Source organism: Pezoporus flaviventris, unplaced genomic scaffold (assembly GCF_033815535.1).
Source record: "Pezoporus flaviventris isolate CSIRO_AGI_PZ_B2104156 unplaced genomic scaffold, CSIRO_AGI_Pfla_v1 ptg000002l, whole genome shotgun sequence".
Taxonomy (NCBI): domain Eukaryota; kingdom Metazoa; phylum Chordata; class Aves; order Psittaciformes; family Psittacidae; genus Pezoporus; species Pezoporus flaviventris.
Genome location: NW_026892550.1, coordinates 60,123,240 through 60,267,418, shown reverse-complemented (window position 1 = coordinate 60,267,418; position 144,179 = coordinate 60,123,240). Strand labels below are relative to the sequence as shown.

General features: G+C 37.0%; 2 protein-coding genes across 7 annotated transcripts in view; one reads left to right on the top strand and one right to left on the bottom strand.

Annotated features, from left to right (window-relative positions):
- The first annotated feature begins 29,981 nt into the window (after positions 1-29,981).
- On the top strand, positions 29,982-118,522 carry DCLK2 (doublecortin like kinase 2). Of its 6 annotated transcripts, none has more exons than XR_009741214.1 (18): positions 29,983-30,751; positions 42,501-42,835; positions 74,889-74,991; positions 77,382-77,483; positions 78,849-78,899; positions 82,644-82,738; positions 91,663-91,735; positions 93,240-93,348; positions 97,236-97,293; positions 100,976-101,095; positions 103,042-103,188; positions 105,350-105,483; positions 106,766-106,843; positions 108,434-108,530; positions 110,950-111,030; positions 112,180-112,296; positions 113,424-113,506; positions 117,111-117,215. XR_009741214.1 is itself a non-coding variant. In XM_061440964.1 (18 exons), exons 1-18 carry the CDS (start codon positions 30,349-30,351, stop codon positions 117,125-117,127), a joined length of 2,133 nt encoding a protein of 710 aa, XP_061296948.1. In that variant the 5' UTR covers positions 29,983-30,348; the 3' UTR covers positions 117,128-117,264. The 6 variants fall into 6 exon arrangements, 4 of the variants coding, with proteins under 4 accessions (XP_061296939.1, XP_061296948.1, XP_061296931.1 ...); XM_061440964.1 differs by lacking the exon at positions 113,424-113,506 and adding an exon at positions 114,319-114,331 and having other exon boundaries at positions 117,111-117,264; XR_009741215.1 differs by lacking the exon at positions 78,849-78,899 and having other exon boundaries at positions 29,982-30,751.
- A 3,781-nt stretch (positions 118,523-122,303) lies between these two features.
- LRBA (LPS responsive beige-like anchor protein) overlaps positions 122,304-144,179 on the bottom strand; it is a 401,040-nt gene continuing 379,164 nt past the window's right edge. The window contains exons 54-57 of the mRNA XM_061440892.1: positions 135,118-135,219; positions 133,689-133,903; positions 126,208-126,359; positions 122,304-123,829 (exon numbers count right to left, since the gene is read on the bottom strand). Coding sequence (XP_061296876.1) covers positions 123,739-123,829; positions 126,208-126,359; positions 133,689-133,903; positions 135,118-135,219 — 560 coding nt within the window. The 3' untranslated portion in view covers positions 122,304-123,738. The remainder of the gene's footprint in view (positions 123,830-126,207; positions 126,360-133,688; positions 133,904-135,117; positions 135,220-144,179) is intronic.

Genomic DNA, 144,179 nt, shown 5'->3' with positions numbered 1-144,179 from the left:
AGTGTAAACTTTCAGTGTGGGATGATAGCACAGGGCGACTCTGGAGGAGTAGAATGTCTGGCAGTATACATACAGCAAGCGCAAGATTTTGATCAGCAGCACTGAATAGACTGGTTCAGGGATAACACTCATTAAGTTGGTTGGTGTTATGGGGATTGATTCTGCAAGGTGCTGTTCATCTTGTAGCCACCCAAACATTTTTGAACAAATGAAATGTTCTTCTTCACTTTCCCATCTTCTGCCATTCTTCAAAAGTCACAGTAAGGATTCTGTATCCAAGCAGGAATTTTAGCTCATACAGTCAGAGGATGAGCAAAATGACAGACATATCTTCCAGGCTTTGATCAATCCCCCCCCCAAACCACCACCCACACCAAAAAACCCACCCTGGTGCCACACCACTTTAAATCCCCTATGGAAATTCATGAAGTCTTGTGATAGAGTGATGGTAGGAATTTCTTCATGTTTTAATAACTTGTTATTTCAATCCAATAGTGTGAATTCTTTGGGAAAAAATAGTGATTTAACGTCATAGAAAACGGTGATTTTTCTTCAAGCATCAGATTCTGAAAAGTTAACAAAGATAGCAGGTAAGCTGATCAGACTCCCCTCCACTGACCGTAAGAGGAGAACTTTCAAATTGTGGTTCATCCCATCTTTCATAAGATGGCGAGGAAGATATTTCTCTCTATTGACTAATGAGGCCATCTAGATTAGCAGATTGGAATTAATGTCTAGCTATAGAGAGTTAAACTTTTAAAGTTGGAGTGTGACATGAAGTCCGCCCTACAAATTCCCTTGTACGTACCACTGCATACATGCACAAATATCTGTGTAAGAATTGATGATGTACTTTCATATCACCCTTATAAAAAAAACAAGTCTTGGAAGATCAAGCCTAACTATGTTAATTTTCAAGATTACATTTGAATAATTTATTAATTGAATAAGAAAGTTTTCATAGCTTTCTTAATCTGGTGGCAAATTTTTCCCCTTTAGAACCAGGAAATACAGCACTGATTAGTTTTCTAATTTTAGATTTATATGCTTTGTTTTTGATTTCACATTTGTTTAATTGCATTTATAAGTATTGGAAAGGGGTTTAGATGCTGAAGAAAGTTAGTTTAGCTAAGTGATTTAAACTTGTTTGTTTGTTTAATTCTATATTATCAGTCTACAGCTAAACACCTCACCTTATTTAGTCATGCAGTGCCACTGCCTTTACTAGATTACTTATACAAGTAAAATGAGCAGACATTGCCTGCAATTACTCTTAATTAGATGGCTAACTCATCATTGAAACCTATGGTGAGTCAGAGGATCAAATATGGACAATTAAATGCCTCCATGCACCTAGGTCTCAATGGTCTCAGTGTGCTGATCCTGCTGCTCTCTTACTGGTCTCAGTATGAGCCGAGATTGTTTAGCATCTCACATTTGCCTGGATATGAATGTCATTAAAAGCTGATGGTAGCTCTAAGGACTAACAGCTGGGAATGCAGCTAAATAAAGAGGTGCAGAGTCCATTTGTACTACAGCCGTGGAAGCAGGAAATGTATGTTGGGACAGGAAAATCTCAGCTGATATCATCTAGAGCATTTTGGAAGCAATATACAAAGAGCAGATCGGCAGAAGTTCACTATGGCATTGTGGACTTAGCAATTACAAATTAAAGACTATGCTACACAGGCAAAAATGAGGACCGTTTCTGACAGGCAAAACATTACTAACTCTTATTCACCACAGGCTTAAGAGAAATAGCCCAAAGAACAGTATGTTAACACTACTATGAAAATAACAAATAAGGGTTACCAATTAATTTAGAGAAAAGAAGACAGTGTTTTGAAGACAATGGCAGTTTTCTAGTTCCGCTCATTTAATATCAGGACTGTGATCTGTTAGCACCTGTACCTGTATTTCATTTATTGCTTCCCTGAATAGAAGTATTTTAACCTCTCTTTCTTAATCTTTATGGATTCACAATCTGTGTTCAGATCCTTCTCTCCAAACGTTTTCTAGCACTGTGTTGGCATTTTTCCAAGGAAATCCAGAGTTCAATGATATGGAGGTACAGTACTTATTTCTAAAACCAAGCAACCACTGCTGCCGCTATTCCTCTAAATAACCAACTCTGTATTTTAGACATTGCTACACAAGGTGGCAGACCGGAGCTCTTTTTCACTGTAACTAACTTGGCCGAGTTTTTGTTTATGTAACTGTGGCAAGACGCAGGCCTAAAATTCCCAAACTTTAACCATACCCAAACACACAAGCACAATGTTCTAGCTAATTTTTTAATACAATACATGATGGGTGCTTACAAAAACCTTCACCTGCAGTATACTTCCCCACTTAAAGACATATATCTACATGGATGCATTTTATGGATTACAGTTCTAAAGTACTAACAGCTGTTCTGTGTGGGCCTGATAAATACTCCTTACAGGTATGACAAAATCGGTTAAATTATTACACTGTTACACTTAGGAAAGAACAAATCCTGCCAACATTTATGTACGCGCTTGACTTTACCAGCCCGACTACTCGTAGCGTCAAGTGTAATGCTCATAAGATCAAAGCCTAAGATATCATATACAATAAATTAGAATAGAGATGCCTTCTAAAAAAATAACGTTTGCCCTAGCTGAAAGCTACTGAGATTTCACTATGATTACCATCAGCAGCCTGATGAATAAACATGAGACACTCAGGAATTTACTCTGGTCAGGCATCAGGGCGAAGAACAGCATAAAACAAAGGAGGGAGAAATGAGGTAGAAGGGATTCTTTATAGCTTCCGAGTGTGGCAATTTATTCTGAAATGTCTGGTTATTCTTAGTGAAAAGTCAGACAGGCCTAGAAAAGGGCCAAACGTGCAAGCTGGGACAGAATTCAGTGCTAGACAGATTTTGGAAGTAAAGCTCTGGAATCACAGTAGCTTTGCCTCTGAATTCTGCACCTGGTCGCTATAGAAATGTCTAATGTATCTAACAGGAAAAGCAAACCTGTGGCTAAAGGCTTTCTCTTTATTGTTAGTACAGTGGAACAGAGAATGAAAAAGGATACAGGTGAATAACAAAGAATCTCATGCTGCTCCATGTTTGGTATGACCTAGATTTGCAAAAAACAGGTTATTTACTAAAACGAATTATTTAACATCCCAAAGACTATAGGGAAGCTATATCATAGGGTGGCTTGGCAACTGGTCTAGCTTATGTTATAATTTTTTTTAAATACAAAGTTCCTTTTTTAATTTTTTTATATAGCTTTGTTGCTTTTCACTGGCTACTTCCAAGATTTGCACTGCTACTTGTCACCTTTAGATCTCTCTTACTAAACCACCTTCTCATTTTCTAGCAAAACCTATTTTCCATGAGGGTTCCATTATTAAATCCCTGCTGCAGTGAGATGATCTGCAGAAGGCACCCTATAAGAAACTACAAATTACTGAGAAAATTTTAAATGCTGAGTCAATGACAAGTTAAACCAATGACTTCCACTATTTCTGCTGAAATTCCCTAAATTTTTGCATCTGCTACAAAGGACTCCAGACATTCACATTCCTTCTACATGCTTCTAGCAACAACATATTTAATACCATAGAATCATGGAATAGTTAAGGTTGGAAAGGACCTTAAGATCATCTACTTTCCACCCCCCTGCCATGGGCAGGGACACCTCATACTAAGCCATGCCACCCAAGGCTCTGTCCAACCTGGTCTTGAACACCACCAAGGATGGATCATTCACAGCTTCCTTGGGCAACCCATTCCAGTGCCTCACCACCCTTACAGTAAAGGACTTCTTCTTTATATCTAATTTAAACTTGCCCTGTTTAAGTTTGAATCCGTTACCCCTTGTCCTACCGCTACATTTTCTTATATTTAATGTTTCCTTATCTAAACTGCAGAATATGGGAGCCCTGCCCAGCCACTTGGTGTAGCTGCTCCATCCTGACACCATGTCAAGACAGGTCTTCACAAAGTTTATGGCACTCTCCACACTTTACCCCATACCTTGCTTCCCACTGGAAGATAGCCAGACATGAGGCTGGCTGTTGCATGCTGTGGCCAAGTCTTCAAGTAGGACAATAATTTGATCCAATCTCTGGGTGTATCCTGGTGTTTAGACATAGTCATTATTCATTCAGTGGTTTTAGTAGTACAGTCACTTCTGCTCACATAAAAGAAGGTGTTGGAACTCATCAGAGCCCTGCTCCTTCCTGTTATGAGGAGCAGACCCAAGTCATTGGAATATCATCCTGGAAGATCCGTGATAACAGAATCTTTGAAAGATGGATCACAGGCAGAGTAATTAATGTCATTAGGACTTCCCCCAGTGTTCAGGAAGTTATTCCTCACTGTTAATTTCTACTTTAGCCACACAGGAATTGTATTCTAATTTCCGGATGCATGTGAGTGAGATGAAAGGAAAAGGATTGAAGGATGTGACTGCTGCAACACCTTCATGTTATCTGTTGGGGGAGCTTGCAGGGGCTAAAGCTGCTGCAAAGAACAGCTTGCTTAGCAGTGGTCCTACAACTGAAGGGACTTGTAAAGTAAAATAGAGTAAAAAATGAAGCTCATCATTTTTAAACAATAAATGACATTTAACACAGGGAGTTGAAAGAGAAGGAATAAAGTGTACCATAATTGCACACTGCTTGTGAAACTGTTGAACTACTTTCTGGTTCTTTTTTGTTTTTTTCTTTGCCTTTTTATTTCTCCATCATCATTCAAAGAGGTTTTAAAAAAACTAAGTCACTGTTAGAGCTTTTAACTCCCTGCTGTGATGTGCAGGGAAGACGACTGTTGTTTTCCTCTATTCTCTGGCAGCGAAGAACAAAGAAAGAGATTGGAGGCTTCTTTCTGAGACACTACAAGAAGAGACAGAAGAGAAGAAATTGTCTTTCTGCGCAGTAAAAGACTGCAAATTCTCTTCAAATATTCTTCTAAGACAAGCAAAGGCCACAGAATCACTGAATAAATGTTCCTTTCCTAGAAGACTCTTAGGAAAGACAATCACAGAGAGAATATTAAAGCTCTTAAAGTGTTGATAGATTATGGCATTACCTCAAGGAGAAGACCTGTTTTGGAAGAAGATACACTCCGAGGAATCAAAAGGGAATGAATAATATTATCAAACCAGATGTAGAACGTAGCAAAAAAGTCTGCTTCATCTGACCTTTCTGACTGTACAAAGAAAAACACACATTATCCTGGTTTTGAGAGACTTGAAATAAGGATCATTTTCTTGGGCCTTTTTTTCTGTAGATAGTATAAGCAGATTGCAAGCAGGAATTCAGGCTATTCAAAAGTAGATCTGAAAGCTGAGACAACAAGCTATAGGAACTGATAAAAGCTAGTGTGATGCACAGATACTAGTATTGCTGAGAATTATTTAGGATTGTACCTGGCATTTTCTAAACTCCTTGCTTTCATACCAGTCATGGTTATCATTAGGTGCAATAGAGATCTCTCAGAAAGGAATTCTCATTTTGTTGTGCAAGAGTTCAAACATACTTTGGTAACTGGATTCACCTCACACTGTTCAATAGGTATTCCAAAATGAGAACTGTTAGAAGCTGGACTGACAGCCTGCTCTTATCTATCCTATTCAGTCAAGGTAAAGGACAGACTTATTTGGAGATCCACCGATCTGTCACTTGATTAGATATTCAAAGTCTACGCCCCAAAGAGAATTGTTTCTCTAGTTCCTCTTGGTTTCTCTCAAGTTATTTCTACTTTTCTTGACCAGCATCCACACTGTAGTGGGGTATAACTCTCCCTTGCTGTGCATGTGGTGCAACAGAAGTGGTGGCAACAGAAGTGCGGAGTCTATCTTCAAAGTGAGCTGACTCCTAAGCAAAGTTCCCCACTTCAGCCAACACAACAGTACTCCTTCTCCTTCCTCTCTCACCAGACTCTCTACATAGCCAACAGAAACAGCCTGTAGCTGCAACAAAAACAACCTCATGGAAATACAAAATAGTTGGATCCAAGGAGCAGGGTACAAGGCTACATGAGACTAAACAGGCCCTGGGTCAAGGACAAATGAAATTTAAACAAAGCACAGTTGAATCCCTGAAGAATTCTACTTCCAGAGAATATTTTTTGGTAACGAGGTCACTCAGTCAGACAGCTTGCAATCTTATTTTAATTAAAGCAGGCAAGTAATTGTGAAAAACTAAACCCATGACAGGAAAAAAAACCACTTATCAGTCTATGTGTACTGATACAAAACTAGTTGTAATTGAACTTACAGACAAAAGAAAAATGTGCTTGTGTCAAAGATATATCATTGGATTATGTTGAGTAGGAAGACACAGCCTTTGCTCTTGAAAGAAAATGTTTTTCTTAAGATACTAAAAGCACATCCATGGGTCAAGTCAACAAGCTTATTATCACACAACTAGACTCTGGTTTGCTATGCATATCTGGGACCAGAAAGTAGTAGCTCTCACACTGACCAGTATGCTTTTAGTGCTTCTATCACTAATAATGTGCATGCTTGTATCAGATTAATTGAAACAGAAATCTCTAAATAGGTAAGGAAGGGTGAGGGCATAACTGCTGTTCCACTCCCACACACAACATGATTCCTCCCTTTCCTGTCATTGCAGTAATGTCAAACTCAAGCTTTCAAAAATAATCAAACCAGGACTCTCTAAAGTAATAAGAATGACTTCACAGAAGTAGAACTAAAAAAACCCAAACCACACTGCATAAGTAGGTAGGGAGTGTACAGGACAGGGAGTTGGTTCTTGTTATTCACTTTTCACAGTGCATTGCTCCCAGTTCTCTTAAGAAACATTTCTCTAAGCATTAGTGGCAGACATTATCATCTATAATTAGTTAATTCCTGGAGACGTTTAGAAGAGACATCAGCTTTTTTCAGACTGCTTTTTCATAGCATTGTACTTCCATAGACAACACATAAATGTTCTCATGTTCATGCTTTTCTCAGAACACCTTAAAAGCCAAGATTTAACAGGAGCCAAACAACACAAAAGAGAAAAATTGGCCAGACATTTCTTCTAATTAGGTACACTCAACAAAACAGTTAGAATCAGTTTCAAAACACACTTTCTACCTGTGTATCTTGCTGATATGTACTCAGAAAAATACATATTTTCAGAAAAATACCAAAGACATGCACAAGATTAAAGATACAAAGTCATATGAATCCAGATGCAGGATAAAGTTAATCCCTCGCAGAGGAAAAGGAGAAAAAGTTGTAAAAGTATCCATGGCCAGTGACTGTGTATTAAACAAACAAACAAACAAAAAACCCAAAACAAACAAAACAAACAAAAAACAAAACCAAACCACAAAAAAAAGAGTATTAGTTACACTCACAGTCCATACGAGATGATTTATTCTGCTTTTAATAGACCTGACTGCCATTTGCAAACAGAAATGTTTTGATCCAGTGTCTTCTGCTCTGCAAAAAACCAAGAGTATATTATTAGCAGCCTTCTTGAAATGTATCAGATAGAGTTTAAATATGACACAAAAACCTGAATTCAGTATGACACTACTCTAGTGGAGGTGACACAGAGCTTTGTCTTCCTTTCAGTTAAAGTAATAAATTCTTCCTGCTATCTCCACTAAGCTATCTACTCATAAAAAACCCACTGAAGTATCAATAACATTTTATTGATACTAAGAGTAGGTTGGCCAGTACCGTGCAAATGCAGAAGGACAGCCTCTTTGCAGATACTTTTCTGCTTTTATTTGCAGATTGTTCAGCAGGGGCAAAATTTGCTTTTTGCCATATGCAACTGTTAGAATTATTGACTTGCCAAATCCACATTTCTTCTAAACCAGCATTGTTAATAGAGTTATAACAAGAAACATAGTTTAGCAACAAGGCAAAAATAAATCCTTTTGTAATTTAAAGAAATGGTGTTAGCCATTCTGCATCTGTACTTTTTCTTGTAAACGTATATTGTTGCCAGCTGGTGGAGAAACTAGCTGAGAGAGTTTAACCCTGCAGATGGTTCTCTGATTTAGTTATGGGTGAAATAAAAAGAAATTCTGCCTGTGGACAGAAAAGTGGGCTTTGTTCCTTATTTTCCATTTACTGAAGATGAAAGCTGCCATATAAGAAAAGTAGAAATCCACTCTGCATTTCTTGCTTATAGAGTCAATGACCTAGCATGCACACAATTGGCAAAACCTAGATTAAACATTTTAAATGACCACAGCATTTTCTTCCTGGAGCTAAAACTATGATGTGATCTACAACCACGTTTCCCTTATTTGGACACTGCAGGATTCATACTCCAGGCACAGTAAAAACACAACGCAGAGAGCTATCAAGCAAAAGTAATCCTCTTTATTTCAAAACAGATGACTAGCTATTTGCATGGTTAAAAATACCAGAGTTTTCCCTGGTTAATCCGCTAGCCAGTCTGGTCTGCTTTTCTCCCCATCACAACCCTAGGTCATTCTTGGATTAAAAACAGACTCCACCCTTAGAGAAATTTTCGTTAATACCTTCACATCATAAAACAAATAAAATCCAAAACAATTGCCTGGACCTTTACAATTCATTTCCTTTTTAATTTCATTAGCTTTTTTCAGTTATATGTTTATATAATATTGCAAATATTCAGTATTGTAAACTCTTATGTATGGTAGTTCAGCTTTTGCATCTACTACATTTTTGTGCTTCCTGTGAGAATAATTAGGTTTTCTTCAAACATAAATGTATTAGCAAGCTGTCTGTTACAGAAAGTGCAAGAAACTAGAGGAAATCTCCCCATCACATTGTGAACTGTAGAGAGCCAGTACCACCCATGAGAACTGGTAATGCTGGTTGTCAGACAGGCTGGGCCACACCAAATGGGTAAGGATTCAGCACCTCACAGGAGCCACATCTCCAAGAAATGCCCTAGGAATTGTTTCTAACTACTGTTTACAACTCCTACAAGCAAGCAAGATCCTGAGGATGTGGTGGTAGACAGCTTGCCACCTTTGCTGCGCACACAGCAAGGATTTTGCTAAGCAGTATCAACTTCTATCATAATGAGTGAGAACACAACTTTAAATAACCAAATGTTCCTCGTGTGACAGAGTTAGATATTCACTGTAGGAATAGATGTGTCATAGCAGGTAAAATAACTCTCTCTTTGGCAATTTTACAAGTTTTGAAGTTGTATGCCAGAGTATACAGCAGTGCACGAAGCAGGAAGAAATTACAGGGCTTGCTTAGAAGTCAGTATTATGACTCAAGCCGTCAGATAGATGGTTTGAGATAAGAATTAATTCTTAGGTAAATGGTAAGTGCTGACAGTATTTTTTTCATTGCTAATATACATAAGCCTTTTTTATTATTATTAAAATACTGATAGGAAAGGAAAGAAAATTTGACCTACAAAGGGAAAAATGCATCAGAGTCTAAATCTGTCTGAAGTTAAAAAACTAGACAGAGAAAAAACATTTAAAAATTAGCTTTCTGAAAAATTTCATGCTCACTAGCAATACCACCCTTTTTTATTAAAAAAAGTATATACAACTATTAACCTAATTTTAAGACATAACCCACACTGAGAAATTACTGGCAAGGTATCTTTTCTAACATTGCACTAATATAGATCCCTGGTAACAGCCTTACATAGGCTGTCACTGCTATTCTCTGATGTAGGAGGGAGACAAGTATGTGAGGCAGCACAGACTGGCAGAGCAGGCTATACACACTACACTTTGCCAAGATGCCTGAAGTATAGAGCAAAACTGTTCCATTCAGCCAAATTTGAAGCCTGTGGAAGTCTAGCAATGATAAATAGTGACACCTAAGGGAAGGAGTGAACACTTCCAAATGGAAACAAACATTCATGAAACGTAACTAAAAACAGCTATCCAAGTCCTCTCAAAATTACCTTTATGATTCCCAGGAAAAAACTGAACTAGTTTCAGAAGGGTAAGTTGTTGACACACTGACTGTCCAGAATAGGAAAACTAGCAGAAAAAACCTTCAGTCGTTAGAAAGTCCAGGAGCAACTTCACCCAACTTTGCTATTGAAGAAAATTCCCACATTCAGAACATTAAAAGAATATAATAATGTTAATACTATCATCTATACCACATCAATTCCATCTCAAAACAATCTTCTTCAAAAAGGTCAAACAGATTCATCCTCTCTGCAGAATATTTCCCCCTTTAAAAAGAACATGTTTCTAGCTCCATATTGCATAAAACCAACAGAGCTTGCACATCGTCTAGACAATCTTGGTGCTAGCAGGGAACAGGTGTGTTTTCTGCTCTGCTGTTCTATGGCCCACACTTCCTCAGGACCATGGTTCTCACTATTTTTCTGATCTCCCCGGCTCTGAGTACCAGCAGATCCCCACATTCATCCCATTCAGCAACCATAATGCTTAAAGAAGCTGTTACATGAAACAGAAAATTATACTAGTAAAAGAATTACATAGGTTTACTACTACTAATTGTAGACAACAATCTCCCTTTCTTATTTTAACACCTTTGAACTTAATTTTAGCTCAAGCAATTCCCTGATCGTATAAGATATTTTAACTGAGAATAAGACCTCAGAGAATACTCCAGAAATCAACCTTAAGTCACAGCTTCACCATTCTGACATCTTCTGTATGTTACTGTGCCATGTTCTTATTTGTCCATGTCCCACAACATAGCATCTGTGTGTTTTTCTATCTTAATGTCACCAAATGCTAGTTTACACAGAAGGGCTTGCTTAGGTTCTAGCTAGTTATATACCGTACAAACACAGATTAGCAGCTTACAAAAATTACTCTGTAATCTTCAATATCTGAGAACATAAAAATAGTCTCTCCAGCACTGGTATAATAGTAAATGCTTAGGGAAGACCACATCGGAACAGAGCAAAGATGCAGTGATATACCCCGGTACTACTCCAGCTTACAGTGGTCTTTGACTTGAGGAATTAACTTCATCACCTAGAATTCTTACCACCATGTTTAACAAACTTAGGTCTTGCTGTCAGCATCTTATTTACAAATAAACTTCTTTGGTTTTCAAGTAGCTGGACACTGATACTGTGATGCATGCTGTGTGCAGCAATGATGTTTAAACATGTTTGAAGATTCAGTAAAATTATGGTATTAAAGAAGCCTAACTTTTCACACGGAACAGTACAGCAATTAAAGCCAATTTTAGAAGTGTATCTCAGATGATGTATTCCCTTCCACTTGCAGAGAAAAGATACCCAGGGAAGAAGAATGATTTACAGAATACATAAATTAGCAACTGGATTAAATTAAACTAGTTTGACTGAAAGTCTAAAAACTGCATGAACACACTTTAAATGATAAAATTGTTCACACAGATTCAAAGAACAGTTTTATTAAGCCAGCTTATTTATAGAATATTATAATACAAAGACATTTCCTGAAGGGATTTTAATAACTAATTGTATAAAGTATTATAGAAAATTGTATCTTAGTTATATACAACAATATAAAGTCTCTTATAAATGGTGTGCAAACTAGAGTAACTGTAGATGCTCATTCAAATCTATTAGTTTTTTGTATAGGGTGAAGATTCAATATTTTTTTATGATTCATAGATGACAAGGAAGATAATTCATCACAGGGGAGTCCACAAATCAGAGTAATCACACTTTTTGCTGCCTAACAAAAGTGTAGGGTTTTGTAGGCATCTCCCTGAAATGAATGCCCACAGTTAAATAAACCTAATCTGGCCTATACTCCAGCTACTTCTTCCCATCTTCCCACCCACCAACACACAATGGTGTAAGACACCAACACAAGCTTTTGTAGAATTAAGTTATTTTTGAGTTATCTCTGTGGAAACACTAGGAACATAAACTGAATCTGCTTAGAAAGGACCCCCAAAGGTAAAGTTGCTCATAGTCTCATCCCTCACATTCCTTTAACCTCTGATAACAGTCAACAGATGCAGTGCAGACTTGTGAACCTCCAGCAGGTAACACTCAACCAAATCCCCTTTCCTGGGACATCTACCTACAACTATCTCCTTTTGCCTGCAAATTTTCAGACACACAAAAAAGAAAAGGTGACTGTTTACAGGGCAGAGATGCATTCCTTTGAAATAGCAAATTGTTGCTGACAGTGTCCCATTTAATTGGAAGTTTTGTGAAATAAAATAAAAGAAAGCTTAGGCTTAAACATGCTTATTTGGCTAGAATCTAAAGAGACCATTTTTTTCATCTATTTTGCTAATTTGTATAGAATTTCTTTCACTCCTTAAACATGCAAACAAATCATTTGGAAGAAAAAAAACGTATCAATCCTTTCAGTTTGCTATTTGTTGTTACAGAGTTTCCTAAACTCTAAATCCAAGACCTTTTCCTGTGAGCACAATCCTCTTGGAAAGCAAAAGGGAAGACAGACGTCAAAAGAAATCTAGCAGAGTGATTCACAATGCAATCCAAGTGCCTAGCCAGGGCAAACATCATTGCTATGTGGCAGATCTTCAGGAAGATCTTGTATTCTCTGTTACTGCAACATTCATCACTAGATCATTCTCTAATGCACTCCCCCAAGCATACCAGATTTCTAAGAGAGTTTTCCTACATTCTTGGTGCGCGTCTTTGGGATAGTCCCTCACCCTGCAGTTTTGCAGTGGTTTAGCCCCTCCCCACCAAGTCTTTCATAACCTTGTCCACAGCACTGATAGGACAAATCTAAAATTGTATTATTTAATAATGATCACACCTCTCCTATCATCACACATTCCTGACTTGTCTTACCTTAGTACTATTTGATGCAACAGTAACATCTGATATGCTCAGTTTGAAAACTCTCTTGAACAGCATAAGCAAACTGAGTTCTTCCAGTCAGTCACTATACTTTTCCTGAAGCTAAAGAAATTTATAATCCCTGCTTGCCTGACCATAGCACTACTGCCTGTACCAAACAGATAAGAAAAATGAAGGTGAAAGAGATGGAGAGAAATATGAAGAAGGAAGGAAAATATGGAAGAAACTGAATATAGAATACCAAATACAGATTCAACAAAGTTCAGTTCCTAAAGGCTTGATGATAGGTGTCTAATGATAAACAGTTGCTCTGTTAATTCAGTAGAAGTTGATCCACAACACAGTTGTTATGTTTTAGGATCAGCTGGGGACAAGTTGTTCCCAGATCCAATAGTTAGCACACACAGAGAGTTCATCCAGAAGTAAAATAATTCTTCCCATAGGTAGGGAGTCTTGGTCTGAAGAGCTCCTATTAAACCACAGGTGGAGTGTAAACAGCTCTCCTAAATTATAAAACACGTGAAAGGACTGCAGTAGATTCTTGACCTTTTGCCCTCCCCTGGGGGGAGCACTTGCAGTATAGTAGCTGTCCATCTGCTCTGTTAACACCCTCTACATTTCAGAAGCATACAATATCAAACCTATTCAGTATCAGGCAGTGTAAAGCTCACTTAATTTGACATCTGATACAAAAAGCAGCAAGGTGTTATTACAAATTGCAAATACACTGGAATAAATTTCAAGGAAAAAAAACACACATATTCATGATTAATAGACTGCTTGACAGTCAATTACTAGTATCTTTCTATTTCATTGGAGTTTTAAACACAAAACTGACATTAGTAACTTCCATTCAGACTGCTTAGAGAAACCTCTACTCAGAGTGCTAGCCATTTGGAATTACTGACTCCCACTGAGTTGTCAAAAATTGACAATTCTGTAATTTCTCATTTCAGTTTGACAAAAATGAATTGGAATGTTTCATGAATACTCCATTGCAAGCTGTGATATTATCAGCTCCATAGAAAAAATTCTGTAAAAGAATACAAGGAATAGGAAGCAATCAGGGACTAATTGTGAATCTAAGACTAAAAGAAAATTGAGTAATGTAAGCAACAGAATACAAATGTAAAGTGTGTTACTGCAGCAAAGAGAATGCAAAAAATGCAGAATGAATTAGTGCAGTCAAATCAGTCTAGAGAAAAATGGATGGGTTATAACAAGTAATGAAAATAAAATTAGAGACAATGAGGGACTTCTAATAAATGAGGGGGCTGCTGAAATTAATTAGACAAATCAAATGGTTGAAATATTGCACATCCTTATACAAACTGTGAAAAAATATAAATATATAAACTTTATATTTTCTGTGAGGCAAGTTGAGCACAGAAGTGGCAAGTCATGGAGTGGTAGAGAGATGTAATGCATTATATTGACTGTAGGTATGAGAGGACTTTTAAACATGACCATATATACCCAAGAACTTCTGAACTCAGGAGAGAGATGGTTTTTTTTTCAAGACATGAATGCATTGAGGATACCAAGCTGTAGGAGAAAAGAAGGGTAAATATGATACCATTTCAGCAAACACAAAAAATTGCTTGCAATTATTTGGTAAATAAACTCAGCTTCAGTTACTGGCCAGATAATGGAACTAAACCTTTTTCTGTGCAGGAGGTAAACAAGCTGTGTTCTGGAAATATCTTAGGTTATAAATTATACCTAAACATAATTTTAAACATTTCACTTTTTTTTTTTTTTTAAAGAAAACAGGTAGGAGGGGAGGCAATTGGAAATGTATCTTTTTTTAATTATTTAATAGACTCCTTTTGAATTTCAATTCACATGTGCATGATAACATTGTCTTAAGGCACCAGAAAACAAAAATCTAAACTAGGAAAAGAAAACTAATGGCTATATCCATCAGGGATTTGCCTGAATAGTTCCACCTTTTGAAAGTCAACTGGTGGAAAGCAAATAAAGAATAATGATAAAACCTATGTTAATTGAGTTGAGGTGGTGTATCAAGAAATGCAAGCATTACATCTACACTTAAATATTTTCCCAATTATAGGTAGCATAAACCTTATTCCTGATGAGCATGATGTATTCTCCATGTCTTGCCATTACTGAGTTGGCAGAGAAGTAAAACAGCATAACAATTATGATTACCAGAAGAAAATATATATTAGGAAATATTGCAAATACCAGAAACAACAAAATAGCAAGGCAGAAGACAAATAGCTCACAGGCAGGAGGAAGAAACTGAAAAATCCTGACAGGAAATTTAAAGTATCTTTCAGAAGCCTGATTTGTCATCGCCAAATCATGGCAAAGTTGTTGCTGAGAAAAATAAAGAGGTGAGCAGCAGATATTACATGTCTTCCATCATCAACCCTCCTGGCAACCTTAGTCCAGACTCTGCTATTCAAAATCCCTCACATCTGCCATGATCCCCGTGTTTCACGCGTAGCCCCCATATTCTGTGCCTGTTGATATGGTTGCCCTGCCCTTGCTCTCCCAATTTACGCTTGAAGGGTAAAATGCTAGTTACAACAAAGTAGAGGGTATAATAATACTTCTATTCTTGTCTTTTACATTATGATCTTAGTCAAATAGCATTCTGTGAATTTCTTCACCTTTGCAACAGATCTGAGGGCTTAGTAAAACAAGAAGGACCTTCAGATAGTGTTTTGAGAATCAATTGCTACATATAGAAGACTTAACCCTTGCTTAAGAAGTACTATAGAATCCTAGGAAACAGTAACCTTCTGCCCAATCAATACACACAACTCTGCTTTTGGCATGGCGATTCCTGTTTGGATTTAGCTGCCCATTCCACCATTGCCACTACATGCACTATTCAAATCTCCTTATTTATTCATCAGTGTTCAGAGAGAAGTCTAAAATCAGCACAGTTAGAATATGACCTTTTTGTTTCAGCTTGCATAAATAATGTCATGAAGTCGTATTTCTGCTCTCTCTGATGTGAATAGTTTCATGAAGCTTTCAGAACTTTTGCAGTCAAATACAACATCTCCCTTAGTGGCTAAACAACAAAAACAGCAATTCGACCTCCAACTAGCAAAATGCTAGAAAAAGTGAACCTGACCTATTTACTCAATGAAAAGGATATTAGCAGTACTTGTAATCCTCATTGATACTGACAGGAAATGTAAGATTTCTTTTTTACTCCCTCCACATCTTCAAGAACAGGATGGAAAAAAAAAAAAAACACCACCAGATCATTTTGCTCTAGTACTAAGTGAACCACTCCTGTCTACAGCTTTTATTTTACTCAGAGAGATCAAAATACTTTACAGGTATTTATGCAAGAATTATCTCTGCTTCACAGATGGAGTATGTGAAACAGATTCTGGTGACTTGTTCACCAGCTTTACATCAAAGGAATGCTGGAATTCTAATTCTGGCTGTGTAATTCTCTGCTGCATGATCTTGACAAAGTTAGATCCAACTTTGAAGCTGGTCCTACTTTGAATGGGAGGTCAGACTAAATGACCTCCAGACATCTCTTCCAATCTAGTAGTATTCTATGATTCTAATTTGCTTTGCATCTTTCATCTTCCCAGCCTGAACATACAAATCACTATGCAGACTTCGAACCCCAGATACAACATATTGCTAGGCTCTGCACAAAGTCACTGCTTAATCAGGAACCTACTAGGACACAGAATTTTAAATAGCAAAATCTGCTCCTTAGCATCTGAGCATCATAGTGCCTGTGGAATGACAATTGAATATCATTAACAATTTTAAACTAAGTGCTAGGACATAGCATATCATCATCCCCTACAGCACAGAACACCCAGCTGTTCTCAATTAGAAGAAAGCACTCCTTGACTTCACTAAATGTAAATAAGGGTATCTTAGTTGTAATAAACAAGATATGTTCAGCAATAAAGATCACAAATCCAGTTTTAAAAAATGAATTTCATAAAAGTATTCCAAATTTCTCCGCTAGTATTTAAAGGGGAAGATATCTCGTGCTGTAGTTTTGTACAAATGTCCACCAGCATTCTGTCATAAAGTTGATTGTTTTTCCTCCTCTGAGAAAACAATTTGAAAGCTTAGAAAATATTAGCTGAGAAGCTGGATAGAATAGATATATTTTACAGCAAAGAGGCAGATGACATGGTAGTAGGTAGCTTGACTGAAAGAGCTGAAAAAAACTGCTGAATACCTTGTCAGGCAACCAGCAGCATTACAAAAATACAAAAAGAAAATTACTTTGAATTTAACTAATACGTTGAAAATCAGTACACAGAGTGGCTGATACCAGTGCCTTTTTGATATCACATTGCTCTGAGTAAGTGTTTTTACTGCAGCTCTGTAAAATTATGACTTTTTTTTTTTTAAACAAAGCACCTCTGACCAGTTGCCTTGCAAGTCTTTCAACTTCTGTTGATGTAGCTGTATTTTCATAATCATCTCATTTGCCTTTTGGCAAGGACAATACATCTTTGATTTGCCTAATGCCAGGGGTTTTTCTGACCATGCTCTAACATCGACATTCTTGTTTTGTTGCTGCTTTCTCTGCAACATTTGAAAAAGATTCTTAAATCTTTGCAACTACAACTTTTTCTTTTTTTTTTTTTTAATGAGATAAAAAAGAAGTTTGGTACGTGTGCAATACTTCTCCATTTACAGCTAAAAGTCAATTATGGGTCATGATGTCTTTTAAATTACGACCTTTTGAACTTGATTAAATACTTACTGTCACCTACAGTCTTCTCTTCTATGAAAAGCTACTGCTCTGCAACAATCAAGAGCAGCAAATCCGTAAAACTACTCAAACATCACAGCTCAGAATCTGCTGTAGTTGATTAATTCACCAGCAAACACAATACCACAGCTAGGTAGGGAACAGCGAGAGCTGAAGAGCTGACAGGAAAAGTAAGCTTCTTCAGAAACAAAGACAGATGGTGAAGTAGCAGCTTAAAGCACCAGAGGTAAAACTGACAGAACCTGCCAGAGCCTTTGTTTGTTTTTAAAACACACACACACAAGCTCTGTTTCCTTTGAGAACAGGAAACAGGGCTGTTTCTCCTGCAACATACCTCTGGCTCCTTTGCAGAAACAGCTACCTTGTGCCACTGCCTGTAGGGCCTCATTCAAAAGAAACTATTAACATCCTTTGTGCTTTAAGGGTTTTTTTTAATACTTATTTGTCCTCTGCTTTCCATCAGAGAAAAAATAACCCAAGGAGCAATAGCCTGCAAAAGAGAGTCTGAATGTTTGCTAGCATCGGCAGTCAGAGAAAGGTTTGGTGGCTTGTTTTGGGTGTGAGTTTGGGGTTTTTTTGTTTGGTTGGTTGTTTTTTTGAGGGTTGTTATTTGGGGTTTTTTTGTTCTTAGCAATGTTTAACTATTTCCATTCAGTTGCTCACTTAACTTGCTGTATGTGATATGATTTCTAAATAAGGACCAACTCACTTGTTTTGTTTTCCTCTTGGTCTGCTGCCATTGTAAATAGTTCACAATATGCAAAACTGTGAAGACAGTTTTGTGTCTAGGGGTCTAGGAAAAAGGAGATATGAGTTCTAGCCCTGGGAGTTTCACCAGACAGTATTGCTATAATAATTACCTTTTCTAAAGGGAAGAGAAGATACCCTTTCTTCCTCCTTCCTGTCTGGCCTGCTCCAGAGGTAAACTTTGGGTATATATCATTGTATATATATTTACATATGTCTGATCTAGTTGATGATGTCCCTGCTCATTGCAAGGGGGCTTGAACTAGATAATCTTTAAAGATTCCTTCCAACCCAAACTGTCTTGTGATATGTTTAAGAGCACTTCTTCCAGCTTATTACTCTCGGGAAGAGCCAGCATACTTGTGCAATAGCAATAAGACAGTAAGAAGTCACCTGGCATCTTCCAAAAGTTATTTTTTCCGAGTTGCACAAAGAAATAGTCTAGATTAATCAAATTCAGCGAGTTATGCTGACGCATGCATCCCCAAATAGCCTTCCCTATGCCTTTTTTTTTTTCTACCAGAGACGTGCACAACAAACCCCCTATTTTCAGTAGCTAACAGCCCACAGTCTGAGATAAGCCTAGCTAGATCAAATGTGAGCTAGAAATTTCTACAGTTGTGCATCCCGCAGCCCTTCCTAGGTTATATTTAAGAAATGTCCAATAATTTGTTGTGAACCAGCCTAATCCACAACAGAACTGAAGACGAGCATGACAGCAATAGGTACAGTACTCGTCAGTGATAGAGATACAAAGATTCAACAGTCAAGCAATCTGTTCTACAAGAATCTTTAAGACAGCAGAAGGGTTTTTTTTTTTTGTTCTGTTGTTTTTGGGGGGTTGGTAGGGTTTTTTTTCTGTGTTCTTTTCTTCTTTTTCTCTTTTCTTTTTTCTTTTTTCTTTTTTCCCTAATAGGTAAAGAATTGTACTCAGATTTAAATTTTCATTTTCGCTACCATTAAATGCTTTGGGTAGCAAGTGCATTCTTTAACAAAAGCAACAAAAAAGGAAGAAACTAAACTGTGTAATAGGATAAAAACATGATTAGCTGAAGAACCAACATGCACTTGAAAATTATGTTCTTTTTATATTTGTTTGTTGCTTATAACACCACCAAAATTTTCTTCCTGCAAATATTAGCCTACACAAATATAAAAATTATACTTCTAAAACAAATGAGCAAAAATTCTCCACATGTTCACATTATCCACAAGATGGCAGTGCTGCCATCAGTCAGAATAACCTGACCAAACCGATTGTCAATATAACCTGTCTTTCCCTGACTACGCATATAGCTGTCAGAAGATGGTATTTTACTCATATACAGACAAAACCCTCACCATTCGGCAAATGGCTGAGCAGTATTTAACACGCTGTAATAATGAATTTCACAGGCTAACAACAGACAGCCAGATTGGAGAAGGCTCTTTGGGGTTAATTCTTCTGTGAATGCACTGGCCTTCAAATCTCCTACAAAAAATACTCGTAATTATAGGTTTCACCTCTGGTGCAATGAGTAATGTAAAGGCTGCTAAATTGGTGGGTTTATCCTCTGTAGCCAGCTGGCTAGCTATCCAAGACCCACTGAACAGCTTAATTCACACTGGTCACAAATTACAATATTCAAATAGCATCCTGTGTATTCGCATGCAGCACAACAACGGCATGATTGTGCACGTGTTACGATGTGTGTACTAGTTTGATATGGCTATTGCAGTGAACAATAGTTGTGAATACAAAACAACATATGCTGTCAGCTATAGCATAAACTTCTCACACATCCTTAGTTTTCATTCACCTTGCTGCTGTTGCTCGTGCTAACAAGATGAAACTTTCACACATGGCCTACAGTTATATTTTCATTTAGCTGCACAGATTTTCACTGTCCAAATTAAATAATATTTTACCTGAAAAACAAAGAACTATCACTGTTTTAGTCACAGGATCAGACATAGATAATATTTCTGTTATTGCGAAACTATCACCACTCTGCTTCTCTTTCATTACCTACCCACCTATCTTCAATCTAATACAAAGCTGATGGCACCATTTTTTCTCCCAGTTAAAAAATTCTTCCTTTGGGAAAAAAAAAAAAATAAAAATCCAGCATCAATCAAGCAAGAACAAGATTATGACCTTTTATCTGCAAAAGTTTTCCATAAGAAACACTTCACAAAATAAATATTAGTCCTCTACTCTCCCTCTTTAATCCACAGCATTTTCTGGCAATAGATGTTCAAGGACGGACAATATTGACCTACAATTTCAGAGGTTACTAAGTCTCTGAGAATTTCCTACTCTACAGTAAATTAACAGCAGAGTGGCAAAAGTTCTACCTCATTCAAAGCACAGTTGCTTTCTTACTATACAAAACAAAAATGTCAGTGGGAAACACAAATGTCCAATTGAAAAAAAAAAATTTAAACTAGAAGTATTTTCATAGTATGATAACAGAAGACTCGTGACTGATTTGCTGGTAATGATCAGACATCAGAAGAGAAAACCAGATGGAAACATTTACATTTGCACACCAATCAAGTATATACCATTTCAGCTAGTATAAACTCATCTTACATTGGACCATAGTATATTACTATATGAGACACTGAAATAGAACAGTTATTTCACTTGTGTTTGGACTTTGAATGAACTAGTATGCTTATAGTCTTTTTTACCCCTGCATGTCTTGCTAAATTTGAGTTCCTCTTATATAAGAATAGAATTACAAACTAGCACAATTTAAACTACTTTAGCATATGCCCTTGTTAAGCAGATTAATAGCCTAATTCCCTGTTATCTTCTCTGGCTAACTGCCAGTTTCCAGGTGTTACAGTTTTCTGTTCTATAAAGTAGTACACACACTAAACCAGCATTTGTATATATACACACACACACATATATATACATATATATAAATATACGTATAAATATATATATACAAATATATATACAATATATGTAGACAGGGATAAAACTTTCAGGCTTTTATAAAAACCTGTGAGAGCTACCATATTTCCTCAGAGCTCTCCAATAGAAGAGAATAGAAGAAGTCCCTAGAAAGTTGGACACTTTATTGCAACTCTTGCGTTCGTCAGTTGTATTTTGGTTCCTGTTCTGCCAACAGTTGGAACAGTGAATGAATTACCATTTACATACACACCCTTTCAAGACAAGAACTTTGGACTGTAAGCTCTGAGTTTGGGACTAAGTCCTTTCAGTGTACATGTAACACTTAGTACACTGTCCTTATGGAAAGAAATAAGTAAGGGACAGAACTGAGTACCTCAGGCACAGTTTCCTCCTTGCTTCTACAGAACCAAAGGGTTATATTGCTTCAAAATCTCCCATCTCTGAGATATGAGGAAGTTCATAATGAAAACAGGATTCAGACTCCTTGAGTTCTCTGAGAACGCTTGATTCAGAATTAAACTCGAGCATCTGGCTTTTCTACAAGGAAGAAAAATAATCAGAATTACTTTTGTTTCAAAATCAGGCCTCAGCAAATATACTGAAATCTCTGGAACAGCCCAAGGTTACTTTGTGCCTATAGCCGTATTTGTTCTTTCATCAGCAGCTAGCTTCTCATGATCTCCTATGCCCCTCAGCTGGAAGTATAACTGAGCATTATTCCTAATAGTCACAACTGACCTCGAAATTATTTAGCTTAAGGTTTTGCTTTCTCAAGAATAATAGTTGCCTGCACTTGATAATCTTTATGCAAATACTTTAATTCTATATTCTTTCCAGCTCCCTACAAAGCAGCACAGACCACTACCATTCTGGAAGAAACATGCTGCAAACCCAGTCAAATTGTTCACTTTCTAGCCCATACACGCTACCAGGACCTGAGAAACTCATCAGATTTCCTCCACTTACCTCTCATGATTTGGTTATTTACTGATAAGACAGATTCTTTACCTCCTCCCAGGCCTGTTAGGATGAGTGATCCTAAAGGAAACAGCAAACTAAAATGTCATAAGGTAGCAGTATTCTCTATCTAAGTAATCTGTAGAGATGAAATGTGATATTCACATTACTGCCAATAATTAAGCCCCAAAGCAGCACTTATTATTTTATTAAGGCCAAAAGTTCAATTTGGCAAAGTCCCAGCACAAGCTTCCACTATGCTGTCTGCAGTAGTAAAGAGACATAATTCTGCTGCTAATGTAAATGGTTTTTGCTGGCACCAAGCAGTCAAATGTATAGATTTCTTGTCAAAGCTACAAAGAGTACTAAAACATGCAAACAGAAGTATGACTGATACAGAAAAAGCACGTGAAGATTAAAGGAATATTTCACAAAACTGTATCTGATTTCCTTTTAAAGATTAAAGCAAGATTATTATCAAATGAAAGCCAAATGACTGCTTTCTCTTTTCTGTACAGGAGCTAACCCTGTTGACTTAACTTGATTTTGTATTGTGCCTGTGAACAGACAGAATAATTTTCTAAACTTTTGCTTGTTATTAGGAACAAAATACCACCATACCATTTCCAGTAAATCTAGCAACACACATACAATATTCACACCATAATTACTAGAGCAGTCATCTAAACCTAGAAAGCTAGGACTGGGTTTGGTCCCTCAGCTCCAAAAACACACTTTATCTTTGGATGCAAGAATTCTCTAACACAATTTATTATGGCTCTAAGCTAAAACCAGTCTTCAGTGATGTGCACAGATGTGCACCACCCTAAAGGGATACAACTTGGTCTTCTCAGTAGCTAGCTATGCGACAGACCCTTAATTAATGCTATAAAATTCCCACCAGTAACTTCTGCAACCCTTCTTAATTATGTCCACCACTGTATTGGTACAGTACAATACAGAACAAGAAAACACTCTGACACTTTACAAAGGCTATTAGTGGGAATAGCACCATTACCTAGGACTTCCACAACCAAGTAGCAACAAGGGGAAGGCCCATACACAGGCTTCCAAGTCAAGATATGCACCCAAAACATGACCATGCTCAGCCTAGACAAACAAAACATATCAGTAATAATAGCTTGCTTCCCCTTTGGAAAGAATTAAAAGTTAATAATTCTATATAAGAATATAGGGTCCATTCAGCCATTGCTCATTCAGAAACAGGCTTCCTGCACCTTTGTTTTTTCCTCATTAAATATTGCATCTGATAGTGTTCAGGTGAAAAAGATGATGAAAGGTTACATTTGTCTTCCTTGCAGATTACAGAAAACTGATCAATAGTTCATTCTCCTTTTTTCCCCTTCTGTGTTTCCAAGTGGTGCATCTCCACCGTGGAGTAGAAATTAATCCCTAAATACACGACTTCACACTTTTACGTCTCCATTTCACTTTTCCAGTCTACAAGGTATTACTGTAAAGCAGTACTACTACTAGCTAAATATGCTATCCTACCTCCCTGCCCTATCCCATTTCTGGATATGAGAGTTAATATTCAACCAAGATCATTCCCCAGATCAAATCTGCACAGATATTTGTACCAGCACAAACAGGGGCAGTAACCCCAGGTAGGTGGGATAAAAACATCTAGGAACAAGAGTATAGATGAAAGAATTTTGTGCAGCTCAGTTTGTTTCAGTAATCACTGTGTTATAAAATTACATTTAAAAAAAATTCTGTGAGTGGTTCATTTGTTTCAAAATACATACTGTTTCATTCTTGTTTTCATCTCCAGTTCCCATATATTTCATCAGCGTCGTTCATCAGTGAACTTTAGACCTCTCTGCTGAAATAGCTATCTCAGAAAGCACAATCAATTTTTCATTTTTAAGTATAACGGTAATGTGATAGGACAAATAACTGTTGTTACTGATCTTTGAAAGACTTTATTTAACTTCTGAAGTAACATAATTCTTCAGGGTCTTTTTTCAAGGTCTTACATTTTTCCTATTTTTAAGACTGTGTGACTAACTGTACTTCTAAGTAAGACAACAGATTAAATGATCCATTTAATCCAGGATCATGTGTTTTTCTACCAGGCTAATAGAAACTAACCAGACTGCCATTTCTACTGAAATGACAGAATTTTGATGTCTTGTATTGAAACAGCAACAGATGGAATTAAAATTATTAATGACGATACAAAATGATGATAGGGTTAACAGCAAAAAGATAATAGATAGACTTTAAGAACCCAAATAATTTTGTTCTAAATAAGCTAAAAATAGATAAGTAAAAGAGGTTGGGGTTTTTTTTGTCTGTAAGTCATGATTTTTTCCTCTTCAAATTATCCATTTTTGAGGGGTTTACAGCTAAAATTATGATGAGGTTCTATAATATAAATATATAAAATAGAATATATAACATGTAGTTGATTCACATTAAACATATCAAGCAGTCTTGTTGATGCAAGACTATATGCAAAATGTCTTTAATACTTCTTTGAATTACAGAAGCTGAATTGTTAGATTGGTAAATACAATACAATAATTTACCAGTAGAAATTAATCTTCATAGGTATTACAGAACATATAATCTGATAACAGACAAATGCTGTACATTTCTACAAGGGCAATAAATTATTACTACTTTTATCCACATCCAGTGGCATGGGATAGTCAGAATTCCTCTCATACACCTTCTTGGTTTTCCATATGCAAAGCCTAATTGAGTCATACAAATTAATGTAGCTCTCTTAAATAGCTAAATACACAAATATCTTGCAGTGTAGATTCATTAATGAAGAAGTACAATGCATAGGTCTTCTAATGCCTCCTCCTTTTTAGGCTTTCAGCTGTTTGTCCTTTAAGCTTTTATTTGGAAACTTTCAAAGCAATGCTGAATCACACCTGGAGATTTTGACGAGAAAGGGAACATGAAGACCTTTCTATATCCCTCCAGTATAAGAAATTCCGCGTTAGTCATTTATTTATATCATAAACACACATACTCAATTTATTTAATGTGGCAATCTGTTCAAATTTGAATGGATGTGGATCATGATGTCATGTCATTGAGCAATCACTGATAACTAGTAACTGATTTTTACTAAAGTGCAAAAAGTCTGTGATCTTCTGGAGTTGGTTTCAGAAGGAACCTACTGGGAGGGTATCATAATTCCTCCAATATGTTCACTATATCACAAAAACTAAGTTTATGTGAAGTAGTTATTTCTTTTGAGAATATTTTACAACTTCATTCATGATGCACTGGATAGAGGTGGCGTCCCACTTCACTCATCCACTCCCACATCAGGGAAAATGGGACATCAGCAAAATGGGACAAATTGCTAGAGAATTTCTGCAGGAAGATGCTAATCTGGAAGAAAATATAACTGGGAATAAAAAAACCCACATTCCTTTGGGCAAACCACTGGCTGATATGAAATCTCACCCATGAAGAGGCTTTAAATTTAGAACCTCGCTTGGAATGGTTTTGGTACCTTTGAGTCTTCCTTGGTACAGCAAATTGAAATAGAACATACTGTGAGGATCCTTCCAGCTCTACATTTTTGCGTTTCAGGTTCAATATTGGTTTTATAGGGCTTTTATTCATACGTTTTTACTACTTTCAGAACACTTAAATGGATGCTCAGAAATAATACTCTTGAAGATAAATTAAAGGACAATGGAATCCTTTGGGAAGTGTACAAAGCTGTTTAACAAGTAGCCTCTCTGTGGCATTTTCATCTAGTCTATTAAAATAGGTGAATAACTCTGAGGTCTTTTGAATACACATTTACAATGCTTATCACAGATGCTAGATTCAGACATTTCTCTGTGATACATTAATATGTACTAAGATAATTTAATAATCAATGAGCCTCAGACTCACATTCCCACTAATCAACAAGTGTTAATGTGACAAGAACATGCCTGTGGGCTAAAGTACCTCTTACACCACCTGTGCTGATATGTTTCTTTTACTTGTTTTATTTCTGTATAGTTGTCTATATTGACATCTGCAATTTTAAAAGCAATATTATTTTCTACATGGAACTGATTCATGGATAAACTGTTGAGTGGGTGAAAATAATACTAGAAGCAAAAAATTGTTGATCCCAGTCTTTGCTACTTGGGCAGGTTGTTTAAACTTAATTTCCCATTTTATGCATCTATGAAGTAGAGTACAGCATCTCATAGGGATACTGAGAGATTATTGTTGTATGAATATTTTGAAAGCATTTTAACATTCTTAACTGAAAACAAATCATTACAAATAACCATTAAATTGTTTAAATACTCAAAATTCATGAATCTGGTGCTACAAGTAAACATTTTGTTATTTAATTATTCAAGGAATAGCTCATCCTGAGCCAACAGACCCCAAGTTCATAGTGGGTTTTTTGCTTCTTTAGCAAGATTACATATTATAATTTTCAAGGTGAAATCAATGAGCTAAATGCAAAGGTCAGATACATATAAGTTCTTCTAAAACTATCCACTGTAAACTCTGAACTTGAACTGAATTTTACCCATGAACCCACTAAATGCACTAAATAATTTAAATTCCACTGATTCCAATCAGGAAGGTACAGAGTTCAGGTAGCAGTAGAAGAAAATACATTGTGTCTGATGGTGAAGTTTTCCTGGTTTCCTTTTAGAATTTTCTTAGATGGGTTGCTTGTTACAAAAACAAAACCCAACAAACCAATGGACCAAAACAAAACAAAACCACCAAACCACAAAGGAGGCCTTCTAGATGTAGTAAGTGATTTAAAGAATTTGTTAAAGATTTAAGAATTTGTTATGTCTACCACAATAAAGCAGAAGAAAAAAAAAATATTACAGAGGCAGAACTGGTTAATTAGAAGAACATGGAAACTGGAAGCTCTTTTAAAGTAGGAAATGTACATTTATAGAATCAAATATTCAAAGAATTAATGATAAACACATTTTTATGGTGTCAGGAGATTTAGATTTAGGTTAACAAACAAAGTATCATTTATACATGTAACATTGCTTGCTGTTAACTGAACTGCTAATTTATCGACCCTATTTGTGAAGATAATGGAATTGCATAACTCAGTTCCATACAGAATTGCATACTAAGCATATTATTTTTCTCATGTCATCAAATGTAGTTCAGCTGCATGTGGAGTTGTTCAGGGGTTCTATTCCTGTTTTTTTAAAGTCTTTTAAAACATCTCTGACTACAGATAACTCTCTAGGGGAAATAAGGTGTCAAGAACAAAGGCAAAGCATACATACAAATAGAAACACTGTGAACCACTCCCAATGGGGACTTACAGAGCTTATTAAAAATACAAACAACATTTGAAGAGAACCAAAAAGGAAGAGCACAAGTTGCAGGAACATGTTTCAGGTGTCATCAGGAATTCCCTTGGCAGTTACACATGCAGGTCTAATTGCAATCTCTTTGTAAACAGCCTCTTCATATTAGAGATAGTTTAGTTTTACAGACCAGAACTTAATTTCATGTTTATATGTTCTATAAAACACTGTGGCTGTATATACGTCAAAAACTATCTGTAGTGAGGATTCCCTTTGAGGAGAAAGAATTTTCCTGATCAAAGGTGTGAGAATTCCCTTTTAGATTTACCTTACTGTTTGGGTTGCATAAAATTGCCTTCTCCCATCCCATGCCTAGTTCAGAAGTCAGAGCAAGTCCTCTACGTGACCTATCCTACCACCAACAAAACAACTTGAAATTAATAAAATGCCCACCCTGACACTGAATTCTCCAACCTAAATTTAGTCAGAGACACAGATAGGATATTAAATTCACATATGTACATTACATGCTAGTCTGCATGAGTCATGTACACATAGCTAAGAAAGGTGCTGTTGAGAGTAGGCGATAGTTGGCAGAAAGGAGGTAAAAAGTGTGCTCAAAGAAGAAACTAAATTTCCCTGAGCTTTTGTAGTCTGCTTCTAAGCAAATTGAAAAAGGTTAGCCCAAATAACCTCCAGCTGAGATTTAAACTAAGTAATGTGACTTATTCTGTAAAGACTAGACATGCCTATACAATTGGTAGCATTTGGAAGAAATACAACCTCCCAGCTGAGACCAATCCACTCTGGAGCACAGTTACACAGGTGAGTTTGCCTATAAAAAGGACTAGAAGCTACACATCAAAACCAGTCTAGAAAGTTGTTATCTACTGTTCTGTAGCGTCTATGTTCTGTTTCCTAGGCAATAGCTACATGTTTAATCTTAGTAGGTATATGCCCCAACTGTAACAGAACTCTCTCCTCATTTAGTTTCTTTTGTTGATTTTACCACAAAGGAACCAATCCAGCTCCATGGCTTATCACTTCCTGTTGCTTGAGGAGGTTTCCAGGCATTGCAGAAGTTAGTACTTTAATAGAGTGAAATTTGTTCATGTTTTCCATTTATCATCTTTAGGATCATAGTAGCTAGATATTTGATCTACTTTGTGACAAATCCAGTAATAATGGTGAGATAGTGCTTGACTTTATTAGTATTTCAAAATATAAAATGTGAAAATAATAAATCTACAGAAAACGTGGCAAACTGTTTTCAAAAACCACTGAAACACAAAGTTGAACATAGATAAATCTTAGTCAAATCTCTTTCCCACTATATACAAATAGACAGAAAACATATCTCCTAAGCTTGTTGGAACATCTCTACTGAACAGAGTTCCGTCCTTGGCGTGAAAAGGACTTTCATAAATCTTTTCTGTATGTGCCTCTCAGTTACTAATTTACTTTTCATATGGAGAAGCTCCACCAGCAGCTGTCACACTTGCAATGCAGATGATGAACCTGCAGGCAGCCTCCTGCCAACCCGATCAAGAGGTGTGGAGAAGGATGGGTGAAGGTTCTTACGGACCCAGGACAAAAGAGCGGAAACTGACCATCTGTAATAACACAACACAACTGGAATCTCTGAAAACAAGACCAACACAAACAGTGAAAACATGCACCTAGTTGTAAATGCCTTTGACATTTATGTACTCATTATGTCAAGAAAATATACTCTGTAGTAGTTGCAAATAAGTTTGAAAAAAAATTTAAATTACATCAAATTCAATACATGTCGCCCATTTCTACCGAAAGTGACTAAGCTGAGTAATCTCGGGAGCATTGAGAGGCTACCTGCGAAGGCCACGAACGGTGGCTAAGGCACATTGAGAAGGCTAAGGATGTGGGAACCCGAGCTCTCTTTATTTGGTTCCTCAGAATAGGAGGCTCGGTAGCGTCCACCAGTGGAAAAGGGAAGTAACACGGACACGTAGTGTTCTGTCCTGGGGGATGTATCTGTGGGAGAAAAAACGTTATGAAGAAAGAAAAGCTAGAGAGGGCTATAGCAGGCGGCTCCACTACTGCGCCGGAGGGAGTGCCGGGTTCAGAGGACCGGCCCCGTCAGAGCCGCTCCAAGAGGGACAGAGCTCTCCCTGCGGCACAGGCCGCACCCCCCGAGTCATTCCCATTCCCTAGGGAGCCCCTTCCCGCCGAGCCCCGAGTCCCGCCTCCGGCCCCGCGGCGGCTGGGGATGGCGGCGCCACCGAGCCCGCTTCGCGACGAGATAGCACCGCCCAGCTCCCGTCCGGCTCTGGGGGCCGGCAGCAGCCGCGCCCGCCTCCTGCTCCACCGCCGCGGCCGGGCCGCAGCCCGCTCCCAGGGTAGGGTCCGCTGCCGCCGCTGTTGTCCCACTGAGGCGGACGCTACCGGCGCCCTTGTCCGCAGACAACCGGGAGGCTGCGCCGCTTCCTGCGCTGACTGGTGGCGGGGTCCTGGTGCCCCTCCCCGCGCCGGTTGGGAGCTGGCGGAATAGGCTCCCCGTTCCCCGCTGCTTCTCCCCAGCGAAGCCAGCAGAGAAGCTGACGCGGGGGAACCTGCGCGCACGGCGTCCTCCGCATTGTGCGAGCCTGCATAGGCACGGCTGTGTGCTGCCCCGAGTCTCCCGCCCTGGCATTACATATAGCTGGGGGGCGGCGAGCGGAGACGTGAGGGATGCTTTTGTGCGCGACTGCAGGCGAAGCAGCGGGTAACGGCAGAGCTAACGGCGGCTGGAGCTGTGATTGCGAGGCAGGTCGGGCGCTGCGGTCACCCGCAGCTCTCCCGGCGGGAGAGGCCGGGCGCGATGCCGAATTAGGCGACTGGAGAAGTCCTTGCGAGCTTAGGGGTAGGCTTACCAGCCCGTAACCGGCCCAGGTCCCAGCGGAGCTGGGAGGGCGGTCGGGCAGCTCCCCATGGCGAGCAACCGCAGCATCGAGCTGGAGCACTTCGAGGAGCGGGACAAGAGGCAGCAGCGCGCAGGGCCGCGCCGCAGCGGCACCGGCGCGGGCCCGAGGGGCAACGGGCTCATCCCTAGCCCCGCGCACAGTGCCCACTGCAGCCTCTACCGAACGCGGACCCTGCAGGCGCTCAGCTCAGAGAAGAAAGCCCGGAAAGCTCGCTTCTACCGCAATGGGGACAGGTACTTCAAGGGCTTGGTGTATGCCATCTCCAACGACCGCTTCCGCTCCTTCGACGCCCTCCTTGCAGAGCTCACCCGGTCCCTGTCGGACAACGTGAACCTACCCCAGGGTGTCCGCACCATCTACACTATTGATGGCAGCAAGAAGCTCACCAGCCTGGATGAGCTTTTGGAAGGTGAGCCAGGGGAAAGCAGTGTGCAGGCTGTGGGTAGTTCTGCCCTGGCATGTTGAGGTCTGGGAAGAGGTAGTATGGGGCCTGCTGGTTGGGTTGCAGGCTCTCTTTGGACTGAGTTTCCCTTTCTACCCTGATATAAGCCCAGAGAGGTTGCCTTGAAATTCGGCAGCCATGGAGCCTCTGAGGGCAGATGGTGCTAGTGCCTGTTGTGGTGCATTAGACTTCCTTTATCCCAGTGTGGACCATCCACTTCTCATCACCCAGACGAGTGCTCTCTGTAGGTGTGTGTGTTGACTGTAATGGTAGTTACGCAGCAGGTGTAATTTAGAAGAACCACAGTAAAATTCTTGGCAACCTTTCAGTCATCACCATTTGTAAGAGAGAGAAATGCTGTAATTTTAGTTATTGGATGCCTCACAATGGCTTAAACTTTAAGAGAGAAAGCCCCTATGCTGTGAAAAATTATTAATGCTTATTAAACCAAACTGGTATTAAACCAAACTGGTGTAAAGTGATCTTTCAAGTGTGATCAGAGTCCATATCCATAGAAGGAATTGTATAGCTCATCTGACTTCCAAAATAATTTTATAGAATCAAATGTTTTTCAGGATTGTTCCAAGTAACTTTTGATAATGCAACTTAGTTGCTAAGTTTATGTAGACCTTGCAAGTCTGAGCAGAGCAGTGCTTGACTACATCTCAAAATGGGGCCAGAAGCACTTTTTCTTCCTGAATGAAACATGCTGCTTGGTTTCAGGGAACGATAATTACCAGAACAAAGAGCAGAATTCCCCCATATTCTCACATGATGTTTTCAATAAAGTTTAAGCTCAGCATTGCATGAATCAACTTTTCAAGTGTATTGGTTATATTGTGCGCAATATGAAGTTCATAATCAATTTGCACTCGATGCTTCTCCTCAGGTATCTAATACATTAACCACAGCAGTGTTCCACCTGGTGACTGTATGCCAGGTGTAGCTGATTTGCATTAATGAATTACCATTTGTAGGTCTTCTAATGCCTCCTTTGATTTGGAATCTTCCCTTTTCAAAGCAATACTGGATCACACCTGGGGAATTTGATGAGCAAGGGAACATGAAGTTTCCTTTATGTCATCCACCAGTAAAAGCACTGGGAGCTAGGGACTAGCCATTCCAAAACTTTCAGTAGGAAAGGGGAGGCTACAACACGTGGTGCATCAAGGAGGTCTCGCTCAAAAGATATGCATGAAAGCACACTTTATAGTGGCAACATAGTGCCTGAAGATTTCCCCCATCGTGTGATCTTCCATGAGGCTGTTCCGCAGTCAAAACAGAGGAAAAGTGAAATGATTGATGCTGGTTCTGTGATAATAAGGTAGATGTGAAATCAACCAAAAACTGTCCCAAGATTCAGTGATTAAGTTAGAGGTAGCTAAAAAAAGATGAAAAAATGCTGGAGTGGGGATGGTAGGGAAAGTAGATGAAGAAAAAAATTGGATCAACTAATAAATTGGGGTGACTTTTGAAACGCTGCAGAAAGAATGATCTTAAGCTTTTATGGCTTAAAATAAAACAAGGGCAAAATGACTTGCTGGACAGCAGTATAAATGCAGTGTATACTCTCACAACTCTATTTAAGTTAATAACTGAAAGCAAAAACTTACTTCCTGTCTCTTCAAATACTTATTGAAAGAGTGACCTTTGTTGTTGCTTTTCACTGGAAGACTAAAGCAAAATAAATGTCACAACTGAAATGCCACTTCCATGCTTTCTCAATAAAATAAAAGAGGGAAAAGAGAGTCCCAATTACTTAGTCATCTATTCATGACCAATACAACTCTTCGGGATCTTAAGAAAATCCTGTAGCATCATAATTGGATTAGTATGTTCTCCTATTAGCATGCTGAAAAACTTTGCCAGAGTAAGTCAATCGCTGTACAAAGAAACGCAAGCATAATCAGGGATGGAAAGAAAACAAACAAGTAGTGGATCCATTATTCTTTGAAATTATTTGAGCTTTTCTGCCAGCTGTTTTGTTATAGAAGACCAGCTAGAAGATGACCTGGCTTGTTTTTATTTTCTTCATGTTCAGCACAGCAAGCTTGAATTTCTGCTCTAGAATAAAAGCTTGAACATTGGTGATACCCTGAAGCTTGAACTGCAGTAACATCAGGACTAGTTATGAATGGTGTTTTGTTGCATTCCTTTCTAGTTTTCAGAAAGGAAAATAAAATTCAAGTGCTACTATGCATGTCAGCTACTTGGATGAGCACCAGACTGAACATGACTACTTGATGCAATACCTAGCCTGTTTGCACGTCATCAATGTTGTTGAACTGGTACCCAAACTCACAGCACTTCAGGTTCAATAGTGACTGATGGCTCTGTGAAGTGAGCAGAAGGTGAGTGCTCAGGCACTCTTGCCAAGCCAGCAAGATTCGGATTAAACCTTCCTCAACAACAGCCTGTGTGTGTAGCTCTTGGGCATTAGCATGCCTCAGTGCAGGGAAGCTCTTTAAGGCCTATTTTCCATTTATTAGGTTAATAATTGCCTAAGGTAGAAAAGCTGGCAGCATCAAATTCTGTATCATAGTAGTCCAAACTATCTGAATTGAGTCACTGATGAATGCTTTTGGGGGTTTGGCCATTTTTGGCAATCTGTTTTGCTGTTTATCATTTTAAGAGGATAATAGCTAATGCACAGACATATTGTAGATTTCAAATATTGCTGTTACAGGTTTAGTCAGTTAAAAATGTTAAAAATTTGACCAGCCCGTGTTTATTATTCAGAAATTGACAAGCTCTTTTTTTAGCATATTGCTTTTCTTAACTGGATATGACAATCAAAAAAGCATGCTCTGCTGGACTTGCCTTAGGCAAATGTTTGTATTTCCAGCCCCTGTAGATTAGGAAACATTATGTCTCATGAGTTTGGCAGTTTTCATTGCTTTCTTAGAATGGGAGGAGTGAAAAATTTCATTGTCTTTCTGTTATCTTACTTGAGTAGATAGATACAAGGACAGGATAGGGGTTAGGAATGTGTGGCTTTCTTTTAGTTTTCTTTCTTTCAACTTTGTCATCAGACACTACACTGTTTTTTACTTATGAATAGGAGATTCCATGGGTAATTTTATATTTTCCTTTCAACAGTAATAATGGTTTCATCTTTGTCCTCTACTAAAGTTTTTTTTAATTGTTTGTCTAAATCCTTCAGTTTTCTTTAAAAATATTTGACACAATGGTAATAGTAAGAACAGTTCTTTGGTCCAGAGATTTGTGTTTTACATTTGTCAGTCATGCTCTGTCTTGCTATCCTGTGCTTTCATTGTCTTGGTAGTGAAAGACGTGGAGAGTCATGGCTGTTCAGGTTTGCTGCATAGTTGGGAGATATTGTTGGATTTTCAGAGAGGAAACGAAGTGTAGACTCTGTTCCTGGCAGGAAAAGTTATGTTGGATTGGCATGTGAAAGGAAATTTTTCCCTAGGTAGGAAGCATTGCTAAGAGTCTTTGTTCTTTCTACTACAATGTTTAATTAACATAGTTCTTTATAAAATGGCAGTAGTTTTGTCTGCACAGTTATACTGACAATCAACAGGCACCTGTAGCGAAATCTTTGGGCTGGAGGTAGGAAGGTTCTGAGCAGGGCAGTCAGTCCTTATGCATGGCTAAAACATGTAACACAGAACAATACCTGCTTTAAAGAAATGGGCTCTGCCACACTAATACAGATTAAAAGAGTGCTTTTGAAATGAGGTGTTGAATAATCCAGATATTTTCTGCCTTAGATCATTGTTGTTGTTACCGCATATGACATTTTTAATCCTGCTTAAGTACCTGTGATTCTAGTCGATGCACACTGTATATTAGGTCAAAAGTATATTTTCTCTTGTCAGGGCAAGCAGGTGATAACACCAAGTAGACGGTTTGTATTTTTGCTCCTTCAAAAAGGTATGATTATCTTCCTGTGCTAAAGCCAAATGCTGTAATGCTTTAAAAAGGGGAAATGTAGCATGCTTAACAAAGAAGGGTAAAAAAAAAAGAATAAAAGAAGGATTTAAAAACAGTAAAAGCATATGCTTCCAAATACATGTTCGAGTCACTGTAGTTATGGAGTCCTGAAGCAATGGGGTGTGGATATGAAATATGGATATAATTGTTAGTTGGCTTCCCATTCAAGCAAAATAAAATAGTTCCATCGCTGTGTATCTTTTCATTTAAGGGATGGGAGAAACGTAATTTACCTGGAAAGAGTTATTTACTTACTGTGGAGGATACATGTCGTATTACTTGGGTTTGATAACCAGATGGCCTTAATTGTCTTCTAAAAGCTTTAACCCTGCCTGAGCAGGAGACTGGGACCAGATGACCTCCAGAGGTTCTTTCCAACCTCAACTGTTCTGTGATTCTGTGAAAGCATGGAGGAAACGATCTCTGAATGTCCTGACCAAATAAAGGCAAAAGAGAGCTAGGAGCAATTAGTCATCTGCTAAAATCCTGGTTGTCATCCCAGGTTTTAAGAAGTGTATGGGGAACTTAAATGCTATAGATGAGGGAAGACTGTGACTTGTAAAGGGTTATTGGACGTGATACGAAAGTGAAGGAATTGTAAAAAACTAACAAGGAAGGAAATTCTGTCAAAGGAAGGAAACAGAGACCTAAATAATTTTTCATGAAAAAGATCATTTTATTTTTATCAATCTTTTAATACATACTGTAAATACAGTGTTCTGGAAATGTGCTTGCCTTTGTGTTACACAACACAAAAGGGATACTTTCCTGTGATTTTTAAAGTTAGAAGGTTAGTAGCCCTAATAACTACTGTGCTTTACTGAATAAGCAGCTTTTGTCACCCTTGAAGCTAGTGAGCTCCACCAAAAGAAGCTGAGGAACATGAGATGGATTGATGAAATGTACCTGGAAACTTGTCCTGCCCTATGTGCTTCACAGGGAACACACATTAAAAAAAAAAAAAAAATGGAGACTAATGACTTTCTTTCTGTAGGGATGTTTTTACCTGTGCCAGCTATATCACTCAGTTATGCAGTGTGTCATTTAAAATAATTATGCTTTATGAGACTCTCAGAGATAGTAATTAATGCTTCTTAACACCTTCCAAAAAACAAGCCATAAAACCTTGTCCAGAGACTTTTGTTTCAAATATCCTGACTCAGGATTTTTGAGTGTTGTACACATAATTTCTTCCTTACATTACATACTGTATCAACAGTTGGTTTAACCTAATGTTAAAGAAAATGAAGTATCTACAAGTCTTTCTTTAGTAGTCTCTGTTTTTAAGGATGGAAAGTCTAAATGCTTCTAGGCTATTTGTTAAATGTCTAGCAGTGGGCTTCAGCTCACAAAACTTGTGAAAAACCCCAAGTTGTCAAGGAGCTGTGTTTCCTTAAAACTGCACATAGTTGCAAGTGATGTATACTTGTGATACAAAAGGTAAAGATGCATCTTTCTTTTCAGTACCTAAAATGGCATGGATGAATTTTGGAGAGTTCACGTACTCCCTACTCTTTTGATCCCTGCATTTTCTTGAAAAGTGAGGTAGGCCCATCTCTGATGAACAAGTGTTGAAGAAATAGGTGGCAAAATAAAACCTTTGTAGATGAGTTTTTAAGTAAGCAAAACAGTATTTAGGCCACTGATAGTCTATGGCTATTAGTCCCTTTGACCAACATAGTCTTGTTTTCTCCTTTATCCATTCTGTGTTCATCATCTGTGTTTCTCTGTTGTGAGGCAACAGTGAGTATTATGTTTAGGTGTAGCTATCTGAAACTGGAATCCTACAGTGTGCTTAAACTGTATACACACAGCACACACAGGTCCTTTCTTCGTCTGGTTATTAATGCAGTACAAGTAAATTATTTAGAGGCAGGTAATGGTTCCCTGATAATAGGCATTGTTTTGTGTCTTCTAGTTGTTTTTCTAATGCTAATAAGACATAGAGAATCAGAAGTAAACTTACTCCATTTCTTGATTATATTGTGACCCAAAATATCAGCAGATGTTACTCTTTTAAAGTGAACATATGCCCCATTTCAGGAATTTTTGGTGGTAGCAGGATTTCTTGGAAGAATTGACACTTCTAGATTGCTCTGGGTACTGTCATGAAGCGTTGGATGGATGGCACATATGGTCTATTGAAATTATAGTGCCAACTTAAAAGGAGATTTCAGACTTCTGCCAAAACTGCTCTGCAGCCTGGTTAAGCTTTCTGCTGTAGAATAGTTTGGCTGGGTTCAGAGTCCCAGCTGTAACCTACGCCTGTAATTCTTGCATTCTTTTCTGCATTTAAAGAAAAAGAAGAAAGTGTTGCTTAATAGATCTTTCTACTTCATTATTCTATAGTTCTTTATCTGCAAATCTCAATGTAGTATCAGTGACTAACTTCACAAACTGGTCTAAAAGCTAGGGAGCTGATTCATGTTAATGCTAATGTTGTAAGCTAGAGACATGATATTTATTTCCAGTAATGTAACTGCTGTGACTATGTGCTAGCTAAGGCTGGTATGCATTAGCTTTAGTCTTTCAAGACTATAAATGGAAAGTGGGCCTTCAAAGCATAAAAATGACCATATAGAAGTCAATGATGTAAATATTTGAAGTATCGTTTATGCCTGTTTGTGGAGTTGTGTCAACTCTCTAGGGCTGGTAGGTGTATAAATGACAAAAAAGAGCTACACCATGATCAAAATACCATTGAAGTTGTAGAAAATATTTTCTTAGTGACTGAGATTATATATATACTTAGGTTAGACTTATGAAAAATCACATTCAAAGCAGTTTCTGAAACAGCCAACCATATTTATGTATGTGATTTAAACTGTAAAATTATCTGCTACTTTGTTAACACTGTTTGAAATCAATTCACAAATACTGGTTTTCTGATAGTGTGGAGTTTATCAGAAGTCTGTATTTATATGTGAATTAATCCCAAACATTTAAAATCCAGTCATACATTGAAACTGTGAGCAAATATTATATATAACATTACACTTTCAGGTTTACTTATAAAATATAAAAGAGAGATAATACCCTTAGAAATAACTGTTTCTTTGAAACAGACATAAAGTTGCATTTTTTACTTCAAAAGATGGCTAAAATAAGAATTTAAAGAATAGCATAGTGTTAAAAAAATTGATTGCTCATCAAGGGGTTGTGTTTTCTTAGGTATGCTTTTTTGAATGTACTATTCTGTAGGAAAGCTTTCTGTAATTAACTTTATAGGTGTGATTTAATTTACCTTTGCCTTTTTTTTCCTTAAATATTTGCTTCTGTTGAATAATTATACCCCTATTAAACCAAACAAACAAATTCTTAACTCTTTCTTAGAAAATCACTCATTATGCAGCAAGCAGCAATTGGTTTCCTAATCATATTCTGTTTCTAGCAGGTTTTTTGGTACTTTTCACGGTCTCAATAGAACTTAGAATCTGTGGGTGATCCTGGCTGTGGTGAAATCATTAGCAGTTTGAGTAGTGATTTCAAGAGAATGAAAACATCAATCTTTATCCTTTAAGTCATGAACCAAGCAAGTCACTTGGTGTATGTGTTTTCCCACAGTCCTTGCTCTAAAGCTGCCATATGTGCCTGCCTTGCAGGTGTAGCAGTAAAATCTGTTTTCCCTGTAAAACCTGTGTTACTAAGTTTATTCTATATGACTGATATAAGAAAGCAGGCATGGAATTTAAAACACTTACTAAACAATCTGTGGTATGCTACAGATGTCCAGTAATTACAGTAATTAGTCATTCATCTGCTAATTATAGGAAATTTTGCAATCAACAGGGGAAGTTCAGGTTAGATATAAGGAAGAAGCTCTTTACCGTGAGGGTGGTGAGGCACTGGAACAGGTTGCCCAAAGAAGTGGTAAATGCTCCATCCCTGGCAGTGTTTAAGGCCAGGTTGGACAGAGCCTTGGGTGACATGGTTTAATGTGAGGCATCCCTGTCTATGGCAGGGGGGTTGGAACTAAATGATCGGAGCAATCCCAGGCACAGCTACAGGCTGGGCAAAGAAGAGATTCAGAGCAGCCCTGCGAAGAAGGACTTGGGGGTGCTGGTCGATGAGAAAATGAACATGAGCCAGCTTCAGTGTGCGCTTGCAGCCCAGAAAGCCAACCGTATTCTGGGTTGCATGAAAAGAAGCGTGACCAGCAGGTCGAAGGAGGTGATCCTGCCCCTCTACTCTGGTCTCGTGAGACCTCACCTGGAGTATCGTGTGCAGTTCTGGTGTCCTCAACATAAAAAGGACATGGAACTGTTGGAAGAAGTCCAGAGGAGGGCCACGAGGATGATCAGGGGACTGGAGCACCTCCCGTATGAAGACAGGCTGAGAAAGTTGGGGCTGTTCAGCCTGGAGAAGAGAAGGCTGCGTGGAGACCTCATAGCAGCCTTCCAGTATCTGAAGGGGGCCTGTAGGGATCCTGGGGAGGGACTCTTCATTAGGGACTGTAGTGACAGGACAAGGGGTAATGGGTTAAAACCTAAACAGGGAAAGTTTAGATTGGATATAAGGAGGAAATTCTTTCCTGTTAGGGTGGTGAGGCACTGGGATGGGTTGCCCAGGGAGGTTGTGAATGCTCCATCCCTGGCAGTGTTCAAGACCAGGTTGAACGAAGCCTTGGGTGATATGTTTTAGTGTGAGGTGTCCCTGGCCATGGCAGGGGGGCTGGAACTAGATGATCTTAAGGTCCTTTCCAACCCTAACTATTCTATGATTCTATGTTTCTATATTAAGGTCCTTTCCAACCCAAACCATTCTGTGATACTTTTTTTTTTTTATTTCCCCCAATTAGCACAGTTTGTACTTCAACTTAAGACTTGGCTAAATGCAGTTGAATCAATTTGAAATTCATTCTTTTAAGGTATTACATTGGTTTATGCTGAAAGCACTTCCTTTTTTTTTTTTTTGTTTATCAGGAGGTGAAGATTTTTGCTTAAAGGAAAAGAACTAATAAGAAGTAGTATGTAGTAAACAGGTATTGCAACCTATTCAGATAATCAAGAATTATTTTATTAATACAAGGGAACTGGTAGAAGGCAGAGAGTTTCACACTGTTTTAAAGAAATAAAGATCCTTTTGGATCAATACTTCTTCATAGTAGCTGATATGGGCTATGTTTTAGAGTTGTGCTGGAAAACAAAGCTGATAACAGAGAAATGTTTTAGTTACTGCTGAGCAGTGTTTACGCAGTGTCAAGGCCTTTTCTGCTTCTCGTATTGCCCTGCCAGTGAGTAGACTGAGGGTGCACAAGGAGTTCTGCTTGTGGAACAGCCAGAACAGCAGACCCCAACTGACTCAAGGGGTATTCCAAACCATATGATGTCATGTTCAGCATATAAAGCTGGGAGAAGAAGTAAGGGAGAGAAGGTTTGGAGTGATGGTGTTTGTCTTCCCAAGCCACTGGTAGGTGTGATGCAGCCCTGCTTTCCTGGAGATGGCTGAACACCTGCTTGCCTGTAGGAAGTCGTGTATGATTTTTTTGTTTTGCTTTGCTTGCCTGCACAGCTTTTGTGTTACCTGTTAAATCTGTTTTTATCTCAACCCATGAATTTTCTCACTTTTACCCCCCTGATTTTTTTCACCCACATCCGACCAGGGGAGCCGAGTGAGCAGCTGCATGGTGTTTAGTTGCTGGCTGGATTTAAACCATTCTGCATCAGACAGTAGTGTAGTTGTAGAAGGAAGAATAATAAAATGATCAGCAGTTATGTTAGTAAGTCTATTGGTATGAATTAATACTACCAGCTTCTTTGAGATGCTTCTTATTCAGCAGCTTCGTGTGTAGAGATAACTTCATGGATAAAAAAATATTTAGAAAATAAGCATAGTCCTTTGAATCTGGTATTATGGGATGTAGAGGGGGAAGCCTTTGCTTCTGTTGCAGCTGAGCAGTTCGGAAGGGACTTTTTGAGGTCATCTTGTCTTGTTTAAAGCAGGTTAAAATCAGATTGCTTGAAGACTTGTTGCAACTTAACATGTAGTTCTAGGGGCAGTGTAAGCTTCCAGGTCACCACAGTTCTGAGGCTGTGTGGCATTTTTGCATTTTTTTTTTCCCCTATCTGCAGAATAGTGCTGGTGTGCATGCAGCTGTGTGGAAATCACATTCAAGGAGTTTATGGGCTAAAACCAACTCTTTTTAGTTTGCTTGTGTTTGGGGGAAAGAGGAGGAGTCTTGTCTGTATTGGTTTCTGTTTTGTGCACCATTTAGTCTATGAATATGAGGAGGAATGAGGGGTATGAACGAAGAGGAAGAATGCACGCAAGGTTGTGGCCTCCGTAAACCTTTACACCAAATTGTTTCTCTGTACCTCAGACTGTACTTTGTCTTTCAGATCACAGTAATTCTTGAGGGGTTTGACAGTAGTTTACTATCTTGATTTTAGAAACAGCTATACAACTTCTAAGCTAGATCAGCTCTCAAAACTAGAGTTCAGAAAGTAAAAGTATTGTTTAAAAGTTTTCTAGTGTCTATCTAAAAATAGGTATGAAATTTGTAACTTTTGCAGTACTGTCTAATAGATCTATGTGTGTTCTTTATTCTTCTTGCTGTGTACATTGTAGGTGAGTTTGGTTTGTTCCACCAGTAACCTTGAGCATGTAGCTTTAACCTTAGAACAGGCTAGGCTTTTTAAGATACAGGTAGCTATTCTGCCTGGAGGAATGGTGTTTTCTGTCAGTTTGGAATGATTCTTTTTCATCCTTATGGCAATTGTCTGCCTCTTCGAGAAATCTTTGGATGTCATATGTGAGATCCCAGGGATATGTGTTACAGAAATAACCCAGACTTTTTCATGGTTTGCATCTTGAGTATAGCTGTCAGACATTAAAAGAGTTGTGGTAATCAAACAACAATTTGAAAACTGTTCTCTTCTAAGGAGAAAAAAAAAAGCCAGTTAGTCTGCAGACTTGCATTGTCTCAGCAAATGGAGAAAAGTAACAAATTCCTTAGGTCTACGTCATGATTGGTGCTGCTTTAAATAATTTGATGTAAAAATGTGTATTACTATTCTGTGGTAACACTTTTGTCCTCTCACCTCCCTTTTATGACTTCAGGAGATAACAGCAGTGAAGGCTTTGAATTAGGAAGGAAATTAAAATGGAGAAGTGTAAATGTCCTTTCATATTCCTGTCACCTCAAAGTCTCACTTGTGGCCTCAACAAGTGTTTCTTGTTCCTAAAAATGTTGAAGTGAATAAATTTCAACAGTGTATTCTTGGTAGAGAGGAAATAACTCCTGGTAAATTAATGTGTCCTTCAGGGCAATCATCTTGAGATGCTTGAATTTACTCTGTTAAAGCTTGCTCCTTCAAAATAATTCATAATTAAGCATACGTATGTGTGTACACATCTTGAAGTATATACTTGAGGAATACGTAGGGAAGGGTCTGGCTATTTGCTGTAGGAGAATGCTCTTAATGTCATGTATTGTGAGCGCAAGTGATTTAAGCACTTGCAAAGTAACTCTGCAGTCAGAATTTATGATCCAAAAGAAATGGAAATATCTCCAACCCTCACATTACCCTCTACGTTGTTTTTTTTTTTTCTTGACCAGAGGTCTTTTGAAACCTGTTAAAACCACTCTGAGGGTATTGTTTGGGTGGAAAGCTGTGATAATTTACAGTCCTTCATTTAAAATGGCCTGCAGTTGAAATACAGGAAAATCACTCATGAAAAAGTTTTGTTGGTTTTTTTTTAATTGGCAAATAATATCTGCAAACCCCCTAAAATTATGAAAATGTCATCTTCTTTTCAGGTGAAAGTTATGTATGTGCATCCAATGAACCATATCGCAAGGTTGATTACACCAAGAACGTCAATCCAAACTGGTGTGTGAACGTAAGGACTGGGTCCACTCGATCCTTGACATCTTTGTCATCCACAAAGAGTGAAGTGAAGGAGAGTAAAGATTTCATTAAACCCAAATTAGTGACTGTTATTAGGAGTGGAGTAAAACCACGGAAGGCTGTGAGAATTCTGCTGAATAAGAAGACTGCTCACTCCTTCGAACAGGTCCTGAATGACATCACAGAAGCCATTAAGTTAGATTCAGGTGTAGTCAAGAGACTTTGTACACTGGATGGAAAACAGGTATGCGAATAAATTGCTGTGACCATCTAATAATTATGAGTTAATCTAAGCTTGTTTTCACAACTTGAATTATTTTCACTGTATATGCTTTAACCTGCTTCTGAATAAGGATAGTTAACAAATGGCAACTTTGAAAATTTGTATTAAAATCTTAATAGCTAAAAGCAACAAAATTTTATATAATGCAAAGGACCTTAACCACTTTACATTTCAAGTGAAAACAAAAAAAAAAATTAAAAGCATCTTTTTCATATAGTAACTCTGTTGCATAGCTAAGAAAGTACCTGTTGATTAAATAATGCAGTTTATTTTAAAGCAAACTTCTTCAAATACATCTCTGTTTTCAGAAGCAGAGTCATATTTTCAGATTACATAGTGCTGAGTGGTATAAGAAAAATACTGTTGCCTTCTTTCATTTCATTTCCACAGGTTACTATTTAAGTAGCGAAAGGACAGAAACATCATTCTGGAGGTAGTAACTGACATGATCTAAGGCCAAGAATTTTATGTGAAATGAATAATTCTGGAGTGGTGGTTATCTTAGCAACTTGTTTTTGCTTTTATTTTTACCAATTCAAAAACCTGCTGCCAGGATTAATGACAACAGGTCTTTATTCTCCCTCAGAAATACAAAGGAGTGGCCTACAGAATGTTTTGCTGTACCAGGTTTAAGTGTCAGGAATGTTTGCTGTCGATCAATCAAGTTAAGGACTCAGCTGTTCATGGAAGAGGACTTTGATACTTGATACTTTTATTTGACACCAGTATGGAACTTTGATAGCATTGCAACTTTAGTAATACAGGGTGACACAAGCTGTGAAGTAGATCACATTCAGTGTCAGGTATTTAGACTGTTATATTGTTGATCCTTACTCATTTAACAGGTATTTTTTCACACCTGCATACTTGTATATTTGCATAAACTACTTGTAAAAGTTTCAACTGTACTGAAACAGATGTAGGAATTTTAATTGTCAGGCTTTGTATAATGGTTATAATCCTATGGACTACTTAAAAAGCACCTCCTTGTGTTGAAAGTTGCAAGCAGATGCATTGCAAAGTAAGTGCACTTAAACAGATTGTCTCGATAGGAGGTCTGTCTCCCTGGTTGTGTTCTGTGTGCCGTGGATACCCCTTTTTGTAATTAAGTACTTGAAAAGAGCTTCTGTTCCTTGGCATTAAATATAGTGAGGCAAATGCATCACTAAGACTCTTGTTTTTCAGTATATGGTGGCACTGTAATGTGCTCTTTAGCTCTTCTAATAGGTTTGATTTTTAATGAGATTTGTTAATGTGATTTTTTTTTTTTTTTTTTGAGAGAGAGAATCCTTTTTAGGAATGTCTGAAATTTAATTTAGTCATGTTTAATTTCATTCATAATAAAATAGCTTTGAGGATATATATTATACAGTGGTCTTTTCTGCCCATGAAGTCTTCTCTTACTTTCATACGTTAAATGATTTTAATCTTCTTAAGCAAGTAGATAGAGTCAGGAAAGTGAACTGCAAAAACTAGGATTTTCATTTCAGATTCACCTCTTCTATTTCATTGTTAATATAGAACACTCACTGGTCTGCGTTGATGTAGGAGATGCAGTAGTGTATCAGGGACCAATAAAGTTAATTAACAGTAAATCTCACATATTTTGCTTACACATTAATGTCACCACATTTGTCACTGTGGTGGATGATGGCTGTCTTTAGTCCACAGTGAGGATGGCTGATCATTAGTAATGCTCCAAAATAAGTGTAACATTTCTAATTGCTGCAGTATCTCCCCCTGTCCTTCTGTGGTAAAAGCAATAATAAAATTTGGACTGCAAATGTACATGTTTCAGCATTAGTAATGCATAAATATGGAGACTTCCCTTCCATTTGGAAGAAGGGCCTTTTGGCTTTTTCCATAGACTTTGGGAAGGAGCCTTTGCGTGCACAACCATAGTGGAATTGTGATTCATGTGATCATGGGATATAGTGTCCCAGATGGAAGACCTATGGCTTTAAACACCCTGATAATAAAAGCCTCCTTCTGCTTATCTATGAAGATAGAGACTTCTGGGGAAAGTCTTTTTAAAAAGAGAGATTTGTTTGTTTGTTTGTTTTCCCAAAGTGAAGAGCTGACCCCAGTGTGAGGCAATAGGGACTTATTTTTTTTTTAATTTGCTCATTCCTGGTACATGTAGAGGTTGATGCCCAAAGGCTTTTTGGGGTTTGGCAAATAGAGTTGCTTTGCTGCCAATTACCAGTTGGTGGAAATTTCTAAGCCTATTTTCTCTAATGTAGTAATTGCTTATTCTTCTAAATCTGCTAGGAAGGCAGATCTTTTATGTTCATTGTACTGTTGGCACAGCTTGAAAGGCAACCATTAAAAAAAAAAAGGCATTTTGTAGATGGCTACGTTCCTATAAATGTAGCTCTTGTGTTTCTCAGGCTTTTGTGGTTTTTGGTGTTTTTTTTTTTCTTTTTCCTGCTCCTTTATATTTTTATCTCTGAGGAAATTGGTATTTTTTTTCCCTTTTTCTTTTTCTTAGTGAGTAGGTTTAGGTTGTATTTTCTGTTTAATACAGAATTGATGCTGAAATTCAGGTTTTTAAAATATACATGTATAAAATTTGAGTCTTTTTGTTAGGGAATATGTTTGCTTGTTTACGTAGGATGACTTTGTTTTCCAATAGAATTTTTTAACATGTAAGAAATGATCATGAAAGAGCAGTGTAACAGAAAAGGATGTCTTCAGAATAGTTTTTATTTACATCATTAGTCCTGACTGTAGCAAATCTTGATTATAGTAACACAGAGAATAACATCCATGCTGGCTGTTTTCCTTGATTATTGTGTATGAAAACAGACAATTATATGGGTTTAATTTAACATTGTTACATTTTCATTGTAGCATTGTAGCATTTTAATTGTACAATTTTAACCATTTAATTGTAACACTGTATCTTCTGTAACATTTACAAGTTTCTGGTTTGTCTTCAGTTTCAATATAGAATGCTGTAACTTAGCATATTAGTGCTTTGTAGCCTCTAGTACAGAGTTTTCTTAACTACATTGATGCAAGGCTGACTTTTCAATTTTAAACTGTTGAACAACCAAATTTTTTTTATCTCCCAAGACTTTTGTGATAGTTTCTATGTGAAGAAAAATATTCCTGTAAAAGTAACTAGGCTTTAACTTTGCAGTGCAGGCTTCTGCTATTCCGATCTTTGTCCCTCTGACAGTGAGGTTTGCCTAATAGATTTGTTTGACCAAAGTATTTTCCTTCCTTGGCTACAGTTTTCCTGGAATCTGCCACTGTCCTACTGTGAAGCAAGGACAGTCAGACTGAAACTTCTCCAGTTGGGAAGTTAACCCTTTGTTATCTCTGAAGAGAATAGAGAGTTTCTTTCTTGCTAAACAAACTTCAAGCTTCAGTCATTGTGAAGTGTAGGGTAGCAGTTTAATGGCAAATTACCTGCACCAATTGTTTAAAAGAATATAATACATGGGTGTGTGTTGGGGGGGATTTCCTATGAGAAACTCACAAAAAGACATTCAGAACTCTGAAATATGTATTATTTGACACACAAAAGAAAAATAAATCTTCACTCCAGGAAGAGAGTAACTTTTTAAGCTTGCATTGTGTTGCAGTTTCATGGATTAATACCCATAACAGGATTGAAAAGGTGGATGAGCCGCCTTTTCTATACTCCATTCCCCAAATAGTGAGAACATACCACAGATAAGTCTTATTTTAAAGGTATCTTTTGTTGGGCCATGGGTGACTATCTCTGAAACCAAAAGCTCCCTAGTTTTCTATTAATGAAGTTTTGCATAAGGTGCTCATTTAAAAGTAAATGGGTAACTGAAGAAAACAGATACTACATTTGGAAGTATTCATCAGACTCATGCTCTCTGATGGATTTTGTAATTGTTCTGTAATGGAAATACTAAGGAGACCACCCGAAGCTGTTAACACACCCATCGTGGAGGGCAGAAACCAAAACAAGGGCTGAGGAGGAGAGATCTCATTTATTAGTAGAACCGATACTCCCCATATTATTGTTTCAATTCTTTTGGCACACAGGCTTCTGTCATTCAGATCTGAGTATCTTCATTAATACAGTATTTTTACTAGAATCTTAATCTCAGTGAGAGCTGACTATTTATTACTGAGGCAAGTTTTGGAACATATTAATTTAGTTTTCTCAGTTTTCCAGTTTTGTATGCAGAGTCATAATTGGATGGGGTGGGGTTTTCTCAAATAATTTTACTGTAATTGAGTAATTTTAATAACTCTTTACCTTTAGTTCAATTATCTCCTACCTAATGCCTAATGGAAAGACTACTTGGTTTTCAACTGTATTTTATTTATTGGCAGTACACTTTTTTAATTAAGGAACTAGGCACTAGGAGTTTGGTATATCTTTGTGTGTGTGTGTCATTTAATTGTACTGCTACATCACTGTCTGTTATCTCATTGCAGGCTGAGAAACAACTGTCATAGAAACTTGCTTCCATGTTATCAGGTATTATGTGTAGTTGAAAGCTATTGAAACCAAAAGAAGCCTTTATCTTATGTGTTAGGCTCTAACGTAATACAGGCGTTTTCACAAATGTATTGGAAATAGCACAGATTTGAACTGTGCCTACAGGCAATTGTGAGAACACAGAAAGCTCCAATTTTTTTTTTCAATTCTAGTTCTGCTGGAATTTAGACCAGCACTTTAAGCCGAAGTACTGTGTTAACCTGTAAGTATGAGGGGGGAAAGAATTCTTAAGCCTGTAAATTCCACAGAACCTAAAAAGACATATATTGTTATAGAGGAATGTCAGTGACAGCTGCAAAGAGAACGATTCTCTGCATTGCTGATCCCACAGAAGTTTGGCATTTGTGGGCAAGGAATCTTTCCTCACCCAGCTTCAAGACTTAGAACGTTAATGATAGTCCCTGCATTCATCTTAAAGGCTGAGGATCAGAAGAGGTAGAGTCAACTTTTGGAAAGCAATTTAAAAATTGTCATGCAAACTGCAGCAGACTACTTGGTAATTTAACACTATGGATATGATTGACAGTGTTAACTACTGGAAGAGTAGGTGTGTTGGATAGAACAGCTTTTCATAAGTTGTAGTTGATGTCCGCAAGAAAAAGCACCTTAATCTGCTTATCTTATAATTACATAGAATTTTGTCTGCTGAGGGAGGGGAATTGCTATGGTCTTCATATTGTATCATTGACTTAAGCATCAGCAGAGTGTGTGCAACATTGTATGAGAGAATGGGAATGGGAGCATTACTTCTGAGACCTCTTGATATAGCAGTGGATAACACTGATACTACTGCAATGTAAGAGTCGAACCAGTAAAATATATTGATGGAGATGCAACTGGCAGTATTATTTAGATAATCTTTAAAAGGGAGAAAATAGAACTTCTGAGAGAAGCACCTTCCAAGACAGTAGGAACTAAGTGGCCTGGGAAGGTAAATCAGCAAAGATACATAAAGTACAGAAGAGGAAAATAAAGGCTCATGTTTCTTATTTGCTGGATGGACATGAGACAAAACCAGTGTGGAAGAGATAAAGACTACTTTCCAAGGCATAGGGAAACCCATAAAAATTGTATAGAGGAGTTCTGAACAGTCTAACTGTCCTATAGTTGATTTTCATTGGGTGAGATGAGTGTCCCTAAGGTTGAGCTAAATAAACTTTACTCTGAGACCGATGGGGGAAAAATTGAGGAAGTGAATCACTTGCTTGTGTTTGGCTGGATCCTTTTCCCCTTTTATAAGTAAATATGTATCAGTGGAATACCTCTATTATGTGGAAGTTGAAAAATTCCACATTATTTGGTACAGCCATATTTATGTGTACTGGCTGGAAGGTCTCTAAAATAGCACGTCTGTTCAGGGAGTCTGCTGGTTTGGGCTGATCTCACAGCACAAAATGCTACAACATGATGTGGGATTTTAGAATGGTTGTTGCTTGTTTGGTTGGGTCTTTTTTTTTTTTTTAACAATAAAGAATTATGAAACAATGACTTGACAAGGGGAAGAAAACAATAAAACAATAGTGGCTATTTCCTTGTGTCTAATGTAAGCTTTTTGATTGTCTTTTCACATTAGTCAGCTACAGAAGCATGATCTACTAAAAAATGCACTAGTTTCTGGATGCATGTTTGGAATACTGTTATTCAGAATAATTATTGGTGATTCACTGCCAAACTGGAATTTTATAGAGTTGGGGTTAATGATTGTGTGTCCATACTAGTCACTATAAATGACCTGGGAGACAGAATGGAGGATAAGTTAAATAAATACAACAAACACCAAAAGGATGAACTACAGGAATCCTGGACAACAAAAAGATAGAATAATCTTGAAAAACTGCAAAAGTATCTTAGGGTAAAGCAGGGTGAGTGATCTTAGACTCACTAGTTTTTAAGAATACAGATAGAAAACAACAAGTACTTCTGGTTGAAGTGGCCAAGGATCACAGATGAAGATGAATTAATGGTGTGAATGGTTGTGCATAGGAGAGGAAAGACAACATATGTACAAAAGTTATGGTCAATCATCTTGTTTCTGATGTACATGTCAGGTGACCATTCTGCTCTGGCTCACTCAGTGCAATGTTAGCAGAAAGAGCTTTATTACAGAAAACCCAGAGAAGAGTAAAAATGACTAAGAAAATGTGTTGTATGAAGAAATACTGAAGGAAATGGGATTGCTTAGACTAGAGAAGAATCATCATTCCAGGGGGATGAATAAAACCAAAACAAAAACTTAGCAACAAAGAAAATTAATTCTATGTCTTCCCTGTGTATAGGAAAAGAAACAATAGGCTTAAAGTTAATCAGATCCAGTGGAACTCGGTGGTAAATAGTCACTGTAAAATTAAGATTAATGAAGAGTTGATTTTTGCTGGAGCAGATAAATGGAGTCTAGCAGTCTCTGAGGTTTCTGAAAATTCTTTTGCTTGTTTTTGAGTGGTTTTGGTATGTAAGGGCTATCTACAGCTGTGGAAATGCTGTTGAGCTAGAGATAAAATAACAAATCTAAATACCAGATATATTAAAATGTGAATGTGTACACACCTGCAACCCACAGAGAATTCATAAGCCGGGTTTACAGTTAGAGTAAGTTTCATCCAATGCTAGCAAACCTTCTAATTTTGATATGAAATATGATTTAGGGCAAGTTGGGCTTCTACTAGAGGCTAAAATTGTTTTAGAGAACAACCATGGAGAGTTGTCCATGTGGGACACAAATCTTGCAAGCCTAAGGAAAACAAAAGAATTAAAGTGGTCCTAATCTTGAGGAAGTCTGCATGGCAGGAAATTAATTCATCCAGGGATACTACTATGTGATATTTTTGTTCAGACTTTCAATTGGTATGCTCAGAATTGGAAGCTGTGATTATTTATTGTTAGAAGAAAGGGGAAAATGGTGAGCTCAAGTAGAAGAGATAATGTCTCCATTCATGGACATAAAAATATTCCCATCTGTAGTTATTTATGGAAGGAAGTGTTATCTGGAACTAAAGTGCAATTAACTGTGCCCTGTCATAGATGCAGAGATCTGAAAAATACCTTAAGCATGAAAAGACAGGTATCTTTTTGCAGCTACATATCTTTTAATGGAGCATTTTCTAAAGGATTTTCATTACATGTGGTGGTGTAAAGGCTGCAGGCAGCTAATGTGTGGTTTAGGATCTACCCTGGAAAGTATTTACAATTTTCTCATGATTTTCAGAGGATCATATTACCAGTTCAATTACCATTTTGAGGAAAAAAGAAAAGGTAACAAAATTGTGATGATTGAGTTGCCTCAGAAAAGGTATAAAAAAGGAAATAGAACCTTGAACATCTAGTGAGTCATCTCAGAAGAGTGTCTTAAATTGGAAGTGAATAATAATGTCAAAGAAGCTGTTCAGCTTTGTTGCATATGCAAAAGTAAAGGTCATGCCATGTGAAATAGTAGTGGAAAACTTGGATCTCTGGAACAAAGTTCTTCAGAATTTTGGGGAGGAGAGCAAGCGTTGTGTATTATTCTTATTTTCTGGAGATCAATAGTCCAAAATAGAGTACAAATAAAATAGAGAATGTGTATCTCTTTCCTCCCCACAGTGATACATAATTCTAGCTTTAGGGAAGTGGTGTAACGTTACTGAGAATGTAATGGCTGGGGTCCACTGGGCGTGAATTTAACCTTTTTCAGTGAGGTAGGTTTAGAATGTACTTAGTAAGACTCACTGCCATCACACTAGCAGGTTGGTGAAGCAGGATGTTAAAAGAACAGGCTACTTCTAAAAGCGAACATAAAATCAGACCCTGGTGCAAAGTCAGCACTTTTAAATTAGAGCATGGCAACTGAAAACAAGAGTGCTGATATTTTAGCTAAAAACGAGCATATGTGTCCTGTTAAAAGTGACATCCGACTTGCGGATCCGTCTTTGTGGATCTGTAGAGAGGATAAATCCTACTGGGTTTTCAGTTTTAGTCTGTACACACCAAGAGCTGACAGCGCTTAATAAAAATGACATGCTGCACAGTGTGGGAAACAATCACTGCAAAAATAGGTGTCACCAGTGGTAACATTGTATCTTTGTTGATGTATGATTACAGTAATTTTAGTCCTGCCTTACAAAAATGGTGTGTGTAGCTCTTGGAATAAAAGAGCGGTATGCTGTCATTGTCTGCCATCTGCCATGCTAAAGATTGAATCACATTACTTGGAAACTAAACCTTGGGAATTTGTTGTGTCCCGCAGAGCCTTGCCATTAACAGATAATTAGTCTGGTAAAAATCTTTTGAATTCATTCTGCAGCTGTCATATGCCAGATTAGGATTTGTGTCACAGGCTTCTCATCACTTTGAGATCTTGCAATTTTTTTTTCACCATAATTAAATTACCCTATGTTACTTCAGTAAACAGTTCTTGCATTATCACATTTAAACATGCAAACTTTTTCTTAAGAAGCCTGTTACACCTTACAGTGTAAAGCTGTTTACCAACCACATATGAAAGGGTTTCAAGGTTGAATTTTCTCCATTCCTGTTCACAACACAGTCTGTCAGCAGATTTTATAGTTTTAAGATTTGTCTTTCAGGTTGTCAGGTTGATGGATCAGTTATAGTAGCTGCTGCTTAGTTGGCTGTAATCAGATTGTCAGTGTCTATTATGTCTACCAAAGCAAAAATAGTGAAATCTTAAAATACAAACTTTTTGTCTAGGTTTGTACCAGTTATTAAGAAAAATGGCATTCTCTTCCATAATAAATTAATGGCAGGAAACATGAAACAGTTTGACAGAGAGAGGAAAGGAAATATTCAGCTTTAATGTTTAAAATATTGCTAGCTGATTAATTTGCAATGAACCTTTAAACACAGTAGTCTGAAGACTCTGAAGGGAAAGTAGCAACACAAACCAACTTTTAAAAGCAGAGAGCTTGCCAATACTTAAACGGGACAATGACCATGTTTGTGGCTTGAAGTTTATAAGCTTTGGAAAGGAAGGGGTGCTGCTCAGTGTTTTCTCTGTAGGTAGTGAAAGTCAGTGGTTTTGTAGCACTCCTCTTGTTTACAAACACAGTAATCATTTTCTTATGTTGTGCAAATACATAATCTATGCCATGTTCTTAAATATTTATTTTGTTCATATTTATTTGCTATTTCATTTGTTGATACATGGCACAGAGTATTTCTGCAATCATGGTAAGCTTTTTGACGAAACTAAAATATTTTAGAAGAAAGTAGAGAGAACAGAACATAATTTGTAAACTAAATGTCAAGTTAGATTTTTGGGCTAGTAGATTCGGTGCTTCTTGACTTGACATTCTTATCTCTAACCTTCAAGTCAACTAGTATTTAGCTAAGGAATGAGTCTGAAAAGATTTTTGGAAAATAGGCTGGCTAGTTAAGAAAAATAAAGATGGCTGAGTACCAGACAGCTGGAATCCTCTTTCTAGTTGCTTTCTGAAGGTGCCATTTTCTTGTATGTGGAAAACTTGCAGTTTCTCTTTTAAAGAAATCAAGGATCTGGTTGATTTAAATATGCATAAAATTGAAGAAGGGAGATTCAAGCATAGAGAAATGTGGAATTGGATCCTAGCTAAAGAGTTATTTGCCTTAATCTCCCTTTATTTTGAAAGGAATCCAATAATAAAGACACTTAGGATAAACCTTTAGAGTTGTAAAGGCTTGTTATTTTTTTCCTATCTTCTCAAATAGTTGACTTTAGGAAAATGTAATTATGATACTTATATCTAAATAACTTATTTTTCTTTCCATTTATAAGTCATTAAATATACAAAATTAAGAACAGTATTATAGCAAGTGGGGGAGTTAAGTGTTTCATAGTACTTCTTACAAATTGCAGACACTTGGCTGGCATTTCCAAAGTAACTATAATGGCTTGCTCTCATATTTTGGCAATAGTCAGTGAGAGGTGAAAGCTTCTATTCCCTGAACTTCTTTTTTTTGAGCGTTATCTACTGTCACAGTAGCTCTATCTTACGTATACATATATATCTTAATATACAGGAGATATAATATAAATGCTAGTATTAGGAGTGTTCATTGGTCATAATATTGTGTAACTTCTTACTTTTTTTTTTGCCAAAAATGGCATGAAGAGCAGATGAGATGGATGAATATTTTTATACCTTTTTGGTTTTTTTTAAATTTGGAAGTTTTTCATCTTCATTTAACACCTGTTTAACAAAGTATGATTGACACTACACATATATTAATGGAAATAAAAGACTTGCCCGAAACTTTGTTTGTTCCAATACAAATGAAAAGATATGAATAGAAAATTATCGGTAGCACTGAGACATTAGGTACGTCCAAAAATGATTAGGAGTTTAGTACCTTGCTTAGTCTTATCAGTCTTTCAAGAAGTCTCTGTCCCAATACTTAGTAAGAATAAAGATTTATATGGAATTTTTAGAGGTAAACACTAGTATAAGTTGTCACATATGGGGGGAGGGTCTCTCTGAAAATTCACTCTGATTGCTGTTTAAGAAAAAGCACCTCTAGTTTTAAAGCTATTTCAATATGATTAGCCAAATCAAGTCTATAAAACCAGGTCACAACACTTAAACCCTTCAATCACTGATGACCTAATTTAATGAATGTAGTTTTCTAGTGAGAGCAAGTAGACAGCAGTGTAGTTTATAAACTCAGTGTTCAGTTGTATCTCCGTACAAGGTCAGGGAAAAACATTTTGAGATTGTGTTGGACATCTGAACTGTTAGGAATGGGGAGATGGATTCGTTCTTTACTCCCATACTCATTGAAGAAATAGAGGCTGAACACACAGCTATTTGGACTTTTATTGAGCTACCTCTGTTTGTAGAGAGAAAACAGCCAGAGCACATGGCCATCCAGCTACATTTCTTTGTTTGCTCTAGTTCTTCTTAATCCTCCTTAAGCTAATGCATTCCTTGGGTAAGCATTGCTAAGTCAAGATATGCAGAACTACTCCACTGCTTGCATATTAGTGTCAAAAAACTCTGCAGGGATTTTTATCAACTCTGAACCCAGCAGGCATCCAGAGTAAAGAGGGACTTCAAATCTATTAATAGCTAGACCGCCAGGATTTCTACTAAATGCTCACCCTGTGGGGAAGATCCTTATGTCACATCCTAGACCTTCTTTCTTCATCTCCTGGGAGGTAGATGCAAGCCTGGTAGTGCCTAAAATGCTTATCTGAAATTGAAAACTTCACTTTATCCATCTTGCTTAAGTAATGATTATTAACTAAGTAATAATAGCAGCTTTCATTGTATTAGCCTTGTCACCAGGGTCTTGACTTGATGGCTGGAGGTGAAGGGCATCATTTGTTTATCAAAAGCTTCCTGAAGAGAGGAAACAGGATAGTCCATGATACTGTCCTATGGAGAATGTTGCTGTCATGTAAAACCTTTTTCTACTTACTCTTCCAGGTGTGAAAGATAAATTATAATTAAAAAAATAAGTTAACTGATAAGCTAAGCAAAATGAGATGCATACCAGCTCTGGCTTTTATCAAGTGTTTGGACATAAATGATCAATACACACTAAGTTATATTTTCTGGATAATGGGAAAACTGTGAGATTAAGGCTTTGGATAGTTCTGCTAAATATGACTCCCCAGTGTTTCACTGCTCTCAAGTTCGTAGTGTATGTCTGAGATGACTTCCAATTCTTTCCATGTGATTTACGTTTCATTTTTTTAAACCTTTCATCTGTAGCCAAGTTTATTGGTGAAATTCCCTTGAAATCACTCATGCATTAGAGGCAAAATATGCCTGTCTCCTCACTTGTTTGCCTGATAGTTGAAGTGGATCTGTCTTTTAAATGGAATCTTTTCCTTTTCCCAAAATTTTTCCAGAATTGTAATCTCTGTGTTTCCTCCTTCTCTTCGAAGCCAGTGGGAATTGATACACATCCTGGTAACAGAACATATTGCTGAATTTCTCACTGCTCTGAACAAAAATTATTTGTTGCTATTAGTATTGGGGAAGGATGGAAGGAGAAGAGAGGGTCCAGTATTTTCACATGCAAACCCAACTATTAATCTTTGTTAGTACACTGATAAGAATTACACTACTTCTTTTGTATGATTGAAAAAAGATTATGTGAAGTTCAGAATTGACATGTGACTGAACTAGAAAAGACTTGTAAGGTATGAAGACATAAATATGTGTAAAGAAAGAAATATAAGATACTTCTTTCTCTTGGTCTCATTACCTTTTGTGTAAACTGACTGTGTTGGAATGAGACTGTCCTTAGGTTTTTAATCCGTGTTTTATATATCCACATATAATTAGTCTGAAAATGTTTTAGCTAATTCATCTTCACTCATAATGTGAATCAATGCTAGCATACTTGAAAAAATTTATTTTTAGCAAAGGGCTAGACATTTGTGTATGACACCTGGATGTTTGTGAGAATACCTTATCTGTGAACTGTCCTCAGTTGGCAAGGAGCAAGTTATAACTTTGTCTTATTCTATAAAAGTTCTCTTTTAATTGTCATTTGCTACAACAGAAAGTACAGGTTTTCTCTAAAATGGAATATTAAGAAGGAAACTCTTATTCTGATAATGTAAAAAAAAAAGTGACTTTTATTAACAATATTCTTTATATATGCTTGAGTTTGTGTAGTTTCTAAAATATATAAAATTGTTTTCAGAATTTGTATCCTCAAAACAATAACATCTTTTATTTTTAATTTTTTATAGAAGTTATAGTTTAAACAGATTGTTCACTTTTAATATTCTGCTAGACTAGATTCTTTGATGGTTAAGTCTAGCTGACAGTTCTTTGAATTTGATGTATTAGGTTACTTTTCAAATCTCCAAACTGATGAACACATTTCAATTATTCTAAAAATTAAAATTCTCAGGTCAAAATCTGAGCTCTGAGGAATTAATTTTCCAAAATACCTGCATGTTTTCACTAGTGCATAGATATGATTGAAGTATGTAGCACTTGACAAGCTATTCATTTGTAAGGCTGTAGTTATAAAATTGCTGGTTGCAAATTACTTGTTCTGCAGCACTTTAGCAGAAACTTGATGTCTGCTTTCTTTAATTCACTGTGACCCTTCTTCATCACCTCTCTGATGGGATTTGATTTACGTTTGTTTTGCTTATTTGCTTCTATATTGTGCTGTATTAAAATAGCCCTGGAAGTCCCTCAAGTGATTTCAGTCTAAATATATGGCATGCTTTGCCTTTTTTATTTTTTTCTGTCCATACCATCCGTAATGTTAGCGAGCGCTAGGGAAGGTATGTAAGTGAATGCATCTTTGGGCAAGGTGTTAATTGCACAAAGTTGTGCATACAAGTTGATGGATAAACTGACCTGCTTACAGGCTCACTCTTTACCATCTTTGCAACTTAAAAGGATTGAGAATATCTACAACTTTTGGTTGGGTTTGGTTTGGTTTGGTTTGTTTTTTTGGTATATTTGGAGTAAATGCTTTACTTGAGGAATATTCTTCCTTTGTTTCCTGGTGATAATATACAGTTTTTCCTAAATGGCAGGTGTAACATTTCATTAATTCTAAAATTGCATCAGTGTAACCATAAAAGCTGACTATATGTTTCAACGGAGAGTTGTGACCTTATTCAGAGTGATAGTGTGGGTCTGTGAATTTTCAATTTGCTTTTTGACTTCCCTCTCTTGCAATCATTCCTCCAATGTGGAATATATTTTAATAAAATGGACACTGTAGCCTAGTGATATCAATAGGGTTTGGGTTTTGTTGTTCAACTGGTTTAGGTTGTTGTTGTTCTAATAAGGTATTGAGTAATTATAAAATCTTTTAATGGCAAATCTTTCAGAAAACCACCAGGAATTTTTGGCTGTGGATGTAATAAAAGTTACTTAAACCACTGTATGGAAAGAAGAATGGATCTTGCAATGTGTTGAAAACTTTTTCTTGATTTTTAATTGCTGAAATACTGAAACTTCAAAACTCTCAAATTGGGTAAATGTAATTGTACTATGCAGGAAGGGAATTCTGTCAAATGAAGGCTATTTTTTTTAATTGGACTCAATTCAGTAGGCTTAAGTTTTACTTTCCTTTGGCTGAGTTTGTCACAAGCTTAGTGTTAACAAAGAATGAGTAATTGTGTTTTTCGGGAATTGTGAAGCAGAGACTGGAGAGACCATCATGCAATGAAATGCACTTTTGCGGCGTTTATTTAAAAGAATGTCGCCTGACATTTTTAGTAAAAGCTGAGGCAGCATCTGCCACTTAATACTAGCAGACAATAAATCCACATAGAGGATTTCTGCATTCATTTGCCTCGGATATAAGGAGTTTACAATAAGAGTGGATTTTACTTCAGTCTACTTGACTGAAGCAGTCTTAAGTAAAAGCCTTTAATTTAAAAGCAAAAGTGTCTGTGAAATTTGCAGATTTTGTCAGAAAAAGTCAAGATTTCTAGTGAAATCTCTGAGTTGGCAAATGACTGGAATAACTTCTAAAGTACATTGTCATGAGTGTGGCACAGTTTGAGACCAACGGTAAATACATTTGCATATAGCCTATGAGGCAATGAAATTAATATGTTTTACTTGTCTACTTTTTATACTTGCTACCAAGCCATAAAATACTTCATCTCTTTATAAAAATGTTTTAAAGTTTTGCTCTTCCCATCTCTAAGCGAGATGAAACATCTCTAAGGGAGATGAAACATGTTCATGTTTTAAATAGTGATATTTTTATAACTGTTATTCTTAAATTTTTCTGCATTTCTATTCTTGCTGAGTCTCACTGTTTCTTAGTTCCCTTCATATACTGCTCGCAGTAGTAACTTGCTGATGCACAGAGCAATACATTTCTGGGGTCTGGGTGTAAATTTAAATCTGGGTTGGCAGTACTTGGTTAAACATGAAGCACGTTAAGAGAAGCTGTGTGTAGGGGAGGTTATGTTTCTGCTGTAAATTTTTTAAGTGTGGGTTTTTATAAGCCTACTGCTTTTGGATTTATTCTAAGTATTACAAAATAAGTCAACCAAATCAGAAACAAAGAACCCCAACCTTCCCAGGAGGACTAAGAACTTTCACTGAACTTGTTTTTTGTACTGCAGGCACTTCATACTGCATCTTTCAGAGCATTCTCCAGATAGATTTTCAGGAATATCTGTACTGATAGACACTGGTTTGAGAAAAATCAACACAACTCCAGAGAATCTGGCTGTTGCTGACTTGCAGGCTCTGAGCTGTCATGTTCTGTTTAATCTGGGTCTTAAATGCAATAAAGGAATCATAAAAATCAGTTTTAGACTTTGATATAGTTCTGCAGAATGCTGCATTCAATACTTGCAAGTAAACAGATTCCAGGATAACTGAGTTCCTGTATTTGTTGATAGTTCTCACTCCTTTAAAGGCACCATTATGTAACTGCCATGTATTGAATGTAAATAGTTGTTTAACAGTCTTCAAGGATTTTTTTTATACTAGTAAGATTAATTTTATATATATATATATAAAATTGCTACAGTCCCTTTTCCACAAAAGCAAAGCCTCTCAGGGAAACATCTGTGGAATACTTAGCAGATGCAGTGTGAACCATGGATTCCTGGAGTCATAGTTAACTTTTCCATAGTGCATTCTAAGCAACAGTTTCAAGATGGTTTTCATAGAAAACAGATGGTTTCTCAAAGCTGATTAGGAATACCAAAGTAATAGTTGATAATTTTAAATTCCTTTCTCATGGATCTTCATCTCCTCTGGAAATATTTCTGAGGAGGCCCAGAAAAAGGCAAAAAAAAAAAAAAAATTCCACTGATCCAGTGTATGCTTTCTAGAAAAATTTTTTAGCATTATGCCCTTATTTTGGGAATAAATGAGCCATGTTGTCTATTATTCCTTAGACTTTCCACTTGCAACTGAATTAAAAAAGACTATTGTTAATATCAAATAGATTGTATCAATAAAAATTGCATCTCTAGGCATTTTCTAAGGCAGCTTCTAAGAGAGCTTCTTGTTTGGGGAAGGCTTTGTAAGTCAGTTAGGTATCTGCTAGTCCATTTTAATGAAAGGTACAGAATTCATTGTACTGCCAGTCCATTTTAATGTACCAGTAGAGAAAATGTTAGGGTAAGTAAAATAAGTAACTATGACTAGATATGCTGAATGCAGATAAGAATTAAGACTCTTGCAGTGAATCTGCCAAAAGTAGCTGGGCTTGGGTTCTAATTTTGAACACTAAATCAGTTGATCACTGACAGGGCCTCACGGAGGTCTGCTTGGCACATATAGTGAAACTCTACCCAGAGCTAGTAAAAACAGCATGTGTTCCCAGAAGCTGCTTAGGAAGCTCTTTAAGCTCTGGGGAATATCTGCAAAAGCCTTAGACCTTGAGAGTAGAAATAAGGACGCCGATAACCTCATAATGGAGTAGTTGCCAGAACTATGCTTCTGCTTTAGCAATTGTGAGTAAAAGGATTAAGGCTAATACTGCTGTAAACAAGTGTAGGAGTGGTTGAAATTCTAACCAGGACTCCATTACAGGCAGAAATTCTCTCCATGGGAGGAACTGCAAGAGCAGAAGGTGTAAAGTGAATCTGTTAGTATAACCAATATGTGAGATTAAATGATGATATCCTGACACGTTTTTGTTTAAGTGCCTTCTTTACTATTTTACAGTCTATATTATCTCAAAGCTGTGGTGGTATTTTAGCATTTGAATGTCAGAAATTGTGCCTGGGAAAGCATTCTCTCCTCTTGGAGCATATAAGGTTCTTGTGGTCTAAAGAGGAAGAGGATGACCAAAAATTCAGGTGTTTCTGACACAAGGTACCTACAATATATTGGTCAAATGGGTAATGGTTTTGTTTGGTTGGTTTTGTTTGTTTTTTTTTTTAATCTGCTTGTTCAGTATCAGACAACTGTATATTAAGCCATACTTGTAATGGAAGTTAGCAGAAAGAAAAGAAGACACTGTATGCTTCTTGGAGTTAGGATTCTCCAGACGTATACTTTTTGGAGATGGAACAAATAAAATCCTGAGCTGGCTGCAGAAAACTGGAGGAACAGGGTTGGTGCTATTTCATTGTATGTGTAATCAGAAGGGTTTGACAATGTTTGCTTCGAAGCCTAAGTAATTCTGAGCAATGTCTGTCCTTACGTGCTTCCCTGTGCTGCAGCTAGTTGCAAGGTATGTTTGTGATATTAAGAGACTGCCTTTTATTCTGTTGTATTGTAAGCAGATTCTATTACACAATGTGCATTCCTGTGCAGTTGTGTACCCAATTGCAGGCTATGGAGTGGGCAAACCTCCCTTCTGCGTGGAGCAGGAGTGAGTTTATAATATGTTTCCCTTCCAGAAGGATCACTTGACAGTGAATAGGTGCAACTGCAATGTGGCCTTAAGTTGGCTTTGACACAAATAGCAGTGCCCTGTCAGTAGCCCAGGCCTCAGCTGCTGGTATTGGTACCCAGGAGGCCAGATTGTCTTCTGTAATGTTTTATGGTGGAGCATTGCTACTGTTAGTTCTGAATATGGCTAGATTAAAGCTACCCTGGGTTTTTCTGCACAGGATGGAGCTCACATTAGCAGAGTCAAGTTTAAAACTTGTAGCAGATGCAAATACTATTTTTATCTTATTAAAGAAAAAATTAAAAATGGTAATGAAAAAACCCTGTAATCCAAGGATTCCCAAACTATTTGCATAGGTATTTACATCAGCTGCAACAATAGATATATTTTGAGCCAGACTGAACATCTTGATACCATTCTTCTTAAACTGGAATCCGGAGGATAAAGCAAAGGCATCAGCACTGCAGCTTAGATTCAGCCAGACGAGCTGGACCTTGATTACTTCCACTTGTTGGGAGCTGTGATAGGAACTTCATGAGAGATGCCAGAGGGGTGTTGCAGCTACACTAGCTTCCAGTTCTGTGCAGAATAACATGCTGTATTTGCTGCCTCAGATTAGTTTAGGATCAGGAACACAGGGAGCATCCTCCTTAACATTGGAGGTGATTTCCATGTCACTAGCTGTGTACGTATTACATTTGAGAACCCTCATCTGTGCCCAGTTTTGTTGTAAACTGTAATATAGTTTATATTTTTAGCTGTATTTTGAGTTTAAGTAAAGTTTTTGAAAAAATCCTCTTTCATCAAAGTTGAAAATAGGTACGACAGATACATACAAATGGTAAAGAAAATTAATAAGATTTAAAAAAATACAAACAAAACAAACACCCACAGAACAGTATTTATACTCCACAGTGGCACTAGCAGGCAGAAAACCATCTCATAATTGCTCGTGCTGAGATGAGATTAATGACAAAAAAATTTTATCGCCATATACAATATGTTGCATATAATCATATATTATGATGTCTCCATATAGCTCCGTATATGCTTCCAGTTGCATAGCCTGGTCTTAGTTTTAGCTTGAAGCAGAATGGGGGTTGCTTATTGTTTGTGTGTTTACTTAACTAGAAATAGGTTGATTAGTAATTTCCAGACTGGCTAGCTTTATAGCTTTTATTATGACTATGAATGTGAAGGGATTCTACTGCTGCGTTTACTAGTTTTCTGCATGTGGAAAAAGAGTGATCAATGCAGTGAAAATAATGAGGTCTAATACACGAGGTCTTAAGCATCATGAAGACAAAGTATGATGAAATGCTTGGTGAACTGGTGATTTTGAAAAACCAGAAAACACCAACTTAAAATTAACAAATGTATTCAATTCACATTTCTCACTATATTTAAATGGATTTCAGTAATATTTTAATACTTCTCGGTAGTTTTTCTATAGAGGAACGAGGATTATTTAAAAAAATGTCCTTTGGATAAAAATAATGTGTTTAGTGAACTCTGACTTTATTATGGGAAAAACACAAACCTGGGAAACTTACAGTTTAGCAGCAGTTACCTCAACTGAAATTATGGGAAATAGATTAAGCCAAACCACTGAAAAGATTTGGTCAGCCAAAATCTAAAGATTATACATATCTAAAATTTTCCTTGGGCCTTCTATTATGTAATTTAGCTTTATGCAATTCCAGAGTCAGAAGAGGTTTGTATTTCAGGAATAGATATGTTTTTTATTTGCCCTTCAATGAGTGGCAGGAGTTTGGAAGAAAGTACTGATTCAAATCTTGCCAAATATAAGTGGAAGACAGTGAAAAACCTCTTTTTAAGTGCCAGCATTATTTTCTGAGAGTAGCAGACCCTGAGGCACTGACTGGCCTTCAGTGTTGAGTTTCACTGCGGTTGATGGTATGATTTGAAGATTGTGTTTGCTCCATTTTATACTTCATAATTCAGTATCTTAGAGAAGGAAGCCTGGCCTGGAATGTATTTTTAAAGTTTCTTTGGAAAAAAAAAAGATAAAATCAGTGGTTTGGAAATGGGTCTTCAGTAGCAAGCTATGATGTATTGGTCCTGCTTTCTAAAACTTCATTTCCAGGTACCAGGAATGAATTCTGAACTCATTAATTCAAAATTGGATGATCTTTCTTTCACATTTCAAAAGCGCCTATCATATAATTGATACAGAGGTCCACAGAACAATATAATGTTTCCAGGTGCTTCCAGTGTTCAGCAGAATCTCTGATGTTCTGGCTGAGCAGAAACAGTCATCCAGATTGTTTCAAGGGCTTTTTAATATTTAGTAGTCTGTTGCTGAATTATGACCCTATATGCGTCTTTTTCACCTTCTAATTTACTTGCACTTCACCTAACCCCTCCCCCAACAGTTTGAGTCAACTTTTAATTCAAAAATACTACTGAGTCACCTGAATCCTCTGCCAAACTCACCAAAGTTGGGTTCCAAGCTGCTAATGGTAGCATAGCAATAAAAGTGTAATAGAATCATAGAATCGTTAGGGTCGGAAAGGACCTTAAGATCATCTAGTTCCAACCCCCCTGCCATGGGCAGGGACACCTCACACTAAACCGTGCCACCCAAGGCTTTGTCTAACCTGGTCTTGAACACGGCCAGGGATGGAGTATTCACAACCTCCCTGGGCAACCCATTCCAGTGCCTCACCACCCTTACAGTGAAGAATTTCTTCCTTATGTCCAATCTAAACTTCCCCTGTTTAATAGTAGGGTTTTAAAATGGGATATTTAAAGCACTTCATCCAAACATCATAGAATCTAGTGCAAAAGTCAATTGATGGTTTTGGCCTGTGCTTCTAAGAAGGATGGTGTCCATTTTGCTTTTTTTCTGACACTTGGGGGTGTTTGTTTGAAGGAAGAAATGTCATTTTCAGACATGTAGGAATAAATGAATGAGGTTTTGTTGGGTTTTGGTTTTTAAAGAGAAATTGATGGAGGCATCCTTTTTTTTCTGGCAGAACTTCTGGTGTAACAACATTGACACATCTGTTCTTTTGTCAGTGCCTAGAAATGTTACTTTTCCGCTGTCTTTGTAATTCATCTGAAAATAAAATCAAGGATATGTTATACATCTTCAAATGCACTTTACATGTTTATCTCCTTTGTCGTGGTTTAAACCCAGTCAGGCAACTCGTTCACTCACTTCCCCCCTTCTTGCCCTCCCCCTACTCCCGGAGGGACGGAGAGGAGAATCGAAAAGAATGCAACTCCCACAGGTTGAGATAAGAACAGTTTAGTAACTAAGGTATAACACAAATCACTACTGCTACCACCAGTAATAATAACGATAAAGGAAATAACAAGGGAAGAGAATACACCACCAGCCAACCGATAACTCGCCCCCCCCAGCCCGACCAAGCTCTGACCGATACCTCCTCCAACCCCGCAGTCTCCCAGCCCTTCCGGCTAACTCCCAGTTACATCCTGGGCATGACGTGCTGTGGTATGGAATAGCTCTTTGGTCAGTTTGGGTCAGGTGTCCTGTCTCTGCTTCCTCCCGGCTTCCGCTCCTCCCTGGCAGAGCATGAGGCTCACAAAGTCCTTGGCCAAACCAAAACATCATTGTTATCAGCTCTGTTCCCGAGCTGAAAGTCAAAACACTGCACTGCACCAGCTACCAAGGAGGAGAAAAATGACTGCTACTGCTGAACCTAGGACACTTTAATAAAGCAATTCAGAAGCAGCAGCAACACAGAAATAATATTGGTCAGAGTTCGGAGCTAGTGGAATTGATCTGGATCTCTGAAAGCCAGTTACAAAGTGTGCTGTTTCCTGTATTACTGCAATTTCTCAGATTTCCAAGCATCTAATCTTTAAATTAATCAGTTATATCCTTGTTATTTTTACTTGATGTCCATCCCTAGCTCAGCATAACTGTTCCAGATGTTTTATGCAAGTTCAACAGACCTCAATAGCCATGACAGACAATGCAGAATAAGCATGGAAGCTAATTTGATGAGGGTAGTATTTTTACACTGAATTTCTGTTATCTCATCTGAATGTGAAATGTCATTGTTTGAAATGGTGAATAGAGACCATCCATAAACTTAATTTTGTTTCTATATTTCCAGTTTGCAATTAAGTGAGGGGGATGCTTTGGGAATTAAAAGCCTTTGAAAGCTGTGCATGATGTTTGGATGGCAAGCAATTATCATTGCAAAACCTATGAACTAATATTATAAAAATAGAACTGCGAGGTTAGTTGGAAGTGCAGTTATTGTACTGAAGCAGATAGAATGCTGATTAAACGAAGTAACTTAAGAGTTAAAAACGTTAACTGTCCAAACCTTAAAATACATGTGAAACGCATGCTTCTAGTCTGTAAGAAGCTCAACGGAACTTAGCAAGACTTCTTTTATGCAAAGTGGTATATATGAAAAAGACAGGACTGAGACACCTGAATTTATAGGGTTACTTTTTTCCCCTCCTGTTTCAGTGCTGTGAGAAATAGCTTTGAATGTATACAAGATTGAAGCCCTAACATGTGAACTCAGAAAACAACCGAATTTCAATTTGCCAATGTAACAACATAAAATTGCAGTGAGTCATGCATTTCGACTGATGTTTTGAATCTTAGAGTTACTTATTTTAATTTTTTTTAATAGAATTTGAACAAAACAGAAACTTGACTTTAGCAGCAGCTACATGAACAATTTAAGCCATAGGAAAACCATGGAATCATTGAATGGTTTGGGTTGGAAGGGACCTTTAAAGGTCATCTACTCCAACTCCACTGCAGGGAGCAGGGACATCTTCAGCTAGATCAGGTTGCTCAGAGAACCGTTAAACTTACCTTGAATCATTTCCACAAATGTCTCTGGGCAACCTGTTCCAGAGTATAATAGTAGAAATGTTTAAGCTAAAAAAAGCTTAAAGTTTCATGAAAAATTATTTGTACTCTTCATCAAAAGACTTTTCCAGATTTCTGCTTTTATTCTTTCTGCACTGGCCACAGACACTCAATTTGAACTTCTTATTTTTCTATGAAAAAATAGTTCTTATTTAAGAAACTGCTGTTTCTGTATCCTCTCCAGGAAGTAGTGTCTGCCCATGAACAGTGGAAACCTTGGACTGCAGTAGATTCTCTATGAATGCCATAGCAACTCATCTAAAGAATCAGGGAAATATATGACTTCATTTTTTTAAGTTCTCCATAGTATTTGTATGCCATGTTTTTCAAGTAGGGTGATTGGCTGAAGGCACTTGTTTCTGTAATAGTGCAAAAGGGGTAATTTTGTAGGGAAAAATGGTGTGATTTTTATTTTAACTGCGTTTGTGTTGTGAAACAGGGTGTCATTAAATCCGTAACATTTCACTGGATTAGCTGGGCTAGCTGTCTGTCCTTATATGTACACTTTTAATGTTCTTTCATAATACCTTTAGCTTTTATTTTTAGACTAGCTATTCTCTGGTAAGATGGCAGGTTAGCTGTGAGAAGTCAGGTGCTATTTTTGGTTCTGTGTTAGGCTTGGCAGTTATGCCACTTAAGGAAAGAATCTGTTATGCTGAATTTTGAGCTGCTGCGATTAATGCACCTATGGGCAAATATATAATCTTTGTCCTGTAACTGAAAATACTGTGGTTTTTTTTTTCTCTTCAGACAAACTGGATTATAGTCAGATAAGCTGCATTTGTTAATTATCTGTTTCCAATTTCCACTTATTCCATGTTTAGTAAGGCTGCTCTTTCTTTGTGTAACTTGAAATTGAGAAGCATGATGTTAAATTTCACTGTTTAATACACTGAAATGATTACTCTCGTTGAAGTAATGGATAATACTGTGGCAAGGAGTGTTCTAGGGTGTTCTGTGTTACAGGGATAAACAGATGAGTTGTACAGTGTGATTCAAAAAGATTCACAAATTCTGGAATTTTAGTCCTTTCCAACTGCGATATCTAAATAGCTGCATGTAATCAGTGCACTACTGGAAATATTCTTTTGCAGAAAGAGATAATTTTTGCCCTTTGGAACCTTGACAGAAAGTTCTACAATACTGGAAGGCTTTAAGAAATAAATATGTGTAGGAGCTCACTTTAACTTGTGCATATTTGTACAGCTTATTTTTCTTACTGTCATTTCAATTGCAGTGAGGATGATCTATTTGAATTGCATCCAAATGCAGTCTTCCATTTCCATGTGTGTTCATTTTCTGAATTAAACTTCAAGATGGTATAAAGTTTATGCAAAAATCTGTTTAGAATTGAAATAAAACCAAAATGTGATATGTACTCTATTCTGTCATCTGTTCCCAATAGCTGTATGGCTATATGAGTTATGGCGACCTGACCAGTCTGTTTATGCAGTCTTTCTGCATTGTCATACTGTATTAGGCGTTTCCTGGGCTTACAGCCAGACTTTTTCTATTTACAAAGCATCAGGCAAAGATTTAACATTTCTGGGGGTTTTTTCTTACTCTTTAGAATCCCTGTGGGACAAAAGGGTTTGTCTTCTTTCTCTCTAGTGTTCCTCATCACAGGGTATCAGTGAAAGGAAGTTCATTTTCTAATGATGACTGTAATAATGTGACACAGCCGTTGATTAAATAGTTATTTAGGAAGCTGGCCTAGAAGAATTATTCTCATTATGGTCTTTGTTCCAACATTCTTTTTTTTCTTTTTTTTCCTGTTTTCCTGAATAGGTTAACAAGCTGTCTTTATCCAATGCAGGCAAATTCCACATTTACAAATTTTGAAAATCAGAAAATTTAGTTTTTCTCTCACTGTTTCCTGAATTTAATAAACTTGAAGGAAAATGTAAAAGGCTGCCAGATGCCAGACCTCAAATGGTAAATCAGACAATGTTTTGTGGAAGTTCTGACCTAGAAACCAGCTTTATTATTGCAAACAAAAACCCAAGCTGGTCAAGATGCACAGTCATATAACGGAAGATGAGGTAATTATTTTTCAGATTTTGTAACCCAGTTAATACTTTTGCATTCTTTCTGCGTGATCTGATCTCTGTTACTGTATTTTATGTTTTAGATGGAGAAATTAAGAGGTATTTGACCTAATTCCAATTATTTTTAGTGAACAAAGGAATTCAGCCTCCCCATCCCCCCCTTTCCTTCTCATCTACTAATGATCTTATTGAAGTTGGCTGTTTGGAAAATAATTATGATGCACTGCATAGTCCTCATAGCTACAGCTAGTAGGAAAGGTGTATAGAGTCTATCAAGCTTATATATCCTCAAGCTTTAGGACTCTCCAACCTACTCTATGGCTGTTTTGGGCAGATGTGCCCGGACTGAGTAGCATTTGAGCTCTTTCAAACATTATATCAGAGGTTAGTAACTTGCTTACTTTTCTTTTGGTGTATAATTTTGTTTAATTTGGGAATTCCCAGAGAGATTCTGTAGTAGAGATGTCACAGAGAACATGCGCTTGTGAGGAATACAAGTTTTTTCAGTTGTCTAGTGCTGCTTCTTTACAGCAGCAGGAATCTTAACACTTGACCTGATTTTTCAGGTTTACTACATATCTTGTAGTAAAGTGTTTCTTGTTGCTATTCTTGTGTACACTGTGGGCTTCCATACTTGCCTGGCTCTTGGACAGTTTCTTTTTTGCTTGCTTCCAAATCACTTAGCATAGTTGCTGTCAACACTTTGACAGTTCTAGCAAATTTATAGAGTGTTAATTAACAAAAAAGAATACTGGCAATTACAGGTGGGTAGTTTTTTTTTTTTTTGGGGGGGGGGGAAGGGGGTACGGGCTCTTTTTGTTACTGTTTTTTTTTGTGGGTGGTTTTTTTCGTTTGTTTTTTGTGTATTTGTTTTTTTCTTAAGGGCATGTCAGAGGCTCACCGGTTTGACTTTTCTCTGTATTTCTCCTTCCTGGGTATATTCTAGCTATCCTACTGGCTATTCTCTCACTGTTTACTTGAGGGCATGTCAGGAAATGTGACTCAGTATAGCCAGGCAGATAGCTGCCTTAAGCTAACACTAAACCTCTTTTGTGCCGGTCTTGGTTTCAGTCATGTAGGATATTGATGGTTTAGTAAGTAATTAAGAATATTAGTTGCATACCCCCTTTCCCTTGGTCAAGTTTTTCCCTCAGAGACCAAGGGAAGTTCCAAGGTAAGAAAATCTGTGTTAAAATCACAGTACTCGGTAGGAGAGGGTGGGAATGCCCTTTTCACCTTCCTTTTCAAGTTCCTGAAACTGCCCTTGGTGATGCAGCTGAAACAGAAGACAGACAACTGACCTGTTTCTAGAGGAGTGCTTTCTTAGTGTTTGCACTTTAGGATGTGCATAAACCCTTGAACTGTGAACCTGACAGCTTCAAAAACACTGCAAGAATGTTAATGATACTGTTTGTATGGCAGCGAGGGGCTAACTTTGTTTTAAAAGGGGAAATAAAAATGACGATAAGAAGTATGACCTGACTGGCAAAAGAGACAAATATTTAACTTTTGCTTACTCAGAAATAAAGGTTGATTTAAGGGGCAAAGGGCAAAACTGTCAGATGGCATAGCTGTAATCTGTCTCAGTAAAAAAAAGGAGGATCATTTCCCAGCAGAAATGTGGAGACCCCTCATACTGAAAGGTGGTAACAAGGAGGCTGTATCTAGATTTGTCATGCTGACATTTAGCAGATTATTCACTTTTTTTTTTCCCCCAACAATTCCTGGAAAAAACCCCACCACATTTCTGTAAGAATTTCAACCTTGAATGCCTGTCACTACTGATGAGCTGAAAACACTCAGAAATCCAGCTGTTAACTGTGCATGCCAGTTCTCCTAGTTTTCCTTTTGCCTCGTATGTTATGTACTTCCTTTTTAAAATACTTACACCATATCCTGTTCTATTGAAGTCAGTAGATATAAATAATTCTTCCGTTGTTAAATACAAATTATCTTGCATATCTTTTCCAGTTTTGATGTTTTAGTTCCATTTTCAGCTGATGTAGAGAATCTGTAATCTCCAGACACTTTCCTCAGACACAGGGTGTGGCCCTTCAGATTTGAGCTGAACAGTCCTGTTGCTGCTTACTTAAATTGAATCAGCCGTACTAAATTAAGCCAAACTATTTTTCTTTACAGCTCTTCTTTCTACATTTGGAATGAAGTGTATTTGTACAGCTGGAATAAACAGAGTTTATACAGTGAGCTTCTGGGTGGAGAGTTTTGATAAGTGGTTGCAGAAATCTTTTTAGTGCTAAAGATTAGGAATTGAATTGTTTAGTAATTTTGCAGATGTTTATAAAACCTCCATAGTGTCAGTGTCTCAAATTCTTTTTAATATTTTTTTCACTCTGGAGGTCAGAGGACAAATGCATGTTTAGGGTTTGTTCATATAATTCAATATTTTAAATTGTAACTTCATCAGAAAGAACAATTATTAAATCCCTGTTTAATTCTGTGTACAAAAGATTAATCATTATTCATGTTTCTTCTGTTGGGAATGAGTCTTCTTGTTAGCTTCAGAGGTGGGAGTAGGGGTTGATATAAGTTACATTTCTAAGACGTGTGATGGTAATGGGAAAGCAATTTCTGTATGGATCACAGTTTGTATATTCTAGTCCAGTAGCTTGATCTGACTGAAGTGTTTCTTTGGAACAAGCAAACTTTTGTGATTATAACTATTAGACTATTTAAAATACAAACCTATTAATAGGAGTATGTGACACTAAAACACTGCACTAGTAGACAGAAGGGGATCAGGCAGTTGATTTTTCAAATAGGTGTGTTCCTCTCCCTTTCCTTTCAACACCCCATTTTCACATTTTGACTTGCAATTTTACCCATTCCTGTGAGTTTGCGGCTCTCCACCCACCCACGTGTAAGCCACGTTTTTGTGCTTTCAGCTGTGTGATTTTGAAGTGCTTTTGCTGTTAATGGTCTTGAAAACTCCCTTTAGTCACGCTGCTTCTGTAACATGCATATTTAGTAGTATGTACTTCTGTTAGGAAGTCTTTTAAAGAACTTCATCCATTCAGTGTCCCAAGGTTTCCTCAGTTGTGGGGAGAAGAGGAGAAATTTTATGAGAAACGAATGTGCTATTTAGGTAACAAGCAATTGCAGTTTTGAATCACTGGATCATTGAGCCTCTTGCACACTTGCATAGATTTGTTGCAGTTGAAGCCAATTACAATTTAATTCTCCTGGTGCTGCCACTTGAATTAGGTTGTCTTCTGATCTTTAGTCTAATGGTGAGCACAGCCATTCTGAGCCCATGAGGAAGCAGTGATGCCCAGAGTCATTTGCACATTGTCTCAGAAAGCTATAGTGAGAATGCAAGTGAACAGATTCTGTTGAAGCAGACACACAATAAACTGTGGGTGACCCTACTAGCAAAGAAAATGTAATATTGATGTCAGTCGCATTTATTCTGAGACATCTTACATAGCATTTTTGCTTTTCCTTATTCCCTTGTATTCCTGCTTGTAATTCTAAGCCATTAGAAGCATTTTTTAAAGGACTAAGAACATGTCCAATCCAGTTCTATCTAAATATGCACTGCTTTGCTGTGTATAGTGACAGATTTTGAATAAAAAACAGTTCAAGAAGACAGTGTGATAGCAGTCCAAGTTGTCTCTGGTGAGAGGAGCACCATTAAGTCACTTTTTGTTCTAAATAAAGTCAGGCACTGGAGTTACCAGCAGAACATAGGCAATGTTTGATGAGAAAGGAGTGTTGTATTTTGAAATAAATAAGGTTAAGCACAATTTAAACATGTTAATTGAAGCATCCAGAGTTAAAAAGATAACAGTTATCTAAAGTGTTCAATAAGCAGTTTTTCAAAATAGTTTCACTTTTCTATCTGGGGGAAAAGAAAAAATCAAGGAAGTGGGAAACTCCTTTGGTGTAAACTTTTGTAGTGTTGGCTATAATGATAAATCCTAAAAAAATTCCTTGTGCAGCCCTTTATGTGCCCTCCATTAAAAAAAAAATCGGATTTAAAAGAGTTTTTTTTTTTTCCTGTGGGTGAACAAATCATGTTTTTCTTGCTCTTTTAAAAGAGCATAATCTGTGTTAATAAAAGCCATGGACAGGAGAGAGAGGTTCTGATTGAGCTTTACTGCAAGGCCACCGATGGAAAGCATGGAAGTGGCCAGATCTGAATCTCAAAAATGACCTAATGACTAGAATTTTAGAAAGGATCTCATTTTGGTGCTTAACACTCTTCAGGGTGTTTAAGATTTTCATCTTCATGAACAGAAGCTCACAACATCAAGACTGGCAAGGGAGTCGCTGGTTGAATGATTGCATATTTGACTATTTGTGCTATGGTACACTTATATGTGGTTTTGCTAATACCATCTTCCTTTGAAATGCGTTTTAGGAAATATTTTGAAGGACTGAACAGTTCTTTTAGCACCAAGTGCTGCAAAACAAAGAATGGGTAAGATAGTGTATAGAGGTTTAGTGGAAAGAGAAGCAGCATTTGCTGTATGCTAGTTTGACAAAACAAATTTTGTTTGCATTGACATTCTTTGGGGCGGAATTACGTCATTTGCAAGTTAGACCACAGTGAACCTGAAGCATACAAAATCCCATGCAAATGGTTCATTCATTTCGGCTTTCCCTGAATGGCTTTTTGGACACAGCTATCATTAATTGCAGCATATACATTAATTTTAACTCTGTAGGAAATGAAGTCTGTTTATTTTAGCATATGTTTGCACCTTGGGAGCTGCTCTTTTGGCTTAATTATGATAAAGGCCTAGAAAAATAACCATTCGATTATACATTTAGGAAAACAGAAGATTTCTATGAACTGGTTTTAAAACTACTTCCATCACCTCATAATGTGTGGTTATTTGGGATTGGTAAGTTCTAGCAGATCTTTAGTCCTTGTTGAATATGCTTTTTCAACATTTTTTTTTCTTCTATGTTTAGCCAGTACAGACTATTTGTAGGGAGGAGGAGGACCTCCAGTATTCACTACTGGAATGTAGTGAGCATCTATGTAAATCTTTTATACTTGCATTTATCTAGCTTCCAGTTAAAAGTATAGTTTAGTATCTTTTACAGTAAGTTAAAGTATGTTTTGGTGTGTGACTGACAGGTGGAAGTCACACGGGTCAGATACACAGTGTGCAAGCAGACTGAGAAGCTGGCGTTAGCCTGAGCTCTAAGATGGAGATGCCGTTGCTTCACCTTTCAGCAGTTTTTCTGATCATTGATGCTTGTGGTTACTCTTGTGCGTTCTTGCCTGGGAAAACTGTATATACATGAACATGAGGGGGAGTACCTACTGAAATGAATAGCTTAAAGTTTTTTATTCCCCTCCCCAATAGCCATTTACCAAAGATTTTAAGGTGCATTTCTCCTGTCATCTTTTGTGCACAGATCTTCCCTTTCCTTTGTAGAATTGCTTTGCAAACAACAAAAGGATAATGCTGCATGTAGTTATATCCCAGTGTATTTTCCACTCTGAGATAAGACCTGTCATTCTCACCTCTCTTACTCTCAGCTCAGATGTTAGACTGGAGGGGCTAAGGGGTAAGACTTTGAATCAAACCAGAAGATTAATTTTAGGCTCTGCAAAACCACAGCATTTAGTTCTAATCTGCTTGAAACAGCACTGCTAGGGCATTGGGTGCATGAGTAGAGTAGCAATGGGTAGACAGAGCCTGTGGAAACGGCACCTTGTTTTGGCAGCTGTTGGTATGAATTTATGCCTCACAGAACATTTCTGCCTAGCAGTGTGCTACTGGGATAAGTATTCTAAAAGCTTTCTCACAAGTCTTCCTGCGGTGGTGGGTTTGGGTTGGTTCCTAGATTACTAAAATCTATGGGAATGATAATAAGTCCTCTTATTAGTAGAGAAAGTTACTAAGTAGGGGAATAATCTATTAGTTTTGCTTAAATTTGTACAGCTATTTGAATCCAGCTATTGCTGCTCGTTGGTTAACTAGAAGCACCACTTTCAAGTACAGCTAAATGTGTCTCTCATCAATGAGAGCAGATTGTCATTGCAATGGTAAGATAACAATAGAAGAATTTTGGCGATGGCTGGAGTCCTTTGGCTGTGTAACACAGTGACACAAATGCTGGATACTGCATGCGGCACTGCAGTGAGGATCTTGCTGTAAGGGCACCGGCTGTTATTTCTGGGTTAGCTGCCATGACAACTGCGCTCTTGGTGAATGCCCTGGGTGGGTGTTCTTGCAGAGAGCCTGAGAGTCATTGATATTCTGAGTGTTCCTCAGATTACTGCAGGCAGTAGAGACCCCTTCCTGTAGTTCTGCCAATGTTTACTACTATCACAGTGGGTAGAATATGTAAATGCCATTGACGGGTATCTGGGAAAGAAAAAAGCTAGTTTCCTTAAAAGCATTTCTTTGTTTTACTTCTTTAATTGCATGGTTTTACCAAATGGTTCTAAGTTTCTTAGCTTCTACATAGCTTTTATTCAGATCTCATTTGAGTGTGCAGTGTTAAAAAGGCTAGGGAAACAATTATATAGTAAAATTGTAATCTGTCTGCATTTAAAAAATAGCTTGCTACATGCAATGTTGGGATTTCTTGTGACATTTTTGGTTTTAATTGTTTTTAAAGCAGACTCTTGCGCCTTCACAAGCTGACTTTTTATTTTCTTTTGAGGAGTAAGTTTTGTTCCAAGGTCTTTGGGTTTGTATTTTTAAAGTATGACTGAAACATTATTTTCCATTCTGATCCTTACTGAAATACATTGTGACATCATCCCTGGGAGAATTAAGAACAGACGGAGCTGCAAAGGGCATGGACTCTGTATTTTTTTTTTTTTTTCTTGAATGTGAAATACCTTTTAATAAAAGGGGGAATAATTTTTTGTTTAACAGGACGTCAAAACATGAAAATTAAATGCCTTGGACCATACAAGAATGAATTTGTAGATGCAATCATTTTAACTCAACAGATTTTTTCCCTAAGTAATTAATGTAAGAATACAAGAAGCTTTGACATTTGAGTGGTGTTTATAGCTGGTCTTGTCAAATCATCAGCATGCATGTGTAGTTACAGGCAAAAATGTAGGTGTTACATGTAAGAAAAGGGGCTTCTGGAGGTGAGGGGCAGTCATAATTATTTTTTTTGACCCTGAGGTTTCTTTTACTATTAGGAGAGCTCAAGTACTTGAGAACTGGAGTGTTTCTATAATAAAAAGAACATTATGGTATCACTGTGAAAAGGAAAACACAAACTTATTGACTGCCACTGACTGACTGAAGATTTAGTATTCAAAAGTACTGCATTTGTTTATTTTGATTTGTATATTTTGCTGTCAAGGTGACGTGCTTACAGGACTTCTTTGGAGATGATGATGTCTTCATTGCATGTGGGCCTGAGAAATACCGGTATGCTCAGGATGACTTCGTATTGGATCACAGCGGTAAGACTGTACATCCTAAACCCACTGAAATAGTCTACTTAGTTGAGAACTCTTCCTAACCCTGTTCAATCCTCAAGAGTTGTGTGATCTAGGAAAATATACAAGGGAATATATTTTCCTATGGATTAGAAAGTTTTTTCAAACTATCATCTGAATTCTGTAAATCTGTTAAAATGCACTAACAATTCTGATCTATTTTCTTGGAAAACAGACCCTGTCTCTTAAATTGCATGCAAAACAGCACTGAATTTTGAAAGGTTCAGTCATGGATCTAAAATCTGCTATAAACATTCACTTTTAACATCTATAACCATAAGATGATTCCTCATAAGATTTTTGAAAAACCACATACATAACCACACTCATTTCAGGTCCTGCTGGACAATTCACACATTTCAGTCTTGTCTGCTATAGAGCAAATGTTGAACCTGTTTATACTGGGAGGTTATAGGGGGTATTGGGTGGGGAAGGAGGTGAGACAAAGTGGGACTTTGTGCCTATGCTGTCTGCCATTGATAGATCCTGAATTTAACTTGTTTATAAAAATTTCTGTTAAAGAGAAACTTCATGAAGTTCAAGGAAAAAACTCTTTCCTCTACCAGGGAGTTTTAGAATTGGCTTGGAATATGAAATAATATATGTGCTGGGGTTTTTTTTCCTTCGTGTTTGTAGAATCATAAAATAGTTTGGGTTGGAAGGGACCTTTAAAGGTGCAACCCCCCCTGCAATAAGCTGGGACAACTTCAACTAGATCAGGTTACTCAGAACCCTGTCCAACCTTGCCTTGAGCATTTCTTAGGATGGGGTATCTACAACCTCTCTGGGCAACCTGTTCCAGCGTTTCATCCTTATTATAAAAAAACTCTTATATATAGTCTGAATCTACTCCTTTTTTAGTTTATTAACCCTTATCCTGTTGCTACAGAACCTACTAGACATGTTTTTTCTGTCTATCTTGGGTCTTTGTATAATCACTCTGATTTTCTTCTATGAAAAAAAATTAGTCTGTGGTGAAGAAATCTTGACCTGGCAAGAATCAGATTATTTGAAGAGAGCTTCATGTTGTGAATAAAAGGGTTGTTTGTTTTGGGGGGGATTTTTTTTGCCTTTCAGTTAACTAAAGGCAAAAGCATTTGTTGCTTTTCTAATTTTTACAAATGCTGTAATTGCATTATAAAATCTTTAGTTACATCCAGAAGTCTTGATATGTATCTAACCACTGGTCCATACGTTTTGATGGATGGAGGATTTAGCTGGCTCTCATTCTGTTGTTATTGCCAGTATACTACTTTTCCAGAACTGCCTGATTGTGTTGATTCAGCTAATGTGAAGGTGACAAGAAGGGTACTTTTTTAGCATAATTTTAGACTAGACCTTCCTATGCAGGAATGGAAGAGCATGGCTGTATTAACTCACACTGCAAATGCCAGTCTTTGCAAAATCATAATTTTCCCTGCAGATTTTATGGCCATAAGTTTGCTTTCCCCATTACACCATGCACAGACTAATTGGTGACACTTCCTGTCTGAGAACCCAGTGATGGAGGGTTTTTCTTCCTTCTTCTCTTCAAGTTTACATGGCCTCCGCTTCCTCTAATAAGTCTGGAAGTCTTAATGGGGAAAAGCAGGTTAGGTACAGAGTGGAACATGACTGGCAGGGCATACAGCTCTACTAACTATTTTTGGTGATGATGTGGCATTATAATGATGGCTTTGACATTGTAGTGATGAATAACAGGGACAAACTTAGAAGGGAAACTTATATGATTCCATTGGGAGTGATTTGCAGTAGATGCTAACTGTAGGAATTACAATGTTTCCAAAATGTCAATGAATGTATGCCTATTGATTCCTTTCCCCTTTAGGTTGTCTTTGATTTAATGATATATAGCTGACGGTAAATGGTAGTAATCTGTTGTCTCAGCCTTTTGGAAGCAACAGACATTTTTTACCTCTTCAAAAATTGGTCACAATATCAGTTTCTTGCAAAAAAATAAAGCGAATGGAGTTTTCTATGCAGTTTCCCTATAGGAAGCTGCTGTTATCAGCATGTAGGATTTACTGAATTACCAGAACTTTGGCATCAGCTGACTTCTTTGCTCTTTCAGCAGTGTGTAGGTACAAACTTGAATTACAGTAATAATCCAGCTTCAAGACATGAAGAAATACTACATGCAGAAGTTGTATTACATACAGTGTTTGGGTAGCTCAAATCTGTATAGTATGTAAGATAAAGTTCTGACATGCACTTATAGATTTGTTTCATTCAGTTGGGCAAGCATGTTTTGAAATTCCTGATGTTCATTTTCTGGATAATAAACAGCAACGGTAGTGTTTGGAGGAAGCCTGTACATTGAAGTGCTGTCAAATATCTATCTGCTTGCTTTGCAGAATGCCGTGTTATGAAATCCTCTTATTCCCGGTCATCTGGGATGAGACATACTGGGTCCAAAAGTCCAGGACCTTCACGTCGAAGCAAATCACCTGCCTCAGGTACTACTTCTAGGAAAAAGCTGAATGTATAAAACACATGAAAGTTAGAAATAGTTTAATGGGGTGAAAAAACTGTTGGCTCTGTCTGAAATACAGGTGCCATGGTTTGTTTCCTGAAGAGAAAAAATTTGTTGGTCTTTTTCTTCTTTTTTTTTTTTCCCTGTTTTTTCTTCTTCAGTCTTTCTCATAGAATTAATACTAATTTATAATAAAATCTGCATTTATTTTTGAATCCTGAGAAGAAATGTGGTTTCTATTTTTTAATTAGCAGACACAAAAGATTTCAGTTTATGAACACTGGAATAATTTGTGCTAATTGTACACTTGGGATGTGTTTTCAGCATGGCATTTGATTTTCTTGAAGTCTATTAATTAAAAGGATGGTTGTGTGGTTAAATTCATGTTCACTGAACTAGAGTATACACTTAAGTGTTTTGAATTTGGAGAGTTTCTCCTATACAAACCAAATACTGTCAGAAATAGAGAAATTTGCTGTTTCAAGTAATTTGAGGAGATGTTCTGGAATGTTATTGCCCATTAACAGAGAATCTGTGTTTTTTGTTCTTGTGCTTCCTGTAATTGCAAAGAAAGGTTCACATTGTGTTTTGGAACATACGGTGTTCAGCCAAACTGCTGGCAAATCACTGAGTCTTTTTACACAAATTAATAGAAGGGAAAATTTCTTGAGGGAAAATAAAACTTGATTTTTTTTTTTTTTTTTCCTCAGACTTGGAGAAGTAGCTCTGAAATAAAACCATTGAATATGTAAAGATACATGCTCTGTTTTGAACATAACTATACATAATTACTGATAGTAAAAACTCCTGTGTGTATTCAAAACTGCAACATCTTCCATATTCTCATTTCAATATTAATATATGTTTTGCCTAATTATGCTGTTTAACGTAATTGTATCTCTTTGAGTTCTTTCAAAGTGGAATATTAATCATTTGTTCATAAAAAGTTGAATATTTAATTGAAAAACCTCCAAGAAGTATTGTGGTAACAACAAAGAAATATGTAGCATGAAGGGCAAGGTTCATAACTGATCTCTATTTCATGCAATCCTGTTGACCCTAGTGAGATTTTATGGGATATCTGTCAACAGTGAATTTTATGCAAAGTATTTAGAAATCAGTGCTGTCATTCCCTTACTTATTTCTACTTGGACACCCCTTTGGTCAGCTTAATTTGAAAAAAATTATCCCAACTGTCTAGTATTTATCGTTCTATTTACATGCCATTTTTTCTCATGTAGTCTTTACTTACCTTTATTTACCCTTCTTCCTTTCATGCATGTTCACAGCTGTTTAATAACTTCTTTCCTTAATGTCTTTTTCCTTTGTGTCAAATATATGAGTACAGTAAAGAAGGGTGGACACTACTCCAGTGCTCATTCTTCAGCAAAATCCCCAGGTGAGCCATTACTATTATGGCTGTATATCACTAGTGTGTCTCCTCCCTCTCCATTTACCTGTATTCTTTTCACTTGTATTTGTGAATATTTTCAAGCTTGAAACACACTTTTGCTTTCGCTGAGCCAGAGACATAGTGGGTGTAAGTTTTTTGTGGAAGTAAATTGCTTGAGTGAAATAATACGTGATGCTTCATAATGGCTGGACATCAGCTAATGGTGTCAAAATTAAATATATAAAGGTACAATTTGACTACAAGTAGAGGAGCATTTTGAGGGGTACTACGCTGTATGTGTATTCTAAAGCATATTACGATAAGAAATTTCAACCAGCACAGAAAGGCAAGGATAAGAGTTGCTGAAAAAGGTGTGAAAACACATCGTAGTGTTTTCCTTTTATTTCCAGTTTCTCGCCTTTTTTTCCTTGTGTTATTTCAGCCTTAAGTTCTAGACAGCTAGAAACCTTTTTGAACCTTTAGTGAAAGTTTCTCTAAAACAAGAAACATGTATTTTGATTAGTAAGTAAGTTGAGACTTTGGACCATACTAGAAAAGTGTTCCTAGGTTTTTCAGTTTTAAATATTCTAGTATGCTAAAGAATGGTAGCCTAATATATACTACTTAAAAGAATGACAGAGAAGACCTTTTTTCTGTGTATTCAGGCTGCTCTACATGTTAAAAGAAACCTCAAAAGAAATTATACTTAGAAAATAGATAAAAAAGGTAAGTTTCATATATACATGAAAAAATCAGCAAATGAATAGCAGCGGTAAAGTTTGTGCCAAAAGTGAATACAGATTGCTTGTGTTGGTTTTGAGATAAAAAAAAGGAAAAGAAAAAAGTACAGCTGTCTGAAATAGCAGTGTCATGGTTTAACCCCAGCTGGTAACTAAGCACTACACAGCTGCTTCTTCACTCTCCCCCCGCAGCAGGATGAGGGAAGAGAACTGGAAGGGTAGAAGTGAGAACACTCATGAGTTGAGATAAGAACAGTGTCACAATTGAAATAAAGTAATGATAATGAAATAATCAGTAAAGTAATGAAAAAATCAATAAAATAATAAAATAATGAAATAAAACAATGGTAATAAATTGGAAAGAAACAGAAAATAACAAAGAGAAGTGAAACCCAAGAAAGTCAAGTGATGCAAATGAAAACAGTTGCTCCCCACTGACTGACTGATGCCCAGTCAGCCGCCAAGCAACAGCCTCCCTGCCAACCATCCCACTTGTTTTATTGCTGGGCACAATGTCATATGGTATGGAACATCCCTTTCGTCATTTGGGGTCCTCTGTCCCAGCTTGTGTCCTTGCCAAGTTTTTGTGGACATCCAGCCTACTTGCTGGTGGGGCAGTGTGAGGAGTAGAAAAGGCCTTCACTCTGTGTAAACATTGTTCAGCCACAACTAAAACATCCCTGAATTATCAACACTGTTTCCAGCACAAGTCCAAAGCATAGCCCCATACTAGCTACTAAGAAGAAAATTGACTCTATCCCAGCCAAAACCAGCACAAGCAATTGGCTGATTCTCTATAGATGCTATTTTTTTTACATCTACACAAGGACCATTCCATCTTTTACTATTGTGAAGTGGATCTCGGAAGACACTGACAAAGCTGTATCTACTGGCAGTTCATTTAAATAGGATCTTCAGCAGAATGTACCATATGTTGTGGAATCATAGAAGGACAAAAGTTGGAAGCAGCTCTGGACTTCATCTAGTCAAAGCCCTGGCTGAGAACAAGACCCTTGTCCACCAAGCATATCTAAGATGCTAGGAAAGACCTAGAGTACTGCTAGTGTAGGCTGGGATGTTTTTCCTTAGACAGTTATGAGAGAAGAAGATTATGTTAATCAGTCGATTTCATGGGTACATTTTAGCAGTTCTATCAACGCTTGAAAGGATGGTAGTGTCTTAGTGACAGATAAGTGTGTCTTATAGCATAGGCCTGAATGGTCATATTCAGGAAACAATGACCTTTTTGTGAGCTGTCTAAAAAGAATGCATGAAACATTTTTTTCCTCCTGTACTAATAATTGGTTCTTTGAAGCAGATTCTTCCACTGAAGTATCTAATTTTTGCACATGAACTTTTCATCTCAGTATTTCTCCTAATGGCTAGAGCAAATTGCGTACGCAGGAAGCAGAAAACAGTTATCTAGCATTCACTAGCCCTTTTCATCATCGTACTTGCAAATTCTTTATAAAACAAAGATGCATTGATATGCCAGGTTTCAAGAATGTGATCGAAAACCAAATGATGAAAAGAAAACTGCAGGAGGTACATATATTCCTATATAATTTTAGCTTCTTAAAAAACACTTAAATAATTTGCCTATCATTCTTGCAGGCAACCTTTTTTAAAATCAAGACAAAGATACCTCGAACATACTGAATACTTTTGGTAGAAAAGACTAAGCTCTTAGTCCTGTAATAGATTTGGGAATGTAAACACAAGTTACCAGATTTCAAGATAGACTTATTCTGTAGCTAACTGCTGATTAATTATATTTGAACATCACCCATCAGAGAGAGAAATTTTTGTGAAAAACAGGAGTTTGTGGAAGTTGCAGTGCATTCAGCCTGGCCTGCTGCCGGATGGACTGCCCAGGTTGTAAAAACAGTGCTTGGAAGGCATCTTCAGCATTCAAATAATGTTTGGGTACTAGGTTGCTTAATAGACACTTGCAGAATAAATCCAGTAGTGCTAGTTAAGAAGTGGTGCATAACCCATGACAGACCTCTGAATGTGTAAAGGATATGTGCAGGTGTAACTGTTACTTTGAAGCTAACTTTCTATTTGTCGGGGTTGCATTTTTCTTTCTGAAAAGATAATTCTTCACCGTGAATCAGCTATGAAATCTTTTTAGTTCTAAAATTTCTGCCTAGTATTTTCATCTCCCAAGGAAAAATGAGGTTCACATAGAGAAGAAATAATGTTGCATCATATTTGTGTATGATGAGCTGTGTGCTGTTCTGTCTGCATAATGAAATTCATCAGTCTGGTTTAGTCAGGAAAATGCAAAGGCTGACCTAAGTTATATTAAGGTCAGATGTTGTGTCAGGCCTGTCTGGAAAACTGGACTTAAAATGAAGGAACATTTGAAGGCAAGAAGGAAGGTATTGTCTGTTTCCACAGACACTTGAACTTACGTGAAATTCTGAAATAGCCTACTAGTATTTAACTTGTTTGTTTTTTTTTTTTCCAAAATCAGTATTTTTCTGAACTACTACATACGTTCTTTATAATCCAAATAGCTCATACTTCTAGTTTGTTTGGTTGGTTTTTTTTCCTTAAAAAAAAAAAAAAAAAAAAAAAACAACTTGTATTCTATGAAACTTTCTACCTAGACAGGACTGTTGATCCAAAAAGGAGACACTTTCTCTCTCCTTATTTTATTGTGTGACATCACAATAAATGACATAATTCTAAAAGACTGTGGCTATATTTTGCCCAAAGCTCTTGCACTGGCAAAGAACAGAATAAGCCTTCTTAATCTCTAGAATGACTATGCAAAATCTGTGTGTCTTCTTTGATCCCATATCCAGCCTCATGAGTTTTGGGGATACAGTTGTGTGGCATGCAGGACATAATTTCTTCATAATGCTGAGGAGTCTGTTTTGCTCTTTGTATGCAGATTTGAAGGATAACTTGTTAGAGAAGTATGTTGTGTTTAAAGCAAGTTACAGTTTTTTACTTCTGTTCACCTTTTCTTCTATTTGTTTGCTTTTATTGCTTTGGCCAGTTAATGGAACCCCAAGCAGTCAATTATCCACCCCAAAATCTACAAAGTCCTCCAGTTCTTCACCAACAAGCCCAGGCAGCTTTCGTGGACTCAAGGTAAGTGCAAGGATAATCAACCCCCCCAAATCCCATTATTCATCCACGTATTAAATTAATTAATGGTGTGTTACAATGATGCTGAAGAAATAAAAAACAAAAAAAGGGAAAAAAAAAAAAAAAGAGCTGCGGTTCTCTAGGGTAGCCATGCTAGTATGACCTTTGAGTTGAAATGGTGAGATCTGAAGTAAGATTTTTCTGTTTTGTCTTTGGTTGGCAGCTTAGGAGAAGTGGAGGTTGGTGATTTGAATATGCCAATTCGCTCTCCAAATTTTCCATTGTTTCATAGATTGCAGAAACCCACCAAGTAATTTATATTCCCTCACCTATATAAATGTAGTATCCGCTTTTCAATACCCTAGTCTTGTAACATTGTCTAAGATTTCATCTGAAGCACAGTTTTTCATCCATGGCACACAGTTTCACCCCCTAATGCAGTCTCCTGCCTGAAAGCATATGAGAGGTTCCCTTGGGAGCAGCCTAATGGCTGGCAGATTTTTCTCTGTGTTGCACCAAGAGAATTGTCTTTCTTTCCCCCTTAAAAATTGGTAGCATTTACAGTTCTTACAGGTTGCTCTGTGCCTTTGGCTCGGTAAAATAAAAGAAACAGTTTGGAGCACTGTTGAGCATTTTACTGCTGCATTTGTGGAGCTGTCCTTTCAAGGAGAATTTTCTTGGGAAATCATCAATTGCAGCCTTTCTGCAAATGACCGGGATGGTTTGCAGTGATTATTCTGGTCAAGTAATAGCTCCCATTGGTGAACACAATAGTTGTGAAGAGTCTGCATAATTCTGTGGAAAACTGTTTTCTCAATTAAGAGACTGGCTATAGGACGTGATTTGAATAGTACTTAGATTTGGGTTTTGACATGCTAATTGTTACCAAGTCTTTGTCTGTTTTGCAAGCAGTATGCCACTGGTTTCTGCCAGGCTTCTGTGATAATTCTGAGGAAATATTTTGATTTATTTGTTTAATTCTAATGTATTTTTATTTGTTTGGTTCACTGAAGCAATTTAGTGTTGATCTCTGCATTTATGTTTTTAAGTTGTACCATCCCATAGCTTCTCTTTGTCTGAAGAAAATTAGGTTAGCCTTTCCCCTCTAAAGTGTTTTCAAGAGAAATAATAGTTCTGACAATGAAATTTGGAACTGTGTCTTAAAATTTGTCTGGACAGCTTTTGTACAGAACTTACAGTAGAGGACAGCCAAGTCATTGGACTTGATGTTCTTATCTGGTCTGCACTATAATTAGCAAATACTTTTTCATCTTTAATGAAATTGCAATTTGGGTGTGTGGTAGCTTGGTTTTTTTTTGTTTGTTTGGTTGTTTGGTTGGTTGGCTGGTTTTGTTTTGCTTTGTTTTATTTTTCCCCTCACTCTGTTCTGTCTGCTTTAGGCGATTAAAGCTCCGTTAAGATAGAGATAATTCTAATAGTAACAAGTAATTTTCAGTAAAGTGGACATGTCCTCTTTCCCTTTCAATGTCAATTTCACTGAAGAAGGCTGCTGTACTTCTTCATTTTGGAATTTAATTGATGCTGGATACTAATGAGTTTTTGTGTAAATCCTTCATCCCTGTATGACCAAAGAAAACAGCAAAATCAAATTGATCATCTTGGACCTGATGTGTTACTGTAGTGAGTACCTCTTGTTTTATCCTGTTAGGATGCATCTGTTCAGTAGGAGGATCCCAGCTGTGCTCCTCAGACTAAAGATAAAGTTATATAGTGACAGGATAAATTCCAAAAGGATCAAGTGCACTGTACAGTAACCCTTGTTTGTTGTCTATGTTCTAATAATAATAACTGTTTTCATGAAGTATCAACATAAAATCAGTAGCAGGGAGGCATGGTTTTATGCGAAACCACATTCTTTTAAGAAACCTGTTTTTATTTCTGTAGGATTGATCTTGGTCAGTCTGATGAGGAAAAGAGAGGGAAAGCAGGGACCAATTTTACTATTTTGAGATTACTGCTTTTCTCTATTGTTAAATAATTCTTTGTTGCTAAGACTACATTGTGGCACAGGCTTCCTGCACTTACATAAAGAAGGTGCCATGACTACAGCTAAATGAAAATGTAGATGTAAATACCATGTCAGACAGTGAAAGAATAAGGTATATTTTTGAGTTTCCTGGCTCTGAAAATGAAATATATTGGCAGATTTATTGTGTAGAAATCATGTGTTTATTTTTGTAGAGCACAAAACAGCAACACTTAATAATGATTTTATATGAGCTTGGGCCAGCAGGTAAAGGGAAAAAATAGGGGTTGATATTTCTGTTTCCTATAAAAAAGAGGAAGCAGCTACATATGAACTGTACTTTAAAAACTGGCATGTTTGGAAAGCCAGAATAAAACAGAACATTTGACTATAGATCAGAACCATGCTAAGCTTTTTGAAGTTTGATGGTCAATGTAGAGCTTAAGTGATAATGCTAATCATCAAGGCAGTAAACTTGAAAAAGGTACTGATTACAACAGCAATTTTGTCTGTCTCAGACATTGAGTCTTGCACCATATTCTCTGAATGACACTTTTCCTTCAAAGTGAAGTCTTTCCAGTCCCCAAGGATTATTTCTGCTTTACAACTCTTCATAAGCAGAAGCGGTGCGCTCTGGCACAGAAAACTTCTTGCACGAACACTCCTTGTGAACAGCTTGTCTTTAAAGAGAAGGGCTTTCCTTATGTCATTTTTAGTTTTTCCAGCCAGAGTGCTTTTGTGCTATTAATTGTTCAGTACATACAGGAAGCCAGTTTGCTGTCCAACATCCCAGTCTTGCAGAACTGTTTTGCAAACAATTGAAATGAGGAATTTATGCTATGGCTTAATAATAGTAAACGCTACAGAATTTTCCCACAACCCAAACTAAATGACTTTTTTCCAGTAAGTGACAGAAAGGGATAGCATGCATCCAATTGCATGCTGCTATGTATACTTATCCAAGTTGTTTATTTTTAACATCACAATATTGGCCTGTAGCTAAGCATTTCACTTTGCAGATGGTAAAGATTTAGATATAAAAGTTAACAAGTATGGCATGAAGTAAATGACTACTTTCTACAATATTATTTTTTGAACAAATGTATTGACTTTCTTACTTTTCTATTAACCTTTCCATGGAGATTAAAACTAGTGCATACATGAAGAAATAATGGTAATAGTGCTTTAGGTAGCACAGGACAACTGAGAGTGACAATTGACAGGTTTAACCTTTTTTTTTTAAGTGTGCATTTACAGATACCCACATAGTCAGTGCTGTTAGGGGTACTTTGACTGTTAGCTCCTCCAGTGCATCTGTGTCATGGTTTAAGCCTAGCTGTAACTCAGAATCGCGCAGCCCTCTCTTGCTCCCCCCTCTTTCCTCCCCCCCAGCCCCCGGAGGGATGGGGAGGAGAATCGAAAGAATGTAACTCCCAAGGGTTGAGGTAAGCACAGTGCAGTGACTAAGGTATAATACAAACCACTGCTGCTACCACCAATAATAATAATGGATAAGGGAAATAACAAGGGAAGAGAATACAACCACTCACCACCCCCCGTCCGATAACCAGCCCTACCGAGCAGTGATCTAGCCCTTCCAGGTAACTGCCCCCAGTTTATATACTGAGCATGACGTGCTGTGGTATGGAATACCTCTTTGGCTAGTTTGGGTCAGGTGTCCTGTCTCTGCTTCCTCCCAGCTTTCCTTCCTCCCTGGCAGAGCATGAGACACAGAAAGTCCTTGGTCAGACTAAACATGACTGAGCAGCAACTAAAAACATCAGTGTTGTCAGTGCTGTTCCCAGGCTGAAAGTCAAAAACATAGCACTGCACCAGCTACTGAGAAGGAGAAAAATGACTGCTACTGCTGAACCCACGACAATCTGTTACCATGTGCACTTTGTACCATAAAAATAATCCAGAGACTAGATTAAGTAAGAAATTTTGGAAAGTGGATTTCATAACTTCTTTATGTATATTTGGTTGTGTTTTATTGTCCCCTCTTGAAATTAAGTACTACAAAGTCATGTCATCTTTTTAAAAAGAAAATAAAATTGTACAAATAAAGAAGCTTTATAGTTCAGGCCTTTCTTAGAATCCCAGTTATGCTAAAAAGAATTGAAATTCCTTTTTCTATTGATTGACTAAATGACCAAAGTGAAAGGGCATTAAAACCTAATCCAACACATAACTACTTGCTTAACTTTAAGCTATTGTGTAGCCCCTTTTATTTCTGTGAGGATCTTAATGTACTTAGTTAAACATGTGCTTAAGTGATTTGAAAGATTACTGCCTATCTTCATCAAGGTTTTAATCTCTTCAATTCTGTGCACACGTTTTGTTAGCAGTTACATGTTAAAAGTATTTACATGCAATTATGTAACCCGGTGACACAGGTGCAATAGCAGTTCTTAGAGGAATTCATTAACCTGCTGCCTTTGTTGTTTGCTAATTTGTGCTGGGGAAAGTTTCTTTGAGAACTGAGTTTTTCTGCAGGTATGAGAGTTCACATTCTCTTCATAAACTTCAAGTGAAAGATTACTAGAGCAATGCCAGATGAGAACTTAAGGAAAAGTTAACAAACATACTTTCTCTAAGTTTGGCTAGATGCACTTTGAGGGTATTATGGGATCAAAACAGTAATGTTAATGTTTGTGTAGGGTTCCCATATTTATGTCTGTAACTTTCCAGACATAAGGGTGTGGGTGTACATACGCATTCATAGCTCTGTACCGTACAGTTCGGAGTCTCTTCAAAGCATTATGAATGTGCTGGAGAACAAGGGCAGAACATTTAGTGCGTCTTAGACATACTATGAAGATATTGAGCAACCATAAGAGGTCTGACTGAAGTAAAAAAAAACATTTGCACATATGTGTACAGTACAGTGTACAAAGGACTTTTTACGCCTAGCAACCTAATGGCAAAAGTTCTTAATTTCTACCCAGATAGGCAAGAAGGACAGATACAGGAAATCTTTAGATGCGTGCTCTAGAAAGCACTGTCCCATGTAGCTGCCAAGTTAGGTATTTTCTTCAATATGACAAAAAAGCTCCAAATATTTTCACAAACATGTGCAATTAATCTAATCTTGAGTGCAAAAAGTTTTTTCAACTAAGGTAGGATTCCACTTGAGGAGAATGTGGGTTTATATCTGCGGATCTTTCCTCAGACTCTCATGAGACAAAAAATAAATTCCCACCAGATGTGAAGTTATCTGGGATTACTTTCTTATTTCCCTGCATGTTTTTATTTTAAATACAAGCAATATAATTGCATTTTTTGGCTATATGATAGCATTTTGACTCAAAAGATTTATTAAAAGTCTTTGCTACTGTACCAGTAGATGTAGCATGATAAAAATGACTGTCAGGATGCTGCTTTTTCATTCCCAAATTACTGAATTTGTCCTGATCCAGATTTTAAGGGAATCCTTGGCCATTCCTTCTTCGCTATTTATACATCACTTTACAATTGCATACCCATTTCATTTTGTGCACTTGGACTCTGCAATGGTTTGAAGGTTTTGATGGCTTAAACGCTTGTTTTGGTTGGGGTTTGTGTTTGTTTTTGTTTGGTGGGGGTTTTTTGGTGTTTTCAATTTCTTATCATTAACTTAAAAGTAGAAAACCTGATAGAATATCTGTCAGGATGCAGCAATTTGATACATTATATACTGGAAAGTTCAGATAGTTGTTTTTGTATTTTTTTTAAATAAAATCCTACAGTGCAATGTATAAAATAGAGCTTTTTATGAATTGGATATTAGTAAGGGTGAAAGGAAGAATGCTGAATACCTGTTCATTAGTTATAACGTTGAGGTTTAATAAAAGTGTTGGGTACTAAAGTAGGTGTGTTAAGCTTATGGTTATGACAGATCTAATGAGTGTTTCTCACAAAACCACTCATGTTGATAAAACTTTTGACATAAGTCACAGTCAGTCTGTATAATATAAAATATACAGAAATGCGTTTAGACATTTTTCTGAACCTGGAAAAATGGTTATTCCAGAAAAAATACTTCAGCATGTGAAGAAAATGACAGTTGAGCAGGTTCTTTTCAGCTCAGTACCTATTGTAACTATTTACATCTTTAATGCGTAGAATGATACACAACGTGATATTTTTGAGATCTGTGTGTTCACCAAGATATTCTCAGTATCTCTAATAACTATGTTGTATTGTGCATCTGGCTTTGGATGTGCTGTTGAAACACAAATAACCTATGGGAAGACACCACAAGAGAAGTATAAACAGTGATTATTATATTCTATATTGCATAATGTTTAAATGCAACAGGAGTTACTGTTGGTGTGAGATGTTCTTGGCCAGTAGCATCCACATTCTGAGGCGATTATTATTTTTTTTCAAAGGACTGGATTTCCACTGGTGCTCCAAATTAGTGGGAGCTTTTAAAAACAAAGTCAAATTCTGCCTCAGGTCTGAGCTTTGTAGGACTTGCATGTGTATGTGAGAAGGTGGATTTAAGACCTGTGCACTCTGCATTTATCATGTGTAAAGGGACCAGTATTGGAAAAGAGCAGTAATGACATGTGGAGTAGAATACAGGAGGAGAATTTTTGCAAAATCTATGTGCAGTGTGATTATAGATGCTGTCCATATTCACTAGTGTAGTATCAAAGCAACAAGAATCCTTTTTTGTTCTTGCTACTATAGGAATTGCTTGTGAACCAGCCAAATCTACTTGCACATCCAAAATCATTACTTTAGCTTCAAAATATCTGCAGCTGTTGGGATACCAACAATATGAGATATTATAAATATTACATGTCACTGGGTAGTTCAATGATTAGAAAATTGCTTTAATAATAAAAAATCACTTTATTCTGTGTCACTTGCTATCAATTCCTATGTCCATCCCACCTTTTCTGGCTAGGCAGCACCTCACAGACATCTTCAGTTTATTTCTACTGTGCTCTGACACAGTAGGTAAAGACTAGACTGATTTCTGGTAAGGGGCTGAGACACAGACCTACAGCAGCCAAATTACAGGCAGTCTGTTGTAGAGTGAGTTTGGCCTCATGTCTAGAGCCACGATGCAAATTTTTTTCTCCTTTAATTTTTCTTTTCCTGTTGCTGTTTGCATCCTTCTTGTAAATGCTGTAGTAAGAAGGAATGTGCCAAGTCATGCTCTGGCCTGATCAGAAGGGTAAAGGAAGTTGGGAATGCGGGCTAGATATTTCCATGTATTGTCACTCACTGGATCCCCAAAATAGACTACTAATATTTTTGGCTGATGACTAATATTTTGCAGTAATCTGTTCTGTTACCTCCATTTTATGCTTGAAGAAAATGTGATTGACTCGTGATTTTGCACAAATGTCATTTAACCCAAATGTCCTTGTTTCTGATCCTTGCGGAATAAACAGGTAAGTCAGAAAGACAGCAGCACTAACATAACCTGGTTTTAAGTTATTAGTAAGGAGCAGAGTAGTAGCTGACTGGTTGCTGTTTTATGCTGCTTTTGTGCCAAACGCCAGTAAACATCATTGTTTTAGGAGCTCTGCAAAATTAAGTTGTACAGCTTCTAGTTACTGTACCTATAACTGATTTGGCAGCTCAGCTGCCACTAGAAACTTAATCATTCATTAGCATTTCATGAGCCTTTAGACAATATCCCTATCTGTCAGTTCCGTTCTTTCGTTGACAATAGTGTTAATGATTTAAAATATTCAGCAGTGTAACCAGACAATGTCAGCTAAAATGGAAAATGCTGCATTTGCATTCCTGATGTCATGCAAAGCCAGTTCAACAGACCCTGAGCTTAAGTCAGAGAAGCATTTTAATCCTTTATGTGGTGAGTGGTGAGAACTTCTGTAATAGCCCATGAAGAAAACAAGACATGGAACTTCACAGAACAGTAAGAAATGTTATTCAGAGGAGGGGGAATGATCTAAAATATATTTTAATTTCATAGAGTATCCTTATACTTAACTGTAATGTGAGAGATTGTGAAACAGTGGTGCATAGAACACATCCAGTACATTTTGCTATTTATGGTATTCATTCCTATGCCTCCACCCCTTTTTAAAAATGTATGTCCCTGGGCAGTATGACAGAATGATTTCAAGTAGAATTGTGAAGATTCAGATGGTGTACCAATTAAGTTGTTACTGCAGCAAAAATAGTTTTCTTCAGCTATCATCCTTCAAAATAATTTAGGTATTTTACATGGTATCAGTTACAAAGCTGGATCTATGTCTGGATGCATATCAGACATCTAAATTGAAATGCTTGTAGATGTCATAAATCTTAACATCCATAATAATGTAAAATATAGATCAGTAGATTTCCAAGCAAATCTGACTATTGGAGACGTACCTAGCCATCATCTGTTCCAAAATTCTCTCCTTTAAATGAAACGTAGTAGAGCTGACACAGCATTTCTACATTGCCTTCCTATCATGCTTCATTGGTAATCTAAAGAGAGCATATATTGACAGAGTTCAGTGAGGGAAAACTCAGTCAGTGGCAGTTATGAAGAGATGTGTTGCATTACAGCACAAGAGCATGTTGTCTGGAGATGGCTGTCTCTGGCTTATGTGGAAATGCACACAGAGTGTATTGTAATTATCTTGTGTAGAAGGAGGAGGGAATGTTGCCTCCACACACACTGGCTCTTTAGTGTTTAGATGGAACTTGGTGCGGCTTGAGGGAATTTTCTTTGTTGTTTACTGAAATCTGTTCAACTATTTATCTAAACAGGAATATTATGGGTGAATCTTAAATTAGTAAAAGTGATAATGATGCATTATAATGATGAACTGCAAGAAAGAAAGTATAAAAATAAGTAGAAATATAAACAGATTCTGTATAGGTGGTTTTAGGGTGTTTTGGTTTTCTTTCTTTTTTTGACTTTGCTGTTAACTCCTCCTTGTGATTACCATCAGAGATAATAAGTTCTTACATTCTCCCACAGATCCTTCCACATGGTGGATCATCTTCCAATGTGAATGGCGTACCTGAATCACTCCATTGCCAGAGTCCCGAAGGTAGAACAGCAATAGTTGCTAACAACTGCATAAATTTTGTTGTAGGTGACAGTTGGGTTAGCAGTTTTACACGGTTTCTGATGACTCCAGATAATGTTTTGTTCTGAGATGTTTGATAACTTGTTGACAACCTTATCTTTGAAAAATTGTGATCACGTTTTCTGTATCAAGGCAGAAAAGCTAGGAAATATTATTTCTTTCTTTTTATGTCAAGTAGTAGCATATTAGTGGACCTTGCTCTTCAACAGTCACTATTAGGAATTTGAGTGATTTTGAACATTACCTGCATAGTATCACAGGAAATGTCTTTGTGGCTGGATTGTAAGTGGAGCCCTGCTCAGAACAGCACATTGTACTTCAGGTAGAACCTGAAGGAGGTGATCCTGCCACTTTACTCTGCTCTTGTGAGACGTCACCTGGAGTACTGTGTGCAGTTCTGATGTCCTCAACATAAAAAGGACATGGAACTGTTGGAACAAGTCTAGAGGAGGACCACGAGGATGATCAGGGGACTGGAGCACCTCCCGTATGAAGACAGGCTGAGAAAGTTGGGGCTGTTCTGCCTGGAGAAGAGAAGGCTGCGTGGAGACCTCATAGCAGCCTTCCAGTATCTGAAGGGGGCCTATAGGGATGCTGGAGAGGAACTCTTCATTAGAGACTGTAGTGACAGAACAAAGCGTAAAGGGTTAAAACTTAAACAGGGGAAGTTTAGATTGGATATAAGGAGGGAATTCTTTCCTGTTAGGGTGGTGAGGCACTGGAATGGGTTGCCCAGGGAGGTTGTGAATGCTCCATCCCTGGCAGTGTTCAAGACCAGGTTGAACGAGGACTTGGGTGATATGATTTAGCGTGAGGTGTCCCTGGCCATGGCAGGGGGGTTGGAACTTGATGATCTTAAGGTGCTTTCCAACCCTAACTATTCTATGATTCTATTCTAACCACTAGCCCATAAACTGACCTTAGCTAAACTTAAGCTTTCATTCCTTACCTCTTTAAAGCAATGTTATATTTTTTATTCTTTTTAAATTTAGTTTTAGAGGTTTTTTTTAAATTTAAAAATACTGAAATAAGCTGCTGTCAAGCTTATTTGCATTTTAGATGTTTCAGCAGCAGCCAAGGGAACCTGAAGGAATTCAGCAGATAAAACTTTTGGGTTTTTTTTCATGCATTGTAGAGGAGCCTTATTTCTATTTTTGCTTTGAGTATGCAAAAAGAGCTCAGTAAATATTGAGACTAAGGACTTCTAATGACATTTATTACATTTAGAATACGTCCAAACAAAAACATAGTAAGGTTTGTTTTGTGCATTAAAAGGTCAAACAACTGATTAGTCTTGTCTTGTTCTTTCTTATATTTGAGATAAAAACAAGGGAATAAGCTCTGAAGAAAACATCTTTAAGTTTTGTTTTGCATTTGTGACTGTTCTGTATCTGTGGAACCCATTGGGGATATATTACATCCTGCTGACACTTCAGCTTGCACTGGTGACCTTTCTTTTTTGCAGGTGTGAATGGAAACAAGTGCTCAGGGTCATCTACCATTCTTGAGAAGTATAAAGTGGGGAAGGTAATTGGTGATGGCAATTTCGCTGTTGTAAAGGAGTGCATAGAAAGGTGAGCAGGAAAACTGTTCAGTACTGCTGTTTATTTTACTGGATAAAGCCCATCCTATTTTCGTAGAAAATGTGATGAGATAAAATCAAAGAGCAGTTGCAAAGTTATGCCTTTAATAATTTATAATATATATAATATAGATAATTCATATATATAACGTATCATATATAATATATGAGGCATAACTTTGATAAGTTATGTTTCTTAAAATTCAGGAGAGCTAGGCATATCAAACCACACAGCTTCCCATGTATTATATTATTCCAGCAAAGGGATACAAGAGCAGCAGAGGAAGATGGCTTTTTATTCCCAAAACTAAAGGGGTTATCTAATGGAGGCTCTTAAAGAAATCCCACAGGTCTTTAAGAAATCCCCTCACACCATAGACTGTTGTGGATGTCAGGAAATTGTATGTGGCACCTAAACAGTCTTTGAGAGACCTCCCTTCTGCCTCAGCAATTCTGCTGCTGTGGTATCCCTACTGCCTGCCGTTTAAATGATTTTTTCACAGCTTTCAGTGTACTGTGGGCAAGGTATTCTTAAAGGCATGGAGTAGGTGGCTGTGCTACTGACTCCCTTGTGCTTGCTTCTTCTTTGAGGTAGTGCTGTGAGACTGAAATAGTCTTGTGCCTGATTTTTCATCATGCAGACAGAAGTCCTTTACAGACCTGTGCTGTGTTACTGCACTTCCTCTGCAAGCTTTGTGTCACACTTTGCTGCTAGTGCAAACATAACCGATGAATTGACTGTCACTTTCTCAGTGTATTTTTTAGAATCACTTTGTGCTGTCTCCATCAATCTGAGTGTTATGTCAGCTTCTTAAATATTATGAGGAATCTCCAACCTGTATGCTAATATTGGGCAAATTCAGCAAATATCTGTAAAAGCCATAAAAGTTAGAGACAGTTCCTATTATTTGATCTCATCTGCTGGTTTTATTTAAATAAAAAGAAAGGTAATTATGAATGGAAACATCTCATTCCAGTCCTAGCAGAGATAAATACTTTTGTTGAGTCATCCAAATGGGCCAGAAGCATTGGGCTGAGGCTGATCCAGAGGCCTCTTCTCTGGCCATTGTTGCTTTTTCCTCCAGAGAATTGTTTATTCACACTGTATCTGGATTGTTTTTCTCCATTACTGAAAATAATATTGGCAGGTAGTATGTAACACAATGTCTAATACACCCTTCTGATTTATAGCAACACATGACAATTGCTATTTTTAATACTTTTTTGAGAAAGTGATGTGCAATCATGCAAAGGTTATAGAGTAACGAATAAAGACTGCAGTGGCAACTCCTAGAGATACTAGTTGAGTACAGTGCTGATAAAGAAAAAAAATGGCTAAATATGATCTTGAAATGCTACAGTTACTGCTGAAAACAGTTCCTGTTGCATATGAACATTTAAGGTAATGCTTCTCATAAGTGTTAACATCTAGACATGAAGGTCTTGATTTTTAATTTAATTTTTTTTTTTTTACATGTTATACCTACAAACTCTGGTCCCTGACAAGCATTACCACAGTGAGCAGTGTAAATGTTCTCACTAGCATTGCTACCCTCAGGTGATGCCATGCCAACCCTTGGCTTGCCTACTGCAATCCTGTTGCTATTCCTTTCTCATCGATTCTAGTTTAAAGCTCTTTCTCAATCAGCCCCACCATCTTACACCAGCAAAAGATGTATTTTCCCCTTTGGGTCAGGTAGATCGTCAGGCCCCAGCATACCTTGTCTTCTGAAGGGTCTTCCATGGTTTAAAACCCCAAAGTTTTGGCGCAGGCACCAAATGAATTGATGCTTCACAGTGTTTTCCCATGTACCCTGAAACTGGCCACAGATCCTTTCTTATCTGTAGACTGAGCAATATTTATGAAAGATAACAGGCTAAAAGAATAAGATAATGTAATTTTTTTTTTCAGGAATATTGACTGTGCTTTTTGAAAATCACTTAAATTCTGCTGAAAATAGGACAAAGGCTGCTAAGTCAATTGGGTTTCAAAACCTCGTCTTGTGAACTAGAGAAACAACCTTCCAAATTTTTTTTTTTAATTTTTAAAGAAAAAAGCAAAATTAAACTTAAAAAATCTCATTTAGTATGTGATCTAATCTCTATATTTAGTGAAGCATTATTATGTGAATTTTATACAAAATAAATACACAACAGTCGTTGCTAAGAATAATGATGAGAGGCAATGCCAACTATAAATGCTTATTTTTCAATTTTTATTTATTATTATTTCTAGTACTGGTGTGCTTGGAAGCCTTAGTTGTGGAGCCAGCCTATTATATCATCTGTTCAACAAAAAGAATAAGAAGGTCTCTTTTGTAAAGGGTGCCTATATGTCGTATGTACAGACACGAGCCAACAGATGGACACTGACAGCTAGACATAAGAATACCAGAAACCTGTCAGACAATACTGGTGTATGATAGGCAGTAGTATTAGCTCACAAATTTTGTGGATGTTATCCAGGGTTTTTTCTTAGCTTCTATAATGAAGAACATTTGCAAGAGGGATTTGAAATTGGTTGATGAATTGGCTTAGAAAATGTTAACCTCTCTTTCGACACAGCGTAAGTGCTGGAAGTTTATTAAGTGGGTTTTGCTGATCAGTTGTTTTCAGGCTTTGAGATAATGCACCTAATTTAGTATAATGCATAAATTGTGATTCTGAATTACACACTGTGTTCATACTAGATTTTACATCAGGTCCATAACATGCGAGGATGGCATTTCACAGGTAGCATTTCACAGATAGCATTTAGATAACACTTCTATCTAAAAACCAGATCAGGTTGTAACTATGACAACCTCACAGATACAGCTGCACTTTCAGAGCTGAGATTCTCTGCTGCATTTTTTCAATAATGGATAAGTCAAATGTGAGACATTAATTCAGTTATTTTTTTCTTTGTAAGTTACTATTTTTGAGTAGTGTATCTAATGCCAAATGTATAGTGAAAAATAACCTGGGAGTTTAAGAACATGCCTGACATTTGCTTTTCTAACTGCCTCCAGTGTTTTTTACCATAGATGCTAGTGGTGTTGTGATGCACACTGAAGTCTAGTTACTGACACAACAGAAAACAGTAGCAACAGCAGTTTATGGCATTTTCTTGTTATTTTTTATTATCATTAATATAAATAGTGTCTTTTTGTTGTTGTTTTGTTTTTAAAAAAATAATAATTTGTGGGGTTTTTCTCTCATTTTCTCACCTTCTGGAGAAATGTAGAATATTTTTATTGCTTAGATTGATGAAAGGCAAAGAGCTCCTTTCTGTGACAGTATTTACTGAAAACAATCCTTTTTACTTTGTAGATAACCACCCTCTTAAATGCCATGGGACTTTAGAGGACTGTTATAGAACTCCATAGAATACTTTAAAAATAAAGAAAGAATGAAATAGAAAAGATCAAAATAAGTGCCTAGTAAATTTTGTGGGATTTTAGACTAGTCTGTAATAAACTATGGGGTTTTAGCTCTGCTGGATCCTATTGAATTTTTATGCTAGGGTATCAATCTTTCTTCTGCTCACTTTCACATAAATGTGTATGATTTCATCTTTAAAGCCTACCAGTTGAACAAAGGTAAGTGGAAGGCTCAAGTCAAATTTTGCATCTTGCATTACAGAAGTGACAGAGAGTTGTGCCAGGTCACAGAAGAATGAATTGCAGCTGGAGCCTGGGATTTATACAAAAAGTGAGCTGGGCTATGGTAGTCAGGGAAACAGCAGGCACAGATGCTGCTGAGAAAACAAATCAGGTCCTTTCTGTGAATTCTCTGTCAGCAACCTCCATGAGTCAAGGCATTCTCTATATTCTTACAGATAATGCCACAATTTGTTGATGAGTTTCTAATTAATGGTTCCCATGTTTTTCTTGCTAGATCCACAGGAAAGGAGTTTGCACTGAAGATCATAGACAAGGCTAAATGCTGTGGAAAGGTAGAGTACAACAATTTGCATTTATAAGAAAAATAGCAGAAGCAGCACTAGCAGCTGCTCATTAGTCATCAATGGTGGGGGTGTTTGCGTTTCTGACTGTTTTCAGGATATCTGTTTAACAGAATGATAGAGTATCCAAGAAGTAAGTAATAAAAGTAGTGAGTGTTGTCTACTAGATAATAGAGTAAAAACCAAATTGATGTCTATTTTGTGGGACTAACAAAGGAAATGCTAGTATATGTTCAGAATGCATTACATTTTGATCTTAAAATATTAGGGAGGAAATTTGCAGCTGTATGTGTGTTTATATAAGTCCTGTCCCTCTCTGCCTCTTATTTCTGTCTATGCTCCTTTTATACGCAGAACATGGACTTGGAAAGAAATTTGCACAACGGTTTATTTCTGTTTATGAAGTTTCACCATCCTATACAGCCAAGATCTCTTAAAAGAAGTTCCTTAAATTTTCTTTTTAATTCATGCTCAAAACAAAAAGTCCAAAATTTTTTGCCTAGCAGAACAGCATGTTACATAATTGAAATAAATATCTGGGTGTGTCAGACAACACCTTTACCTTCCTCCCAAGTACACAGATTATTAAAAAAGGAAGAAAAGAGCTCAACCTACAGCCATGAATTTAGACTAAATGTTGGAATAGATAACAAATGAAGTACTTCTATTTTCACTGCATTGCAATGCCTTAAAAACAAAGTACTCTTACAAATCAAATGGATTTATTTTTTGTTTAGTGTTAGCTAGAAGAACACTGAGGGCACAGTATTAATTAGCAGTCAAATGCTGGATTAAAGTCTCTTTAAGAGTAGTGAATATGCCAGTCAAAGATAACTGAGAATGTGGACTTTTTGATGCAAATACTATATTTTTTTAATGATTGCACTGGAATGATTCTGGAGGTAACTTTGCAGCTAGGCCAGGGTTTTAATTTAAAGGTACCCTTTTTGTCATTTATATAGCACAATTCAGAGCTCCAAATACTGAATGTGACCTTGTAGGAAGATGTAGTGAGTCTGTATGACATTCTTTGTATGGTAATGAGCTGTATAATACTGTACACTAATGTACTACCTGCTGTGATGACTTGCTTTAAGTAGAGGTTCTCAAACAAATGTTTTATCTATGCAGATTTTAAATTGTGTATTAGGTGCTAGGAGATCAGTGTTTCTGTTTCCCCATCACTTTGTCTCATATTCTCTAGGTTTATTTGAGGGGATATTTAGAAGGGAACCTTAAAAACGTATAACCACAAGAAAAAGTGCTAGAATTACTGTTTTGAGATTAAAATGTTGTCCTTTGGCTGTGGGAAGGGGAACACAGTGTGTTTCACTGAAAAAGAAAACTTCTGGGTGATTTGTACAGCTTGCAACTTTAAATGGGTTTTATTACTTGTCTGAGTCAGCTGCTTAGGTATCATAAATTGGGATGGCCCAGAGAGAGACAGTCCATTTTATATAACATATTTGAGACAGATTTTCTATTTATATTTCTCACTCCTTTAAAACAAGCAAATAAAAAATATCAACCCCATGGATGCATACTTGCCTGTTTTGAAAGGACCTGTGTCTATAGCTACATACAGATCTATGTGTATGTGTAAGCACAAGACTGTTGTCAAGAAGATGTTGATACCTGCCTGGTAGGCGGCAGAACTGTCCTGGAAGAGTTCCAACAAAGAAAATAACTAAACTTTGCTACAGCTTATTCCTCCCTCACTCCGTTTCATGTGCCAACATAAGCCCTGTCTTAAAAACACCCATCTGGCCCATGTATGCATGATTTGTATGTTGCTCACTGCTCTTTAGCAGTTTATCTTCAATGTTCTAAAAGTTTAATCCAATTGATGAATGTATTTTCCAGAAGTGGCTTAAGTGTTAATTATACAATAAATTATCTGTAATTAAATTGTATTAATGTAGACTGAAATCTATATTGCACTATCCAGGAGGACGTTATAAAAAGTTTGAGAATTACTATTTTTTTTTTTTTACCTGACAAAATACAGCAAAAACAGTGAGGTGGTTGAAAATAACTAACTAGATACTAGTATTTTGAGGACAGGTATTAAAACAGTAGGTCAGAAACATTTTGGAGCCATTAAAAAAATAGCTTATTTTAAACAAACATTACTTATTCCTGAGTTTTATTTAAAATGATTAACAATTGAGTCCAGTGAAACCAAGAAAGTGCAGGTAAAGCTGTTGTGCCTTAGTCGTAATAAATTTGTTTTCTGTTCTTTAGGTAGATAAAACTGTAATAAGATTCTGGGTCTTGCTTGTACTGTTAATGCTAGTTTTGAATTTACAGGCTTCCATCCATAAAGCTTAGTATGCTGTGGCTGTTCACTTCTGTCTGTTGATGAGATTCAGCACTGTGTTTAACAAAATTGCTTCATGTTTGTTTGTTGTTTTTTTTTTCTCCAGAGCACTTTGCTTGGAGCAGACATGTATTTGTTCAAAATGACAGTCGATGCTCTTTCAAACTGAATTTCAAAGGTGTGACTGTTTAACCCCTATATGCCGCACCATACTCTCACAAAATGAGATGCACACATGGCATGTGGTTTCTGAGTTACATAGCCACATAAAGCTTTGGCAAAAACCCAATGCATCTATAAATAATAGATCTGGAACTAGAAGGTGAAGTAGCATAAGATCTTCAATCACTGCCTATGCACAGTTGATCATACCTACTTGTAGTGCTCTGCTCACAAATGCATGAAGTGCATGCTTACTAATCAGTGCATTACACATGAATAAGTGCCAAGTCCAGTGCCGTGATTTGTTATCTGCCAAAGTGTGAGGAAACTTGTTTTATGCAAGCATTGCTACTTATTTTGCAGTGAACCTAAATACAATATCTGTATTCCAATACACACATATTATAAAATATGTATTCCAATATAAAAGAAAATGCAAACTGTTCTTCACATGAGCGGAGTATGTGCTTTTCTTCGTTCTTCAGTGTTAACCAAGCTAAGATATTCTAGAAAACAAAATATTCTGAAACTAATTTGTTCTTGAAACCCATAGCTTCCTCAGAACTATAGCAAAGGGGAAATTAAACTCAGTCGGTGCTATTAATCTGTTGGAGCCACAATGACTTAACTGAGCCATTACATATTTTGCAGATTGTAAATCTGAACATACACATAAAATGAATGGAAATCTGTAACCAAAGCAGTTACATTTTTTCTGTATATAATCCACAACTTTTTAAAAAAAAATAAAGTTCTTGAAAATAAATCCTAGATAATCTGTCATGAGTAACCTACACTTAATGAGACGAGAAGGCTAGAGAGGCTCAAGAGCATGTAAATTGTTGATGGGGGATGTCAGGTCACAATGATCCAGCTTGGGAGAGAGGGGATTCTGAACTTTATTTCACCCCATAATATCCACATAAGAATATAATCTGCATTTCCTGAATTGATGTCATGTTCTGGGATATGTATGTGAAATATGGTAAATTAAATCTGTTCAATGATGAAGTACCATTGAGCTAAAATAAAAGTTAAAATCCAGCATCTGACAATAACTGTCTGCTATATAAATTAAACAGCAAAAAGGGTGCTCACTGTTCAAGGGATCAGCACTCAGCTGATCAAAGGAAAAGTGAATTGGCAATTTCAAGTCTATTCAGGTAAATGTCTGTCCTCCTTTCTGAACAGGAACACCTGATTGAAAATGAAGTGTCTATTCTGCGTCGAGTGAAGCATCCAAATATCATTATGCTTATAGAGGAAATGGACACCCCAACAGAACTCTATCTGGTGATGGAGCTTGTCAAGGTAAGACTAAGGAGAATTTTTCTTGCTAATTCTCTGTGTTGTGTGGAATCTGAGAAGTATCTAGGAACATTAAGATCATGAGAAAAATAATCAGCTAAGATTTCATTGGCAACTTGTGTGTTTCATCATGCAAATACTCTTGTCAATCAGTTATATTAATGGAATTTATGTCTCTTCAGTTGCACTTAGAATTACTTACACAGATTTGAGGTATTTTGCTATGTGAGAAGTGGATACTGTTTTTTATATCATGTTTACAATATGCAGGGGGTAATAGTCATAGGCATTTACTGACAGAACATCTGCATTTATTTAACTAGTATCTTTATTTAATTATTTGCTTTAAGGAAAAAAAAATAATAGATTTATCTTAGTAGAAAATAGATAAAATGAATAGTTTAAATTCAAGTGATTATGGCCCAGCAAAATTTAAACTCAAAAAACCTCACCTGTTTTCAGGTGAGGTTTACAAGCTGTATCAAACATTCACTCACCTTTTTCCAGTTCACCAGAAAATAGATGCTGCTTTCATACATGTACAGAGAAAACAAAATCTTCATTTTGCTGTCACCTTGTGAACCAAACACACAAGTTTCAGTAAATTTTAGTCATGCACTCTCGTTTGTTTTCTGTACATAGACAGCAAGAATACACCGGTTTGATTGGCATGTCAGATACAAATAATATATATCATCATCATCATCACTTTTTATTTGTCTAAAACATTTTTACATTCAGGAGTCCTTCTCTAGAATGGTTGCCAGCCTGAGAAACCTCTAAATGAAGTCTGTAATTGTTGAATTCATTTATTTCTTTAGTCTGCCCATTTCTCTCTCTTTCCAGATGTTATTTTTATATAGTAGAGGATTTTTTGGTTTTAAGACAGTATTTACACATATATATATATTTTAATACACCACCATCTTGGCCCCTCTTTCCTGAATTGCTGCTTCTCTTCCACATGTATTGAAATGCTTGGAATGCCACCCGCAGCTCAGACAGATCACTCCTACAGATGTATCCACGGTAACCATCATAGAAACACCCACATAAAATTTGTGGCAATGGCTGGGAATGCTGCATCAGTAACTTGCTTACATGTTGTTATGTATTCCAAGAGGAACAGGGCATCCATAATCAGAGACTGCACAGCTGGCACATTTATAAATCACCTGTAGATTCTGCACTTAAGTGTATTGTAGAATCATAACCATCATTCAGCTTGGAAAATATCATGCTGATGTTGTTTGTCCTCTTCAGCTATATTTATTTGATATTTCTGCATATATCATAGAATCACAGAATCACAGAATGCTTTGGGTTAGAAGGATCACCTAGTTCCAACCCCTCTGCCACAAGCAGAGACACCTTCCACTAGACCATGTTGCTCAAAGCTCTGTCCAACCTGGCCTTGAACACTGCCAGGGATGGGACATACATCTACAGAAGTATCTATAGAATATTCAGTATCTACATAAATTCCAATTTGCATTATAATTGCTGCATATTTGTTATGTTAGGTTTTTTTTTATTATTGCGATAGTTTATATTACTTTAAGCTTTACTCAAAATCAGGGCTGTTGTTTTGCTACATAAAAGTATTAATAAGATGGAGAAAAGGGAAACTGTATGCCTGTACCTGTAGGTAATGTAAATGAGTGATCAAAGATAAGAAGATCAACAGAATGGAATCAAGACAGAGAAAAGCTGTGATTTGCCTAAACTTAGACACCAAGAGCCTGGAGTACAGTTGAGAATAATGTAGAATGCCCAAGTTGCAGTCTAGTACTTTGGTGACAAGATCATATTTCAGCAAAATATTTTTTTTACTGTTTAACAGCTACTTGAGATGCCTTTTGCAAAGGAAGATTTTACGCAGTTTTTATATGAAATCATCATCTTTATTATTTTTCATGCAGTGATCTATTATCTTTCCATTTCTTTAGGGGGGAGATCTATTTGATGCTATCACTTCTTCTACAAAATACACAGAGCGAGATGGGAGTGCAATGGTCTACAATCTAGCCAGTGCACTCAAATACCTTCATGGTCTCAACATTGTGCACAGAGATATCAAGCCAGAAAATCTCCTGGTATGTCCCATTTATTTTCAAAGATTTTCTCTTGCTTTGTTCTCAGTAATGCAAATGCTTGTATATAAATGTCAAGGAGCTGAGCTGAGAACAGCAGGAATATTAATTTAAAGCATGTATGAAACAATTCTGCCACGAGATAGTAGTCATCATAACCCAAGTGAGCTGTAATCAGACATGTTCTTATACCTATCTTTATTTACATCTTAATTGGTTGCCATTTGGATAAGCAGGAGTGTTGTCTCATAAACCAGTTAATTTTAAAGCTATATCAATGAATTATTTATTATAGCTTGCAAGTGGGAGAAAAGGTGGGCTGAGTGCCATTTCTTTGAACCATCATATGGTTAGCATCTGGAGCAAATTTTTTTTTCCTCTTTCACTGTCATAGTAGGAACATCTTTCTGATGTTTTACCAGTATTCTAACCAGGAATTAACTCTATCTATACATTTGTTTCGTCCTAGGGTACTCACTACTTTTGTTTCCAGCAGAGACATAAAATAATTGTGTTGACAAGAATTACCATGAAGTCTGCTTTGGGAACTGCTTAGACTACAGTTCACAGAATGGGAACAGCATGCTGTCTTGCTTATACACAGAGGTTATATTTATGTATTAGATACCGAGTATTAGATACTACGTGTTATACAATGAGCAGGGCTCATTGTCAGTCTTCCCTGCTTGAGCCACTGTCATCAGGAGCGCTAGTAGCTTTCACCAACACACAGTAAGCATTTCTTAAAGCCTTCTGTGGTGTTTATCAATCCTGTTCAATGAGGTTGCAACTAGAGTAGGAGTCGTGGCTTATCCCGGACCAAATTTTGAACTGTTACAAAGACAGCATCAGAACCTGAAAATATTTTTCCAATTAATAGTCAATTCTTTCCCAACTAATTCCACTGACAGTGTTTAGCCATTTAAATAAGCCCTCAAATAAATTAATTGTTTAGCAAAAGGAAAGGGGAGAGTGTGTGTTTCGTCTAAAAATGTAGTCACAGCAACGTGGCACTTAAAGACAATGAAGGTGGAAGTCACACTGTCAGTGCATCTTCAAACACAGCCAGTCCAAAGAAATTTTAAGCTCTCATTAGTGATTAAATCACTTATAAATAGGCACAAATGTCCTTTCTGCCTAGAAAGCCTAAAGAGATTACTCAACAGATGCAAATCTTATTCACTGTGATTGACAGTGGCAGAATGCTGATATAACATACTGGCATTGAATGTAAATGCAAATAATTCCCATCAATTGCTACCTATAATTGCAAGTATTTAGTTCTACTACTACTGAGTTAGTAGTTAGTTTGCACAGGGTCATCCCGCTGTCTGAATTACATTCTCTTTACCTGTCATGCATTTAAAAATACAAAAAATAAGAGTAATAGCAGATACGAAGATGTTATATGAAGGAGAACAAGTGTTTCCATTAATTATATGAATTACACAGGAGAATGAAGGAAGGTGTTGCTGCCTTACAGTATTTAGTTGTTTGAGTAAATCAAATTAATTCAGCCATTCTGGAAATTCTGGAGTCCTACATTCTAGAAAACTAGATCCCATTGAAATCATATTAATGTAAATGTTTTACTTTAAGAAAAAAACTGAGATTAGTTTCTTAGGGATGCTATCATCTTTGCCGTATCGAAACATTTGGGTCTGCATAGAAACCTAAACGCTTCTCTGTTAGCTTTCTCACTCCCATACTGAACTTGCCTAGACTAAGTTTAGGGAAGACATTTGCCTATGAAAATTCAGTATGCAGACTAGATTTACGCTACATTAGTCTCAGAGGTTAAACAAATCTGATTGTAGCTGCCAATCCCATTTTAAACTCTAGGTTGCAATCAAATGGAAGTATAGTCTTATATTTTTCATAATGTATTTAAAACTTCTCAGCATTCTAGGACTGTTATTTTTCCTCCCCTTCCAGTTGCTTAAGGCTGTATTGTGGTCTGACCTACATAGCTGGCAGACAGCTCCCATGAACACTAGCTCCAGCTTCACTGTGGCTATCAGTGGTCATACCATTTTTCTCTTCTTTCCCTACAGCACTGTGGAAGTTACCTCTTTGTCCTGATTATTATTTTCCAAACAAATTAAGGGATTTAAAAAATTCAGACGTTCTTCTCCTCATTCTGTTTTTATTTTGCTGGTTCTAGGTATGTGAATATCCAGATGGAACCAAGTCTTTGAAGCTAGGAGACTTTGGACTGGCAACTGTGGTTGAAGGACCTTTATTTACTGTCTGTGGTACACCCACCTATGTAGCTCCAGAAATAATTGCAGAGACAGGGTAAGGATGACTGACTGAGACATAGGTCTTTTAACCAGTTATATTTGGCAGGTAGCTCCTAAGTGTTGTAAGAACTAGAACGCTCTGACAGGCTGGTCCTTCATTGTTTTGAACCAAAGCACTTACGACAAAACAGGCATCATTCAGTTCTTTGAAAAGGCCAGTTTCCTCACTCATTCTGCTCCCAGGATTCATCTTTACCTCCTTGTCATCTCCCTAGGACCAGAGCTGTGGAGTTTTATTGGTTTGTGTTCCCTGCCTCACCTCACCATTCAAAGCCCATTGTACTAGCTGTGGCAGATGGCTGGGGAAAACCAAACAAAACACACTGTTCATGTTTGAAACAGAAAAATTTATATGGGAAGAGATTCCAGAGGTCACTTAGTCTAAACCTGTTCTCAGAGCACATCTAAAGTAACCTTGTTTGGGTGACACATGCAATTTGATAACTGGTGGTTTAATTAAACCACCCCATTTTTCTGTATTTAACAGGTGGTTGCATAAATACAAAATAATTTTGTAAAATGGTAGAATTTCACAAGCCATCTTTCCTTTTAGACCCATTAGACCTCAGTTCCATGATAACTGGCTCTTGCCATACCTGTGACCATCCTGAATTTGGTCTTCCTAATGCAGGGAGGTTTGTTGTATTGTTTCATGCACTGTTCAGTGCACTTGTCATATCAAGACATACTTCACAGCTGCAGTGAGGTCAAAGGGCACTTCATCTGCATGATTTAGAATTTGACAAACAATCTCCTGGATAGAAAGGAATAGGAAAAAAGACCTCTTTTTGACCTCTAGCATTTTAATTTCTGTGCTTTAAAAGAAAAGTGCAGTTCTTTTTTCCTGCATTATTCGCTCAAGAGACTGGAGATTTGGTGTATTTCTTGTTGCTTAGCAACACATGATAACCTTACAAATAGTTACTCCACTGTGGAGACTAAGGAAGCACATCCATGTCTTTTATCATTAGTGATTCTGGATTGCGAAACCTTCATGCTGAATTGAATCTGAGCATATTCAGAAGACCCTGGAGAGCCTTGAGGCTTGGGGTGGGGGAGAAAAGAAAAGAAAGAAAAATGATGTTATGGTTTTCTAACACTGTGAGGGAAGCTAAGTAAAATGACACAGGTACAAAATATATTTCTACATCATCAGCAAGTAACGTAGAGCAGATTCTCAATATACACTCATGTAAATATAATCAGTTTTTTTTATTGAAATGTCTTCTTTTAAAAAAAAATAAAATCTAGCACAAGTAACAGTCTTGTTTTCTCAGATATGGCTTAAAGGTGGATATTTGGGCTGCAGGTGTGATCACATACATACTGTTATGTGGATTTCCACCTTTTCGCAGGTGAGTGTCCCTGTATGTCCAAGCGAAAAAACAGTAAAGAACTAAGTTCTGAGCAAATCTTGCCTACCTCCCTGAATAAGGCATCCTAGGGAAAAAAGTTGATTAGACCGACACGTTTTCTTTGCTCTTTTGTGCATTTTTGTTTGTTTTTCCTTGTCGCTCTTGTCACGTTTTGGGATCAATTTTGCTATCTTTCTAACGGAGCAACTGGTTTACTGCTGCGCTCAGGGATATCGTTGTGTGAGGGAATAGTTCCTTCTTTAGCCCGCGGTGTATTCCAGTTCAGATAACGTGTATACTTTGCCCTCTAGTGTTTCTGTTTGGGCATAGCAGCTTACTGGTTTGTGGCTTTGAGAGTGAAGGTTAAATGGTAAACGGAGGTGAGGGGAAGAATTTATTTATGCTGCATTTTTAACCTTGTTAAGCTTTCTGATAAGTGCCATATGAGCGATGGAGCTTGCAAACGGAATTCTTGCTATTCAGTGTCACAACATGTGTGAGTTCTACTAAAAATTACATGGATATGCTTTGTGCCTCAGCAATTATTTTTCCAGAGAATGAGAAGGAATAGACACATTTTAATAGAGAATTCACCTCTTAAACATAGAAGTTATTTTTTTCAGTCTGTTTGTCCACTTTGAGAGGAAAATACTTAGCTTTTAACTAAAAATCATCAGACTGAATATTTTGCAAAGAATAACATAAAAACAAACACCAACGGAAAAGAAAAAAAAAGAAAGAAAAAAGCCATTTAGGTTAGGTATTTATTTTTTGCATGCGGTTAATTCATGTTTAAAACTGAAAACAGGTTTTGAAAGATATTTTATATGAACAACTAGCAATTGCTTTGAATAGAGTTTGGGGGGGAGGGTGGGAGGGATTGGGCATGAAGAGTGTCCATGCCATGCTATTAGAATCAGGTCTTTACCAAGGTTAATAAATATTTATTGCAAAACCAACTTGAGAGGTCAGTTGTTCATTACAGAAATAGGTTGGGTAGATGTTCACGGTGGCTAGGGCCAACAAACAAGTTAAGTTAAAAAAAAACAACAAAAAATGCTGCCATTGATCTCTGAATATTTATGATACCATGTTTTTGAAACAAAAATACTTATCCTTTCAGTATCAGTAGCCTGCCAATATTCAGTAAATTAAGTGTATCCTGTCTTTTCCATATCTTCCCTTTGAATTTTTGAAAATTCTCCTGTTGTGACATTTTAACAGAAAAGGCTCATTTCACTACCCCTCTCCCCCCCATTATGTGCTTTCTGCAGCAGATCCTTTAGAACTAGGCTGGCAAGTGACTTATTTTTTAATCATCTTTCCTATGTTAGCTATGCAGTCTCTATTCCAGTGGAAGTCTTTTCATATCAATATGTACTTTTCACCTCGATTAGTTTTTTTTGTTCTCATCACTTCTGAGTGCATAACTATGGCAAACACCTCAGAAACGTTGCCATTATAAAACTTGCAAATTATACATTTGTAGTAGTTGATATAACATCATTTCTGTTCCATCCCCAAATCAAGTTATACATTCACATGACAAATTGACTTCTCATGGTCTTTTTCATTACTGCTGTTCTACAGTGAAAACAATCTTCAGGAAGACCTCTTTGATCAGATACTTGTTGGGAAGTTGGAATTTCCTTCTCCCTACTGGGATAACATCACTGATTCAGCAAAGGTATTTATTGATATCTTTTCTACCTGAAATAGTGTTTCCGACAAGCCACGGAAAAGACTGTGCACAGCTGGAAAGCCAGAAGGGATGATTCAAAACAGACTCTTACCCAGTCTTCCAGGTGCTGTGCCTTTTCAGTTAGTTAGCTTAACTGTGCTTAATGAAAGCTCAGATTTTGCAGGCTATCATGTTATTGTTTAAGTACATGTAGCAGAATTTTGACCGCATTCAGTGGACATCACATGCTATTCAGTTTACTTAATGATGGACTGTTATAGCAGGTTCAGTGCTTCAGCTGTAAAGTAAGTGTCTCTGATTTTTTTCCCTATCACTCTTAAAACTATTGCTATGTGGAGTGAATGTAATTGACATATTTGTTTCTATTTTACTTGAGCCAGTCATTAGAAATTTTCAACGGGTGCAGTCAGCTCAATTTGCCATTGCTAATAGTTCTTATGTTATTGCTATTTGTGTTGAAAATGGTTGTGTTTAAGATAAAGTTATAATAAGTGCATTGGTTCTTCATCTTTCTTTGCTGTTTGGGTTACTCTTTGTGCCTCTTCTTTGCTTTTCCCCTTGGTTACAGGGGCAACGGATACTAGCACAAATTGGTCCTTTGGATTAGCTGCAGTGATTATCACTGTGGTTGGAGTGGCTGCAGTGTCTGCCACTAAGATTGGAATGGTTGCAGTATCTGTCATTGGGGTTGGTGCAGCTGCTGTGCTTGGCAGTTGAGTAGCACCAGCAGCTGTGTTATCTGTTGCTGTCAGGGTTTGAGTAGCTGCTGTACTTGTTGCTGGGGTTGGTGTAGTTGCTGTGCTTGGAGTTGGAGTAGCTGTGTCGTCTGTGGCTTTGCCCTCGGATTCAGAGACATCTTTTTCCTTTTCAAAGTGCTGGATAGTTGTCCTGGGTTTAGCAGTAGTAGTAGCAGTTGAACAGGGCTCTGTAGGCACCTTCAGGGTGGTGTGGGCATAGGCAGGGGTGTAGCATTTAAGGCCAACTTCTCAAGCTAATTAAGTAACATACTCTGAATGATATCTGAGGACTCTAATTAGCATGTGGAGATTATTTGTTATCCAGCCAATGAGAACTTGCATTTCTTTTGCTTTTCCCAATGGCTGTTTATCCATTTACCAACATTTCCCAACCTCTAGTCATCTCATATTCTTCCAGACATGCATTCTGAACAACCAGGGCCTTCAATTTTGGTACCAAAGATGACCTTTCACTTAAACTTACACAGGCAAAATAACTTGGATAATTGGGAAAACTCTGAGTTAGGTATCCTTTTATCTGCTTGAAGGTGCCACTTCCCAAAACTGAAGTCATGAACTATCTCTCCTTGAAATACTCTTGGTAAGAATATGAAGACTGAAAACTTGGAGGCTATCAAAGGTTTTTTGAAGGGGCATTTGGCTCAAAGGACATGAAGTTGATCATTTAGGAGGGGGACATAATTGTCTTAACAGGTTTGCAGAACCAAGAATTACACCAGTAAACTAGTTAGTTATGTAAGAGTAAACTTGAATGAATAAATAATTGAAGTGAGTCAGTTTGAGTTGGTTTGTTGTCTTGGGGTTTTTTATATGTTTGGTTGGTTGGGTTTTCTTGCATGATTTTTGGGTTGGGTTTTTTTTTGTTTTCTTTTTTTATTTTACTCATTGCTTTGTATCAATGACCTCTTAAGCTTATCGTATCTGTAGACATTGTTAATCGAAGGCCCATGGAAGTATTTTATAAAGCTAAAGACATCTCCTCTAATGCTTCTAAAATATGATGAAAGCTACAATACCAGATCTTTTGGGATTAACCATATCATTAGTAGAATGTAGAATTAAGCATTTTCTTCTCTTTCTATCATCTTATCTGCTTTTTCCTATGCCAGGTGATCTGTAGTTGCTGAAATGAGTTAAATGTCTTTTATTGTTCTGGAGCAAAACCAGAAGCGAACATAGTTTTTTCAACTAATTTCAGCAGTTTCTTGAATTTCAGATGCAGTTTCTTGCCTCTGATATGTACTCTTTAGATACTGTTACTGTTGTGCATACCCATCGAGGATTTCATCCATCCCAGGTTTGTTTTCATACTAGCCACCTGCATGAATATACAGAGAACAAACCGAAACATTATGGCTTACTTTGTCAACGTTTTCTTTTTATCTGGTTTCAAAAGACTCGGAGACACATGGATATGATAAGGAAGTTGATACGAAATATGCTGTCCTGCATACTCTTAAACCTAAAGGGCAAATTTTTTTGTGCCACTAAAGTCGCACTGTTATCAGTGTAAGCTGGTGTTTTTTGGTTTTTCACACAGGCAGCAAGAAAATTGCACTGAGAAGAACTTGGTGCAACAATATTTTCAACTGGAATATCGTTCCCCACTCTCCTCAAATTTTTCTCTTTTTTCTTTTTTAATAAAGGAGTTAATTAGCCTGATGTTACATGTGAATGCTGAAGCTCGGTACACAGCAGCACAGATCCTAAGCCATCCCTGGGTGTCAGTAAGTAGATTTCATTTGTCTTTAATTTGATATTATATCTCTAAATCTAACCATTAAGGTGTAGTTTTCAGAACCAGCAATACAATTCTACTATGCTCATTTCCATTTATTGAACTACTGGTCTCATTTCCACATTGAACAGCAAGAGTCTGAAGTTAGCTTCAGCTCTAACAGCACCACTGTTAACTTCTGTGTTCTGGAAGAGGAGAGTGAGGGTATCACTTGCTGACAGCAATTACTAGGTGCTGGGGTTTACTATAGCCCCGCTTAACACATGGCAGGCAGATGTGTGACTTGAACACCTTTTTTGTTATTCACATTCAACCTAGAAAACAGTCATCTCAAAAATGTGTATGTGGAAACACTGTTGTGTACCTTGGCATCTTACTTGCTGCAATGCTACTTAAAGTACAATCTCCTGTTTCTGTAACAAACTTCAGAAGTTAATTAAAATTAGCAAATAAAATACCTAATTTAATGTAGGCACTAAGCTGATGGCTGCTGGGTCTTTCACCTGTTTGGGCAGCAACAATGGGGAACACTAAAGTGCATTGCTTATTGATTTAAAATCAGTTCATTATTACTAAACACTACGTTTAAATGTACATAGTCAATGATTAGTTCCACACACATTTTAAAAGAGGGACTGAATATGATCTGTGGAGCTCCCTCAAACAGGAGGAGACAACTGTAATGTGCCTATGCATACAGTTCCTCTCAAACGTATTTGAGGTACTGTATAATGTTTCCAAAGTTAGGACATGATGGCCCATTTAAGATTTAAAAGAAAGCCAAAGGACAAATATGTTTTTTAACATGATTTCAAGCATATTATTTTTAATTTGCTTGAATGAAACTTGCAGCTTATGTGGGACAAATCAATGGACTGAAAGTATACAGCATCTCACAGCATTTTAAGAAACAGAAATTCATACATGAAACAGTGATTGCTCTGCTTTTTTCCTCTGTAATTTGGCTTAATACTTTTGAACTATACCTCACATAGCAGAGGGTATTCGCTTTTCAGCTGCCTGTCTGAATGCTTACTTTGCATTAAAAAGCAGGAAGAACCCGAGGATAATATTCAGTTACCTTCAAACATACTTCTTTTTTTCCCCTGACTTGAATATTTTCTTTATTCTTAAACAGGATGATGCTTCCCAGGAGAATAATATGCAAGCTGAAGTAACAGGTAAACTGAAGCAGCACTTTAATAATACCCTACCCAAGCAAAATAACACATCTGCTGGGGTTTCTGTCATCATGGTAAGAGAAATGAACATTTTTATACATTGACATTATACTTTGCATATTTTTCTAACAGTGCTCTTTGAGCATGTGTGGTGCAAGAATAGCAAAGCTAGAACAGTCTTTAATTCTAGTCTTTATTTATGTATAGTGTGGATTGTCTCATCATCGCTTGAAAGCGACCAAGTCTATCAATGCGCTAGCTAAGCTACAAAACCAAGCTTTCGAACAGAAACATGTAAACACCAAGTAGTTTCATGTTAAAGCTAATTAACGATTTGAAATCTTTCCTTATAAAAACTGTAATCTTTCATCATGCTGACCACCTGGTTAGTTAAGTAGGCTCTTTGCCTCTGCCCAACCAAGTATAGCTTGGTCTTAAGCCTAGTGTTGTTGAACACTACGCTTGCTGGGAAACAAGACTCCATTTCAAAAAATTTCTTTGTAGTATTGAATGTTTACCACATTCATTTTGTCCCAGTCTAACCCCTGCTATGTGCTTTCTGTTTCCTAATGAGGAACTTTCTTCAAAGCATTTGAAAGAACCCTGATGACCTATAGTTGAACTTACATAAACAGCAATTCCAGAAGGCAGATGTGTGAATCATGGTAGAAGAAATGGGGTTTACTGTGATCAGTACTCAGAACTCCTCAGAACTTGTAACTGACCCTGCACTTTTGTAGAGAATATGCAACTGCATTAGAGGTTGAACTGCCATTCTGTTCTGACTGTGGTCCATTCTTATCTAATGCAAGGATGGACACCGCACACTTCAGTTACCACAAAAACTAAACTTCAGTTACTACTACAAAAACACACTTCAGTTACTACTACAAAAACACTTCAGTTACTACTAAAACCACCTATGGTAGGAACATCACGGTGAATTCCACCCTCAGGCATCTCCATTAGTGTTAATTACTCTCAAAGTCCAGCCCACTATTGTTAACAAAGAATTGTCCTAATCATCTGAAAGTAGGTAAATTAAAATTATGTTTCTGATTATATATACATGATTTTGCAAATACATTTATATGAATTAAATAGGCAAAATATTAAATGTAGGAAAAGTGATAAAATAAAAATTAGAGAAGTCAGAATGTGGATTTCAGGTTCATGCTGTTGTCTACATTTCATTTGACAGTTTGACCTGACAGTTTGAGAGGGACTTCAGAGCTTCATTCTTTATACTGTTGAGACTATGGATAAGCCTGAAGCTGAAAACTGGTATAAAATGCACTATATGTAATAAGAGCAATTTTAATTCTAACTTTCAGCCCCTCTCCAACTTGCATGCCACTTAAGCCTGTCTCAGATCTCTGACAGCGTAGCTTCTGGCTTCTTATTGGTGTGGGTTTTTTTCCAAGTCTGTTAGCTACTGACATTCCTTAAGCCAGGAAGGTACACCTCATTGAAACTTTGCATTTTCCCTTTTCCTACCTTATTTCCCTCTTAAAGGAATGGAAGGATGTAAACGCATAATTATGTGTTTCTGGATGCAGTTCCTAGTTATTGCTGAAGAGAAAAGCAACTTCTCGTTCAGAACACTGTAATCTAATGAGGTTAACCCGTCAGTTTGTTATTCTTGCCCCAGTTTACCTAGAGCATTGAAATCTAGTTTTCTTCATGTCAAGAAGTTCTTGTGCTAGCACTCATTGCTTAAAAACATTCAGATTTGGACAAGCACAGTATTGTCATTCTCATATATTGCAGTGCATTGCTATATTAGTCCATCTGCATATTAAATGGAATCCCTTTTAGCATCACGTCATTCAAATATTGTCATCTGGTCAATGCAGATAATACCATCATGTGGCAGATAAGTAAAACTGCACATACGTACCTCAGTATTCTTGCACAGGAGACTCTTTCTGCCCCTAAAAGCATGTTGCTTTTACTGATTTTTTGTCAATTTCAAAATGTTCTGTAAATCTAAATTTGTTGCAATTGTGTTCTGCTTAAAGTAAGTCTAGTTTCTGTCCCTTGCTTCCTTCCTTTTTCCTCCTTTCCCAACGCCTGCATTGCTTTCCTCTGAGTAGGTCCAAGGCAATGGTACGTACTAACTGCGATGCTTTGTTCTGCTGCACAAAAAATACATGTCCTCCATTTTTAACAAGAAGAAAGGAGAAATAACTCAACCAGTCTGAAGTGGAAAGAGTTTTACAGCCACACAAAAACAGTAAAGGAAAAATCTTTCAAACGCTGTAATTGTAAAGAAGTTTTCTGTATTAAGTGTTGCATATTTGAAATATTCTAAGGAAACACTGATGTAACTAGCTATTTTTTTTGCTTCCTCAGACATGTCTTGGTCTGCTCTCCTGGGAATAATTTTGTCCATATATGTATCTTGGAACATCCAAAAGCAATCGTAGGAAAAAAAACAACAAAACCAAAAAAATCCAAAACCACTAAAATAAGCAGTTTCCATTTGAAATAAAAAAATTAATTGTAATTTCAGCCTTTACAGTATCACAGAGCTAGTCAGAAGGTAATCAGCCCTAAATTCATAAAACGTCATTCTTACTTAGCAACAGTAAAATTAAGCCTCTTCTTCAATCTTAAACCAAACCAAACAAAAACCTCTAAAGCCCCCAAAACCCAAACTAAATTGCATTACACAAGTATGCACTGTGAGGACAGCATAGGAGAAAGTCAACCATCAGCACGAACTGAAAGCATTTCCTTTCCTTTTTAAGTAACTTATCCTACCACTGAAATAGCAGAAACCTGTTTATTCACAACCCTTTTTCCAGCAAGTGAGAGAGGAAATGCAATCCTGCCAGCATAGCAGCTATTTTAATAATGATAAAACTATTTCACATCATAGCTAAACTCAGAAGCCTGGATACACCTTAGCTTATCATTTCCTTGCATGCTTCATTTGCAAGAGTTGATTGTTAGTAGCAGAGAATTCAATTGTGTACTAATTTTCTCCTTGTACCTCGCTGCATCTAACTCAATTTAAAAACAAAGAAACAAAACCCCACAAAACCCACCTGTCCTGGGTTCAGCATAAACCATGACACCACTCCAAATCCAAAACACTTACCCTTTACTTCTGGGAACTTTTATACTCAGTACTTTGGTCTGAAAAAGCCTGGCAGGAAGGCTCTCCAGGTAGGAGGTGTATGATGAGGCTGCTTGCTGCTTCCTCTGCCCCAAGCACATAACCACATAATTATACAATGTTAGAGTAGTTTCAGCAGGAGAGTCTGAGACTGATTCCAGAGCAATCCACCACCTGTACACCTGCAAATTCTAGAAGCCCTCTGAGAAAATCAGCTACAAATCCAGCTATCTTTGCTAAGTCAAGAAAAAAGCAGAATTTGAATGCGTGTATTCCATAATGAAATAAGTTTTCACTACCAAGCTCCATGATCAGTCTGGTAAAAAGAGGCTAAGTAAGTACCTTATTTTAGCTGTCCTTGATGACTTGATGCAGTAAAACACATCTGAAAAAAAGTACATGATAAATTTAACTTGCATCAGAAAATTATTTCAGTATCTAAACCCACATATTTTAGTGAATAGTGTATTGCACAACTGCCACTAAAAATGCAGAGAAATTTTCACATTGATAAAGCGAGTACTCCTGAGCAGTCAATCAAAAAAGGAAATTGCTAAAGAAAAGGCAGAGGACTTGACCCTGCTTCACAATTAGCACATCCCAACTCAAAATATGAAATTCCACATAAATGTGAACATAAATATAAATATAAACCACAAAATGCTTCCACATACATATGCAGGGGGTGCCACAGAGATGGAACATGTATTTCTGCTCTGTTCCTCAGTTCAGGTGTCCACATTTGTGGATTACTGTAGGAAGCCCAAGCTGTACGTGACCAGCGTAGGTGTATCCTTGCATCATTCCTCATAACTGGAAAAGCTACAAACATTAATTTGTATTAACTTAAACCAGTATTACCACTGCTTCTTAAAGATCTTCCACAAAATAAATAGTTAAGACAAGAGGTGCTGGATTTATAATTATCAGTATCAGCCTTCAAACTGTGAAACAAGACAAATTACGCTGTCCCTCCAAGTCTTAGAAAGCAATTTTGACATATGTTTCTGACACAAGAACTACTGCATTTCCCTCTAGGTCACTTTAGACATTCCACTAGCAATTAAACATTACACTGTGGTTTAATATAATTTGCAGTATCCTTCAGAGGGTATGAAAGTTGTCAGCTTCAGCAGACACCACATACTCCAGATAATCCACCTATTACAGTTCTCAGTTTTCATTCTAACCTGCTACTGTCTTCTCCAGTAAACTCTTTTTTTTAGTATGCAGAAATGATGCCCTTTTGTCACTGTGTCAGCATCATGAGAGGCCATTTACTTACTCTCAACAATAAGCAGAAAAGTAGACCCTCTAAGGGGCAAAAAATTGTTAGGCTTTCATCTGTCATCTTCACAAACTTCTTTACCATGTGGTTTGTTACAGGAAATGTATTATTAAATTTTCACTAAGTATCATATGAGTCCTTGTGTCTGCAAAAACACAGGTACGTAAATGTTACTAATAGCTAGTATGCCCTATCATAACCATTCAATTTTTTTCCACATCAGACTTGAGAGACAAAACTTTAAACTCATCATGGCAAACATATGTCTGGAAGATAAGTTTTCCTTATGTTTTCCAAAGTCAGCACCATAAAAAGCTGCAATTAATTCTATATAAGATTTCTAATGTTATTTCTCCTTTTTTTTCTGGCTCTAATGCATGCACTTCATGTCTTGTAGATTGTTCTAACCCTTAAGAAAGGTTTTTTATTTAACTGCTATTTTCATATGTTGCCTTGGGTTTTTTGTTTGTTTTTAGAACACAGCTCTAGATAAAGAGAGTCAGATTTTCTGCAGCAAGCGCTGTCAGGACTCTGGTAGAGCTGGAATGGAGAAAACTTCTGCAATTACTGCTGCAGCTGATCCTCATGTGGCCGGGTCTGAGACCCTCTTCCCTGCTGCTTCTGAGCCACTCAGATCCCCCACGCTCCCTGCCTCAGTATCTCCTGAGATTGCCGGGGATCAGCCTGGTGCATGGAACTGATGAAACCAAATCCAACTGAAGCTCCCTAGACTCTCACCACAATTTCTCGTTTCACATGCCAAGTCTGTTTTCAGTTTGCGTGCACCCTCTCCTGGCAAGCCCAAGGCAGGCTCCGTCATGGGAGACTGATCTAATAGTGGGTGAGTGATAGTGTAGTTTGAGTGCTCTTTGCCGGTGTCTTGAGAACAGCAGAAAGATTCTGGCAATGTTAGATGATTTTTAAGTTATCTGTGTTAGTTTAATTAACTGCATTTCACACAGCCTTGGGCTCGAAATAGACTAACTTATGGTGTAGCTAACCATGTTTTTGTACGAGCAGTTAGACAATGAACAGTTACCTGGCTTCACCTCTCCAAGCAGGTCCTATGCTGTTCTTCCGAGTGGATTTTTCAGAAAAGTTGGAGAGAAAGATAAGGGAAGAAAACCTGCATTCACTTTCTATTCTGATGCCTCTGTTTTTAGCCAAGTTTCTCCTAAACTTGAAGAGGCAAAGTTTCACAAAAAAAAAAAAAAATTAGTGGACTAACTGTAAAAAATCATGAGACAAGCACTGGAGATAGAGGAAAGGATGGTTGTTTTTGCATCATGTTTGTTATCTGACTTGCAGGCTGCAGGGTAGTTTAGATAATATGAATTTAAATAAAGTGACTTGGGATGTAAACACGAGCACTGGACATTTATTTGTAAAAAGGACTGGAGTCAAGGAAACCTTTTTGTTCTAGCCATTTTCTATCCTCACCACAAGTGTCCCATCCACACCCTTCTCCAAGGTCAGACTACCTATTAAATAAAATTACTTTGGACCTGTGAACAGAAAGCCTGCTGCATGTTATCTCCACTAGGATGAATGGAGCAGTTCCTAGTTCTAGGGTGAGCGGATAGAGGAGTTACTACAAATAGCTGCTGTCAATAGCTATCAGAGGTTTGTCAGTGCTATCCCCCTGTTCACCTGGTGCGGGCACTGGAAACAAGGATTGGGGAACAGCTATCCTTAATCTGCAGTCACAAGATAGATGAGGTGTTCTCTTTCCCATAATGCCTAGTTCAAGATAGTATGTATTCAGCTTACTCTTTTCCTTTGCTCGATCTTATGAATTGGTCATAGATCATTTTCTTTCTTAGCTATACTTTCTACTAGAATTGTAAAAGACGGACCTGCAATAAACTTTCTTCATTAAAATAAGCCATTCATTTCTTTGAGAAGTCAGTTATTCTGCCAGCAAAATTGTTGTCTTATTCTCTCTGGAGAGATGGAACGGCCAGGTACCTACCAAAATGACTTCATAAAATTAACATGAGGGATTCCCATAACCTTTTAAAGTTCATTGACTCCTATGGAAGATGCAGGTAAGACATGACTGAACATGAGTGTTTCACCTTCTGAAGATGCAATTAAAGGGTTCACTGGAGTAAATTCAAGAGATTGGGACAGTATGGGAATGGCCTCTGTATAACATTATGTAAATTTATATTTTGTTACAGTGCAAAAATGTGAACACTTTAACCTTACTCAGAACAGAAACTAGCAGGAGTCCATTAGCTAGCCATGGGTGCAGTTGGTAAATTCTGTAACAAGTCTTAGACTAACCTAAAGAAAGGATGAATAATTTCTGATGGAGTTGGCTAACCAGTCACCTACAGCAAAGAAAGGGAGCCCCTGACAGAGAAGACAGCGACAGGCTACTGGGTTGGCAGGCAAGTAAAAAAGCAGCAGCAACAACAATAAAGTGATGAACTCTGCGTTGATTTCCTTTTTTTTATGCGAGGATGGATATTCAGTTGTATGAGGCTTATTTATTTTATGAAGAAGAAACTGACATGATGTAGCTGAGATATCCAACGTGCTGTGTTAAACAAAATCTCATGCATATATAAAACAGAGGATGATAATTTGCCTGGTCAACAGCTGCCCGTTCTAAAGAAGAGACAAACTTCCCCTGAATTCATGTCTCTACGATCACTAGTGATTGACATTTAAGCAGTCTCAGACAAGTACGTGGATTCACAGAGCAGAGGCAGTTGACAGACTATGCCAAAACACCTATTTAAAAATAGTGATGACAGTTGGAAAAGATGATCACATGGCAAGCATAATTGGATGAATACATGGGATAACTGGGCAAATTCTTAACTCTACATATGACCTGAGGAAAATTGTATCGATCACTACTTCATGCCTTTATTTAGTTCCACAGATGTTAAATCTGTGGATGCATAGGTGGCATGGTTGTGCTGCTCAGGGTATCAGAGTTTAACATAAAAAATAAAGACATTTTAGTGCCTGGTTAATGGTAAAACACTTAATGAAGGCTCGTAATTATTGTGTTTGGCTTGTTTCCTACTGCACTTTCATTTAATCCTTCTCTCTTTGTAGAAGGATCAGTTGCTGGAAGGAGGCAAAATGAGAAATGAAACTGTAAAACAGGACTACGCTGTTTGCTATAAAGGGAAAGAAACGATCATAGAACTTATAAAGTTATACATTTGTCAAATAGGACTGTCACTTTTGTTGCATAAAAGTAGCTGAAATTCATGTACCATTTTGATAGATATTGATTAAATGCCAGTTTTTCAAACACTCAACAGTGGCAGCACACTGATACTATGCCTACATTTAAAAAAAATATTTTTAAAAGTCTTTTTAAAAATCCCCAGTCCTTTTAGCTCCTTTGAACATGAGCAGTTGTTCATATATCCCAATGGAGCCAATTCCTGCAGTTCTAGATTTGAAATTCTAGAACTAAATCCTCCCCTGCTGTAAATCAGCATAACACTAAGTTTACTGAGATTCCCATCAAAATACAGCCTTAAAGATGATTCTCCCCATTCTTGAACTTACTTACAAAATTAACTGCAGTAATTGTCAAAGTACATTAAGGTAGATGGGGTTTTATGATGACGTTACTTTCATCAAGTATTGGCTCATACTTACAGCTAATCATTAAGAATATTTACATAGATCAGTAAATCTTACTTTGGACTACTTTAGTGAGCAAAGATCTCTTGTTTTTTAGATGTTCTATTATTTTATAGCTCTGTTGTTTAGAAGAGTCAAGATTTTGGTTTTACAGCTACCAGGGCTCACTTGAAAAAGAATCCCTAGCACACAAGATAAGACAAAAAGCAAAATGCAAGAGCCGATTGCAAAGTCATCTATCTGTTATTGGATATATCTATTGCTGCATGCACTGAGGTCTAAACACACAACAAAATTCAGTTATGCTACGGCATTTTGCAGCTCGGAGCTCACAATACACCAACAACTTTATACTTGGAACTGTATCATATAGTCAACTAATTAAAGACATTTATATGTGTGCTTTGGAAATCACACTGTACTGCATGGGAATAGATGAAAAGAGGTTTTCAAAATATGGTACTTGCTATTTGCTAAATTGACAAAATTTTAGATATGAGGTACTATTTTCTTCAAGTTCTTCTGTTTTTCTTCCCACTGTCACTTTGTTCACACATTCATTTAACTTTGCAGCAATACCACAACACAAACTTCAGAAAAAGCACCCTTCTGATCACACCATCATCTTGCCACATCTTACAGCATTTAGATCAGCAATTATCACAAAATAGAAAAATTTCAAGCTACTTGCATTAAGTATCTCCCCACAAACCAAACATGCAGCACTGCTGCTGACCAGCATTTCTCTCAGCAGCAGCAAGTGCTGCTTTCCAGAGCACCTGCCATAAGCTACAGCTAATATCATATCCATTTGAACTTACCAGAACAGAAGAGAGCCTGGACTGTCATGTAAAAACAGGCTATTCACAAATGTTCCTTCTGAATTTTGACAGTAGAGGATGTGGCTCCCTCTTTTCTGGAACATTCGGCAGTTCACAGCTAGCTGAGGCCCAGCTGCACGTTAATGCCAGGCACCTGTTGATTAAAGAGGTTTCAGGCAATCCATTTGACACAGGTGCTGCCCTCAATAGAGTAACAAATACCTCAGCAGTTGGAATTTTAACCCTGTTTTGCCACATCATCACAAACAGCATGACTAGTTCAGCCAAAGCTGAGATTGCAAGTGTAAGCATTGGCCTCCCAGGGCAGTACCCCAGATGTGTCTGTGGACCCATGGATGGAGGGGTATGTCCTACTTACCAAAGCCACCAGCAAAGCAGTCCAGAGTGAGGGTGTCTATACAGGCTTGTTCATGGAGCAGAAGGTGAAGATGTCCTTTTCCACAGAAGGCCTGCAGCACTCATACTGTGCAAAACACCGTGCTGCACTGCTGCTGCTCTTTCCCCAGGGAATACTTGATACCTTATCACAGCTGCCCATTGGCATACACTGGCTGGATGCAACTCAGGATGGCACACACAGGTACAGTCATATTTTCAGTTTGGGAAAGCATCTCATGATCAGTAGGGCGCTTTCTACCAAATCGACTCCCCATGAAGTATTTTGGCTCTAAGATCAGAAGCTATTACTTTGATCAATAATAAATGTTCCTAAGTCAGCAGGAGATAATAAATAGAAGACTATTAGGGCTCCCATTTGACAAAATACACCTTTGCTGTTTGTTTGGTGTATTTCTCCTTCCACCCAGCCTAAGAAACCCACCCCTGGCTTGAGATAAATGCAAACTGCACTTCAAGAGCACACCGATTTCATCTCAAAATCATCTGACAAGGCTATGACTGTTTTTGAAATTACATGAAGTACAACTTTTGCATAACAAATGTTACTGCTTAATACACTGGGCACTCACCACAGCCATGACAACTATAGCCTCACTTAATCAAATCATACTTCTGCTACATAAAACATCATAAAAAATTAACTCTACAACATCACCGTAACCACATCAGTATAAAAATGTAGAAAGCACAGAAAACTGACTCAGTCACCACTGCATAAACATCAACAGTACTCTGCATGAGCCACAGCAGTTATTTCCTCTACTGTGAATATACACTGATTCACAAGAACCCAGTACTCCACTGAAGCTCTCAATTACAAATGTAATTTTATTTAATCACTCAAAATTAATTTTGTCATTCCAAATCTTTACTGAAAGAGACAGATAATAGTTAAATGCTTGGAAAAAAAACAGGAACTGCTCTAGTAGGCAGCTAGATAAATGTATGTATCAATACAGATATGGAATGTAAATTTCAACTCATATAGATCACAACATACCAAGAAGATTTTTATGCAATACAGACATACAAAACAATAACAGTTCTTTTCACAAATATTTTCACAGAGTTCTGCACAGCAATCTTGTAGAAAAGTAGATTTGTGCAACACCAAAATAACTTACTGTTCCATAATATAAATTATTTTTCATTTCCTAAAAGAAACATATGATTGGGCAGGATCTGACTGGATTTTTTGATAGCAAAATACAAAAGATATTGTTACTATATGAAGAAAAGCAATATGGCATATGCTACAGTATTGCAAGGGCTAGTTCTGGGAAAAAAATAAAGCCACCTACAAGTCTAGTGCTTCTGCTGCTGTACAGAGGCTGCACCAGCAAACACCTGCCTTTTTAGTGCTTTCACAGTTAACCAGCAGAAGTGTGCTTTGGTGCTTGCACCTATTAAGCAATACTTGCCTCTGTGGGTTTCTAATTTGAGTTTAAAGTCTTCAGAATAGCCTTTCTGATTTGGAGGAACAATCCACATTTTGGTGTGCTTTGAAGGATATGCCAGGTTGAAACTAGAAGGATTCACACTTGATGTAACACAAACTCCATTCCTGATTTCTCTCTCTTAAACTGCACAAAACATACAACAAACTAAAAAAGAACTAATTGTCTAGGCCTAGAAACATGCTTGAATAGTAACTTTGATGGAAATGATTTGCAAAGTGTAAAATTACATTAACAATAATTTAAGTATTACCATCGATTCCCAGAAACTTCAGTGCTGATGTAGTACATTCATTTGGAAAAGAATGAGACAAAGTGTGGTACAGGTAGCACAGTTTAAAATTCCCCAAACATCGTAATTCATTTCCATTATGTTAAAATCATATATTCCTCAAGGTAAAAGATAAAGCTTCAGAAGGAAAATCTGTTTCTTCATAATATAGCTAGAATGTGAGTTTTAACCATTTTTAGTTTAGGTTTCTTTTACATACAGGGATCAAAATAGACTTCTCATTATGACTAAAAATATAGATTTTTAACTACAGAACCCAGCAGCCTTATTTCTGCTTCTTTGCCCTTCCCCCAAAAAAAGTCAAGCAAGGTCTACAAAAATAGCAATTAACTTTAAAAAATAGGTTGCTTCTTCCAGCAAATTCAAGTTACATTCAGACGTAAGATAGCTTTATAGGGAACATTGTTGTGGCAAGACACCAAGGGAGGTGTGCTGTGTTCAGTTTCCTTCTGACAACAGCTGCCCAAATCAGTACTAATCTTGGTCTTTATGAAGATCAGTATCTGGTTTGATACTCGTGGTGCCAACGATTGAAATCATTGTAGAAAACCACTATGCTTCCGGATGCCATGCCAGTCATTATACACCTAAGGAAAGCACAAGATTCGTTAGTGAACCACCTCATGTTCATAAATGCAAGTCAACACAGTGGAGAATTACATCAATACAGGCATGAGAATGCAACTTCCAACGATCAACTGCCACAGAAGACAGCTGGAGGTGGAAGTGCTCCACATACCAGAAAAATCAGACTTTAAGGGTTCCCATCTTAGGCTTCCAAGGACTCCAGCATGCTGGATTTGAGTAATACTGCCATTTTGCACCACCCTGACAGATTTATGGATCACAAAGCATACAAACCACCGTACAACAGTTTGTTTAGTTAGCCTGAAGTTACAGTTGAGAATAGCTTCAGGCTAACCATAAAGGATTGGTTACCAGCATCACTGTCCTGAAAAGCCACTTCAGGGCTTTGATTTCCTGGGATTATTTCTTGGCTTGCTTCATTGGATTTTGGGGGAGAACCAGAGCCGGATGAAGCCCTGGGCAGCAGCAAAGTGAAGGAAGGCTAGGAGAAGTGTTTGTTTCAGTTTCACTTCCCCCATTTAAGCATATGATGTATATGGAAGGAATTGGATGTGGACACAGGACTTCAGCTGGAAATGGTTTGAAAGCAGTCTGAAGGCTTTGATTGTATTGGAAGTTCCAGAAAGTGGTCACTGTGTTTTCCCATTGAGGCACTCTTTTCTTTCTAAATTCCTTACCCTTAGCCTACTACTCAAGATCATTTAGATCTGTTTGAAAAACCGTGACTCTGACATAGAACACAATTACAAGAGTTTCTATATCATCTTTTCTACAGGCTCAAACTTTTATGAACATCCAAAGTATGAAGACATATGAAACTCTGGCATTTTAGGAAAAAAGGTCTCAGAATTTAAAATAAAAGTATTCAAAATAAAAAGCAGTAATTTTTCTTCAAAACAAAGATTAAATACGAGATCAAAACACTGCATTTTGATAGTATCACACTATTTCAAGAGCACCATTTTGATTGGTTTTGCATTAGGTTAAAACATCTTTTTACACACTGTAATTCAAATATATACATTCATGCATACCAAATAAATTACTGTGAGTAATTGCCTGTAATTACTGAGCAATTACTCGCTAAAATACTCTGAGAAATCTCTTCTGACTTTCTGTGTCTTTAAACCCAAAGTGAACAGATTCCTAACTTGAGCACATGGATAAATTTATAGATGTCCATATTAAATCTCAGTTTACTGGCATGCAAAAATTATTACATTATGATATTAATGTAACATTACATTAATTACATAATTTGTTATGTACATGAATTACAGGTTAAAGATTCTCTAAATGAAAAATTTTATACAATTCAGAGGTCTAAAATTCAGCAGCTGTAACCAGCTTTTGAAATATTTTTAGCAACAGGGGCTTTTTAATTTAAAACTGTTTCTTTCAAATGCCTATAACCTCCAGTTATGCTCTACAAGAAGTTGAATCTGTGCTTGAAGCCCATGGATTTTGCAGGCTTGGATTTTTTTAAGTTCAATTTATGTAAGTTTTAGAAATATAGTCAAGGTAAAAATATTAAAACATTCAGCATGGACTTCAGGAAGTGGAAGGTTAAGAGTCTCTGCTATATGCTTTATTGCACAATGTAGACATTCCTAGGGAATTTAGGAGCCAAATCTATTTGAAAAGCACACAGTACCTCCATTAAGCAAATATACCACAGCAAAAAAAATTCTAGGCAACAAGCTAAAAGAGTACAAATGAAATGGTAGACATCCATCTTATAAACAAACAATACCTTTGTGACAAAAACACAGATGAACTTTTATTTTTATGTACAGCTGCACTGGGAAGTGTAACGTACAAATGCAGTAAAAATAGGAACTGATTGCCCTCAGTAGAAGGAATCTTCAAGGATATTGACATGCTTTATGTCAATAAAATAACTTTTTCTAGAAATGAAAATTAATATTTGCTGTAGTAAAATATCGATGTGTGGAGGGAGTCTTATTGTGCAACTTTTCTAACTGTTCTATTTATAATGTAAAGGTCTCAAATTGGGAATATGATTTGTATCATAAGTGACAGAAAAATCATGAAAATCACATATGTAACATTACACCTCCATGGGTCCCACACTGTACACTGGCACAGACCAAGAATTCAACCTATCATCTTGGAAGTCCACCAAACTAAGATTACTTGAATCTCTCTTCATTACCCCAAGAGCTGAAATCCTGAAAAAGATTATCTGCCCTAAATATGACATGTTAGAAAGAAAGTTAGGCAAGCAAGAATTCTCAATACAATCACCAGGATCTGTGATCCTTGGAAAACCGAAATCAGAAGAAAAATAAAAATGTAATTTAACTGTAAGTATATATTGTCTGAAATTCTTGTGAAAGCCAGACATCGCTCTAACCTTTGGTCATACGACAGGGCCATGGATCGGATTCCAGCATCACACCCTGGGTAAGCAAAAAGCTGTTTGAGGTCCCACATCTGCCATACCATGACAACTCCATTGTCTCCACCTGTAAGCAGATACTGTCCATCTCGACTCAGTTGAATTGCCTAAGAGGAACGCAGATGGATATTTGTCATATAAGTATGTGTTGCCTTACTCCCTCTCTCTTTTACTTTCATAAAAAGTTTCACATTGACAGCTGAATGTCTAGGGAGATTTGATAACAATACAAGCATTTGGGAAGCAACATTATGTTATTCTATTCAGCAATAGAATTAACGTTATTATGCACAAATCTCTTTAATACACGTCACTAGTTAAGTTTTACCTCACCTATGATATATTCTATATTCCAAAGATCTAATATGAGGTCAGCTAAACAAATTTGCTCTTCTAATTAGTTAGATTTATGAGATCCCGCAACACTGGCATTAAAATATAGTACCTGATGCTCCCCTAATTGCCTTTAATACTAGCCTAGCAGAAGCTGTCCTCCTTTTCTCTCTGACAAAAGGCTGAATGCCGGAAGGAACAGAATTGTTAAACAAATTGCTAGAATTAATTTAGACCAGCCTTTTTTGATTCCTGCTCTGGATTAATAAGATAATGATCCACCACTCTTACCGCAGAATGTGTTTCCTTTAACCATCTATCCTGAAACCACCTGTTACAGATCCAATTGTTTATAACCTGCTTTTGCATGCGTCACAGAGACCGATGGCCAATCTGCATTTGGAAACTCTATTTGGGATCCAGATCATGGATAAAGATGGCATATCACTGGTTTTCACAGTGAAGACTTCTTCAAACAGCAGTCTTCAATCTGTTTTGATATTTCCTGGGTACTGTTAGAAAAATCGTGATACATACAGAGTACATGGAAGAACAGCAACTTTCCTCTGTTACCTGATGACTATGCCTGATGATCCCATCATCTATTAAGATGGAAGCATGAGAAATATTTCTTAAAAAGGGATTTTGATATTTTAAATAAGCCAAAATGTGGTTTAAGAGAACCGAATTCGAAATTTTATTAAATTCAGTGATAACTGATATTCTATGGGATCAGATAGACTATGATCCATCTAAGCCCAGTGTTTTATCACCAACAGCGGCCACAGGAGATGCTCTGAGGTTGGTCACGCTACAGTCTCTTCCACTTGTGCTCCTCAGCACCCACATTCACTGGATTAGGAATATCAGAAAGTATATTACTGTCCATTCCTTTAGTATCTATTTATGAAGATGATGCCCAGGAATTTTCTTTATCTATCTGCTTTTGACCCTGTTGGTGCCCTCGGGGAAGGGGATAGGAGGCAGGGTGGAAGAGAAAAATAAAAAATGAGGAAAAAATGGCAGAAGTTTATTACAGTACAAATTAATAGTTTCCTGAATAGCAGTTCTGCATTCATTTCATCCATTGCCTTCCTCACTCCGTGGACTTTCAGCATTCCTCAGCTCAGAAAACACAACAGAACTAGTTCCCTGCAGCAATCCCTGAATACTCCATTATTGACTTTTCTCAAAGCAGCACTAAGATCTTGCACTTCTTTTCAATACGGGTCTTTGCTGTTACCACTACAGTAATCCTGATGATATCAGGCCCTGATTTTATAGCCTTATCCTCCAACCATCTGGAGAAACTGAAGGGTTTGTAGAGTTTTTTTTTTTTAAAAAAACAAAACCAAAAACCACCACAACAAAAAAGCTCCAAACAATAAAAAACCAAAAAGTTGAATGAATTGTCTCATGTGGAATGACATCAGCACAAGCTACCAGCAAGTTCTTAAAAACCCTTAAAGGCCCTTAAAACTGCGACTTGGGCTACTAATTATAAGAATTCCTGTAAACCCAAACTATTTCCTATGCTCTCCTCCTGTTTCCGGATACCTCTTCTAAGTTGTCTTTTCTGACTTTTGATTCCCCAGCTTGAATTTCTCTTTTTCCCTTCTCTGCTCTCTACTTTTATTTTTGCAAGCAATACTCGGCACAGGAGCAGTGTATCATCCTCTTCATTTGAGCACGCGGAAGGATGAGAAACAACTTTGCTAGTTGTTTGCTGGATGATTTGCTGTTATTAAAAGAAAAATAAGGAACTTTGCCACTATGAAGCATTATTATCTAGTATTAAAACTCCTGATCCTATCTAATCCTTCCTTCCATTGCTCCTACTTTGAATTCCTAGTTTTCCTTCACTTCTTTCTGCCTTTCCTGGCCTTCTCCCATTCTCTGACAATTTTCTACATTCCCACCTCTATTGTTCTGTTCCCGTTACCCCTCCAAGCATTTCCTTCATTCTGTCCTTAGTTCTATCCTTGATTCTGCTCTTCTTTTTCCTCTGCTTTCCTTTCCCCATCCAGGATCACGTCATCGCATTTCTTGCCATGGCATTTTTGTGCGCCTCATTTTAGATGATGATTGGTTACAGGTGAAAACTCTGCATCCCTGGGCTAAAGAGTGTAGATGCTAAGCATTATCTACTGAATGCATTCAACCTGAGATTTGTGAATCAGCTACATTTGGGCACCTTTTCAAAGAAATATACATCTTTCACATCAGGACTAATTTGTGATAAATTTCAGCTCCCTGACCCAAGGCAAGGAGCCACAAAACTTTTCAATAGAACAAAGTTAGAATAGAGGAAGGTCAGAGCAATGGCTTTTCTGTTTCAGACACACGTTCTACAAATAGGTTGATTCACTTGAACCAAAACATTGTCACTGCAAGGCAAGGAAATTGCCTCAAGATGATAGTCTACAAACAAAACTCCAGCTCAAAGATTTAAGTTTAGGAAACTCTGCTGAAGTCTGCAAGTATTTTGGCCCCTGCAATCTCTGCTTCTACAGCTTTTCAATATGCAAAACTTGTAACATACTGTGATTTTAAATTCCTAAGGAAAATAAGTTGTTGGTTTTTTAAACACACAGCATTTATAGAGCATGCACCACAAAAATGAGAAAAACTAAAACACAAGAATGTTACGTTCATGCAACACTGTAGTGTTTATACAGACTGCTGACAAGCCTAGAAACCAAAATACACAGTGTACGTAAGATACTGCTTTGTGAGCAGCAGTAATTGAAATCAGACATATTGTCCATCTTTATTTTTTGTATTGCTGTATTCTTTTACTATGATGCCAAATATACCTTTTAAGAATTATATGATGTGCAACACTTACATTAAGATAGACTTTCTATATTATAAATGTTGAATGTTTACAGCAACAATTCCCAAGTAATCAGAATGAATTACATTTTGAAAATTTTATTTCACACAATAACTCTGAAATGAATGCAATGTTAATACATATACTGTAAATGAAATATTATAACTCCGAAAAAAATAATTATAAACCTATTCCAGCTGTGGTTTGAATTAGGATGACCACACATTCATGTAAATTTAGACACAATAAAGCAGAATATGTGGAGGTTTTTTCCAACCACATCTAAGAATGGAAAATCAAATACTAACCACAGTTAGAGTTGAGTATTCTGAGCTTAAGGTTCCCCCTCCCCCCCTCCCCCCAAAAAAATGTTCCAACCATAACTTGCTTCTGTGATTGTTTGTACAAGCCTAAAAAAAATAATGGTAAGCAAGCACCACCCAAAGTACAGATCCCAGGAACTTGAAAACTCATACAGACACCCTCTTAGTAGAGGATAGTAACTCAGTCAGAAAGTGGTAGAAAGCAAACTAAGACTGTGCAAATTACCTAGAACTTGCATGCACTGAGTAGATGATCATGAGATCTAACATAGCACACACAATTATTAAAAAGATTATTCATTAGAAGCAAAATCAATATGGGGTGGTTTTCTTCTCTATAGTAATGGCAGTCTCCTAAGGGTATTTTCAAACTGCAGTGAAGACTGTGACAAATAATTATTCGCTACACTTATGAAATTCAGCTGATGAAAATCCATTAACCTTATGGTCATGGTTCACTTGAATTTTATACTTGAGGCTCTTACTGAAGAAATGCTATATTAAAAGGCAAATTAAAGCCATTAATCTTTAACTCTTCCACTACCTGCAAAATGCAGGGGGTTTTGTGATCTTTTGATTAAATAAAGTATAGGCTTTGAACCCTTACTAATACCTATGCAATTTTGGTAAGTCATTGGCTTGTCATAAGGACAAGATGTTGATTTATTTCTATTTATTGTTTATTAATAAATTTCTCAGACACTTGCCTATATATGATATATGTATATGAGCGAAGGAATGAATGGAAGGAAAAAGTCACCCTGTCAACATTTCAGTTTCATGACATGCCCTTCAAGTTTTAACAAACGAAAGGATGATTTTACTCCCAAGTACTCCAACTGGTATAGAAGACAACATGAACCAATTGTACTGTTCTGCTTTTCCCCAGCATAGTTTATGATTCTGCTAGGTATGTAACTGAAACAACTCTGCAACTAATCTTTCTCACAACATGAGCTTCAGACTCTCAACCAATCCCCAAAGTGCACAATTTCATCAATGTTTTAAAAGCTGCATTTCTGACTTGTATTTCCTTGGAAAGTCTCAAAACTTTGCACAAATCCCTTTTAACATCTCAGATTTTTGAAAGGCAGTGCTTTGTAAAAAGGCAGAGTTGACACAGTGACAGCCCTGGCTTACAGCAGCAGGCGTCTTGTGGGCACTTCCACATTTCAAAACAGACTCAGGAAAGGAAAATAAATTGGTTCCTCTGGGTGAAACAGCACACAGTCTTTGTTTAGGGTAAAATAACTTTACTTCTCAGAACAAGCAGACTATTTAGAGTTAAGTTATTCATTAAGATATCTAAACATTACATGGTAGATGTACTGTGATATGCCTAAGCTCCACTGAGCTATACAGTATTTAAAACAAAAACAGGTGGAAGGCATTGATTAGACTTTGAATTTCCCCAGAGCGTCTGAAATTTTTCTAGCAGTTTTCTAGCACAAGAATATAAGAAAGAAAATCAGAATGTTGTTCCAAATCATCATTACTGAAACCTGCTGGTTTTGTCAATAACGTTCTGAAGTACTGGTCCATTATGACATAAGAAAATAGAAACTAGAATGTTACATTACAGATTCAACACTTAGGACCTTTTCCTTCCCTCTTCTATCCTCATCAAGCAAAAATCAACAAAAAGTGTTTGTCAGCACAGCCCACGGGTAGGTACTATTCATTTTAAATGCCCCTACTTTAACCATGCAGTTGCCACTTGCCCTCTAACATGATAGAGTGCAGAAGCACTGGGAAAGACGCTGTAGGTTGTTTAAGCATAAAGCCCAACTGGGACCACTGGGAGAGAAAGAAAACAAAACAAAATAAAATAAAACCCAAACCCCTGCACATACGTAATTTTGGCCCACAGAGAGTGGAACTTCCATTGCCTCTAGCAACATTCCTAAAGCTGTGGGTACTGACTGAAACACTACAGAAATTGTTTTAGCCAGCAAGGGATTTCTAGATATTTTACAGATTTGCTGGCCTAACTGACAACATAATCACAACTGAAAGTGACAGATTATCAACATTATTAATGTAGAAAGAGAAAATACTGTGATACGTGCTTGCTTTATGGAAAGAACTGGGATGAAGGGTAGGCTGAAAATCTCAAAAGCATTTGTACAAGAACAGCCAAAAGTGCAATTTCAGAGAATTGAAGAAAGATTAAAAATTGAAACAAGAATCTACATTAATTTGAAAAAATGGCTTGGGACAGAAATATACACATTCCTACTTAATTTCCCATGCCTCAAACACGCACTTGTGGCTGCCAGAGCATCCAAAGATCAAATGTCCTCTCACCCATGCAGACAGCACTTTCACTATGGAAAAGAGATCTACAGAGAGAGTTATTTCTGCATATTCCCCCACAAACTTATCTGACGTTTTGAAAACATAAGGATGCTCAATTAACAGAGTACAGTTAGTACACAACAGTTTTAGAAGGTTTTAAGAAGAGTACACTGAACTACACTGGACAATTTAGTTGCAATGGAGCATTCACTGTTCCATGTAAGGTATAAAATGGAAATCATGAAGATCAAAATCCTGTCAAATTTATTGACACATTCTTCCATCTTGAGAATTAATATGAATAGAGACAAGAAAAGAACAGGTGCAAATTTAAAAATGCACATCAGAAAGTGCTTCAATAATTCCATATGGCAAACATGGAAGTGAAGAGGAATCTTCTTCCTGAAACATCAACCCAAATAAAGGAAAAATCTAGAGTTCTCAGCTCAAGAGAACATTGCAGCTGAGTTGCTGGGCTCTTCCATCAGATTATGAAAGTCATCTTGGAGGTATAGTACTGCTACATGCTTACATGCTTACAACAACAAAAGATAGTTAAACAGTTTTTCTACAGGAAAAACAATACTGTGAGGATGACTGAGCACTGGCAAAGGTTTTCCAGAGAGGCTGTAGAAACTCTGTCCTTGGAGACAGGGTCTGGACATGGCCCTAGATCACCCTGCTTGAGCAAGGAAGCAGGACCAGTTGATCTTCAGAGGTCCCTTGCAAACTCAACCACTCTGTGATTCTCTTTCTCTCAGACCATTACTACTGGCAGAGGCCATAACTCCAGAGAGTTCAGGTAGCTTGAACGCTGATCAAGCAGTGTGATCTTGCTCTATGTCTCTGCTGCATTCTGTAACTTTCTGGCAGCTTTGGTAATGCTTGTTCATTTTTTTTCCCTTTCCTTTTTTTCTCATTCACGAAAAAATTTGGAATATTTTTAATCCAAGGAAAGTATTCTTTTGACATTTCTGCTTCACTCCAGTATAGCTGGCAGGTTCTGCTCTGCTTCACAGGTACTATTTCATAGGAACTGTCAAAAGACCTGCATTTGTATTATAAATTAATTTCCATAAAACCACAAGCTTAAAATGCCTCCTGCATAGTTTTGGATTTGTTCCATGACTCTTGCAGCTAAAGACGTAGAACCTTGCTGGCTACTCAGCAAATGCCAAAGGGCTAAAGAGCTGAAATATAGATATATGACAATAAACTTCCCGAAGCTCAGTATAACACGTGCTACCTCAAGCTAAGATGAAGGAATGTAGACAGAGATGCCAAAAAATGAAAGCCAACGACCAAAACAGCATGTCCAAAACCCTCCTGCCTTCACACCAAAAAGTAAAGAACTAGCCCAGCTTCTCCTGGTCAACAACTAGTAATAGTTGTATTCTTGAGTTCAAGGAAATGCCTACAGGGTATTCTTCACTATTTGAACAGAGTTATTTTAAAATTAAAACCCACACTATTAGGAGGACATGGTCCCCTTAACTACATTTTTTTTCAGAATGCTGTTATTATAGTCTAGTACCATATATTTCTATGGCATGGCTACAGAAACAGTCTCCACACAACTCCAACATTGATAACTTTTCCTGATACTGGAACTGACGCACCTTAGCACACCATTTGAGTACACTCACCCGTATCTTGTCATCTGTTTCCATAGTGGCTTGAAGTCTCCCATTCACAGTGAATACACAGAAGAGGCCATTTTCATAATATATGACACAGTGACCTTCTCTTGAAGCTTGAATAAGTTTTGGTCTCAGGCAGTTTTTAGGACCTTCTAATGTTTCAGGACCTTCTAATGTCCTCAGCAGATCTCCATTCATAGAATGTATGAGACACGGTCCTTCTAAAGAGATGGAATAAAATCTCTAGTTATTGATTTACATGCTTACTTAAAGACATCATATATCAAATAATAACTAATGAATTCCACTCACGTAGACACTGTTATAACACAGTAAAATGATTTTTATCATATTTAAGTGGATAGCCTATGACTTTAAGGGCGAGATGAAAATCTTATCCCGTAAAAGCCTTGCATTAAGGTATTTTAGAGCACCTATCAAAACTAGTTAGAGACCCAACAGATTTTCTTTTGTGGATTTTCTTTTAAAGCTGATAGTTGTTAATTTTAAGAGCACAAAAATAAATGTACCGAATCCTGAAATTAGATACTTAAAATACACAGACACCAAAGGTAAGTGCAATGAATTTACACACATAGGTACTCTAAAAGCATATATTCTCATATGAAGATTCCAACCTATACATGATCCACTAAATATTTGCTTCTTAATATATTTGGACAAATAACTGATTTGCATGTAAGCCACAAGTGTTCACAGGGATAAAACCAAAACACACAGAGGTGCAGATGGTGAGTACACCCAGCTTTGTAAAACTGTCTCAAAGCAGGTAGTTTGGAAACACTAAATCAGAAAGATCCTAATGCTAAGAAAATTCCAGTTTAAAAATATATTGGAACAGCAAATAGGAAAAGTATAACAATATCCACGGAATCAACGCCATTCCTTATAATTTACCTACCAAAAGCAGGTCTTTGAGAACACAGATGGGGCATATTACAAGCTTTGTAGCTAAGCTCAAAGAGCCTGAACAGAAGGACTATGAATTTTAGTTGGTTGCTTACATTTACCCTTCATCAAACAAACAAGACAGCACATTTTCTTTCTCCTGAAACTAATTTTTGTTTCTTTTCTGAGAAGTTATCCATAACAAACATTCTTCACCATCCAGGCAGTCAAGAACTGTATCCAGCTGTATGCTACAGGCAATTACACGCTGGATAAACAAACAAAAAGAAATAGTAATCAGTAGGCTATAATAGGGAAACTGATGTGGTCACCTCTTCTTGTAAATGTCTGAATAATCCTCAGTTTTAACATGTTTAAAAAGAGGTTTCAAATTGCACAGCAACCAAAAAAAGGCTAGCAATAAAGCTACCATAAAGTTAATAAATTCTGCCTCCTGAGAATATATTCCTTTTCATGTTAGGATTATAGCTTCATGAACAGAAGGAAATGACAATGGCTACCTTACCTTTTGAACCACTTATTACCAGGCCAAGTTCAGCACAAATGGTAGCACAGGTGATCTCATAGTCATGTCCTGTCAAAATGGCTCGAGGAGTTGCAAAATCGCCTTCAATGAAAAAACAATAAAAGCAATCCTTGCTTGCAGTCTATTTCTAAAATCACTGCTTTCAATCACTGAAGTGCCTTCAGTAGTCTTGCTCTTTGAGTTCATGTTCCTTACAAATCACTTCTATGCTACTGTTTGCATATGGTGGTACTGTATTCATACCTATTTAGTACAGCAGCAGTATACTATAGGAATTCAGCTTGCACATTTACTAACACACATTAATATCAGAGTCAGGTGTGTAGTAAAACCAAATCAAAGTTGAAGCACACAAATTTGCATTATCCCCTCCCTCTGTCTCCCCCTCTTTTTATTTTTATTTTTATGTGGAAGAAGAGATATAAATTAATTACTACATTTTCCTAGAACAGGCTTAAGTAAACTTAAGCGTCACTATGACAGGAACTGAAAGGAGACACCTACAGTGCACGAGGATGAAGTAGAACATTCACTGACTGATTTTATTTTAACCTAGTAATAGAGTTGAAACCTCAGCCTGATGTCTAGTTTCTTGTAACATGTGGAGCTTGGACCATACTCAGGATGAACTTCAGATGAGTTTGCAAAATCAGAACACCCTAACCCAGCATTAATTACCGCTGCTCCTATTAGATATTTCCTTGCAACAAGAACAAATACAACTGGTTTGGGTTTTTTTTTAGATTCTCTTTAGAATCAAACATATATGGATACCATACAGAAAATGAAATTATACAACCGGTACATTTAAAGGAAAAAAAATAAAATATTCTCCAGGTGAAGATACACAGAAGGCAAGCAAAGCACATTGTTTAAATAGTTCGATAACTTTACTCACAGATCATTAACTGGATCACCCTCTTCAAGAGTGTTAGTGTTTCGTGGAAATCACAATGTTATTTTTGTATTACCATATAATTAGTTCATACACAGCATTTTATGAAGCATTTAAACTCCAAAGAATGTATCTTGGGCAATGTTATCATGTAGTTTCAGAAAGGATTATATGAGCGTTTAAGCAGCAGGGAATAATTTCACTTCAAAATAAATGATGGTATGCGAGATACCAACCAGGCAGTAAAGCAGTCATAAAATCAAACTTACTTTCTTCAAAACAGAAAGTGGTTTTGCAAAGAGACAGAGTAATCACAGGGCCAACTGACTCCACTGATACTAAGGTAGCATTATTCAAATTATATCTGGGGCAGTAACTTTTCAAAAGATAAAGCCAGCATAAAGTCATTCGTTTGTCCTTGTAGACCCTTAACAGAATGAGTACTACTGGTACTGGGTCTTATTGGAAATTATGGAAATCTATAAAGCCAGGTAGCTCCTCAGACCCTGGATGTATACAGTGAGACACTTGTGGGGAAAAGAACTGTACAGCTGGACTAGCCTGAATAAAAGCTTAGCTTAGTCTCCATATTTTACATTTTTACTCAGACCATTTGTAACACTTCCCTGAGTGTCCATGTGGCTGCCACATTCAAATGGCTTTTTAGAAAAGATCATAATATATGACAAAGTATCAAATCAAGTATTTTGACCTTTCAAAATTTGATTTATTCTGCAGTTGCTGTTATAATTTATATCCACAATACAAAATCTTGAAAAGTAAATAAATCTGTTTCTTCTTAGATACATATATATACACTAAATATGTATGTGTGCATATATATACACAAACATATAAATCTATGTAATCAACATTTTAAATCTAAAAATGCTTTGGAACAACTTGCTGAATTGTACCTCATCTCTTAATAAATAATCATTAAAAGCTATTGCTTTTGTTTTCTACAATGTTAGGCAAAACACACTCAAATCCAGGAAGTATGGCAGACAGTTCAGAAGCAAAGGAAAAACTCCCAACAAATTAGAAGCATAAGGGTAGACTTAATGACCTCTAGACACTTCTCAGGTGGCTGATCCTATGAACATTCACAAACCATTTAGAGAAAGTTTGCCCTATTGAGCTCTTCTAGCCTAAACATGGGTCAGGCACATTAGAAGATTAATAAATCAACATTGTGTAGATGAGCCACAGATTTGTAGTTTTAGGGGAAACAGCAACCATTGCAGTCTTATTATCCAGTAACAATTTAATTTTGTTCACTCAATTCTTTCTTCCTGCTTTTCCCAAGCCATAAAAAAGGAAGCAGCTTTGTGCATTTAAAGTTCCGGTTAGCTTTGGTTTGGGGTTTTGTTGGGTGTTTTTTTTTGTTTTTTTTAATCTTTCTTTTAAATGAACTGCCTATGTTAGCAAAATTCTAGAACTCTTAGTTTATTGCTTTCTTTTGCTTTCAGAAATTGCATTTAACACAGACTTGCATAGATCAGCAAGGAATTAATCTCATTATATACTACACATGCTAAAGAAACTTTTGAAATCAGAGAAGTTTTAAACGTACAGCTTTGTAGTGGAGGTAATGAATATAAGATGTTGGAGTTAGGAGGACACATAAGAAGCAATGTCTGAATGAATATTAGGAGGTGCAGACAAACAAAACCCCTATAGTAAACTTACTGCTTACAGCAACTACATGACTGTAGGCTCTACCTACATTAGACTGTCAGTAACTATACACATAAAATGTAGAGGATAAGATTCTTAAAACAGGAAGTATAAACTGAGCATAATATAATTATCACAGCCCACAGTAAAGTAAATTTACATAACTAATGCTCTCAGTCTTTTAAGAATTTGGACCTACCAAACATAATAAGCGTATAAAATCTACAGGTGTCAGGATCAGTGTTTCATAAATTATACTAACTGTTCACTAAATTACATTCATTCTAAAGAAACACTTTGATGCAAAAAAGAAATGGAAAAAATCTGAATAATATCTTTAAAGAAATTAGGACTTGAATAAATACTGTAAAAGAGGAATCCTGTGAAAAGTCAGGCTGACTCCTTTGATAAGAATGTCAAGTATTTAGGGGTTTTCAAGACTCTGATTTTCCAAATAATGGGGTCAACTTAAAAGCTGGTCATAGAGCAGAACAGATTTCTTTAAAAGCTTTTAAACTGTTATTGCTTCAGAAGATTGTCATGGTTTTCAGTAATGCAAAGAGAAAATTTTATTTTGTTGCTGGTTTAAGGGGCACCACTTCAAACTTTTCAAATTTGTTTTAGGGGAACCAGCTTGCAAACCTTTTGAAAAGCTGGAGAAGTGACTTCAAAGGGGAAAGAGTCTTTGTCCGCTAAGCAGGTTTACGACCACTGATGCAAACCCTAAGGCCTCAAAAGAATACTCAGTGCATCTTTATGGAGATCCTTAAGGAAGATGAACAAGTCAAATGAAATTAAAGGTAGGTCAAATCCTAGCACTAATAACCAAGACACAACAGTTTTACAGTTGTGCTTTACTCAGCTCAGTATATAACAATATCCTTAGTCTCTATCATTGCTGGATTGCTACTTGAAGCTGAATGCTCTAAGAATCTTACTGCCACTGCCTTAAGAATCTTAATTCACACTGCAACAAATGCAGTCAATGATTTAAATCACGGAAGGCATACAAAAAGTTATTTTTCAGAAATGGACAGAATACTTTACCTTTACAGTAACTATTTAAATTATTTTCCAAAGAACTCTCCTACGATCCAATAAATAATTTCTGCAAAGCTGTTTTCCCATAGAAAATAGGATAAAATATCACTCTTTCTTAAGTGACTGAAGTACATTTAAATCATAAAATTCAAGCTTCAGAAGATAAAAGAAGAGCACATGATACCATGTCAGCTTATAGCGGTATTTCAGTGAAAAAATGTTAGATGTTTGGAAACTATGCTTAAAAAGGAACAGTGGGATTATAGCAAAGTCAAAGTCAAAACTTTCTTCTAGTTTAATGACATCCAGAAGAAGATATGCTTTACTGGCTAACAAGAAATTAGTTTGTATTGCTGGGTCTTTCTCTCCTATTATTTATTTTTAGTTTCAGTGATATTAAATAAAAGAGGATTATGACATTTTAAATCCATCAGTAAATTCCTAAAATGACCCCTTTCTGTATTTTCAGCACTAAGCTGTAAGAGCTGAGCCAAACACCAGAACTCTATTTAAATAAAAATATCTCCCTAAAAAGAAAACAAACTAGAGATCGACCGAAAAACTCACAATGAAATATGAGATACTCTTCCTATTATTTCTGGGTGAGATGATCTGCAACACATTAAAATATAAAATATTTGAGTATGCTCTTTTTTATGTTTTATGCTGAGAAGACAATTAATTAAGTCACAGACAGCCAAATAGTAATTTCTAATTTTATTCTATGATTACAGAGGCTGTAGGGAACTTTTAAATGGCAAATTAATTATGTGATTTTATGCCAGTATAAAATCCAAATTAAATGAAGCATCAGTTAATCTAACTATCTTTTTACCTATCTCTCTTCTTGCAAAAATAAGTGATTACTTTCTCAGAAGAATACATTAACCAAAACAAATGATATATGCAAGAAAAGTCTTCTAAAAATCATTTTACAAATTTCACTATTTTGAAGCTGCTTCATATGATAAAAACTGAGGAAAACAATAAAAGGTTTGAAATCGATTTGAGAAGTATAAATATACTTATAGAATATACGACATCTGGACAAACGTGCTTTCAGAAATATGTAAGTAAATCAAGAAAACTAATTTGCTGCTAGGCTTCTATGTTGATTATATAGAAAGTTTCAGAGTTTAATTACATCAGAGTGAGGACTGTCAAATATTATATAAACTCTGTATATTAACATTATTTTTAGATCACATAGAGTAAATATTTAAATAACAGCCAACTGGTCAAAAACCTATTTCTCACTCAGAAAGTCTAGCTCTTTGATGGATGCAAGAACTTACTGAAGTGATACGACACAATATTACTGACATACTCCTAAAACTTCAGTTTGAATAATCTTTCCTTTGTAAATATGCATTTTTATGTAACAATGTAATCTTTTCATATTATCTAAGAACTTCATTGTTGTCCCGTTCTTCACATGACACTCCATCAGCATTTCCTCTAATTCTTTCAAACTACTTCCCATCTGTTCAGACTTTTTTTAAAACAAAAGACGCTGTAAAAGACATTTCAGCCATACTTTTTCTGAAAAAGGGACACCATCTTTGAACACCACAGCATTCTATCCTGTAGCAGAATTTAAAAACAGAAACCACAGAAGATGAAGAAAAAAAAAAATATATTTATCTTGAAGAATTCATTTCAGAAAATATAACAGAGGAAAGGCTTACTGTACTCCTTCCTGAGTCACAATGTGCAATTCAGTACTAAAATGAGACACTGTGCCAAGACAACAGTTTCACTGTGTTTCCAAAATAAACACAGTAAAGAAAAAGATTTAACAGGCCTTCATGAACTGGATATTACAATTCAGACTGCAAAAGTCAATAATCCCAAGCCTCTTAATTCCTACACCATGTGCAATGCAAAGCTTTCTGGAATGAGTTCGCCTTTGCTGGGAAATCATCTGCTGGAAGTCCTGGAAGTCATTCAGCAGGACTCCTCCCACTGAATATAGACCTTTTTGAAGCCCCTGGAAAGTATCTGCAGGTGAATATTCAGGGTCAGTGCACACTAATATTTTAATATTTGCACCATCTCTACTTCATAAACTGCTACTTAAATATCAGCTTTGAGGTTTTAAAACACTTATTCGTTTGAGAATGTTCTAAAACAACTTTATGAAGGGGCTTTTTTTGTTTATGCTAAAAAATAATCTGTTTTCTTCATATTTCTCTCACGTGGCTTATAGTTGTAACTATTCCATTACTTAGTAAGCCCAATAAAAAAAAAACAAAACACCACAACCTCAACAGAAAAGAAAAAGACCCATCAGGCAATTATTTCAGTCAGAAATAGCACCTACTGAGGAACTGCTGTAAAACAGTCATGCTGAGACTGACCATTAGTTGAAACTTACATAGTGTTTCATACCTTGGGCAGAAAAACATCTGAGATGAAAGGTTTTATATGAGAATTGAGCTCAATTTGGCAGGTTGGCAGGTTATTTTTTGTTTTGGTTTTTTTTTGTTTAATATTGGAGTGCTATATTAAAATATTTTAAAAATAAGAAAAATGGACCACTGCAAAATCATACTGGTCCATAACTGCATGTATAAAAGTCTGTGCTTTAGCTATTTGATTGCTTTTGTAAAGTTAGTTTCAAACCAGTGCACCAGTAGTGTACTGCACTAGATAGATGCTTACCACCTACACATATCAATGTAACTAGGAATACCAATGGGACACGCCAAACTCAGAGCATGCATAAATTAGCTGTCTTTTTAAAAGTAACCGTTTTAAACCAGATACTTTTTCAATGAAGCAGGCTATAATTCTAATTACATATAGCATTCTTGCACTCAGCAAAGTGATGCTTATCCTGTGATGCTAGTGTTAATAGAATTTAGATCCAGAAACACTTAAAAAAATAATTTCCTACCTAAGTGTATTGTATTGACCAAATAATTTTTACAACATTTAAGTTAGTAATTTTATTCTAGACTGTAAGTTATTATATCTTCTGCAGTACTCTGTTCTTAGACAATATAGGTTTCAAACTGAATGGTTATTTTTCCAGCAACCAAACAAGGTACATTACCCACCACTATGCATATGGTGCACATTAAGATTACGTTAATTTACTATAATTCCTTTTACCATGTCAACTATAAGTTACAAGTTGTAAATATAGCGGTTTTTTTTCTGGAATCAAAAGTCTGCATTACATTATGAAACACTAAATATCCTTATCCTTCTGAAGAATTTCATGCATATAGTTTCACCAACACCTAAAGCTGGATACTGACAAAAAAAGCAGCATCCAAGCTCTTTCTCTGTTTCTAGTCTTGAAATACATACTGCCTTTAACTGAGTCTGGATTGGGCCCTAAAACTCACTCTAAAACACTACTTGCAATTACTTACTCTGACTGACAAATCCTGAAACACAGTCTCTATTAGCCTGTTGAAAACGAGGATGATACAGATGCAGTGCTTAACACTGTAGGACATACTTTTAGCCAAAACAAATATTTATAGCACACAAACTTACATGCTCATCAGTACCAGATCACTATGATTATTTAAATGCTTTCCAAGCCACCAGTGAATGTGATTGCATTTCAGGGATGACATTGTCCTCATACATATCTATAGCATGACTTTCTTGGCATTATATAAATACAAAATCATATTGCTTATTCAGCACCGTATGATATACCAGAATTCATCCACCTGTTATACATCTCATCTTCTTTTAGTTTAAATATTTGGAGGCTAGAACCGTCATTCATATGTGATTTATAGAGTACTTGGAGGAATGAGGCCTCAACCTCTTTGAGGTATCAATGTGTTACAGTTTAAAAAACAAACGACAGTGACCTTTTGTAGCTGTATAATTTAAGGCTCTGTTCTAGATTCATGCAGATAGTTCCAGTACTCCCTGCCCTGGCTACAACAGTGCTCCCATAAAGACACAGGAAATTGTAGGACTAATTACAGCATCAGGGCTTTCTGTCCATTAAGCTTTCATGAGGCTTTCAAGACTATAGTAATAACGGAGTAAATGTGAGGCAGAATAACATGTAGTTGTTGTTACCCTTTTCAAAACATGCTACAGATACTTTTCTAAGCCTTGTGGGTCTTCCCTGTGAAATAGATTTTACTGAATTTGACTTACAACAGAAGCAAAAAAAAAATTAATATTGCACTTGCTAAATCTCTAGTAAAAAAGAAAAAAAAGTATTCAGTTTCTTTTTATAGTCTTTACAGCATTTAAAAAAATACTCCTGACCTATTTCTGTTTCAGTTTATATGTTAACTGTAAACTCATGTTGCATTTTCTACCTATAATTTTAATTAAAAGGATAACGACTATATTTCTAGGTTGGGTTTCACCCCCTCACCCCCCCCCCCCCCCCAAAAAAAAAAAAAAAAGTGAAAAATAGGTAAATAGGTTTATTTGAAATATTTTACCAGGCAGAGCTTTGAGTCAGTCCCAAGATCAGCTTTCAACTCAATGCCAGCAGATGGTGCTAAAGGATTCTTACTTTATACACACAGTATAGTGCTACAGTGTCAAGCCATTTTTGAGAAACAAAGAATATTTGTTATATCTGCAGTTAAAAAGTGTTAAAATAATTAAATTACTTACTGGCTTTTTTAAAAGAAGGACTCACACAATAATATAATGGCTGTGGGGATAAAATATAAATGTGCTACTAAAAGCCTAAAGGAGGACATGGAGGCTGTTTTAAACTCTCAGTGCTGTGTTACCATAGAGCAACAGTCTTAACAGACAGTGAAGGGCATCTACTGTTTTAATAGCTGCAGCAATTCCAAACATACTGTAGTATTTGTAGGCTCTGCAAATTTTTAGCTATTATGGTAGACTACCAGAAATTAACAATAATAGCAGAATTGCTATTACTAACATGATTACTTATTTTATGGACATTTTGGTACTCTTACTACTTAGCTTGATAAATGCAAAAGGGGACACTGACAGACCAGGTTTTTACAACGACTTCCCTATTAATTTTTTAAGAAAACAAGTTGTTATGCAAACCACTTCCAAATTATTATTAATAATCATTAAAATTCTAAAAATATTTATGCTATAAGCATTCTTTAGAAATGTGCAGCCTTATCTTCTCTATTATCATTGGTTTTGAAACTGAAAATAAAAGATCATGCAGAAACTTGGGAACCAAGATACAGGTTAATTCAAGATGAGGATGAGGACGGGGGAAGAAGGCAAAGAGAGGTTTTCGCTACGAAGTTAACAGCAGACTGATGACCTGCTTGAAATCTGTGGGACTGTTCACTGTGTACAGAGGCAAGCATGTCTTAAGTACAAAGAAATTATTAGCTATGACATTATTTTTTAATGAACCAACACAAAGATGCTCATCAGGTCATACTTTCAATGTTTAAATCACCTGCATTATCTACTGAATTAAATACCA

Coding starts and splice junctions, on each gene's coding strand:
- DCLK2 (XM_061440937.1), top strand. CDS start 30,349: ATGGCGAGCAACCGCAGCATCGAGCTGGAGCACTTCGAGGAGCGGGAC. Junction 97,294..100,975: donor AGGCTAAATGCTGTGGAAAG/GTAGAGTACAAC, acceptor CTTTCTGAACAG/GAACACCTGATTGAAAATGA. Junction 112,297..117,110: donor CTGGGGTTTCTGTCATCATG/GTAAGAGAAATG, acceptor GTTTGTTTTTAG/AACACAGCTCTAGATAAAGA.